General features: G+C 35.8%; 1 protein-coding gene across 1 annotated transcript; it reads right to left on the reverse strand.

Moving 5' to 3' along the window:
- Window positions 1-25,286: 25,286 nt before the first annotated feature.
- Window positions 25,287-29,384, reverse strand: LOC145101234 (alpha-xylosidase 1-like). Its single transcript, XM_079038412.1, has 3 exons — window positions 28,998-29,384; window positions 28,027-28,700; window positions 25,287-27,279 (listed from the first exon to the last, which is right to left on the reverse strand). The coding sequence occupies exons 1-3, from the start codon at window positions 29,231-29,233 to the stop codon at window positions 25,403-25,405; spliced, it is 2,787 nt and encodes a 928-aa protein (XP_078894538.1). The 5' UTR covers window positions 29,234-29,384; the 3' UTR covers window positions 25,287-25,402.
- Between the last annotated feature and the right edge of the window lie 114,795 nt (window positions 29,385-144,179).

Consider the following 144,179-nt stretch of genomic DNA (forward strand, 5'->3'; position numbering starts at 1 on the left):
CTAATGACTATTTAGATGTAATAACAATATTGAAAAAGATCTAGAATCATACCTTTGAATTCCTTGTTGATATTGTTGTCTTGGAGCTTCTAGAGTCACAATTGTCACTCCTATGATGGCTTACAAACACCAAATAGCAAGGAGGATGATTTGGAAGAGAGGAGAGGGGAGGAAATCGGACAGGGTTTTCTTACTTTAGATGAAGTGCCGATTTCCCTTTGCCATAGGGTCTATTTATACTTGTAGACTCCTTAAGGGTTACAACCTAAACCCTAATTGGATAATCTTCTCTTAAGGCTATCCAAATCCATTCCTTAGATAACCCCTTGGACGATTTGAAGCTATCCTTAGCTTCTAGAATCCGTCCAATGCATATCAATATGGATTTACAGTCTAAAGTTTAACTATCAAACAATTGACAGTTTATACCCTCTTATTTAATTAATCTCTTTAAGTCACCAAATTAATTCCAATTAATTCTATGACTTATATTAATCAAATAACAATATATTATTCTTTATATTATTCTCATAATATACTAACAATATTTACTCTCTCTTAATAAATCATCCTATCAAGTTGCTATGGTGAAGGCAACCCAAAAGGACCATGCACAACCGGGTCAAATACTTGCCTAATATAGTTGCAGCCTTAGACACTATTCCAACAATTGATGCCTCAGGGTCATCTGAAATGCCCACGCCTTTTGTTTTAGTGGCACATTCGTCTTTGAATCTTCTTTTTTCCTTGGGAAATCACTCATGAGATGCCCTGCTTCTCCACACCTGCAACACACACTTTTGGGTGCAGTTGCTAGAGTAGTGACCAGCCTTTTCATAGTTGAAGCAAGTCATATCTATCTTTCCCCTAGACTTCTTGTTGTTGGGGCCAAACTTCGATAATCTTCTCTTCTTATTGGAACTTAAAGATCCTTCAAACCTCCTTTTATCTCCACTTTCAGATTTTTCCAGACCCTTCTCCTTTATCTAGTTCTCTACATTCCTACCCACCCAGATGGATACTTGCAGAGTGGTTGTTAGCTTCATCGTTGGAACAAAATCTAATGGTAGTCCAATAACAAACTTATTTAGTTTGGAAAGTTTGGTAGGAACCAAGATAGGAACTAGCTTCATCTTCTCATTAAAAGTTGCATCATATTCACTAACACTCGTCTTTCCTTTCTTTAGATTTTTGAATTCATTATTTACTTCCAAGAGATCAATTTCTGAATAGTATTGCATTTTCAACTACTCAAGGAAGTTATCCCATGACATCTTCCTTACTTCTCCGATTTTCGTGGAATCAACCAACAATTTCCACCAGCTCAACACGCCATTCTTCACTTGTGTGACCTCTAAGATGGTCTTATGTCGGTCGTTGCAGTCACTGCTATCAAACACCATCTATGTCTCAGAGATCCAGTCCATAACTTCCACCGGTGTTGGGATTCAAGAAAGAGTTGGTGGTTTGGAAGCCATGAAGTCCTTATAGTTGCATCTATCTTTTTCAATCCATTCGTCGAGATTATTCCTATTAACCCTTCATGTTTCAGCTTAGTTTACAGTCTTACCGTACCTTCCTTCTTCGGATTGTCATTCATTTAACACTGGTTCATTAATCGGTGCAGTGACTTCTCTCATATTACCTTGGACTAGTTGTTTGGTATCCTCCATTTGGTCAACTAGCATTTCCTGAATCATATCTTGAACTCCTTCCATCGTGATCCATCTAGCTGTTGGCATGACTATTGTTGTACGCTCGATTACACGTCGAGGTTCAGGATGTTTATTTCCGTTACCATTTCTCAATCTACTACGTGTTCTCAAATTGATGTTCTATACACCAGAACAATCGTTTAGTGGACTGGAACATAAGTATATTATGATAAGGAAGGTTTTAGTTATGTTTAGATGCATAATCTTCCGTATCACCATGAAAAGTTATATGCTAGTTCTAATACATTAATTTATAGGTTTAGAATCTTGAACACATAAAGTTTTAAAATCAAGGTCAACAATAAATCTTAATTCTATTCAAGTAATATCAATGTAAGTAGGCAACCTAAATCATAATACAAATCATTTAGCACATAATAGCAATTAAGGCACATACCCTAAAGTATTTTAGTGTTTGTGTCAATTCAGGTATATAACCTAAAATAAAATAGACATACACCTCACAATCATCGCTTAACATTCTAAGTTTAAGTCTAGAAATCGTGAAAATTCCAAGTTTGCTTAAGCTAATTCTCTGATACCAAATGCGACATCCCCAATTTTATGGCCAATTAAAAAAATTTCTTTATATTTATTTAAAACAAAGTATACTTTTATTAATGCCAAACTTGTCCCAAAACATTATTAATGTGAAATGATATCAATATCAAAAGCATTTCCGACAAAATGTTATTCATTAATATTCAAAAGCTTGGGATGTCATAATTGATACAGAAACATAAGCATAAACTAGTCTTTACATGTCTTACATCAATTTAATTAATGGCCTAAAACTCCTTAAATCTCTCAGCAGATTCAAACATCAATATCCCTGGACCTTTGTACCATTACCTATGATACAAAGAAACTGAGTAGGTCGAGCTTGGGAATTGGGAGCCTGGTGAGCACATATAATTTCAACCCATAATAATATATTTTATTTATTATATATATCGCATCAAACAAATATCCAAATTACCCATTCCTGTTATTCTCACTTCCTGATCCTAAGATGATGATATCGTGGGACCTATCCTGAAGGATTACTGAGTAGACAATACGACTTCGGGGATTCCTTAGCAGTATATGCCAATAAGGCCACCATGGAGTAAAATAGATTACCCGCATGAATGTATTGTTCATTAACATCTACAAGTAGACATTCTCATGTGTGGTTCATTTATCACCTACAGGTTGAATACATACCCATGTATTGTCTGTTTAACATCTACATGTTGAAGACCTGCCCATGTATGGTTGATTAACACCTACAGGTTGTAAACCTGCTTGTGTATGGCTTAAAAAAGCATACACATTGCAAGTATGTCCATGTTTCACTAGATTTGTCTAGAATTAGTTTGTGGTCGTCCTCTATATCCTACTAGATGACTAATACTTAGTAGTACAATAGTACAATGTTGGTTACAACCTCACATGATATTTTACTTTCTATAACCATTCAGTACCCAATACGATTTAGGTATGAAAAAATAAATAGTTCAATACTTTATCAAATTAAGCCAAGTAGGTCATATTGAGCACAAGTATTGTAAATACAGATAATAGGCACATATGACATCTAATTAGTTAAATACATCATATCTATGTGTAAGATGAAAGTAACTATGCACTCGCTTGTTAAAAGTGGATTACTTGTGATATTAGAAGAGGTTCGCCTATCACCTCTTCTTTGGGAAAGACCTAGATATAGTTATCACTAAGTCTTAGTCTTTATTTCATAATTATTGCGACTATAATAGTGATAGTCTAGATTTCTCAATAATCTTAATGTTTACATCAAGATCTATCAAATAAGAAGCAACCTTTTAAGATCATATTGGAGATAGGATCCGTTTGGTATATAGAGTATACTGTTTGGAAATCCCACTTTAAACACCTCACTGAATCTATTATTGTCATCATCCCCGTAAGCAGATCAATCAGTATTATGACTGGAATCACTGATAAATCATATTTTATAAGTTCATAATAACGACTATGAATTTAAATATAACGTACACTTATAGCATAAAAAGTGCAATTTAACTTACAAAAATTGCTAGCGAAAAGGGCAGAAAGTCGTGGGCAAAATCTCAACCCAAAAGCTCCTTTTCGTCGGGCTCCTAGCTACATTAGAGCCTAGCTAAAATACCCCAAGTATCCAGAACAATCGGCCACAAAAGTGGGAAAATGTTTGAGAGATTTTTGGAGGATTTGGTATGGAAAATGAGTTGAACTTATCCCCTTTATATAGGATTATGGGGAGGTGCTCCATGCACTTGTCCATAAGCGTGTAACGCTCTCAGCTGATGTGGATCCGTCCATGTCTTGCCACGTGTCGTTGCTCCACTCGTCTACGTTGATTCTTCTAGAAGCTACACATGTCAGCAATCTGAGGTACCACGTCACTAGGTCGGTGGAATAGCCCAACACCCTCTTTGCCATGTGGCGCCTCCTGGTGGTGCCATGTCATCACAACATGTGTTTTTTGCGAAATCTTCGAGCAGACATAACTTTCGCATACGAGCTCCATTTTCTACATTCTTTATATCTCCAGAATCCTATCGATGAGCTCTACAACTTTACTTAAGGTCTCAACAACAAATTCTTAATCTATTTTAAATTCATATTTTTTTATAGAGATTAGGATGTTAAAGTCTATGCGGAATTCATAACTCCTTCATACAAACTCCACTCTCGACTGTCTTTATATTGTCAGATTCGTATCCACAAGATCCTCATTTCTCGTTTAGATTGTTTTGGCTAAAGATTAACCAATTTTAATTTTGGTTTTTGTGTTGCACACTACTATACTGAAAATTCAAAAAATCATAACTTCCTCATACGAAGTCAGATTTAGGCGTTCTTTATATGCATGCTCTCTTTTTTACGATTACACCATTCTTTTAGATTATTTAGGATAATAAGCAACCTAACTCCGATTCACTTTTATGATGCACATAACTGTGTCGGGTTGATCGCGAAACTTCGAAAAAGCATAACTTCTTCATACGAAGTTGGATTTAAGCGCTTCTTATATCGACGATATAGTCATTACACCTACTACATCTTTAGCTAAGATTATTTACAATATCTTAAATGTTATCCGAAATTTGCGGGCGTTATATCTATGTTGTTATATATATATATATATATATATATATATATATATATATATTTGTATGTGAGAATCAAAAGAAAAAAGAAGATTATATGCATTATAATCCTAAGTAAGATAATGTACTTGTCATTATACACTTAAGATCATGTATTTGAGCATGTGTGTAAAACCAAAGTATGTTGATATGTATCCAGAAAGAATAAGAGTATTGCAAGTAATACTCTTAAGAGTACATAAAGAAAGTATGGGATTATATGTCTCATAATCCTATGTAAGAGTAGATGATGAGAAATGATATATGTGTATACCTAAGAGAGTTTAGATAAAGATAAAGAAGGATTATATGTAATATAATCATAAGCGTATGTATGAATGTCTAGACATGATGGTATTGTATAAAATACCTGAATGTTACTAGACATAGATAAAGACTAAGTACCTAATGATTTAAGTAGTATAAGTGTAATAGAAGATCTCTTGATGAGATAAATAGATAGAATGTATGTGGTACAAGCATTATGTGACGAGTCACATAATAGAGATGTGTAGAAAGATGATTCTTTCGGGAATAATACAGATGATCCTTCGGGGACAAGATTATGATTCCTCCGAGAATATGATTTATTTTCCTTTGGGGACAAGATTATGATTCCTTGAGGAATGAGATAGATGTTCCTTTGGAGACATGGTTATGATTCCTTCAGGAACGAAATAGAGGTTCCTTCGGGGACAAGAGTAGGATTCCTCCGAGAATAAGATGATGGTTCCTTAAGGAACATAGATATATGATCCATTTGGGATGTAGATAGGTAATTATTAGACTAGGAAATTCATTATTGTAAACTATGTGGTACCAAAGTGTAAATTGTGTATCTATATATACATATTATTAATGCAATATACGGAGAGAGTTTTTTGGCCAAATTCCATTATGGTATCAGAGCGCTAATTACCTTAGCCGCACTATTTTTTCCCCTTTCTCCTAAAACCTTCAATCACACATTCTCCCTGTCGCATCTCCTTCTTTTTCTTGTTCTTCTTTTCTTTTTCTTTTTTTTGCATCGGCAACCTTCAGTACCTGTCGATTTTCTCCTCCTATTCTCATCAATTAATGGCTTCATTACATCCTGCTATTACAGTCACAAACATCAGGAATTTCATCCCAATTATTCTGGAGATGGATGACGGGCAATACACATCATGGGTTGAATTATTCAAGATTCACTGTCGGGCACACGAAGTCATTCATCATATTCGACCACAGGAAGCTTCTCCCTCTAAACCTGCAACAGACAAAGATAAGGAAAACGTAGATGCTGTGGCTCTTCACAAACGTCTGGATTCCATTGTCCTCCAATGGATTTACAGTACGATTTCAAAAGATTTGTTAATTACCATTCTAAAACCTGATTCCACAGCAGAACAAGCCTGGAAATCGTTGGAAAACATCTTCATTGACAGTAAACCTTCAATGGCGTTGTACCTAGAAAACAAGTTGAGCAATATCAAATTGGAATCCTTCTCTAATGTTTCTGCTTATTGTCAAGAACTCAAAACCTTGTCTGATCAACTCACCAATGTTGATGCCCCGGTTTCTAATGATCGTCTAGTTCTTCAATTAATCAACGGGCTTGGAGACAAATTTGAAAGCCTTGCTACTATACTCCAACAATCTACACCTCTACCAGATTTCTACACCGCCCGATCAAAACTAATCCTGGAAGAAACCCGCAAGAATCATAATTTCAGCACCATCCTAACCGCAACCACCTCCAAGGCATCGACTGATACAACAACAGCCGCCTTGAATACTCAGACAACAGCCACCACTGACCGACAACACCATCCACTGCCAACCGAACAACAGTACCGTAGTAGTAGTGTGTGCGGTCAGTTCCAACAGTTTGACTATGGTGGCAGGGGGCGGCACAATGGTAGAGGGGGTCGGGGACGCGGTCGGGGTTGGGGTCGCGGACGTGTAGCAAATTTTCACCAAAATTACTATCCGCAACAACCAACAATCGGATGGAATGCCCCTTGGCAGCCACAACAATGGAACTTTCCACCCGCACCATACCCTACGAACCCGGTGAATAGTTATCAAAATAGAAATCCTAACTTTGCAGGTGTTCTTGGCGCTAATCCATATGGCTATGCAGCTTCTCATACCCCGACCAACATTGACCAGGCGATGCATACTATGACATTAAACCCGTACCAGAACTGGTATCTCGATTCCGGCGCTACCAACCACATGTCGAATACAACAGGTAACATTTCCAATTATTTCAATAATGGTATACAAAACAATATCGTCGTTGGCAATGGTTCTCAAATACCCATCCATGGAACCGGTCACACAACCCTACAACCACCTTACCCTCCTTTAAAACTTAATAATATCCTTCATGCACCTAAACTGATCAAAAACCTACTTTCAGTTCGACGTTTAACAACTGATAACCCCATTTCTATTGAATTTGATCGTTTTGGTTTTCTTGTGAAGGACTACCAGACGCGGATTCCTATCCTTCGATGTGACAGTACCTTCTGCTCAAGTCACACCACCTTCTACCTTTGCTGCTTTGACACAAGATCTTTGGCATAAGCATTTAGGTCACCCTAGTTCATCTCTATTGAGAGTCTTAAATAAACGCAATTTCATTTCTGTTAAGACTTTTTCAGACAAACATTTATGTCAATCGTGTGTTTTTGGTAAACATATCAAATTACCGTTTTACGATTCTGTTTCTGTTACGTGTTTACCGTTTGATATTATACATAGCGATTTATGGACCTCCCCAGTTCCTAGTTCAGGGAGTCACCTTTATTATATCCTATTTCTCGACGATTATATAAACTATCTATGGACTTACCCACTCACAAACAAGTCACATGTCTACTCCACTTTCTTAAATTTCTACAAGCTCATTAACACACAGTTTGAACGAGAAATTAAAAGTTTTCAGTGCGATAATGGAACTGAGTACAACAATAAGTTGTTTCATGATTTCTGTACTCAACACGGGATGGTTTTCAGGTTCTCTTGCCCTCACACATCCTCTCAAAATGGGAAAGCTGAACGAAAAAATCGATCAATAAACAACATTATTCATACCCTTCTTACCCATGCCTCTCTACCACCAACTTTCTGGCATCATGCCCTAAAAATGGCCACCTACATTCTCAACATCCTACCATCCAAAACCAAAAACAACTCCACCGCAACCCTACTTCTCTACAACAAACATCCCACATACACCCACCTAAGAACGTTTGGTTGTCTTTGTTATCCTCTTATTCCCTCTACTTCTATTCACAAACTTGAAAACCGATCAACACCGTGTGTATTTCTCGGGTACCCCTCCAACCATAGGGGGTATAAATGTTATGAACTCTCCACCAAAAAGATAATTATTTCTCGTCACGTTCTCTTTGATGAAAATGTTTTCCCATTTGCCAACCTTCACTCCTCGCCACCTTCTTATGACTTCCTTCACTTAAACCAATCAAGTGATCTTCATCCATGTATCTGGGAATCCGTCACCACTACCTCACCAACCCAAACGCCTCCTCCCATTCCTCCAATACCACAAAATGAAACCATCACCCCACCACAATCACCTGCTCATGCTCACGCTCAACCAACATCCACCCTCAAAACCTACACCCGTCGAAATAAACCAACATCCACCCTCCAAACCCAAACAAATGTTTACTCTCCATACTTCTGCACCTTTCGAGCCACTCCCCCATACCACGACTGAAGCCCTTAACAATCCCATTTGGAACTGTGCCATGACTGATGAGTTTAATGCCCTTATTGATAATAATACATGGGAATTGGTACCGATGCGTCCAAACATGAACATTATCAGGTGCATGTGGATTTTCAAACATAAAACCAAATCTGACGGATCACTTGAGCGCTACAAAGTGCGTTTGGTTTGTGATGGCAGGTCACAACAGGTTGGAGTTGATTGCGACGAGACGTTCAGTCCAGTTGTTAAACCGGCGACCATTCGAACAGTCCTCAGCATTGCGTTATCTCACCAATGGGAAATTAATCAACTGGATGTTAAAAATGCTTTTCTACATGGGCATTTAGCAGAAACGGTATACATGCGTCAACCCATGGGCTTCCGAGATTCTTCTTATCCACATCATGTTTGCCGACTGAAAAAGTCCCTATACGGGTTGAAACAGGCACCTCGTGCATGGTACCAAAGATTCACAGATTATGTCACCACACTCGGATTTCGACATAGTGCTTGTGATCATTCCTTGTTCATCTACAACCATGGCAGGGATACAACATATCTTCTTTTATATGTTGATGATATAATTCTTACCACATCATCACCGGCTCTAAAACAACATCTTATGACTCGTTTATCCAACGAGTTTTCCATGAAGGACTTGGGCCACCTTAGCTATTTCTTGGGAATTTCAGTCAAGCGGGACCCAAAAGGTTTATTTTTATCACAACAGAAATATGTCGTCGATATTCTTTTACGGGAAAATATGGCCCAATGTAATCTGGTACATACTCCTGTCGACACAGACGGGAAGCTCAGTAGCACCACAGGGGAATTGATTGCTGATCCCACTATTTATCGCAGTCTTGCTGGTGCCTTACAGTATCTCACGTTCACACGTCCAGATATTTCATACGCTGTACAACAAATTTGCATGCATATGCATGCTCCACGGACGTCACACATGAATGCTCTAAAATGCATTCTAAGATACATTAAAGGTACAATTGACATGGGATTATACTTGCATCGTAACACTACCTCCACTCTTACTGCTTATACCGATGCTGATTGGGCCGGTTGTCCAGACACACGGCGATCTACTTTTGGCTATTGTGTGTTTCTGGGTGACAACTTACTATCATGGTCCTCCAAGCGTCAAACGACCGTCTCCCGTTCTAGTGCTGAGGCAGAGTATAGAGGTGTCGCTAATGTTGTTGCAGAGGTTTGTTGGCTTAGAAATCTCCTTCTTGAACTTGGTCACCATCCGACACGCACGTCTCTAGTTTATTGTGACAACGTCAGCACCATTTACATGTCGGGAAATCCAATTCAACATCAACGAACCAAACACATTGAAATTGATATACATTTCGTACGAGAGAAGGTTCAACGCGATCATATCAGGGTTTTACATGTCGCATCTCGCTACCAAATAGCTGATATATTCACCAAAGGGATACCACGAGTACTTTTTAACGACTTCAGATCCAGTCTAAGCATCCGTCATCCTCCTCCTTAGACTTCAGGGGTATATTAGACTAGGAAATTCATTATTGTAAACTATGTGGTACCAAAGTGTAAATTGTGTATCTATATAGACATATTATTAATGCAATATACGGAGAGAGTTTTTTGGCCAAATTCCATTAGTAATTCTTGTGGAAATTAAAGATTGTGTATGATTAGAAAAGATAAAGGTTCCATGAGTAGAACAAGGTAAAGGAGTTCTTTTCAGAACTTAGAAGTAATCCGTGAGAGATTAAGAGTAAGGAATCTATGAGGAATTCAATAGAAAAAATAAAGTGTTTAGGGATCCGTGAGGGATCGAGATGAGAAGTATGAAATGAAGAAAAAAGTGTAAGAGAAGAACAAGCATAGAGCATAAAGAAGAATAGAGAAAAGATGAGATGAAACAGAGTATGGATAAGATAGAAAAAATAAGGGTATATTAGAGAAGAGGTAGAGATAGAGTATGTGGAGGTTATGAGATGAGCTTGAGAAGAGGCTAAGAAAGATAGAATAAATAGATGAGTGGGAAGAATAGTAGTGTGTGCTATTGGAGGAGAAAAATAAAGTATAGATTATGAGAATGAGAGAGTAGAATGCTAAGGCATGAGAGGAGATAGAAAGAAAGAGTTACATGCGATGGGATGAGAAAGATTGACAATCTAGGTCGCAAGAAGAAGAGTTTACAATGTTGAGTATGAGATAGAAGAGAAGATGAAAGATGGAAATAATAGATGAACATGAAAATAGAAAGCATATAACTCACTAGACATTGTTGTCTAATGTTTTAGAGATGTTTCATTTTTTGCAAGTACAAGTAGCAGCAGCTGTGGTACCAGAAGTTAAGACAGAACTTAGAATATATTTTATTTCCTTGTCGTTTTAATTTGTATGTATAAGTTTTTTTGTAAACCCATGACTATGCCTAAGATATAAAATGTTTTTATTTTTAGGGTTTAGGTTATTTTTTGTCACTTAAGTTTTGGTTTTGTGCTCATTTGATCACTTAACTCTTTTTAAGTTTTAAAAGGCCATCAACCTTTTGAATTTGTGCTCATTTTGTCACTTAACTTTTGGTTTGGTCACTTAACTTTTAGATTCGTGCTCAATTAGTCACCTAACTTTTAAAATTGTGTTCATTTACTCAACAAACCTTTGAAACAATTTAAAAGTTTAGTGACTAAATGAGCACAATTTTAAAAGTTATGTGACTAAATGTGACCAAACCAAAATTAAAGTGACTAAATGAGCAAAATGCCAAAAGTTTGATGACCTTTTAAAACTTAAAAAAAATTAAGTGACTAGATGAGCACAAAACCAAAAATTAAATGACCAAAAATGACATAAACCCTTATTTTTATGAGTTAATAGAATTCCACATTTTTTTAGAAATAACTATGATAATCCCATTAAATTAGATGATAGAAAATCTGGGTTATTACATCGTGAATATCCTTAATCTTCATAGCCCTATCGATCTATCCCAAACTATCCATGATGAACGTTGTAAGAGCATGTTTCCATTATATTTCAATAACTAATTTTGAGCATGTAAATTCGGAACCACCCAAGTTTTTCAACTCATCATCGATTAAACATTTGCTACCTTATTTTTCTTAGTTTGCTAACAATCAAATGCCATAAAACCTGCTAAAGGTTAACAAGTTATGTTATTCTATCACTTAAACTAAAGAATTTCTCAGTAAAAAATATAACATTTTTGAAAATATACATTTTTGCTTAAATGTTAAAAATGCTTTTTCTAAATATATAATTGCATAGACCTAAGTAAATATATACAAATGAGCCCGACTAAGGATTACATCATACATTTTAAATCGAGTTTGATAAAATCCTAAATATATGAAATCTTATCTATTTAATATTCTTAATAAAAAAATCATTGTGTTATAAATTACAATTCTTTATGATGTTTCGAAACAAGAATGAGTTTGTCTATGTGGACCATTTGTCCCCCACGGTACATAGAATTGGAGCATACTCCCCCTAAGTGGACCAATAAAATATCTCGAAAATTATATAACCTTTTGTAAATACAACACGTAGTGGATCTAGGTTAAATACGTAAAAAAAAGAAAACAAAAAAAACTTTTATTTAATACATGCATGGACATGCCCATGGCTGCCCCATGCCCAAAAATATGTTCATCCATGTTTACGCATCTATTCTACATATAAATATCATAATAGGGATATGTTATACGTATGGATACAAAGAGAAATCAATGACAATTTAGGGAAAAAAATAAAACGGATCAATTATTTAATTAAAATTTTCATAATTATATTAAAAATAATTATTTAACTACTTTCTAAAAATAAGTACTATAAAGTTATTTTAGTCTTTTAAGCGATATCTATAAAAGAAAAAAAAATAGATTTTAGGATTTCATAGAAAATCCGGGTAAGGTTTTGTTTTTTTGAAATAATATGAATGTATTCTAATAGAATACATTCGAACTATAATACAAAAATTAGCTTTCATTATTAAAGAATGCTTTTACTTTGAATTATTTTGTTAATTAATAATTTTGATCAGAATTTTAAGGGTTTTTGAAATTTGGTTGTAAATAATCATTATTACCAATCTGAACAATATTATTCTTTTAGAACATACCAAATTTGATTTTTAGAATAACATTCTTTAAAAGAATTACTTTTGCTATTCAAAAAATGGTTGCAGTACAGCTTTTTGTTCGTTTACCCGCTGCGTCTATGTAAAACTTTTTTTTTTTTAATATGCAAATTTGTTTATCAAAATTCTTTAAGAATGCATACGATTCTACAATATATGCATATGATATATGTTATTCTGACTTTTACAATTATAATACATATGAATTTGGCATATAATGATTTCATAATGTATTAAAAAACTAAAGAATCGTGATACTATCAAAATGATTTCATATGTTTTATAATATAAATATAAATATATGATAGACTTCATCTTATCCAAAATACATTTTATCTTCTAGCAGAATCTAAAATGTGATAGATCTTCTTTTCGAATCCAAAATGCATTTCAAATATTTCATTTTTGTAGCCTATTTGATTGTAACCATAGAAACGTACACAACATGTGATATTTTTTAGGAATCATGAATAAGTGAATCAATTTGTTTGATTAAACTAAAGAATGCATTAATATACATATAATGTCAAAGACATTATAATAAAATACATTTACAGTAAAATATTTTGATAGGTTACACTATAGATGCATTCAAAATTTTACAAAACAAACCCATTTTAAAACCCTTTTATTTAATTTCTTTTCAAATAGATTTCACATTATGTACCTTCAAAATATATTATATTCTAACAACATAAAATTATGGTCGTTAATTTTAGGGGCCTTATGTAAAAACAAAAAAAAATGAGCCCATTTTTTAATAACCAAAATTCAATAAAACTATAATAATTGTTATAAGAATGGAAACTGAAATGGACTCTTTAAATCAAGAAGCAACCTATATTCATTCCATCTTAGACTTAGGGGTCGTTTGATAATGACTAACTGAGTTAGAGTTAACTGGGTTAGAAGTTCTGACTGAGTTAACTTCTGACTGAAACTTGTTGTTTGATTTTACATCTGACCAACTATGCAAAATGATTATATTACCCTCAAACAATATTTTTTTTATAATAATTCCTTTATGATTTATCATTTAATTTATGTATTACAGTTTTACCCAACACAGAAATATATAAAAAAAACAACATCAATATCCAAACACCATGTGAATTCATGGACAAATTAGACAATTGTTAACCATTCAAGCATCCAATAAAAAAAAGACAACTTGTAACGACCGAAAATTCCAACCAATTTAAATTTTTCAAAAACAACATGATTCCATTAAAGTTATTACAAAAGGTTTTCAATACAATTTATTTAAAGTATTCCCAGAATCACTTCACGACAAAAACATGAGGAGCGGTACGATCATGCCTTCGCCTTGCCACGGTCTCCTGAAGAACCTGAAAAACATTAAACCACAACTGTAAGCCCGAAAGCTTAGTGAGATATCCCCAAAATACCAACCACATATACCATACACGCATAACATGCCAACATATACGATCACAGAACAGCCATGCACTTCGGGTCTACTGTGTGACTGGTCCGCCGCACCAGCCAACAGTCCACCTGGTCCACCCTCCGAGTCTAGCCATACACATCGAGTCTGCAGTGTGATTGGTCCGCCCGCACCGGGCCTTCAATCCACCTGGTCCACTCTCTGAATCTAGCCACATACATCGAGTCTGCAGTGTGATTGGTCCGCCCGCACCGGGCCTTCAATCCACCTGGTCCACTCTCTGAGTCTACAGTATGACTGGTCCGCCCGCACCGGGCCTTCAGTCGGCCTGGTCCACTCTCCGAGCCTCGGCACGTCTGGTCCGCCCTCTTGGGGCCTACAGCCTATCTGAACCGCTCGCTGGGCCTTTGGGACAACCGGTCCGCCCTGGGTATCTTGGCCTACAGCACAAAGCAGGACCCACTTCAACCCAACTCCAGTCCAAACAACCATGTGCATATAAACATACAATCATATAAGCATTCATAGTCAACAAGCCGATCAAACAGATCACATAACATATCATCATCCTAACCAGGATACCGACCTAACCGGTCACTAGCATAGCATCACCCTACATATCAGGGAACCGACCTTAACCAGGTCTCTAACATATACCATCCTAGCTACCAGGATGCAAACATATCAAAGCAATAACATAACAACAAATACCCGGATCTCAATCCGATAAAGGGTCGGCCTTGGTGCCTTAGACCCTGTTGATATAGTGAGGATAACTCACCTCGAAACTGCCGACTGAACAGATAACCCAAGCTGCTCCGATCACTGATACGGTCTCCACCACTGGACAACTACCAAGGCACCAAACTCAAAACAATATTCAACAATTACCAAAATGCCCCTGGAAATCAACTGGTCAACCCTTGGTCAAAGACAAGGTCAAAGTCAACCCCTGACTGACACTACTCGTCGAGTCAACCCGCTGACTCGCCGAGTCCCCATGCTCAGCATTTCCTTCAATCCGCGACCCAGCTCGCCGAGTCACCCCGAGACTCGTCGAGTTCAACAACTCTGAGTCCACTCGCACACAACTCACCGAGTCACCCATTGACTCACCGATTCACGGCTCAACCAGAAAAGATTAGGACTCTTCTACAAGACTCGCCGAGTCCAAGAACAGACTCGTCGAGTCGAAGGCTAACTTCAACCTACTCGCCGAGTTGTTCTTCCAACTCGCCGAGTTCCAGGCCATCTTCATCCAACTCGCCGAGTTGTTCTTCCAACTCGTCGGGTTCCAGCCTATCTTCAAGCAACTCACCGAGTCCACCCATGTGACTCGCCGAGTACCACCGGGTCTGAATCCATACAGAGGCTTTCCAAGCCATGCAGATGATCCAAACCATAGATCTACCCTTCCTAAGGCCATCCATCACGTAAAGTGGCAAACTTTATGTGAATCCAAGGAGATCTAGGCACTTTACACTCTAGGGCTAGGGTTTGGGACAAAATAGCTCCTTCAAACACTCATCAACAGGGACTTTTATGCATTCTAACCCTTTTCCATTCCAGATCTGAGGTAGCAACCTCAGATCTAACCTCTAAACTCCAATACATCACAAGATATGTTTCCCCATAAACCCCAAAATAATGCATCTATATGAATAACAGCCCAAGAACGAGATAATACCTCAAAAAGAAGCCCCAACAACAATGAAACCCGAATCTAAGCAAAGCCCCTTGTTCCAAGCCTCCTAACCTTCAAGATTTCCTCAACAATCATTTCTTCAAGCCTCCAAATGCACTTTGATCCACTCACACATGACAACTAGGGTTTCTGGACTTAAGAGAGAGTAGAGAGGCTGGGGGAAAGGATGTTATGTTCTTTATATAGGGCTCATCCTCCGGATTTAGGGTTTTCTCCACTCAGCGCCTACTCGCCGAGTCGGCCACTTAACACGCAACCAAAGTCGCGACCCTACTCGCCGAGTCCACCCATGGAGGGATCCCTTCTTTGTCCTTCAAAATTCAATTACTAATTAAACCACAAAACTAAAATAGGAGATCAAATCACATATATACAAAAGAGAAAGACAAACCACAGTCCACATAGCAAATAGATTCATAACACCAAGTTAAATACAAATATCACACAATTACTCTCTGTTTATAACATGATTTCCAAGAAAATATATATCAATGATTGTGAGCAAAAAAAATGGTGAAAAACCGGGATTTATCTACAAATCATTCATCAATAATGATGTTCCAAATAAGAAAACACAGATATATCAATAATTTAACAGCTCAACAATCGAAAACGTTTGAAATTAGGAACCAAATAAGAAAACACGTATATCTCAAATCAAATTACCGAACAACATAAAAAAACCTAAAAATCGACAATCAATAGTCATTTTTCACCTGATTCATTGAAAAAGAAGAATGAAGAAAATGTACCTAATGCGAAGAAGAAAGTGAAAATTACAGAAAAAACGTTCCGCAAGCAGAAATTGCAGAACTCGCGAAACCTCTACCAAAATCAATATTTGTTTCCTCTTGCTTTGGAATGATCGGTGGATCTGATTTTCTAGTGTCTAAGATCGGAGGTTGAAGGAGAAGAATGGTGCCAGAGAGCTAAACTGGACACAATTGTTACCTTCACTTTCTCTTCAGAATCGGATGATTTGAGTGAGACGACTGCGTGATCGATTAAAGGAGACAAGGGCAAGGCATGTCATTTGGGACGAATAAAGGTCAAAACTCAGTCAGGAGGTTGTGAGATAAGGACCGAATCCTCAATTTTTTTTGGACTGAGTCCCTTCTTTGGACCACGTCCGACGGTGAAAAACCCAAATCAAACACACCAACTTCTGACTGAGGACCGAGTCCCTCCTTTTGACTGGGTTAGAATCGATTTCAAACAGCCCCTTAGAAGGGAGAAGCCAACTTCAAAAAAATAAAATGAACAAAACCCAAATATGTTTCGGACTTGGGACTTCCAGCTTTATGGTCCGACTTTTTTCCCATCGGCCACCTCATTACTTGTTGAATTTATTCAGAACTTTGTTATATAAATAGATAATACAATATAAGTATTTAAAAAACCTAGACCCTAAACGAACGAGCCATGTGTGGTCACACACCCGACATGTGCTTAGGGTCGGCCCTGCATATAATATACAAGACCCTAATATTTAAATTCATATATATATATATATATATATATATATATATATATATATATATATATATATATATATATAGGGTCCGGTTCCTGTGATGACTCATTTTAAAGTGAGGAGTCGTGAGGGCACCTTAAAAAAATCTAAAAATTATACAAATCATAAAATCGAGCATAGATCTATGTCCGGGAGAAAAAAATTTGCATCGTTAACATTGATCCATGATTCAAATTTAATTTTTTATTTTGCATCATTATGGTCAATGATTCAATTTTAATGATCCAAAATTTTTTTTCCAACTTTTTTTCTCCCGGACATAGATCTATGTTCGATTTTATGATTTTTATTTTTTTTTTCAATTTTTTTAAAGTGTCCTCACGAGTCTTCACTTTAAAATGAGTTATCACCCGATCCTGTTTATATATATATATATATATATATATATATATATATATATATATATATATATATATATATATATATATATATATATATATATATATATATATATATATATTACAAATCGATTTTGTAGAAAACTAGTATTGTATTGGAATAAATCCACAAATAATGACATTAAAATAAAATTAAAAATACATAATGTATTTCAATTTTAATCAAACAAGTATGTATTCTAGTGACAATATGGCAAAATAAATTACCTTAAATCGATACTTTGTTGTTATATTGGCGCTAAAAAGCAAGATCTTAAATAGCAATATTATGAAGTAAATTATTCTCACAAAATTAGTGGTTTTGAAAATTTATTCAAGAAGATGGGCCGAGTAAATATGGTTTTGAAAAGTTACCTATTTTTTGTTGTGGTTTTGAATGAGCAGAAAGAAAAAAGAACGATCATCGGCAGTTTTTGGAATTTTTGTTAAATAATAAAGAAATAAAAAAGACTATTGAAAACTTAAATGATAAAAAATTTAGAGCGTGTTCGGCAAAACTAACTGGTAGCCGGTAATGTCAAATGAGACTTTTTGTTCAAAACGGAACGTTTTGTCAAAAACTAGAAGCTAGAAGCTTCCTAACACTCTGTGCCAAACACACCCTGATATTTTTCCGGTGCCTAGAATGACACCCAAATAAACTATTCGATGGTCAAAAAAGAAATTTTAAGCATTGTTGTATGCATCAAAAAGTTTGAAGATGATTTATTTATGAAACAACTTTTATTAAAAATTGATTGTCAATCTGCAAAATCAATTTTAGAAAAAGATGTCAAAAACATTATTTCTAAAACTTTTTTTGCTAGATGGCAAGCCCTTCTAGGAAATTTTGATTTTGACATGGAATTTATTAAAAGAAAAAATAATTCACTTCCAGATTTTCTTTCTCGTGAATTTTTACGGGGGGAATGAGTTCTTCCTCTTCATCCTCCAAAACAGATAACAAGAAGCCTATTTCTCAAAAACTTGTACCTTTTCCTCCTCGTCCAAATAGATTTTCTCATTTATCTCTAGAAAACAAATTTGTACTTTTTACTGATGTTCTTAAAAAACAAAGAATCAAAACTTGTCACTTCTAATATTTCTCCAATCAAGACTGTTAGTCCTTTTATCAAATCCTCATCCTCTTCTCCTTTAAGAACTTAAAAAACTATTCTTTCTAGTAAGACTCTATATATTATAAATCCAAATATTGAAAGAATTCAAATTCTTGAAGACTCTCAAGTTTCAAAGTTAAATCAAAGATTTCATATTTTCACTGATCATCTTTTTGGTCAAGGGAAAACCTTTTACTCTGATCCTTACAAGACCAGAGAATATTATCAAAACCATTCTTCAAGAATCCAGTTCTATATGTTTCAATCATCGTTCCAATTCATCTGAAGGAACAACTGATTACAGTAAAGCTTAAATTCTCAAGGTCATTTCTCCTCAAGATTGGTCAATAAATCCCCATTCTGAAAAGATTTTGGTAGGATGTCCTGCGTACCCAAAATATTCCTATTATGATTATCAAGAGGCCTGGTCCAAAGCTTTCCTTGTATGCAATTACTCATATTCTTGTTTTATCTTTTTTGATCTAAACTTTTACTATGAATACCCTAAATGGTTCGTTAATTGGTATAAGTTCATAGGCTTAATACCAAAATGTCTACCTATTTGAATGAATTTCTCAAATTCAGAGAGTTATTTGTTCAACCTATCCCTGAAATTTGAATATCTATTTCAATTTTCCATGTTATTCAAAATTCCATGGATTATGTCATGGATTTTTAATTGTCAAGAAGCAAAACTCAATTCCTGTCGATGGCTTAATCATCAATATAGAATAAAATGGTGGGAAAAATTCAAACTTCCTCAAGCCAACTCAACGAAGGTGATAAAATATTATCAAGAAATCCATCATTTTACAAAAGCAAAAACAAAAGAGATCAAGAACGCTCCTCTCCCTGATCCTAGACTAGTAGCTAGAATTCTTAATGTTGTCGGTTCATCATAAGAAGAACTGCACCGTTTATTACAATATATCCGTAGATCCTCTACTAAATCAAATGAATCTACTCCAATAACTCAATTACTTCAAGACGCTTAAGACCCATTTGATGATCCATATGAAGAATAAAATATTCTAAATTTTATTTGGGTGTATACCTTCAGTGTAGGGTATTTCGTTTCAATGTTTTTCAAGATATCTAGTTTCTAAAAAAAATGGGGTATTATACATTATGTATGTATACAATATACAATGCAATGCGTGCGTAAACACTTTTATCAAAATACATATTGTAGGTTTGTTATCATTATTTGCCTCAAGAATTCAAAATTGATAATTAAAATGTGTGTCGGCAATATAATTGAAAATTTGACTACCATTATGAAAAATTGACAATCATTATGACAAGAGACAAAACAAGAAGACAAAAACATTGTCAAAATAAGAATGATTTGACAACCATTATGGTAAGAAGACAAGAACATTATCTAAAGAAGAAATTTTATTCCAACCACTCATGCACATGACAAAGAAAAACTATTCAGAAAAAAATTTGGTAAACATCCGGTTACCAAGATCAAGAGAAAAAATCTTCTATAAATTGAGTTGAAGTTTTAATTTCAAGCATTCAAAAAAAATTTCACTCTCTTAAATGTATAGTTTATGTCTAGAAAAAACCTATTATTTCTCTATCTACCTCTCCATGTTCAAATTCCATAGATTTCCAAATCATTATTTCTCAAAATGCATGTACTGATTGTATTCCAAGCCTAATCAAATGAGGTACTATTCAAAAAGTATTTTATTCAATTCTTGTCATTATACTCTTGAACTCATTTTCTCCTACTAATATTTTGGTTATTTAATATGATTATTACATTTCGAATTATTATAACAATTAATTCCACAAGATTTGAGATTTTTGTTAAAATAAATTTTATTTTAAACTATCAAGCTAATAATATTAGTCTAGCCTAATTCTAGATATTTCACATTCCATATATATATATATATATATATATATATATATATATATATATATATATATATATATATATATATATATACTAGAAAAGTTTGAGGTCCGTGCTAAGCACGACCCACAGAAGGTAATTTGGGTATTTCTTTTCTTGGTCAAAAGTATATTGTGCTACAAACAAAAAAGTGATATTACAATACATTAAATGGGTGCATTTTCAAGGTATAATTCATTAATAACAAAATGAAAGTCCATTGCTATTTTCTGACATGATTTTTTCACCTTAAAGAAAACCTATCAACATCTTTTGCAAGACTGTAAGGATATTTGGATTAATCATGAAATATCATCTTTGATAATTTGAGCACATCAAAGATGGCATGGACCTAAAACGTTTAAATTGTAAGTTATCTTTTTGTAATTGGATAGAGGTTCTGATCAACAACGACCCATAAACCTTATGCTAAATGCAAGTAATACCAACCCAATTTCATTTTTTAATAATAACCGGTTCAATGATGGCTTAAACTACATGGCTTAATTAACTGCAAAACTGATCTACCATGAATAATCATAAATGATGTTATTTTGAAATTATTACTAAAAGATCTTGTTGATATCTGTATTTTCTTTTTCAAAATCTAAACTAAGATGACATGTTTTGTTTTATTATCCTGAAAAACAAAATGGCATTAGTTTCTGTTGTAAATCAAAGAATATGACCTAGTGAATATCCGTAACACAATGAATTCATAAATTCAAGCATTAAGAGGTGGTGTAAATTGATTTCGAATGAATAACCTACCTTTTGCAAATTGACTTGGAACATAGGATTGAAATCGGAAGATGATGACCAGTATTAAGAATATGATATGGTTCATAAAAAGACTATGAATCGGTCGATAATTAAGTGATTAATTGGTACCGATAACTACCTATGAAATTTGGTCAGTTCCAAATTACATGAATCATCCTTTTAATGTAGATGAATGATTAAGGCATGTAATGATATTTCAATAAGTTTTTCTGATCTCATTTTATGTAAACATTCAAACCAATCCATCATGAATACGCATGCAATTAGGTTAGAATTTTTTTTGTTTTAATAATTATGAAATTTTATTTAAGATACATAATTTTCTAGCTGTTTTCAATTTAAAATTTAAAATTATTTTGGTTCCTAGAAATATATTTGAAAGTTGATGGGCCAAAAATGCAATCCAAATTCTTGACAGTAATTTTTAAAAAATAACCAAAAAATTTGAATCCCATCAAACCTGCTCCTGAAGCGGTTGCAACATGTCTTTGCCTTTTACAGAGATTTGAATCATCTTCTTACTTTGTTTGTAAAAAAATCAAAATATCACTCTTTTTTATTCATCAATTTTCTTACTTTGTTAGTAAAAAAATCAAAATATCACTCTTTTTTATTCAGAAGACGCTAAAGTTAGATAAATTCTCCTAATCATAGTGTCTTAATAAGGAAGAATAATGGAGCATATTGCTATAATTGGATACTTTTCAAGTAATACAATGTACTTCCATTTATTTGGTTATGATAGATCCTATTCAAATTTTCATATTATAGCATTACACTATGAAAATTTTATGTAGTCATAGCAATGTTGTCCAAATACAAAGCAATTATCACTGCTATAATTGAATATTATTTTTTTAAAATTATGATGTTCTTTGTAAGAAAACTTTTAAAATTTAAATATAATTCTTCCGTGGATTTTTCAAAGTATAATGTCCTAATAAGGAAAAATTAAAAATACAAAAGTTTTGTGTGGAAATACCCAAATGGCAATTAGATTGTTATCAAACTTTTAAAAATAAAACCAACTGATAAAAATGACAGCTATTTTTTTTTTAAAATCACATGTCGAGTGGCTTTGCCAGTAACATGTTGCAATGTAGATATTAGGAGTTATTTCGTTCATGATTATCACAATATGAAATTTAAAAATTAAGCACACATGGGACTATTTCTAAATTTATCAATATCTTAATTATGACAACAATAATTTTTCGATCTACAGAAAAGTGTGTGTATTAGTTTTAATGCCCCTAAAGCTTCAAACTTTAAAACAAAAAAATAGAATTTTCTTGAGGAAATTTTCTGAAAGAGATAAGACATTAAAAGATCAGAAATTAATAATCAGAAAGCAAGGCGGCGTAAAAATTGAACAATTCACATTTAAATGTGAGATTTCTCATATCCTTCAAGCAAAAAGTTAATCCTAACTCATGAATCCTTTCAAATAATTAACAATGTTGTAATTTTTGATCATTGGATATGAAAGAATGACAGTTGTAAAAATAGATATTATTCAAATAAATGTGAAACTAACTAATATGATTCTTTTTTATTTAATTTTAATGATCCTTGGTAGCAACAGATAAGAAATATGAAAACAAAAATCAAGAAAGCAATCATAATAAGTAACACCAGCTTCATTTTTGTATATGGGCAGACTAATGGTTTGAGACTTTTGTCAAATAATTGGAGTGCAACTGTTTATCGAATACAGGACATTGATGCAATGCTTTAGGTCTCAACACTGTATTTGAGGATTGCAAGAAAAGGGATGGGATACTGTAAACATTTTAAAATGAAATTCAATGTAAAGTATTTCTGAATTGAAGGTTAAATGGGTTTACAATTATTTTTTATTTTTTTTAAAAATATTCAATTTCATTTATTACTCCAATTACAAGGTAATGATAGAGGAAACAAATTCTAAGACAATCAATTTAGTAACTAAAGAACAACAATAAACCAATAAACCCTGGACAATATACAGAAAATTCTAACAAAGATCCATATAAGAAAGAAGAGACACCCTTTACCGTGTTTTTTTACCTTGACAATGACATTGATTACGTAGAAAAGTCAGAAGCATCTTCCTTTTTCGAAAAATACCGCCAAAAGCTTTTTTAATCTCTTCTCTCTACCACTAATCATCCGTAATTTTTTTTTTGGTTGAATGTTACTTCTTGGTGATGTGAATCCATGAAATTTGAGAAAACACAGAAGAATTTGTGGGAGGTGTAGATGAAATCGACAAAAGAAAACCTAATTAGATGAAAAATGGAACCAAAAAGTAGATAAATTGCACAAAACAAAAAACCTAAAGAGGACATCACCTTTATCGTAAAGGACGGCTGTCAAATTGTTTATGGCGAAAGATTAGGGTTTGGATGGTTGCCAATTGTTGATGCAGCGGGTATAATATGTTTGTTGTCGGATACAACAGAGTCGAAAAGGAAGCGGTGTGTATGTCGTCCTTTAAAAAACGACGGTCCCCATGGCGTTGTGAATGGGATTTGAGGTCTTGTGTCGTTCGAAGATAGGTCATGGTGGTCAAGCGGATACGGCACAGGGGTGTATGACAGCAATGTGAGCCGATGTTAGATGTCAATGGTGTCGTTTAGAAGGAATGTTACGTGGCGTTCTTAGAACCCTATAAAACTGATGTAGGAGGCACGAGTAAAAAAAGGTTTTCATATATAGTAATGATATATATATATATATATATATATATATATATATATATATATATATATATATATATATATATATGTGTGTGTGTGTGTGTGTGTGTGTTTTGATAGCTACATTATCAAGCATTACAATATATAATAAAACCAACTAGGTTATGAATAATATCAGTTTACATGTGATATTTTTACACACGTAGATAATCTCCTTTTTTTCGCTTCCAACTTAAACTAACTTTCTACCATTCAGTATTATGTCCCATGTAAACCATTCTCGTCGAGTACAACCAAAACAACCACCGAACCGATTGTTTCATCCATCACTGCTAGCATATCTGGAACCCACCATCACAGGCCGATCGATCATCTCCAACCCACACGCTTCCGGTCAAACACCACCAACACCTTCACAAATCCGCGATGATTGAAACACAACCTGCATCGCCCTTTTTCCTCCGTCCATCTACATAACAATATCATCGTACCACCCACCATCTCAACAACACACCCACGAAAATTGCATCCTTCTTCTCCCTCACCTCCAAAATCCACCAATCTCAAACCGGGAACAAACATACTGCCACCAAGACCATATGTGCCCTTTACACCATCTCAATCCACTAGAGCTCACCCACTTGTTTTCGAACAACATCATAGCGAATTAAGAAAGAAGAAAAAAAGGAAGCTTGAGGGGAGCATAAAATGGACTAAATATATTGTGGGCTTAGCTAAAAGCTTTCGGGAGAGAAATTAGGCTTTTAGAGACTTGAGTTTATGAATCGAAGATAAACTAAAACTTTTGTTGTCATTAATAACATCATACATCTTTGTATGTTACTTTGATGACACGTTATATTATTGTTTGCATATTCCTACTTCCTAGTAAACTTATAATTTTGCTTCAAATCTAAAGTACAAGAAAAAAGGAATAAATTTTAGATCAAATATATAATAAACTCAAAATAAGAAATCCGTATAGTAAAACTTAAGTGATGGATACCATAAGTTGAATAAAAAGAAGTAAAATAGAAACAAAATATTTAAAAGGATATCTGCTTGAAACAAATAATTACGGAAATTACAAAAAGGAACACCATAATTTTCAAATTGACCCCTCAACATTTAATCAATTCTCATTGCCCATGATATCGAGAATTGTTTACCAATTGGTATATTCAACCCCTTAACCTCAACCATTTTGCTCTTCCCAACACCCTTCCCTTTCAACTCATCTAAAAACTTATGCTCAGTTTCAACCAATTCCACCTTCGAAACATCCAAAATTCCCATAATGCCCTCCACCTCTACCGAAACTTCCCCTTTAACCCCTGTTAACCCAACCACGGTTACTTTCTCGATAACCAAACCTTTTTCAAGAGCAAACTTACTCTCTTGAACCTCCGACCATATCTTCACAACTCCGTTAACAGCCTTTGCGCTAAACTCAACATAAGTTGACTGACCGTTTCCTAATTCCATCTCCGGCAGCTCATCATTATCGACATAAACCTTTCCTTTGGCCTCCCCCGCCGTGGCCCCCGCCGGAAAAGTCACAATCAAGGTAAACGGCGTCGTTCTTGCTTCTCGTGTTATCATTCCTCCCCTTTGCATTGGAAGAATCGTGTTTTGATATAAATGGACGTTAATCACGTGCAAGGGAGCATCCATGGAGAAAGACTCTGTCTCTTTCGCGACAACCACTTTACTCAAATCAAACAAATTATACCAAGTTCCAGTTGGGAACATGACACTGATTTTGGTTTGATGTTTGTCAAGAACCGGCGATACCATTAGGCTACTTCCGAGCAAAAACTGTGTGCTTACATTGTAAAGTTTGGTTATACTTGGAAACGAGAAAAAAAGCGGTCGAGCAATGGGTGAACCGGTTGTGTGAGCTTCATAAGTCAAAGTGTACAAATAAGGAAGCAGCTTGTACCGCATACCTAATGCATTTCTTGCCGATTTAGCAACCGACTTCCATTGGTAAAGTTCTTGTCTTGGTGAATAGTAATTCGCGTGGTCTCTTGAAAACGGGTAAAACGCGCCCAATTCGATCCAACGGTTACAAAGCTCTTCGGTTGGCGCAGGGTAAAACCCGCAGATATCTGAGCCAACCATCGGGATCCCAAATATACCAAAATTCAACATGGTGGAGATTGAGTATTTTAGATCATCCCATGTTCCTTTATTGTCGCCGGTCCAATGGGCTGCATACTTACCCGATCCAACAAACGTGGATCGGGTAAGTATAAAAGGACGTTTGCCCTGGAGGCCTTGCAGGCCTTTGTGTGTGGCAACAGTCTGGGAGAATCCGTATATGCTATGTGCGTCATACTCCCGGACGCCGTTGTAGTGAACTGCGCTAGTTGCGATAGTTTTGTATCCGATCGGGACAGATGTTGCGGACGCGTTGATTTTGTATGGGGGCTCGTCCCATTTTGTTTTTGTAATGTTTTTGCAATCCAAACAACAGATCCAACCCGGCCCGGTTCCACTGGGGCATTGTTTCCCTTGTGGAATTTTGCAGAGGCCTGAACAGAAATTCGAAGCCTCGTTCATGTCGATCCAGAGCCCGTCCACAGGGACGAGTTCATGGAACCTTCGGATTTCATCAACCCACCAGGATACGGTCTTTGGGTTGAGGAAATCCGGGAAGTTAACTGGCCCAGGCCAGACTTGGGCCAGATAGGGTTTTCCTTCGTATTTGATGAAAACATCGTTAGCTAGACCTCGTTGGTAAGTACCGTAAGTTGAATTTACACCAATTCCAGGGTCGATAATGACAATGTACTTCATGCCACGAGAATGTATTTTGTTCAAAAAGTTAAGGAGTTTTGGACGAGGGTAGTTTCGGGAATTGAGAGTGAAATCTTTGTGTCCATCCATATGATCGTCGTCGTTCCAAATTACATCGAGTGGAATTTTTGATTTCTTGTAATTTTCGACAACGTCTTCGACGACTGATAGATTGTGGTAACCCCATCTGCATTGGTGAAAGCCTACAAATGGAAAGCAATGTACGTTTAGATGGATGCAATACTATTTTACAATTATTGGTATTGGAAATAGATATTTAATTGGTGAAAGCGACAAATTTTCATTAAAATTGATGACCTACATAGTACATACACATGTGTCACTTGTATGGGCACATCTTGGTTAAAAACAAGAAAATCTCAACAGATTTTTTGTTTTAAAACACAACCTTTATTCGATACTCCAAATTGAGTAATATACAATTAAAATAATATATATCTTTCAACGCACGAAAAATTACAAGAATTACATTTTCGAGGTATGCAAACTTGTGTTTAGCAAATTAAAATACTACACATATTATGTTATTGGCAATTAATTTGCTACAAAATAAACTCAATATAACTAGAGTTATTATCATTAATTATAGCAGCTCAAATATCCATCATAAGTTGTCACTTTCCCCATTTACTTTGTGATAACAATGATTGAATCGTTTTCTATTTTCACATATTTTTGCAAAAATAAACATACATTTTCTAATCACGTGTAATGGTAGAAAATAAATAAGCAATCAAAATGTAACTTGTTCATTCGTATTTTAAGTATTACCTATATTATTTTATGAACATGGATGGTGATTGTGTGTCAGTGTTTCATGAAACAAGTATTTTGTACAAAAACATGAATTACAAATATTTATAAGATGTAAGGTACAAGTATTTAATGCATTGGAGATATTTATGTGGAAATTGGAAAATGGTACTCACCGAGAGACCAGTAGGGCATAGGAGCAGGTCGGCCAATAAGTTGAGTATACTGATCGACAACGGCAAGAGGGGAAGTCCCGGAGAAGAAGTAAAAGTCGAAAATACCCCCAATCACTTTGTATGTCAAAGAGGTCCCTCTGTACACCACATCAATTCCATTACTGTTCAACAGCAAAACCCCATGTGCTTTCGCCTCCCCACCGACGTTTCTCAAATCCATATACACCGGATGCGATCCATACAAATCCATATTCAGGTTGATCGCCGATTGATCCGTCGTCCACAGCGTGTATGCTTCGTTTGGGTAGAGCTTAATCCCATGCGGCTGTGTGTTCTCTCCGAGCCCATACAACGACGCATCTTTTGGTAGAGATGTTGAGATCTCGAGGTACTGGTCTTTGAAGACTAGAGAGTTGTAGGGGGAGGATTTGTCGGTGGCGGAATTGAAAAGCGTCTCGCCGGTGGATTTTCTTTTTACGGCGAACGAAAATGGGTCTGCGGTGTAGCTGAATAACAACTCGCTTCCGGCGAATTCCGTCGTTGTGGCGGGGGTTTTTGTCTGTTTTGACGGCGTCTCCGGCGGTTGTTGTCGTGGTAAGAGGTTGTACGGTAGTTCCCATCTTTGCTTCTGTGCATCGGTAATGTGTACCCTTAAACGGTCATCGGTTTCATGCCTGAAAATCCGGCAGCCAGTCGGAGTCGGGTCAGATTAATAACCAAGACGTGAAGAAATCACCAAAGAGAAGAAGAAACTGACACTAATTTCATGTTGACCCTTTCTTTTTAAAACGTTACATTTACCCCCCTAGGATATAATTGAACACATAAAATACTCTTCACTATGTAATTGAACACTAAATAGATAACAATGTAACAGATAAAGCAAGGGGTGTGTTTGGTTTACATGAATAATCGAGGGAGCAAAGTGAAAAAGAAAAACAGGAAATTGAGAATGTGAGCTGGGGACTTACTTGACGTATAGCTGCAAAAGAGGGATATCAGGGCCGTAGATGTTGTTTTTCTGTTTGACTTGGAGTTGACCGACAAGTCCACCGTCGGAGGTTTCATGAATGGAGATCAGACGGTAGCCAATGCCGATCGGAGCAGGTCCAGATTTTGAAGAAGAAGAAGATGTAATGCTGGCTATACATGATGATACAAGGAGTACGACTGCAAGATGTAGAAGGGGTCTCGAAGAAGAGACCATTGTCGGCGGTGGTTTACGGTGGGTGGTGGCGGAGGAGACTGGTGGTGCAGTTGGGGTAGCTACAGAGCTATAGAAACAGTGAGGTGTAGTGTATATATAGGAAAGGGGAGGGAAAGAGAGTCATGGGAGCGATATGGATGGAATGATTGTTTATGTATGGATAAAGAAATTATGGCCGTTGATTTAGGTGTATTTTAGTAAAGGTGATATGCGAATCATATGGTAGAATTTTAAAGCATTTATCGTGTATCAAAGACTTTATTTTCCACAGATGATCTTGTTAATGTACTTTCAAAATGTACTTTTATGAACATCTTTGAAAGAAAAGCATAAAGTATTGTACCAAATCAAATAGTTCAATCCATTTTAGCATCTTATTAAATGCAACTTTTATATGATGTTTCAATGCAACTTTTATATGATGTTTTGTGAAACCGTAGGAATTTGGATAAGTGATTGTAATATTTTATACTCTTTCCATTTCAATATTATTGTCTACAGACAAAAACATACAGATTAATAAAAACATTAATTATCATTAACTTTATATAATAAAATGACAGTTTTGTCCTTACTTTGTATTTAATGTTCCATTAAATATTTAGTTGATTAAGTAATAATGAGGGAGTATTTTGGTAAAAATGTTATTTATTTTTAGAAGTACACTACTATTTTGGTACAAATTAAAAAGGAAAGATGGATTATAATTTTGGGACAGATGAAGTATATGTTACAAACCAAATAGAAATCAATATAGAAAAAATTACTAAGCTAGCCATAATCCTTAATTACTTATAAATTTTTAGCCAAAAATTAACACTTATTTCATAATAGAAGTTAAACTATAGGTTTCCTAATTTTCCTACTCTTTCACTTAAAATCTATAGTTTCAGTGACATCTGTATAAAGAATTTTTTTTATTTTCAAAATCAAAACCGTAGGTATTAAAAAACCTACAGTTTATTCTCTAATGTTAACGGTGTCCCAAAGAGTAGTTTTTTAAAAACCTACGATTTCATCAAGGAAACCTACGGTATACAAGCATTTGATGCTCAATTTGTGCATTGTCTACTTGTATACCGTATGTTTCGAAATTTTTTGTTTAAAAAAGAACAATAACAAACTATATGTATAAAAGCTAGTTCTAATTAAGATTATGCTAAAATTTCAACAAGAATTGAAAAATACATTGTTTGGTTGTTCTGTGAAGGTTCCATTAAGAAAAAATAATAGTCTAACTTACTTGAAAATTACATAAAATCACCTAATCTGAAAACTAAAACTTTATATAATACGGGCCGGCGAGCTCTGAAATGGTAGATGACCCATGAAATATTAGTTCATTACGCGAAAGAGTAGTCAATTTTTTTGTTACATTGACCGTAGTCAATTGGCGTTGACCATAGGTTTTTTTTTTAAATGCGGTTTTAGTGACTATTATGGGATAAGTGCTATTTTTTGGCTAAAAATAAATTAGTAATTAGGGATTATGGTTAGTTTAGTAATTTTTTCATGAATATAAGACTTTATATTTTAAAAAATAATAATTATATTTAACCTTTGGTATTTTTAGCTTGAACAATATATTCATATATATTCTTTTAAGAATTTTGTGTGTTATGATTGAAAAGAAAAATATGTTGATTATTTTGGTAATTATGATAAAGTGATTTGTTATTTTGTACATTTCTCCATGTTAATATATCCATTATAGAATGTTTATTTTGATACTTTACTACTGTGAAAAAGGCAAAGTCCCAGCACATTCCAAGAAATGTGCGTGGTCCTATCATAGCCTGAACCAAGCATGGGAACGATAATATAATATATTAATATGTAGCTATTTATGTTAGGTTTTGACTTACATTTGCAACAAGATAATACACCACCTTAATAATATTAATATTTGTTGGTCCCATTTAATTATAGGATTTGATGATGACTAACGTTGTAATATCTGGACCTTGAAAAAAATTGTTCTTTTATAAGTTTAGACAATTTATTCCAATAGTATATTGTACATACAATCGATTTTGGTCGGTCGATGAATTTTCTCTAAGACCATGATGTATACTTCTCACGTCTTCTCCTTCCACGTCACCTCCATCCCCTGAAAACTGTCATCTTTTCCTTCCACACCAAGAATGGTGTACCTACAACATGAGCTATCATTGTGGTTTGTACAAGAGAAGAGAGATGAACATGGAATAGAAGAAAGAGGAAAAATAACAACAGTCTCCCATTGACTGAAAATGATCAACCCTTCCCCGTTGGTATGTTACGCTCCGTGTCACACACCACAAACCGCCACGGATCACCAAGAATGGTGTACCTACAACATGAGCTACCATCGTGGTTTGTACAAAGTAGAGAGATGAACATGGGGAAGAAGAGATAGGAAAAAGGATAGTTGTTTCCCATTGGTTGAAAATGGTCAACCCTTCTACATTAGTTTGTTTCGCTCCGTGTCACATACCACGAACCACCACGACCATGGCACCAAGGATAGTGTGTACAATTGTGGCCTCCCTGTGATCACCTGGTCACAAGCTCCTCTTGTGGCGTGTATACGTTTGGCCTAAGTGTTGTACCATATGTTAGTCAGACAATAACATGCTTATTATAAGCATGATTTGATTTAAAGACTTTGTTTGTACAAGTATAAGTTAGATTCTTCCATGGTGTTTCCAAGCTCTTTGAAGATACCTGCTTATCATCTCTCAAAATGTTTTTTGAACCACAACCATATATAAGAGCTAGTTAGGAGCTACCATCATAAAAAGTAAAAACTAATTACCGTTTCTAACACAAAACCAATTAAAGGAAAACAATTTAATATTATTTAAAAGTACTTCCTTCTTATACTTGTTTTAATGAAAGAACATGGAATTTTGGTAAGGCCATTTGACTTGAATGGTCGTCATATACACTGAGTCTAAAGTTGTACACTTGAAATAAGCTACATGTTGAACATCAATCAATCTGTCATAGACAATAACCAATAAAAAACTGGAAGTTGTAAATCCATCAATCCCATAATCCAAGGCTAAAGCTCGCAAGCCAAAGAACACTTGAAAAACAAATGGCAAACATTTTCACTACAAATTGAACACAAGAGAGACTCCACTTCCACACTATATTCATCAAGATTCCTCTGTGTTGGATATGATCCACGATTACTCTCCATATAAAGATATTAATCTTTATAGATATTGTAAGAACCCAAAACTTAGAGAGGTTGACTTTTAGTCAAATATTAACCAAAATGACAAAATGGTCATTTAGAAGAATTTTATAATTTTATGAAGTTGTGACTTCATGAAATAGCCAAAATAAGTTTAAGTCACTTAAATGAGGTTATATGAGTGAGTTCAAGAGAAGAAATGCATGAGAAGGTCCATTTCGTCCAAAAGGGTAAAATGGGAAATTTTATGCTTTTAGGGCCAACTTTGTGACATAACAAATTAAGAGCCATATTAAGTAAGTAAGAAACTACTTAATAGAGTTGTAGAACTATCCCTACCTTCATGTGGATATAAAGATCATAGGAAACGATTTTAAGAAGAAGAATATGTTGGATTAGTGTCTAAGTCCATAATTATTTTGGTATATACTTGACCCGATGGTGCATGGTCCTTTTGGGTTGCCTTCACCAAAGCAACTTGATAGGATGAATTATGGAGAGAGAGGATTAATTATGATTTATTAATATATTATGAGAATAATATATTAAAGGAGAAATCATATTGTTTAATTAATATTAGTCAATAATTAATAAGAATTAATTTTGTGGCTAAAAGAGATTAATTAAATAAAGGGGACTAGAACTGTCAATTGTGTGATAGTTGAATATTGGGCTAATGGACTCCATAAAGGATGGAGTGGACAAATTCTATGGAGAAACCCATTAGAAATCGTCCAAGGCCTTTAAGGAGGGAGTCCATGGGTTGCTTAGGGCCTAAGCAGTTAAATTAGGGTTTCCTTGTTAGATAACCCTAATAGCCTCACTATTTAAGGATCCCTAGAGCACCAAAAATGTGGTGAAGAGTTCCATTAGGGTTTCTGGACGTTTTGGGCAGCCTCCTCTCTCCTTATTCTTCATCCTCTTGCTCTTGGTGTTTGTGAACCATTAGAGGAGTGGCAATTGTGACTCTAAGCTTTCTAAAGTCATTACAAGGAGGATTTGTGATTGTTATTGCTATATAACAATCAAAGGTAATTCTCTAAACCCTAATTTTAGTTTATAATATGTTAGATCTAATGTTGTAAGTCTTGGATACAATGCATGTACAATAGAGAAACCTAGATCCAAGCATTAGGGTTTGCATGAGCACATAGGATGTTCTTATGGCCAAAACCCATCAATGGTATCAGAACCTTGATTGGTTTCTAATGTATGTGATTGTATGTTGAATCATTAACTGAAAAACGATTTTTTGGCTTCTGCCCGATCTAACTCGGCGAGTCTGTCTGACTCGGCGAGTCCAGGGGTCAGACAGAGGGAATATCGGGATTTCTTACTGTTTTGCTGAAGGATTAATACCAAAAACGTATTTTTATGATAAAATCCGATTTTTATTATATTTGGATGATTATCCTTCATAAAACAAAAGATAATTTCAAATCTTTTAAATAATAGTTTCCTTATATGATAAATATGGATTATTTAATTTATTTGGTAATTATCTTATGGGATTAGGTCAAATATTGATAATGACAAAATTAATTGTTTAATTTTTATTATTTGTTATTTGATCCTTGTGTTGTGAAAAAGTTTCAATTGTGCCCATGTAAGTTTTATGTTTTAAATTTGAACTTAAAGGTTTTGTTTTGAAATTTAAATAGTTAAAACCCTAATGTTTTGAAATGTTTCAAAACTTGCCCTCAAGTTTTGAATTTAAAAGTTGATTAAAAGTTTAATTTAGAAATGTTAAATTCTAAAACCCTAGTATTGTTTTGAAAAGTTCAAATCACACCCTTATGGTTTTATTAATTAATTAAAGTGTGTAATTAAAAGAGGTTTAATAAATCCATAAAGTTTTGGTTCACAATTTAATTAAATTAAAAATATAATTATTAAATTTGACCACCTAGTATTTTAAAAGTGTAAAATACACCATATACTATATATAACATTAAAAGTCTAATATTATATATATATATATATATATATATATATATATATATATATATATATATATATATATATATATATGGGTAAAAGTCAGTCTTACCGTTAGTAGACCTCATTCACGAAGCTGGTCTATAAGGGGTGTTTAAGGAAATTGCTTATAAAATGGCGATTGAATGGGTATCCACTCTTACCCACCGCACTCTTGACTAGTGGAGGGTCGTTAGCCGAACGGGTAGGATAGGACAGAAACCTTCCATTATAAGTATAATGAAGTACAAAAGTAACTTAATGTTTTACAAATAAGTTCCCAATCTTAGTTACTTTAGGCAAAAGTGAATTGATGCAATTCCATGAAATTACACTTTGTGCCCTTGCGAAGACGTTAGTGGAGCGTGTGTGGTTAACCGACACACTACATGGTTCTAAGCAAAGGTAGAAAAGGGTGACTCATTGTTTGTCATAGTTCGGTGGAGCGTGTGTGGTTAACCGGCACATCGAATAGGTGATTGTAACATTGAGGGCACCATGTAAGTTTGCATGGTTATTCACACCTTGTTTTGTGATCCTCGGCATCCCAGTCACAAATCGAGGGGCATATCGAGACTTAAACATGCCATTGAAAAGTTCAATGAATCTCAAAAGATCTAGTAATTTTCAATAGATTTAAAACTTAAATTTCTTTTTCGTTTTGGCAAGTAAACATGAAGAAGGAAAGTCAATGTGTGCACACGTCCTAGAGATGAAGTCACACATTGATAAGTTAAGAATGTTGGGGTCTGTTGTCGGTGAGGAGCTGGCTGTTGACTGGGTTCTTCAGTCACTTCCTGACTCATATAGTGAGTTTGTAAGAGAGTACTATATGATGAACGACGACGTAACCCTCATCGATCTCACCTATATGCTTATTGCTACTGAATCAGCAATGATTTGGTGCATTGGAAATGCAAAGTTGATTGGTGGATCTACCTTCCAGACCTCTATGGATATAGGAAATGGCAACAAAAGGCATGCCGTGATCGAAAAGTTTGATCATAAGAGAAAGGCGAAGTCAAAAGTAGTTCCATGTGCTGTTCCAAAAGAGTCAATTTGCTTTTATTGCCAAGAAAAGGGGCATTGGAGACGAAGCTGCCCTATTTACCTAAGAGATCTAAGAGATGGGAGAGTCAAAACATATGGCTCTACTTTAGGTAAAATCCATTAACTAACTCTTTTAAGTTCCTATTCTAGATCTTAATACATGATGTGATAAGATTACATTTCGATGTTTTGTAGGATCAAAGAAAAGAGAGGAAGCTTAAGGGAAAAAGTAAACGGAATCTAATCGTGAAGAAATGGATTTCGATCACATTACTTGAAGATTAGAATCTTGAGCTACTACTTGGAGTTAGAATCAGATTGCTAAGAAATATGTATTAACATAGTTTTACAATTGAATTGCATTGTAAGGACAAATTTTTCCACAATAAAATAAATTTTGATTTTATATTATTTATTTATCCTTGCAATGACGTGTATGAAAAGTTGATGTTTGTAAGTTTCTATTATTAGCAATAATGGATTTGATTCTTAATTAAGTTATTTGTGGAAATGTCAAGAATTTACTAAATAGGGAAAGTTTATCATCGCCCAAGTTTCAATTGGACAGAAACTTGGAATCATACAACTTGGTTGCATGATGAATGAGAAATTTCATATTTGGAAATTAGACTAATTCGTTGACAAAGTGTCAAGTAAAGGACTAGGAGATCGAGTACACAAAGTTGTGTGTTGATCAAGTCCACCACAAGAGTAACAAAGATATTCATCATGATTTACTAAGGTTAAGTAAATATGATTATACTTATGAGATTGAGTGTAATTATCAGTTGATTGAAAGAGTTTCAATAAATAGTAGAATGAATAAAGAAGAATCAAGTAGGCAGAAAGATAAAAGTTTCTCTATTCTAAGAAAAAGGGAGAGTACCTTTTATTATGTTTTATGATAGGTCTTAATGATTAAGAACCATATCTCAATTGATCCTCTAAGTGAGTCTTAGTGCAATTGTATGTCTGCGAAAAGGAATCAAGAATTGAAGAAATGGTTAAATCAAGAAGTCAATCATACTTCGTTCCAAAACCAAGTCTCAGAGTTAAGATTGTGAATTGAGTGAGAAGTCTCAAGAAGTGTTTTGTCTTGATAAAAGATACACTAACTCTTGAATATTTGTTTGTCAAGAAATGTTTATTGACAAGAGAATCTTATATGTCAAGGAGTCAGTGGGAGTCTAAATGGTCTTGAAAGGTTTCAAGAACAAATCAAGAATAAACATTATCAATCATCACTAGCACACGACTTGAGGTTCACAACCTATCGTGTTGACACTATTTTGCTTCTATGCCATTCCAGTTGAGTTAATTATGCATGTGAGTTCTATGAGTTCTCATTTGAAAGCGTAAAAGGCAAGCACATTGATCAATGAAAAGTACATTGATAGGAAAGGGTGAGCTGCTTAATTACTTGGAAGACATGGTGGGCACTCGTGTTACCATAAGGCAAGAACTCAAGATTGAGAAAGTTCGGTCCATATGAGTTTGGATTTGTCGAAACTTTGGTTTTGACAAATTCACATGGATCGGAATAGATACACCATTAAAATCTAAGTGTCATAAGATTTCCTCCTTCATTAGAATGACTGTGAGGAAATGCTTTCACTAAGAGAGATTTTAAGAAGATAGTAATTGTGAAATTGTATTCTCGAATTTGATTATGGTTACGGTATCCCTTTCCATAAATCGAATTGTGAGATTTGGCAATTAGTCTGAATTGTTTAGACACACATATGAGCTATCTAAGGCAAAGGTGTATAAGTTTAAGAAGCTTGATAAAGGATTATCAAAGCATTAGGTATTAGAAATATGAACTTCAGAAATTCAATAAGTATTGTTTTCTGGAAGTTCAGTTGTTTTCTAAAACATGTCAAAGCTAGTGGGAGCATAAGTGTTATGATTATATGATAATAATCATCATGATAGTGGGAGCATAAATGTTGTGCTTGTATGATTATTAAGGTAAGTATTGCAAGTTATCAATATTAATTATAGAAAACAAGAGTTATACTTTGCAAATTCGTAAGGGTTGAATAGTTGTTTTGCTATAATTAAGGGAGAGAATATTGTACTTCGTTTCAAAATCTAAAGCTTAGATTGAGAAATTTTAATAAATTTAGTCAAAGGATACATAGTGTGTTCTCAAATTTCGATTATGATTATGGCATCCCTCTTTATAGTTCGAATTGTGAGAATGTGGCACATAAAATATTATGGCAGAAGATTGATAAAGTATCAGATCTTTATGTAAGACATTATGCATTGAGTTCCATACACTTTGGGTATAGGATCGATTGCAAATGCTATAATATTTGACCATTCTAAAATTTTCCAAGTGTCTAGCGCATTTTGAGGGAAAAGGGACAAGAATCGGTTTTGACTAAAATAATTAAACAACTATCAAAAGACGATCCAATGCTCGTTGAGGATTGGTCGCTTGTGAGTAGTTGGAAGTATGGTATTGGATGGACCATATCGACATTATTATGAATAGATAAGATTCTATTAAGAATAAGTTGTCTTATGGCAAAATATGGAAATGTTTCCATATTGGGAGTTGGACATTGAGAATCTATGTCTAGATTAGAAACTTTTGTGCAAGAAGGATGTTCAAAGGAATGTACTTTGAGTGAGAGACATCATATCTATAGAATTGCTTCTGATAGAGAATGGCCAAGTCTTGATGATTTTGAGCTATGACTTTAAGAAAGGATCATTGCATAAAATGTTAGAATCTAGCATATTCTATAAGTGGCAAGAATTTGACATTCTTATACTTATGATAAGGATTGGGAGTTGTGAAATGAGTATGATTGGAAATGTGTTCATTTGATCTATTTCACAAAGTAAGGACCATAGGTAAACATTGTGTGCATGCTAAGAGCATGGGACAATTGTTGTTATAATTCAAGTAAGAAGTTGATTACCCGAAACAACAAATAATGAGTAATCAATATGGTGATTAAATAAAATGTTTTATTTATACCCATAGTTTGGGGCCATATGAGATTAGTATTATTCTTGTGTTTCACTTTGCATGTTTTGACTTCTTGAATAATTAAATTGGTTTAGAACAATCAAATTATTCGAACGGACCACAGTCGTTCATATGTCGGAAGTAGGTATGACTGAAGACTGTCGTGAATTGGTGTGTGGATTGTCTTAAGTGTATTAGACATAAGCAAATGTTTGCTGCAATGTTCATGAGTGCTTATGAATATGATTTGAGCATTGGATTAAACCCATGCTCACTTCGATCACTTCCTGGATTTTATCACGAATGATTGGTGAGACGATAATATCTTATATTCTTGAAACCGAGATGTGTAAGTTGTATCTTGCGAGTCGGTTACACATTGATAATATGTAAATGCACTAGTAACTTGGTGTGATAAAACATATTGTTGTGTGTGATTCGGTAAGTGAGTGCAAGCAAGCATTGAATCAAAGTTTATTCGTTCCTTTTATCCAAAGTAGGATAAAAGCGATATCTTTGGGCCCCTCGATGATTTAGTGATAGCACATAAGCGCTTGGCCAAGCCGGGACTAATTTGATGTGTTCAATTGTAGTCTGTTGTCAGTCGTCATAAATCGGAAGTCGGGAAATAGTATAGAGAGAATGATTTGAATTCATGTCTCACGGCTATACGATATCTAGAATGCAGGAATATATGATCCCTTATCTAAAGGACACGTGTTTCTAATAAGATCAGAGTTGACAGCGGCTTTTGAAAGCTACGATTTCAGATCAGGATCTGAAGTCATACGCAGAATAGTTATTAGACTTATCCAAGTGGGAGACTGTTGGATTAGTGTCTAAGTCCATAACTATTTTGGTATATACTTGACCTGATGGTGCATGGTCCTTTTGGGTTGCCTTCACCAAAGCAACTTGATAGGATGAATTATGGAGAGAGAGGATTAATTATGATTTATTAATATATTATGAGAATAATATATTAAAGGAGAAATCATATTGTGTAATTAATATTAGTCAATAATTAATAAGAACTAATTTTGTGGCTAAAAGAGATTAATTAAATAAAGGGGACTAGAACTGTCAATTGTGTGATAGTTGAATATTGGGCTAATGGACTCCATAAAGGATGGAGTGGACGAATTCTATGGTGAAACCCATTAGAAATCTTCCAAGGCCTTTAAGGAGGGAGTCCATGGGTTGCTTAGGGCTAAGCAGTCAAATTAGGGTTTCCTTGTTAGATAACCCTAATAGCCTCACTATTTAAGGATCCCTAGAGCACCAAAAACGTGGTGAAGAGTTCCACTAGGGTTTCTGTACGTTTTGGGCAGCCTCCTCTCTCCTTATTCTTCATCCTCTTGCTCTTGGTGTTTGTGAAGCATTAGAAGAGTGACAATTGTGACTCTAAGCTTTCTAAAGTCATTATAAGGAGGATTTGTGATTGTTATTGCTATATAACAATCAAAGGTAATTCTCTAAACCCTAATTTCAGTTTATAATATGTTAGATCTAAGATTGTAAGTCATGGATACAATGCATGTACAATAGAGAAACCTGGATCCAAGCATTAGGGTTTGCATGAGTACATAGGATGTTCTTATGGCCAAAACCCATCAGAATATATGAGGGTTAGAAGTTAGAAGAAAAGTTGTCCCCTAGGCTAGAATGGAATAAACAATGCACTTTGTTGATCTGCAGCCACCACAGCATGACAAAGGCTTTTCCATGGTACAGTTAATGTGTTGAAGAAGGGTGCATGTTTTCTTCCTAAGTAGAGGGCAATGTACATTGTCCCCGCGGCATGGTATGTGGGTACCATGATGCGATGGCCAAAGTAGGATGTTGTAAAGGTAAAGCACCTCAGCTCAGCGAGAGGCTAACCATGACTTTAGAGCCCACACCAAGGTGCAATGAGGGTATGACCGCAATACGGAGTCGAAGATTTAATACATGTTCTAACTTGTTAGAGTCTCATTTCCGAATCAAAACATCCCAAATTTGGGAAAAGCTTAAGGCTAGAGATTTTGGTGTCAAGAAGGAAGCAAGAGAAGCTAGAGATGGAGTATAACAAGGGTTTTCATCCTCTCCCCATTCAGGTAAAGATTTCTCCATTTTGGTGAAATTGTTTGTTTGGGTTAACTGGTTGAATTGATCAACATATAGCCTGATTATGATGTAGTTAAGAGTGTTTATAAGCATTAATCAAGTTTGTAAAATGATTTCCGTAGTGAAATCAACCTAAGGAGAGTTAGGTTTTGAAACCCTAATTAGTGAGGTTATGATTGACGCATTATGGGTTAGATATTAATGAATTAGGTAGTATGGGATGCTTAATTCATTGGTTGGAATATATTTAGAAGTTAGAATCACTTATCCACCAATTATCTCACGACCTTTTGTCGATCCACAAATAATATGTGTATCTTAGACTTACGACCTACCTACCATTTCTTCTTCAACACTTGGGTCTATAGGCTCCCAACCTGTCATCGTTCTGACGTCAACCCATAACTTAACCTTGATGAAAAATTCCATAACAATGACATATAAACACATGGAGACTATACTTTCAACTCTACTAAATATTAAGGACATAAAGACTAGCTCTTGGGTTAACGCTTCAGCTTATCCATTTTAAACAAACTAAGTACAAATATTACTGTGCTTCAGTATTCATTTGTATTTATACTATTTCCTGGATTCCTCAACAATCCCAATGAATACATCAATATCTATCAAATAAGGAACAACCAGGTAAAATCATATCGGAGGTAGGGTCTATTTGGTATACGTAGTGTACTATTTGGAAATCCCACTTTAAACACCTCACTAAATCTAGCCTAGACATCATTCTCGTAAGTAATCAATTAGTATTATGACTGAAATCACTAATAAATCTAATTTATATATATATATATCCATAATAACGACTATGAATATAAATATAAGTTACACTTAAAGCGTAGTAATTGTAGCGAAACTTACAGAAGTTTCTAGCGAAAAGCCGGAAATTCGTGGGCAGAACTCCGACTCGAAAGCTCCTTTTCGTTGGGCTCCTAGATACCTCAAAGCCTCACTAAAGTACTCCAAAAATCTAGGAAGATCAGGCTTAAAGGGTAGGAAGAAATTAGAGAGAAAATTGTTTGAATTGTGTAAAATGAGTGAAATCCGGATGTTATTTATAGGATTCAGGGGGAGGGGGCTTAGACCAGGGCACGACGCACCTAAGGTTGTTGTGTCCAGATGCTTATGGTGTCACGTGCCAGGCCACAATTCGTCAACGTCATTTTTTCACTCACCGTCTTCAACCATGCCACGTGTCTGCTTCTCATCGTTCCATTCCAACTTTTCGGGTAGAGATTCCGACTCTCTCTTTGCCACATGGTGCACTCCGGTGCTGCCACGTTACTCCTTGTAGCATTTTTTGTGAATCTTCAAACACCAATAACTTTCGCATACGAGCTCCATTTTTTATGTTCTTTATAGCACCGGAATCCTCTCGACGAGTACTACAACTTTCCTTTAGGTCCCAAGGTCTCAACATCTAATTCTTTATCTGTTCTTAGTTCATATTTTATAGAGCTTACATTGTTAAAGTTTGTACGAAAATAATAACTCCTTCATACGAATTCTGTTCTCGACTGGTTCAATTTTATGAAATCTTCACCTCTTATTTACATCGTTTTGGCTAATAATAAACCGATCTATATTTCGATTTATGTGTCACATACAACTATACTTTGTCATATCAAAACTTCAAAAAATCATAACTTCCTTATACAAAGTTAGATTTGGATGTTCGATATATCTATGAAAATCGTATCGATGTCTACTACAAGATTTTGATGATTATTTTGGCTAAAGAGTAATATGTATCTAATTTGAATTTTATAACAAACACTTATATTGAATTCTACTGTAGGGTGAAAACAAGGTGTTACAAAATACCTAAGAGAATATGGATAAAGATAGAGTATGAGAGAGACTATGTATGTATATGAAGATTAAATATGTGTAAGAGATGAAGATAAATATTAAGTACTTAATGAGTTAAGTACTATATGGGTTGTAGAAGGTCTCTTGATGAGATAAAGAAATAGAATGTCCATGGGACAAGTATTATGTGATGAGCCACTTAGACTAGTTAGAGAAGTGTAGAAAGACGATTCCTATGGGAATGAGATTGTGTATGGTTAGAGAAAATAGAGGGAGGGTTCCATGAGTGGAACAATGTAAGAGAGTTCTTTAAGAACTTAGAGAGAATTTGTGAGGTATTAAGAATCTATGATAGATTTTAAAGAAGAAGGATGTTAAGGGATCCATGAGGGATAAAGATGAGGGGGTTATGTCCAAATGTTTGTTCCCGGTAAAATTAGAGGTATGTTGTTGCCCTATATGATAAAGTAGTAATCATATGTGATTAGACCCTTTGGGTCCAGATGAGAATAGAATGATGGGGCATGAGAAGTTGAGAATATAAAGATGAAGTGTAAGTAGAGTAAGAGATAGGCATTCCTAGACTATGAGATGTGAAAAGAGCAGATTAAGAGTATGATCGGGGCATGCATAGAGTATGAAAAAAGTAGAGATAAATGAGACGAGATAGAGTATCGGACAAGAGAATAGACAATAAAGTATGTACAGAGTATGAGATGAGCCTGAGAAGAGGCAAAGAAGAAAGAGCATGAGATGAGGAGAAAAGATTAGCGAATAAGAGTAAAAGATAGATGGTGAGATAGATGAGACAAGAAGACATGATAAAAGAGTATAAGAGATAAAGGGAATAAAAAAAAGTGATGGGTTTTACATGCAATAACGCGGATAAATCCTTATACACTTAAGGGTACATGCAACCTATTAGATATAGTCATAACAATATTGAAGTAACATTCTATTGAACAAAAAGAACCCTATAAGCCCTAGCTATTTTCAAAATTCATAAACAAGTTAAGGATTACATACCGTTTTTTATTGTTGTAGTAAACAATCAAACTTGTCTTACTTGGAATACTCTTGGAAGCAAGCACCAGAAATCTCGTGTCTCTGATGGTTCACACTGAAACCCTAGCAACTAGGAAAACTTAGGAGGGGGGATGAGAGGTAAAATTCTATTATCTCTTGATTAGAAGGTGTGGCCAAAATTTCTAACCCTAAGGTCCCTTTTATTGTTGTATTTAGAATCCCTAATAACCCTTACTTGATTAAAATAACAGTATCTTAAATCAGGTAATTATCTGATTTCTTAATTATCTCCAAGGCACATTCTAGAACCCTATTAGACTTCTTAAACCGTCCATCAGTTGGAAGTTTATGGAATGCTTTATACTCAACTATTGAACAATTAGAGCTTAGGTCCTTTAACTATTAATTATTCCAATTAATCTCAATATTAGTTCTAATTAATTTCTGATTAATTATTAATTAAATAATACTATTTTTAATTAATATATTATTCTCAGGATATATTAATAAATCATTTATTGCTATTTATTAATCATATAATAAATCAATAAATCAGTCTCTTTCTCTAAAAGTTATCCGATTCAATGACCAAGTTTGAGGGCAACCCAAAAGGAATTTGTCAATAATTCAAGTATATATCAATTTAGTTATTGGCCTAGACACTTAATACAATAGTCTCCCACTTGGATAAGTCTAAAACTACAATTGCAGTATAACTTCTAAATTATCAGTAAAGGGTGATTCCTAGAGCAACTCCAGACTCTGGTCTGATCAACTATTAGTCCTAAGATAAGTGATCAAATATTCTTTCATTCTACAAGATATCGTATGGACAAGATACATGGATTAGAAACAATCTCATTGTCCTATATTATGTTTCTCGGTTTCCTGATTTATGACGACTGAATTCAAACTACTAAGTGAATACATCAATTCAGTCTGGGCTCGACCAAGCACTTGAGATGTCGATAACAATTCATCGAGGGGCCCAAAGATATCAATTTTTCCATTATGGTAAAAGGAACAAATAATTTTTGACTCATATGCTTGTATCTTTTACTCACTAAATCATGCATGACACCACATTTTATAACATCAAGTTACTGATGCATTTACGTAACACCAATGCACATACTACTTGTAAATTACAAGTAATATATCTCCATTTCAAGAATATAAGATATTATCGTCTCAGAATTACTCGTGATAAGATCCATGAAGTAATTCTCTGAGCGTGGGTTTATCTAATACTCAAAATCTCAATTTTCTACGTACCCATGAACATTATAACAACCATTTCAATGTCTAATCTCCATAGACAATCTATAATTCGGTTCATGCCAGCCTTAATTCACTACTTACTTCCGTAAGTATGAGCGAATGTGGAGTTTCGAATAATCAAATCATCCAGGAAGTAAAATATGCAAAATGAAACACAGTAATAAACTAATTAACTATGGTCTCAAATCTATTGAATATAAATAATCTCCATTATCTAATCACCATAATTACAAATTTATTCATTGTATAATGTTTTAAGTAATCAACTAACCACTTGAATTAAACATCAGTCATGCCATGTTTTGAACATTCATACTATGCCTCTCAATGGTCCTTCCTTTGTGAATAGATCAACTAAACATTATTCCAATGATGCTCATTTCACAATTCCACACTATCGAAGATGTGATGAAATTCCAACTTAAAATGAATTAATCTCCTGTGATATCAAGACTCCAAAGTCTTTAAGACTGATCCTTTGACATCCCATTGGAACTTTGTTACTAGAAACAATTTTGTGGTAATGAAGGTTCTAATTCAAGGTACATTCCTTGAAGACTTCTCTTGCATTAAAGTTTCCAACTCAGATATAAACTTTTCATTTATCTCCTATTATGGACACATTTTCATATTTCCATATGACCATCAACTCTAATTAAGAACCATCTCAAACCAGAATCATGTCACTATGGCCTGTCCAAATTAACATCACACTTCAAACTGTCCGCAAGCAACCTATCTTTTGGTATAACCTTAGAATGTTCTTGATGTTTGTTTAATAACTTTAGTCACACAAAATTCTATTCCTTTTTCCCACAATGCTCTGAGCATTTAAAAAAATTTAGAATAAATGAATATTATAGCATATATAATCGATCCTATATCCAAAGCATATGGGACTCGACTCATTATATCTCACATAAGGATTTGAAATTTGTTCAGTTTCTTGTTATAATATTTTCATATATGGAATTTCCTATGTTGAACAATTTCAACATGATTTTCATATATGTCTATGACTAAGATCTATTAAACCCTGCGATTTAAACCTTTAGAATCCAAAAGAAGTACGAACGCCCTCTCCCTTAAGTTTACTATAGCGAAACAATTCCCAAACTTTTGCAATTTGCAAATTGAAAACTTAATTTCCTATGAATAGTATTGTTAACATGCAATACTAGTATGATAATTATGCTCCCACTAGCACTAACAATTATGCTCCCATTATCTTTGACATTGTAACATCCGTAGATCCGGGCTAGTCAATTTAAAGATAATAGGGGTCGAAAACGACGTTTCGACAAAAAATTATTTAGAATAAATAATCTTAACCAAGTTGTAGAATATGTCTCAAGGGTTCCGTACATATAAAGAGCGCCGAAATCCGAGTTATAACGAAGAAGTTATGACCCGTCGAAGATTAGCGACGGAACTGACACGACATTGCGAAGACGTAAATAGTGAATTTATGATAGAGCTTCTTTTAGCCTTAGTAATCTAAATGAAAGTCGTAGAATATGTTAACCTGAGAGCATCCATAAAAAGAACGCCCAAATCTGACTTCTTATGAGGAAGTTATGATTTTTCGAAGTTTCGGCTTAGCGGTGTACAACCCGAAGTTCGAGTATTAGATCGAACGGTTTTTATTCGACACAACCTAAACGAGAATCAAAGATCTCATTATTAGTAGCTTAATGATAAAAAGACAGACGAAAATGGACATCGAATAAAGAAGTTATGATATTTTAACAGACCAATCCTGTCCCGGCCTGTTAAAAATATAACTTTAAAAATAAAGTCAAAATTAGCCGACGATGTCTAAACGAAAGTTGTAGAGTACGTCTCCACCTACGCGTGGATATAAAGAACGTCAAAAACAGAGTTCATAAGAACGAGTTACAAATTATATTAGCATATTTACGTATTAAAATAAAGTATAAATCATATATACGTACACACACACACACACACACACACACACATATATATATATATATATATATATATATATATCATTAGAAAGGTATCGACGATGCGGTCATTATAAGACTAATGTTGAGTTCTTTCGACATTAGTGTAGTACAAATATCATTAAATCCATTTAAAATAGTATTATAGAGGGGTGTTTAATTGTTTATATAACTAAAAAGTCATTAAGTAATTATGGAGGGTAGTTTTTAAAAATTCAATTAGTATAAATAAGAGCCTTGGGCTCTCATATTTCTTGTACCATTCTCTTGATTCAAGAGTCTTTCTCTCTTTATCCCCCGAGCATTTTGGTCCCTCGTGATTCGACTTCTCTTTCTGTAGTTTTTAGTATAGTAAGGTGAGCGCTGAAGCGCTGCATGAATCTTTCTTAGAAAGATTCAGCGACGAAGTTATGCCCCTGCAGAGCCCAACTCCTAGCTAAAATCTCATTGTAAGTAAGTTATGTTTACCCTATTTTAATATAGCTTATATTTAAAATTAATATTGTTATTATGAACTTATAATAAATATTTGAGCTATTATTATGACTTATATAAGTGTCGTTATAATATCTTTTTAACTACTCGCGGTACGGAGAATCTGGTTTAAAGGGTCGCATAGGGTTGTTGGATTTCAGAAGTGCTATACGCCAAAATGGTCCTGCCCTCCGGTGTTTTATGTCTGACCCCTGTCTGTACATAATGGTTGGAAAGTATTGTTTAAACGCTTATATAATAATAATAATAATAAGACTAATACTTAGTCACGGTAAATATTAGACTAAAATCAAGTGGTAATAATACTAGGTTTCTTCGAAGGAAATTATTTTAAAGTAAATGAAACGTTGTCCGAGTACCGAGTCACCACCTTCTCAAGTGAGTGCATAGTTACTTTCATCTTACACATAGATATGAAGTATTTAATATAAATTACGTGTTGTGAGTGCATAGTTACTTTCATCTTACACATAGATATGAAGTATTTTATATAAATTACGTGCTATGTGTGCATATTATCTGAATATTTGCTGTCTATGCTAGATGAACGATTTTATACACATTTTAAATGATTTAAATTGTATATGTATTTTATATCTACGAAAATGTTGGGGTAAAACATGGGTAGATGTAATAGATGGAATATGAGTTGGACGATGAGTTGAGAGGTGTTATAGACCGTGAGGTGAGGTTGAGAGGTGGACGATGTGAGAAGCCTTTTTCCCAAATGATGGCCCCGTCATTCGGCAGAGTATGAATGACAACCAAGAACTATTCTAGACAGTCCAGTGGAACACTAGCAGGCTCGCAACCTGTAGGTGTTGTGAACGATGTGTTCAACCAGTGTTCTCTAAACCCTGGCGTCCATGCAGACTTGTTGCCTAAACCTTGGTGATCATGCAGACTTGATGCCTAAACCTTGGTGATCATGCAGACTTGATACCTAAACCTTGGTGATCATGCAGACTTGATGCCTAAACCCTGGCGACTATGCAGACTTAGTGCCTAAACCCTGGCGACTATGTAGACTTAGTGCCTAAGCCCTAGACGACTATGCAGACTTAGTGCCCGTTGTGTAAACCGTGGCAACTATAGACTTCGTGCCGATTCCTTAGGATGATCCTTAGGAATGAATGAACGAGGAATAGCTTATTGTTAGGGTAGATCCTTAAGACTAAAGAAGATAATGGGGAGGGGTAATTGGGTTGGATGTTTGATTGTTTAAACATAATAATTATATTATTGTGGGTTGAAAACCCTATGTACTCACCAGGTTTCCCAACCTGATCCACTCAGTTTATTTATATCACAGGTGTCGATATGAAGTGACATTACACTGAGAGATTAAGAAGATATAGATCACTAGTGTAAATGAATGTAAGTTCTGTATATGCTTATGTTTCTGTATTGATGATGACATCCCAAATGTTTTAAAATGAATAAAATACGTTTCTTCGGAAATGCTTTGATAACGTATTTATCGTGTTTTTTTTCTGGAATAAATTCTGCAACATTTTTATTAAAAGAGGTACTCTGATTTTCATAAAGCATAAACAAAATCGGTCTTTTCTGGCCGTGAAAATGGGGATGTCACAGACATGTACCCCAAAAATCAATTGGACTTCTAGAAATCAATACTCTTGACTTTCTTACTAAAGTACAAATTTCTGTTACACGATGCTGTGATAAGTCTCCAACTAGACTTCTTAAGCTCATACACCTTAACTAGATAGCATGTATGTGTTCAAACCCCTTCAAAACATATAGATATTTTTCTTGAAAGTTCAAAAAATTCCTTTCCATTCCTCACAATTCAAAATATAAAGAGGAATGTCGTAATCATATTGTGAATTTAAGAATGCAATTAGCACAACCAATGTCCATATTGATCTTTATCAGATCTTAAGAATCTATCAGTGAAAGTATTTTCTCATAATCATTCTCATGAATTAGAGAGAAACCTTTGCCACCTAGATTTTATGGTGTATACATTCTCATCCATGTTTATCTGTTATTTCCATCCTAAAATAAAAATACAAGGTTCAGGAACAATACCATATTCAAATTTAGGCTTCATTTATGGACTGAACTTCGCTATTCTAAATTTATTGCCCTCTGGTAGCACAAGGGCCTACCAATGCTTCCATGTTGTTAGTAGCTCACGTATATTGATCAATGTGCTTTCACTGACCAACGCACTTTTGCTTTTGTAGTTAAATGAAAAAACATAGAACTCATAAGAATTACCAACTCAACTAGAAGTGCATAGAAATAAGATTGTGTCAACCAAACACGACATGTTACCAACCTCAGATCGCATGCTAGTGATAACTAAAAGGTTTATTGTTGATTAACTCTTAAAACTCTCAAGATCATTACGATTCCCAATAACTTCTTGACATATGATTTTTCTCTCAAAGAACATTCCTTTGATGAGCTAAAACAAATATTCAAAAGTTTGCGTGGATTCTAGACAAGAAAACACTTTAAAGAATCGGTCTCAGTTTATCTTTTGTTTTTCGATCAACAAAAACATTAGAACTCCAATTCTATATGCGCTAGAGTAAGAAAACATTTTACTCCACTTATTTGAGGTGTTTTCAACCTTCTTAGTTTGAAATGAGTTTCAAGATATGATTCATAGTTACTAAAGCATGGCTCTAAAACTTGATTGGAAAATAGTATGACTCATGTATTAACAAACCATTTCCAACAATGTTCAGTTCCTCTTCTTAGTGATACAATTGAACTAAGATGTTCTTGGAGGAGTCAGCTGTGATACGATTTCATAATTACTAAGATGATCATAAAACATGATACTAAAGCATTCTCCTTTCCTTTCAATTCGAGAATCTGTCTACCTGATAAATTATTCTTAATTGTTCTGCTACTCTTTGAATCTTTTCAAAGTATCAGAATTATGCTTAATCTTTTAAACACAACCATATTTACTGAAGCATTTCTAAATCATGACGAATAGAGTTATCGTCCTTTGTGATGGATCTGAATAGTCCATATCAACATGTACTAGATCCACTAGTACTTCACTTGACTCACATAAACATGTGATCAATGAATTAATCATAATTTTCCAATGAACATGATTCGCATATACAATGTGACTTGTACAACACCAAGTATTTGTCCAGTTGGTGATGAGATTTCTTTTCATTTTGTTAATTATGATAATACCATAAACGATATTATAAGAATCAAATCCACAAATAATATTGCTAATATTAGAAATGTAACCAACATATTCACAAATTCTATTGCAAGGAAATATAAAATAAGAGAACCAGATAAAACAAAATTTCATTTTTATTTAAAACAAACTAACATTTGGAACTTGTCCTTACAACGCAAAAAATAAAAACTAAGTTACTAGACATTTCTAAATAATAATAGCAATCCATTAAATTATCCCAACTCCTTAGTGGTAGCTCCAAATTCTGATCTTCGAACCATGTGACCAAAGTCCATTTCTGGTGATCGGATTTAGCTCACCTTGCTCAAGCTTCCTTCTTTCTATTAGCTCCTTTAATACCATCAAAATGTGATCATCACATCATGTATTAAGAGTCTATGAATAGGAACTTATAAAACAATAGAGTCAGATAATGGATGTACCTGAGGCAGAGTCACATGAATTGACTTTACTATCTCTAAGATCTTTCAGGTATTTTGGGCAGCTTTGTTTCCAATGTCCCTTCAATTGGTAGTAGAAAAAAATGGACTCTTTGGGGTTAACACTTGGAATGATCCCAAAATTGGCATTTCTCTTTACCATACGATCAAATAGTTTAATTTCGGATGACCCCTCTCCATTAGGAAGAGAAATCTTTTTTGTAACACCACTGTCACCATTGTCAATGTCCATGGAAACTTTGGAATTAGCCCCAATAAGCATCTCTACTTTAGATGTGATCTTAAGCATTTCTGCTTCAATAACCATTAACATTTGGGTCAGATCAATTAGGGTCATGTCGATATTCCTCATATAAAAGTTCTAAATGAACTAATCATATGACTTTGGACGAGAGAGAATAACCTAGTCAATGGCTTGCTCCCTTCGGAAACGAAAATCATTCTACCCAACTTGTCAATGTACGATTTCATTTTCAGAACATGCACACACAAAAAAAGTTTCCATCTTGATGTTTATATACCAATAGGGTTTGATTTGTTTCATATCTTTTGACTTGGGAAAACGTTACGTTGGGAGAGTCACAAGAGGAGGAGGAAGAGTTGAAGAAGCATGATGTATAGTTCCACCAATTCCCAAAAAAGAGAAAACATTTTCACTTTGATCAGAATGTGGAAGATTGTAACGACCCAAAAATCATGACAAAAAATTTCGTTTTTAATTTAAAAAATTAACCACAAGTGTCAATCATTCATTCAAAACATATCACATCAAAGTATCATGTCTAAGACATTATTTTATTTTATCAGAGTAAACATCCCAGGCTAAAACTCCTTTAGTGTGTGTGCGTGCCATGCGATCACCCCGAGCTCTTCCCTCCGCTACCGAAAGTACCTAAAACCAAAACTGAAAATCATAAGCACGAAGCTTAGTGAGTTCCCCAACCTGCAACATACCATATATAATCACATACTGCAAGCACTGGGCCTCTCCCGCTACATCGGGCCTCGTCTACTACATCAGGCCCCACCAGACCCTAGGCCACACCTGGCTTCGAGCCCCGCTCGGTATACAAATATGTTTCTCTTAGGCCCCGCCTGTCTTTGGGCCTCGTCCGCTAAACACATACAAACATATAACTTAACACACAACAAGCAACTATCACACTCTACAATACTCCTGATCTAGTGCCTCGCCTAACCAGTGCCTCGCCCCTAGCCTGCTACTAACGAGTCATGGAACCCCGTCCATGCTCCTGCTGTTAGTGAGATACGGGCCCCCGCCCACACTCACTCCTTTCCTATCTCGGGCCTCGCCCCTGCTCTGCTACTAATAAGATATGGAACCCCGTCCATACTCTGTTAAGGATGAGGTATGGGACCTCGCCCACACTTACCTCCCTACCAGGCACTTACAAGCAACACACAGTCAACAAGTATAAACTATCATATAGACATTCCTCGGGCGCCTACCTAACATCAGACCTTGATCCGGAATCACATTATAACATACAGTGCCTAGGGCTAAACCCCAGGTCTTCCTACTCATAACCCGCATGGGCCGGCATTGTGGCCGTAGACCCATTCACACAGTGCGGAAACTCACGTTGCACTGCTGAAACCTTGCTAATATCCCTCTAGTTGCTATCTGTCAAATCCCACACTACTGCTTCTTCGGCTCCCTGAGCTACCAACACCAAATATCACATATTCCAATACATTAATCCATCTTAGGGTAAAATGAGCATTCTACCCCTAGTCCAACTTGGTCCGGATCTAATGCCCACAACCAAGGCCCAATAATAAGTAAGCTTCCCAAGCCCACTAGTAGCCCACTAATGGACCAGTTTGCTACATTGGGCCCAATCCTTAAGCCCGAAATATAATACCTTACTGATATCATCTGACTTCTGTTGGCCCACTAAGGCCCAAGGTCCAAAGCATGGCCCAAACCAAGGCCCATTAAATTGAAGCCCAAACTGCCAGAGTACGTGGGACGTACACTGAGTGTACTAGGCAATTGGTGCGTACGTTGGGCGTACATGAATGTATGTTATGCGTACTGACCTTGTTAAGACACTTTCCCATTAAGTGCTTAATACACCACTCCAGAGGCTACCAACTCAGATCCAGGTCCTTTTCCATGTCTTAATCCATAATGTCACTAACATGGTGGCTTGCAACCCACCAAATAAACCCAAACTCAAAAGATGACAACATACTTCCATAACAAGGGCTAAATATCATGCATGAACTCATTAGGACCATCAAGACTGAAACTTTATTACTTATGGGACACTTTTTGCTCTGAGGGTGGCAACCCCAAGCTCAAAAACGAAGTTGCACCAAAAAGGTCCATTCTTGGGACCAAAATAACCACAAAACCACACAACACAAGATCTAAGCTTTCTTAAGCCAAGTTATGAACTTTATACCTCCAAAGAGTTCCAAATGATGAGGCTATTCTAGATCTATAAGCTCCAACTTCCAAAGTCCTTCTTTGACAACCTCTTCTTTCCTCTTCCAAGCTTAAAATCACCAAGATGAGTTTCCGAAGGTCGAGATTTCACAAAATGAAGGGTTGAGGCGTTCTAGGGTTTCTCTAAGGTTGGGGAGGCTGATAAGGAGGCTAGGGTTTGAGCCGTTATGTTCTTTATATAGTGGATCACCCTAAAATTAGGGTTTAAAGACTCTACTCGTACGCTGGGCGGACGACCTCAACACCCGCGATCACCTTACGCTACTACGCTAGGCGTACCCAGCTAAACATACATGTGCCTTCATGCATGCAAGGGGGTTGCCTTGCCAACTTTTCCATTAAGGGACCATAAATGATAACAACTTCAAAATGCTATAACTCCTTAATCCTAAGTTTGTTTCCAACGAACTTTATATCCACGAAAAGGTGGTGAGAAGCCCTACGCTTCTAGCGACACACCCCAGTCCAAAAATTCCCGAATAAAACTCCGAACCCTTGAAAGACCAAAACGCCCCTAGCCTTGGCCTCTGAAATCCATATATGATTACTTTCAGAACATGGTGTTACAACTCTCCCCCACTTAAACTAGACTTCGTCCTCGAAGTCCTTCTTTACCAACACCCATCATCTGTTCTGCGGAACGCAACCGATGATTCTACACGCGAAACAACATCCCTAAGATACTGAAAGCCGACTCGGTTTTCCATTCTGAAGAAGGCAAACTTCAAACTTCCGCAAACCCCCAAGCTACCTCGCACACAGGAACCCTCACGATAAACACTTCTGCCTGAACACCATGCTGCCTTTTGTTTTCCTTCCGAAAGACCGAGGACCTCCCAGGTCCAACCCTTTCTGCTCACCAAGCAGAATATCAAATTCCCTTCGGTCACCGAACCCAAGCTTAAGCTCTCAGTCGCTCCCAGCGACCTCTGAAGAAACTTCGGCTAGCTAAACTTGCTCTATCTACCTTTCTACTCTGGATCCCTAAGTCCTGGGATCGTCGTTCCCCTAACTTAACTCTAAGGCCTCTACCAGGTCCCACCTGCGCTGCGAAAATCTCACGGGCCCCGCCCACCGGTCTCTCCCCAAACTACATCTTGGAGTGGTCTCTCCATCAAGTCTCACTTGTCTTTCTACAATCTCAAGGGCCTCGTCCACGGGTCCCACCCGAACCATATTACTGAGTAACCCTACCCCAATCTCACTTACTTAGGGCTACACGGGTCCTAAACCCTCCTGAATCCTCAACAAACTATCCTTTCTAAATCTCTATCTGACTAGTTAGGAGATACGGGCCTCGCCCATACTCCGCTAACTAGGAGATTCGGGCCCCCACCTACAGTCCACTAACTACTGGCTACCAGCCTGAAAACGTCCCACAACGAGTTCTCCATAGTCTAACATCTTGACTAACTCGCGTGCTACCGGGAAACAACAACCTAGTTTCCCAAACCAGTCCTCTACTACTGTGAATACATGAACTCAACGTCAATATGTTTCTCAAACACCCGACTCCTGCTGCTCAATCCAAACGGCTACCACGACTGCTTCCCTTCTTATCCAGGAGGTGAATGCATCCAAATTGTGCTCCTACCCCAATGCCTAACAACTAGGATAATAATCCTCCACTTCGATTTAACTAGATCCTTACAGGTTCCAACTTGGAAAGGATTCCCAATCCTTTTCTCCATGCAAAGGTCGATCTGCTGCCAGCCACGCTTACCACCTCTAGAGTTCCAAAACTAAACAATACCAAACCCGAACCACTCATGCAGACTAACAAATCACTTCCCGAGTCCCACTCTCACTTGCCACATCGACTGTGCCCCAGAAACTAGCCCAAATGAGGGGGGTACTGCTATGAACTACCGCCCGAAACCCATGGTATGCAGATGGCATATGAACCGAACACGAACAGAAATAGAATTCTAACATACATTTGCTAACATAGATGCAGTACCATACCAATATGATCATAAATAAAAACTGATAGGAAAGCCAAAAGATACATACCTGTAACGTCTGGTGCTGCTCGAGCCTTCACTGAAGGCCCTCGGTGATCCTCTTGGTCGTAGGGGCGGGTGCCATCACCTGCCCTGCTGGAAACAAACTCGGACATTTGGCCTTTTGTGGCCCTTATGACTGTAATGAAAACATATCAAGTCTGGTCCCTAAGTGGTGGTGGCAGTACAATCCCTACTGAAATAACCAATCCGGCCGCACTTAAAGCAGCCAGAATCACCACCACTACCACTCTTGCACACACCCTCATGCGTCCTGCCACACTTTCCATATTGACTGCGGCCCTAATGATCCCTCGACATCACGTCCGACCCCTTGGGTCTCTTGCCTGAAACTGTGGCTACCGAAGCCTCCTCTAGGTTCCTCTTCAAGAGGTGCTCCAGATCGATCTCCCCCTGGCCCGAGCAATCATATCCTCCAGCGTCTTGCAGGTGGATCTGCTCACAAACTCCCTGATGTCACTCCTTAGCATCTCGTGATATCGGGCCTTCTTCATCTCCTCGTCCGCGACATACTGAGGAACAAGAAGAGCCCTCTCTCTGAACTTGGCAGTGATCTCTGCCACTATCTCTGTAGTCTACCTCAAATCCTGAAATTCCCGTGCTAACTGCTGCACCTCAATCGCTGGTGCAAAACCGGACCTGAACCTGGTCGAGAAAGCACTCCATGTCATCGTGTCCAACGCAACATCATCCCCAATGGCATGAACAACCCCCTCCCACCAATCCCGTGCTCTGTCCTTCAGAAGACAGGAAGCAAGTCGGACCTTGCCCCTCTCGAGACACTGGCTCGTACAGAAAGCGTTGGCAACATCGGCCAACCACCTGCTTCTAGCAATGAGGTCCCTGGCCCCATGGTAATCCGGAGCTCCACAAGCCCTGAACTCTCGGAATGTCAGTGTACGCACCCCCATCATGGATACCATATCAGTATGGAAGGCTCGCAGCCTCTCATCCAAAATCTCTAGTATTCCCTCCTTAACCGAACCAAAGATCACATGAGTCTGGTCTAGGATACTACGAGTAATCTCAGCTGATATAAACTCCCTCATCTGCTCCCTGAGCTGATCGGCTCCTGAACCTGAGCCGGATTCCTCACATGCACCTGATCCGCCCGCTAGCCTACGTCGTAGCGTCACCATGCTGAAAACATGCCACAACAACCATTAGAATACTCGTCACCAACGAGGGATCTCACACTATATACAAGTTCCCTGGTCTTATCTCAGCCCTTCTTAAATCGAGTACAGATCCTTTTCTTTCAGTATTACGGGCCCATACTACCTTCCACATCTATCCGTACTTTCCTCAAGAATTGCCTCGACTCCACCAAGTCCCTTACTACTACTATCACTGCTTCCAACACTACTCTCATCCTATGCTTGTTCTAGGGTAACCTCCAACCCGCACCCAATCCTCATCTACTAAAGGTATCTTTATAATTCCAATTAGCCATAACCTAAATACCATCATAGGTGACGAGGCTCAGATAATCCTTCGAGTAAAGGACTCCTCCTTACAACGGTTGGACTCAAACAAGAGTTGTGCAATAGGGCCAAATCTAGCACTCTGATATTATCCAACCCTGGTCACATGTGACTTGACGCATTCACCTAATGGCTAATTCCCATCACATAGAGTCCACAAAGCACACAACAAGTAGCGTTCAGACAAAAGAGGAAATCTAACCAGAACATAATCAAACAATTCTATCCATACAACAAGAATCTGTATTGGCATGTAGTTCAAAAACACATATAACAGGCATATAAGGAATCCTCGTAGATCCTTAGCCCTAAATCTAGCATGCGGATCTCATAATCATATCATAACATAAACTTGTATGGGTAATTTGGGAGAACTTACTTGAGCTTGGCTGATTGAATGCACCACACCCTTTTTCTTCTTTTTCAAAGTTCTTTTTCTCTTTTCAAAGTTCCTCTTTATGAAAATAATTTCCTTTTGAAAACTTTCTTACCACATCCTTATTTTGAGTTCAGACACACCCAAGAGTGTGCCTGAATCCCTCAAACCAAGGCTCTGATACCAACTTGTAACGACCCAAAAATCATGACCAAAAATTTCGTTTTTAATTTAATAAATAAACCACAAGTGTCAATCATTCATTCAAAACATATCACATCAGAGTATCATGTCTAATACATTATTTTATTTTATCAGGGTAAACATCCCAGGCTAAAACTCCTTTAGTGTGTGTGTGTATGTTCCATGCGATCACCCTGAGCTCTTCCCTCAGCTACCGGAAGTACCTAAAACCAAAACAGAAAACCGTAAGCATGAAGTTTAGTCAGTTCCCCAACCTACCACATGTTGGAATAGTGTCTAAGGCTGCAACTATATTGGACAAGTATTTGACCCGGTTGTGCATGGTCCTTTTGGGTTGCCTTCACCATAGCAACTTGATAGGATGATTTATTAAGAGAGAGTAAATATTATTGATATATTATGAGAATAATATAATGAATAATATATTTGTTATTTGATTAATATAAGTCATAGAATTAATTAGAATTAATTTGGTGACTTAAAGAGATTAATTAAATAAAGGGGTATAAACTGTCAATTGTTTGATAGTTAAGCTTTAGACTGTAAATCCATTGGGATATGCTTTGGACGAATTCTATGAGATATAGGATAGCTAAAATCGTCCAAAGGCTTATCTATGGAATGGATTTGGATAGCCTTAAGAGAAGATTATCCAATTAGGGTTTAGGTTGTAACCCTTAAGGAGTCTACAAGTATAAATAGACCCCATGGCATAAGGAATTCGACACATCTTCTAAAGTAAGAGAACCCTGGCCGAATTCCTCCCCTCTCCTCTCTCCTAAATCATTCTTCTTGCTATTGGTGTTTGTAAGCCATTAGAGGAGTGACATTTGTGACTCTAAAAGCTCCAAGACCTCAAGATCAACAAGGAACTCAAATGTATGATTCTAGATCTGTTTCAATGTTGTTATTTAACCTAATTAGTCATTAGAAGACTTGGATTCAAAGCATGTTTATTAGAAAGCCTAGATCCAAGCATTAGGGTTTTGCATGCGCACATAGGAAAGTTCTTATGGCTAAAACTCATCAGTGGTATCAGAGCCTAGCTTGGTTTTCTTTAAATTGTTACTTGATTAACTGAAACAAACCTGCAAAATTCGATTTTTAGGTTTCTGAGTCACTGAGTCGGCGAGTCCCAAGGTGGACTCGGCGAGTAGGCCTGACTCGGCGAGTCCCCTTGTGCACTCGGTGAGTCCAGGCGTCAGGAATGGCCAGATTCGGGATTTTTTCATAATTATCTTATGGAAACTTACCTTAATCATAATAGATCAATCTAAATCCGATTTTTTGATATATATGACTATTATCTTGATCTAGTTAAAGGTATTTTTCAACTAATAAAATATTTAATTTCCTTATATGATAATTAATTAATTATTAATTATTTTGGTAATTATCTTGAATAAAATCAAATATAGATAATTAGGATATTAATTGTTAATTGGAATTATTTGTTATTTGATCCTCCATGTTTTAAATGTTTAAAACCTACCCTCAAGTTTTTGAAATTTATATTTGTGATTAAAAGTTTTAATTTAGACAACTTAAATTTCAAACCCTAGATTTTAAAAGTTTTAAAATACAACCCTATAATAATATGATATTACTAGAATAATATATATATATATATATATATATATATATATATATATATATATGTATAACTAAATGCTAGTCTTACCGTTAGTAGGCCTCATTCACGAAGTCGATCTATAAGGTGGGTATAAGGTTGCGGCCTATAAAATGGCGCTTAATGGGTGTACACTCACACCCACCGCTTGCTTGATTGGTGGATGGTCGTTAGCCGAACGGGTAGGATAGGGCAACCTCATCCTCTCATTAAAAGTATAATAAGAAATACAAAGTAACTACACATTTTTTTAAAATTTCCCAATCCTAGTTACTTTAGGAAAAGTGAATTGATGCAATCCCATGAAATTACACTTTGCACCTTGCTAAGATGTTAGTGGAGCGTGTGTGGTTTACCGGCACACTAATTGGTTCTAAGCGAAGGTGGCAAAGGGTGATTCATTGTTTATCATAGTTCGATGGAGCGTGTGTGGTTTACCGGCACATCGAATAGGTGATCGTTACAATGAAGGCACCATGTGAATTTGCATGGTAATTCACACCCGCTTTGTGATCCTCGGCATCCCAGTCACAAACAAGAGGGGCATATCGAGATTTAAACATGCCATTGAATAGTTTCAATGAATCTCATCTGATCCTAGGAATTCTCAAAAACACTTAGGACTAATAGTTTAAGTTTTGTGATGGAGAATTAGTGAATCGTCATTCACTTACCTTCAATTTATTTGCATGTTAGATTACGGCATCCCTTTTCTAGTATGTAAATGTTATTGTTGGATCCTAGCCCTAATTTTTCTTATTGGGTGATAATTAGGGATTCTTATTCTAATCTATCTTTGTCCTTTTCTAATTGTATATGTCGAACGCAAACAACGCTGCTGCTAGTTCTTTCACGTTGATGAGCCTTTGCCAAAAGGTCACCTTCGATGGAACGAACTTTAGCGAATGGATAAGATACATTCCCACTATTGCTCGCTATGAGGATAAGGAGTATGTCCTCGATGAGAAGCTCGAGAAAATCAACCCCGAAGTTGCTACTCCCGCCGAAATCACCGCCTTTGAAACTCATGAGCGAGATGCAACGAAGGTGCATTGCATCATGATCGCCACCATGAACTCCGAATTCCAAAAGTCCTACGAGGACATGTACCCATACGAGATGCACCAAGACTTATTGGAGAGATACCATCAAAACGCGAGACAAGAGCGTTATGAGATTTTCACCAACATGATTTCCGCGAAGATGGGTCATGGAGAATCTCTTACCGTGCACCTGCAAAAGATGCAAAGGTATGTCGACCGCCTTCGCAAGTTAAATGTTGACTTCGGTGAGGACTTGGCGATCGACATGGTGCTTCACTCTTTTCCTCCGATGTACAACCAATTTAGGATGACCTACCACATGAACAAAGAAGAGGTCACCCTAAGCAAACTCCAAGGTCTCTTGAGGGTCGCTAAGAGCAACTTCAAGGACAAGTCTGTTGCACCTACTCCCAATCCGTCCGCTGCTCCTGTCTTGGCTATTGGTCAAGGGAAGGGAAAGAAGAGGAAAGCTTCATCGAAGAACTATCGCAAGGTGAAAGCCCGAGATGGTGCCTCTTCTAGTGGGCCCAAAGTTGATCCCACTAAGCCCTGCTGTAACCCGAAGGAGGCAGAGTGCCACCACTGCCACAAGATAGGACATTGGAAGAGAAGCTGCCCGGATTACCTGCAAGCGATCAAAGAGGGAAAGATCAAGCCATCTTTCGCAGGTATATACACAATCAAATCTAACGATTCTAATCATGTTATTTCTTGGGTTCTTGATACCGGTTGTGGTTATCACATTTGTTCTAATGTGCAGGGACTAAGAAGAAGTAGGGATGTGGAGCAAGGAAGGATCAATCTAATCATGGGGAACAGAAGATCGTCACCTGTGACCAAGATTGGAGTGTATTCTTTAGTGCTTAGAAATAGTTTGGTTTTAGATTTGAACAATTGTTGCTATTCGCCAGAAATGGCTAGAAACATCATTTCATTTCATGGTTTATATAGACAAGGATTTAGATTTTCTTTTAATAATGAGAATGGTTCTATTTTGGCTTATCTAAATGGTGTCTTTTACTTTGAAGCTATACCATGTAATGGAATATATGAAACCGTTATGATTGTTGATAACTTAGGAAATGATGTTTTGAATATTGATTCTTCCACTAGTATGGATAAAGCATCCTTGTGGCATTGTCGTCTTGGACATGTCAACAAGAAATGCATAGCCCAACTCCAAAAGGATGGAGTGTTGGAGTCATTCGACCTTAGGGAAGATGACACATGCGAGTCTTGTTTGCTTGGAAAGATGACTAAGTCACCCTTCACGAGTACATGTGAAAGGGGCGAGGGTCTATTGGACCTAATACATACCGATGTATGTGGACCGTTTAGATCAACCACGAAGGATGGGAACCGCTTCTATGTGACTTTTACCGATGACTATAGTAGATATGGGTATATCTACTTAATCAAGCAAAAGTCAGACACCTTTGAAAAGTTCAAAGAGTTCAAGAATGAAGTGGAGAATCAATTGGGCAGGAAAATCAAGATGCTTCGATCCGATCGAGGAGGAGAGTACCTAAGTCTTGAATTCCACGATTATCTCAAGGAGTGTGGAATAGTTTCACAATTGACGCCTCCTAGGACACCGCAGTTGAATGGTGTGGCAGAAAGGCATAATCGAACCTTATTAGATATGGTTCGCTCTATGATGAGTCGTGCTTCACTACCAATCTCTTTTTGGGGATATGCCTTAGAGACTGCCGCCCATATCCTTAACTGAGTCCCTACTAAGAAGGTTGCCAAAACACCTCACGAGATGTGGACAGGGAAAGCTCCCTCGTTGGCACATATCAAGGTTTGGGGTTGCGAGGCTTTGGTAAGACGAGATACTCACGACAAGCTTGAACCTCGAAGTGAGCGATGTATTTTCATCGGCTACCCGCAGACATCCTTTGGATATCTCTTCTATAGACCGAAGGACAATGTTGTCTTCGTTGCGAGGAGAGGAGTTTTCCGAGAGCGAGAACTCATAAGCCAAGGAGACAGTGGGAGGCGAATCGAACTTGAAGAGATTCAAGAGTCGATAGATGAAGGAACCTCTACCGCTGGCATTCAACCCGAGGAGGAAACTCCGGTTGAACCGATTGACGAATCCTTACCTCTTAGACGTTCCGATAGAGTTAGAGTTCATCCCCAGTTTTATGGCTTTCATATTACTACCGAAGGGGACACGTATATTAGTGATGGTACACTAGTAAATCTTGATGAACCTAATAGCTATAAGGAAGCCATGGCAGGCCCGGAGTCTGTAAAGTGGAAAGAGGCAATGGATAGCGAGATCCAATCCATGTATGATAACCAAGTTTGGAATTTGGTTGATTACGTGCCCGGACGTAAGACCGTTGGGTGCAAATGGATCTTCAAGAAGAAGACCGACGTGGATGGGAACGTACACACATATAAAGCGCGATTGGTCGCGAAGGGCTTTACTCAAACTCCTGGAGTTGACTATGATGAGACCTTCTCACCAGTTGCGAAGATTAAATCTATTAGAGTGATGCTAGCAATTGCCGCATTTCATGATTATAAGATTTGGCAAATGGATGTCAAGACCGCTTTCCTTAACGGAAAGTTGGCTGAGGATGTTTACATGGCTCAGCCAGAGGGGTTTGTGGATCCGAAGCATCCGGATAGAGTGTGTAAGCTTGAGAAGTCCATTTATGGACTTAAGCAAGCGTCTCGCAGATGGAATCTTTGCTTCGATGAGAAAGTCAAAGAGTTTGGATTTGTACGAAGCGAAGAAGAATCTTGTGTATATGTCAAAGCCAGTGGGAGTATAGTAAGTTTTCTCGTTCTATATGTCGATGACATATTACTCATAGGAAACGACATCCCGACTCTGCAGGAGGTTAAGTCCTGGCTCGGGAAGTGCTTCGCTATGAAGGACCTCAGAGAGGCTTCTTACATTTTGGGAATAAGGATAGTAAGAGAAAGAAGTAAGAGACTAATTGGACTTAGTCAGAATACTTACTTAGAGAAGGTACTAAAACGTTTTAGTATGGAAAACTCAAAGAAGGGAGAACTACCGATACAAAGTAATGCCAAATTGAGTAAGACTCAAAGTCCGAGTACCGAAGCTGAGATAGCAGAAATGAGCCGAGTACCATACGCTTCCGCAGTTGGCTCAATCATGTACGCTATGACTTGTACTCGCCCTGATGTAGCCTTCGCTTTGAGCATGGTTAGCAGATATCAAGGGAATCCTGGCAAAGCACATTGGATTGCGGTGAAAAACATCCTTAAGTACCTTCGGAGGACGAAGGAATGGTTCTTAGTCCTCGGAGGGAGTGATGACTTGAAGGTGCGAGGGTATAGTGACGCCAGCTTTCAGACCGACAGGGACAACTACCGTTCGCAGTCGGGCTGGGTCTTTACCCTAAATGGAGGAGCAGTGACATGGAAGAGTTCCAAGCAGGAAACCGTAGCTGATTCAACATGCGAATCAGAGTACATTGCAGCGAGCGAAGCGTCGAAGGAGGCAATATGGATAAAGAACTTCATCGGTGATCTTGGAGTTGTACCTGCCATAAAGGAGCCAATGGAGATTTTCTGTGATAACGAAGGCGCGGTTGCCTTGACCAAGGAACCGAGGGATCATGGTAGATCAAGACATATCGACAGAAAGTATCACTTCATTAGACATCGTGTAGAAGAAGGACAACTCGTAGTGAAGAGGATATCATCAGAAGATAACCCAGCAGATCCGCTTACGAAGGGACTGAGTAGGGTTAAGCACTTGCAGCATGCTAGGAGTATTTGGCTGAAGGATGATATTAGCATAGATTAGATAGTATTAGAAACGTGTAATAGATAAATGTAATTGACATTTGATGATTAAATAAAGGAGTTTTATTTATGAGTAATGTTACTATCTTATGTTAATTGTTTAGCTATTGTTTCACTTTGCATGTTTTGACTTCCAGAATAATTGAGTTTATTAGGAATAATCGAATTGTTCTAATGGTCCACGATCGTTCATATGTTGGGAGTAGATATGAATGAAGATTGTCATGAATTGGTGTGTAGAATGTCTAAATGGTGTTAGACATAGCAAAGGATTGCTGCAACATTCATGAGTGCTTATGAACTAGTTTTGAGCATTAGAATAAACCCGCGCTTGCTGGAATCACCTTATGGAATACGATATAAAAGGTGATCGCAAGACGATAATATCATATAGTCTTAAAACCTAGATATATGGTTTATTATTTGTTAATTGATTGTACATTGATAATACGAAAACGCATCAGTAACTTGGTGTTATAAAACGTATTGTTGTGTATAGTTGGTTAATGAATAAGTAAATGCATATAAGTCGAAGTTTATCTGTAACTTTTATCTAAGAAGGTAAAAGCGATATCTCGGCCGCTCGATGATTTGATTTGACTTATGTGCCGGGCCCGGTCAGAACTAAATTGATGTGTTCGATTAAGTTCTATGTCAAATAAATCAGAGATCGAGAAACCTAAATGCTTGACTAACCATTCCATAGGATTGTCAGCATGATATCTAACAGAGGACTGTACTTTCCCTTATCTAAAGGACAAGATTGATTAGATCAGAGTTGACAGCGTCTTTGAGAGCTACGATTGCAAACCGAATTGTACTTGTGCATATAGTTACTAGACTTATCCAAGTGGGAGACTGTTGGAATAGTGTCTACGGCTGCAACTATATTGGACAAGTATTTGACCCGGTTGTGCATGGTCCTTTTGGGTTGCCTTCACCATAGCAACTTGATAGGATGATTTATTAAGAGAGAGTAAATATTATTGATATATTATGAGAATAATATAATGAATAATATATTTGTTATTTGATTAATATAAGTCATAGAATTAATTAGAATTAATTTGGTGACTTAAAGAGATTAATTAAATAAAGGGGTATAAACTGTCAATTGTTTGATAGTTAAGCTTTAGACTGTAAATCCATTGGGATATGCTTTGGACGAATTCTATGAGATATAGGATAGCTAAAATCGTCCAAAGGCTTATCTATGGAATGGATTTGGATAGCCTTAAGAGAAGATTATCCAATTAGGGTTTAGGTTGTAACCCTTAAGGAGTCTACAAGTATAAATAGACCCCATGGCATAAGGAATTCGACACATCTTCTAAAGTAAGAGAACCCTGGCCGAATTCCTCCCCTCTCCTCTCTCCTAAATCATTCTTCTTGCTATTGGTGTTTGTAAGCCATTAGAGGAGTGACATTTGTGACTCTAAAAGCTCCAAGACCTCAAGATCAACAAGGAACTCAAAGGTATGATTCTAGATCTGTTTCAATGTTGTTATTTAACCTAATTAGTCATTAGAAGACTTGGATTCAAAGCATGTTTATTAGAAAGCCTAGATCCAAGCATTAGGGTTTTGCATGCACACATAGGAAAGTTCTTATGGCTAAAACTCATCACCACATACCCTACATAATCACATATTGCAAGCACTGGGCCTCGCGTGCTACATCGGGCCTCACCCGCTATATCGGGACCTGCCCGACCCTAGGCCCCGCCTGGCTTCGATCCCCACTCGGTATACAAATATGTTTCTCTTAGGCCCCGCCTGTCTCTGGGCCTCACCTGCTAATCACATACAAACATATAACTTAACACACAACAAGCAACTATCACACTCTACAATACTCCTGATCTAATGCCTCTCCTAACTAGCACCTCGCCCCTGGCCTGCTATTAACGAGTCATGGAACCCCATCCATGCTCCTGCTATCAGTGAGATACGGGCCCTCGCCCACACTCATTCCTTTTCTATCTCGGGCCTCGCCCCTGCTCTGCTACTAATGAGATATGGAACCCCGTCCATACTCTATTAAGGATGAGATACAGGACCTCGCCCACACTCACCTCCCTACCAGGCACATAGAAGTAACACACAGTTAACAAGTATAAACTATTATGTAGACATTCTTCGGGCGCCCGCCCGACATCAGACCTTGATACAGAATCACATTCTAACATATAGTGCCTAGGTCTAACCCCCAGGTCTTCCTACTCATAACCCACATGGGCTGGCATTGTGGCCGTAGACCCATTCACACAGTGAGGAAACTCACCTTGCACTGCTGAAACCTTGCTGATATCCTTGTGGCTGCTATCTGCCAAATCCCGCACTGCTGCTCCTTCGACTCCCCGAGCTACCAACACCAAATATGACATAGTCCAATACATTAATCCATCTTTGGGTAAATTGACCATTCTACACCTAGTCCAACTTGGTCCAGATCTAATGCCCACAACCAAGGCCCAATACTAAGTAAGCTTCCCAAGCCCACTAGTAGCCTAATTTTCTACATTGGGCCCAATCCCTTAATGGGCATTACCCTAAGCCCAAAAGATAATCGCTGACCCATATCATTTGACTTATGTTGGCCCACTAAGGCCCATGGTCTAAAGCATGGCCCAAACCAAGGCCCATTAACTTGAAGCCCAAACTGCCAGAGTACGCGAGACGTACACTCACGTACGCTGAGCGTACTAGGCAATTGGTGCGTACGTTGGCGTACATGAATATACGTTGGGCATACTGCCCCTGTTAAGACACTTTCCCATTAAGTGCTTAATACACCACTCCAGAGGCTACCAACTCAGATCCAAGTCCTTTTCTATGTCTTAATCCATAAAGTCACTAACTTGGTGGCTTGCAACCCACCAAATAAACCCAATCTCAAAAGATTACAACATACTTCCATAACAAGGGCTAAATATCATGCATGAACTCATTAGGACGATCAAGATTGAAACTTTATTACTTATAGGACACTTTTGGCTCTGAGGGTGGCAACCCCAAGCTCAAAAACGAAGTTGCACCAAAAAGGTCCATTCTTGGGACCAAAATAACCACAAAACCACACAACACAAGATCTGAGCTTCTTAAGCCAAGTTATGAACTTTATACCTCCAAAGAGTTCCAAATGAAGAGGCTATTCCAGATCTATAAGCTCCAACTTCCAAAGTCCTTCTTTGAAAACCTCTTCTTTCCTCTTCCAAGCTTAAAATCACCAAGATGAGCTTCCCAAGGTCAAGATTTCACAAAATTAAGGGTTGAGGCATTCTAGGGTTTCTCTGAGGTTGGGGAGGTTGATAAAGAGGCTAGGGTTTGAGCCATTATGTTCTTTATATAGTGGCTCACCCTAAAATTAGGGTTTAAAGACTCTAGGCGTACGCTGGGCATACATCTCGTACCTTAGGCGGTTCCGGTTCCGGTTCCAAATCTCATGTTTACAAAACCAATACCCACTAGATACCTGCCGGTTCCGGTTCCAATACCAGGTATTCAGAACTGGCGGTTTGGCGGAACCGGTACCGACGGGTACCCGCATTTTTTCTAAAAAAAAGATATATTTAATTATTTATATATTGGTTGTTTTGTTTTTATATAAAAAAAATTTACCTGATTACCTTAAGTTGTTTTTAGGGTTTTCGTCGATTCATTCCTAAAAAACGCCGACACCAACTTTTTCCCTTCATTATCTTATTCTCGCCAGTCTAATCTCTTACACCCCGCTCCCGAGTTCAACTTAAAAAGAGAAAAGAAAGGAAATGGGAGGAAATGAGAGGAAAACAAGAGAGAATGGTGCTCCCGAGTTTCATTAAAGGAAGGAAGTGGAAGGAAATGGAAGGAAAACTTTCCCTCCTACCTTTCCTCCCGATTTGGGAGGATTTGAAAAGAAAGAACAAAATGTTTACCTTTCCTTCCATTTCTCTCCAACTCGGGAGCACAAATGACAATTTCTTTTTCCTTTCTTTTCTCTTCTTTTCTCTCCTTACTTTCTTTTCTCTTCTCTTCTTTTCTTTGCTATAACTCGGGAGCGGGGTGTTAGAACAGTCATCGTCGTCCCTTAGCACATTACCTATTAACCATAAATACCACAACCATTACAATTAGGTGGAGCTCCAGTCAAGTTTGTAGTTCGTATCTCGTAACCCTCTAATCAAAGTCGTAACCCACGTTGTTCAATCGCCACTCATCTTTGTTTAGTCTTCTTCTTACCAAATTTTCTCTTCTCTCTCGCTAGGGTTTACATATGAAGCTCGTACTTGCTTTAGATTCAACAATTTCGTCGCTCCGATCCGTAATTTGAATCCAACATGGTAAGACTTATGCTTAAATTCCACTATCTGTCTGATTAAGTTGCGATTTGATTTTTCTTACTCAGATGGAACTGTTTGTGTGTGTTTTCAGGAAATAGGAGGTAGTTTGGACTCGAAAATTAAGTCTATATTGAATGTGGGGAAGCAAATGAGATTTAATGGCGATATGGCTAGAACAAATAAGGCCACGATTGATATTCTTCAAGTTTGTTTTGAGGCTCGTGTTTGGGAGACACTCAATGATCAGATTGTTGTATTTTCGAAGCAGTGTGGTCAGTTGAAGCAGGTAAAGCTTTGCATCTTTTCTATTTAGCAACTACTGTACAATACCTTCTGATTTGAAGATGATCTACTGATGAACTGTCACTTGCAATCAAAATATTCTAGGTCTTTGTAGAGAATTGGTTGGAAATGCTATGCATTGATGGATAATTGACATTAATGTTGTTATTGGTCTTAGGGCATCTTCAACTCACCCTCAAACTCCATTTCTTCCCTCATTCTTCTCCAACCCTACCCCAATTTACATCTCCATTTTTGGAGATATGAATAGTATTCCCCCATATTTGGGGAATACTATTCTAATCTCCAAAAATGAAGTTGAAGTTTTGGTTGCTAATTTTAGTCCCTCTCCTTTTATTTTATACATTTTGAGTTTATTTTTGTCTATTAATTATAATTTAAATGCAATATTTAATATTTGTAATATTATGTTATATACAAATTTATATTAATTAAACATAAATATAGACTTAATATATATTTATTGAATTGATATAAAAAAATAAATATATACTAAAAACTTGAAACACGATAACATAATTTATAAAATATAGTAATCAAATATGTTTGTGATCTTGATATATTTATTATAAATATAATCGTATTTATTTAATAATTATTTATAACACATTAATATTTAATCTAAATTTATTATATATATAAATATTTTATTTATGATAATATAATTTGTAATATTATTGTATTTAAAGAAATATAATATATATTTGTTAAAATCTAATTAGTAGAGAGGTGTATTTGACAATATATATAAGCTATAAAAATCAAATATATTAGGAATATATTTTTTAGGGTAAAATATGAAGCAGAGCTGGAGATGAAACACTATTTACCCCATTTTTTACTCCATCTATGGGAGAAAAATGGAGATGCATTGGAGATGGTCTTACAAGCTGAAGGTTATATATTGGGCACTGGTAAGTAAAATGGCCTTTATTTTAATGCCATTTTAATAGGACTTATTAGCTTAGTTTGGTAATATATTGGACCTAATAATTGTTGGTTATATGGGAAGGAGCGGGATTGAAGCCCCTGACAATATGCCACGACGTATAAACAACTGCTACAACTTCGAAAGCTTTTGGAAAAACTTGGCATGCTTCCTTTAAAAAATGGCTTGTCAGGTATTTTATGAAATGATTATATTTATAGGTACATTTACATTCCCCTTGGGGGGTCTCGAAGGAAGGTTTTAAATATGTGGGTTGTCTTCACATTTGTTACCATATGGCATGATCTTGAATGGTATATAATTTTGGTGGAGTTTCACTTTTAAATTTGCAATTAACAACATCTAAATGAGTTTATGCTATGCTATGTACATGAAACTTCTCTCATGGGCATGGTTAGCATGCGTATTATTTTAAATTTGTATTTACTTATTATAATATAAAAAAAATCTAGGTCCCAATGCTTTGTTGATTTACATATATGGACTCTGGAGTTGATAAAATATTGCAAAATATTTGATTTTTTATTATTGAATTCTATTCCACTTCCCGTATTACAATGTCTTCCAAAAACATATTTTTGAACATAATACCTCCTGATTGTTGATTTCATACAATCCCTTTCTCTATTTTGACACAGTGAGGGTGTTTTAGACCTTTAATTGACCTGAATGCTTCATTCCATTGCAACTTATGTTCCACCATATGCAGGTTTTAGAAATTCATTCCTGAAGGCATTGTTGGAATTCGAGCAAATGAAGAGTGGAGGAATGTTTATAAATTCTTGTCATATTCACTACCAAACATAGATGTCTAAGACATGGCATTCTCCAAATTCTCCCAGAGTAAATAATAAGGTAATATATGAAATATCAATATATTATAATCCGTCCTTATGAAAATTATCATAAGTGATTAAAGAGTTAATATTTTGTTTGTTTGTGGTTGAAAAGACTATTGCAGAATTAGTTGGTGATTGTTTTTTTAAGAGAAAAGTATTAAAATACATTGATTGTTCTTATCCTTGCAATCCTACTTGCTACAACATGTATTTCACTGGAACAAAATTCCATTGAAGATGAGAATGACATTCAAATGTTACATCTACACAAATGTTGCGAAAAAAAGGGAATCATTAATTGGATTTTATGTAATTGGGATTGGTTTATTGTTGTAGGATTTAACTATTTGGTGTAAATTGTTAGTAAATGAAAACTAGGAAAGGTATCCCATCAAGATGATCTTGTTTTTCTTTAACTTTGGTGAAGATTATTTGAATTTGTAATAATAAGTTTTCTAGTGTTTGATAAACATGATTATGATTTTATTTTTGATTTTTTATTGCCAAAATAATTAGTTTTTGAAAAGTATGTAGGAAAGTGTTGCTATGTAGCTAATTTTTGAAACTAAAAAGTGGAGTTTTACAATATCCTTACGTTTAATGGTTTTTGTTAATGTTTTGGTTTTATATACTGTACTTATGTTGTTTGTATAGGTTAACTTACATAATTTACAAGGCATGTATAAAATAACAAGTTTTAATATTTAAGAAGTCAGGTATCCGGAACCGGAACCGATTCTGACGGTTCCAGGAGCGGTTCCAGTTTTCTAGGAACTGGTGCAGGCGGTTCTGGTTCCAATACCAAAAACTTAAGAATCGGCGGTTCCGGTTTCGGCTATAATAGGCGTCTACCCAGTTATGCTCATCCCTAACCATGCAAAACCGCTTGAAAACCTTGATGTCATTTACCATCTCACATTGGTGTGCCGGTTAACCATACATGCTCCATCATTAATGATAATTTTTCAAGATGTACATCATATCTCTTTATAATCCCTATTAGTGTAATGTAACGGTTAACCACACACGCTCCACTAACGACATATAAAACATAATGTGCATTTTTCATGGATCAACATACTTTTGACATATTTCTAAAGTAACTAAGAGTGAAATTTTATAAAATATTTAGTTACCTTATATTATTATACTTATGAATGAGATTATGTCCTATCAAACCTATCCGGCTAAAGATCCTCCACCATACAAGAGAGCGATAGGTGAGAGTGGACACCCAATGACGGTCATTTATAGATTGTTTTCTTAAAGTCCCCTTATAGTATGGCTTCATGAATGAGGTCGGCTATTGATTTGACTAACTTTGTCTTATACATATAATATTTCGCACCCCTATACCGAGTAAAATACAACGGAAACGTCCGGGGGCGGATGACGTCATGTACAATATCATAACAATTGAATAATAGAGATCAAAGCATTCCAAACATTGTATTAATAATTTAATATTTACATTGTATTTGAATCATTGTTTGACTCCAAAATCATACAACAAAATATAAGACGTAATGAAGTTTCCCTAAGTACTTCAATGATCTTGGAGATGATAAAGTCAAATGTCTAACTCTACATCAAGTAGTTTCATGATCAAATTCTAATTACATCAAGTTCATGGTTCGTTGACACATGATGTGGTAATCACATTTGGATAGCATTGTAGGATCTAAAGGATGGAGGGAAGCTTAAGTATCAAATCTAATCATGATTGGACAAATGTTACATGTCTTGATGATTGAGGATTTTGAGCTAGTTCTTAGAAATGGAGTTAGGATAAACTAGTTATTTTCTATTACTCTTCGAAAATGTCTCGAAACCAAATTTCATCTTATGTGTTATATAAACATGAATATCAGTTTTCATATGATAATGGAATGGTGACAATTCTAGTTTATAAAGATGGTTGTTTTATGTTTAAAACATCTTCTTGTAATTGACATTCATGAAATTGTAGTTTGTGTTTCTAATAATAGCAGTGAGGACTTGAGTATCGATTCCTCTAATAGTTTAGATATGATCACGCTTGTGGCATAATCGCCTTGACCACATAAGTAAGAACCGCACCACCAAGCTCCCGTTGGACTAGGCTTGGCATCATTTGACATTGAGTTGGATGATGTATGAGAGTTTTGTATGTTGGAAAGACAACTTAGCCACCATTCACATGGACACGTAATGGAGACAAATGATTATTGGGTCTTACACACACTAATGTGTGTGGACCCATCAGATCCACCACAAGGGATGACATATATGTCATATTTATTGATAATTTCAGTAGATGTGGTTATGTTTATATGATTAAGCATAATTCTGGCACCTTGAAAATCTTCAAAGAGTATAAGAACAAAGTAGTGAATCAATTCGGCATAAATATAAAGGGTCTTCAATTTGAATGGAAAAAGAATGCCTTATTATCGAGTTCAATATCATCATAGATATTTTTGAATAGTTTCAGAATTGGATCCTCTAAGAACATCGTAGTATAATGGTGTTGCTACAAAGGAGAATCGAATGCTATATGGTTTGATCTATGATGAGTCGTGATTCGCTACCATTCACATTTTTTGGAGAATATATACTTGAAACATTTTATCCTTTTTGAACCTTGTAACTAACTGAGTAGGTTTTGAAGACACCTCATGAACTATGGAGTTGGAAAGTTCCATCACATTTAGGTCTGGTGTTGTGAGGTCTTTCGTTAGATGAGAAACCAATGACCAACTTGAATTAAGATTTGAGAAGTGTTATATTGTTGGATAATCACTTAAGGCTTTTAATATTTACTTTTTGTAGCTCAAAAGGAGTGTTCCTTAAGAGAAAGAACATATACATATCAAGAAGTCAATGGGAATCATATTGATCTTGGAGAAATTTGAGGTATGATAGACAATGAACATATAGTTTGCACTACCTCTCAACCTAAGGTTGAGATACCGATTGAATAAAATGACATTACCTTACTTATTCGCACACTACAAGAAATTAGGGTATTTACCCACACATATATTACCCACACATGTTATGTGTTAGTAAATACCTACACATATTTCATTTACGTGTAGGTAAATAAAAATAATAAATTTTTATAATAGTTAACACTTGATATGTATAGGTAATACATTATAACGACATGTTATCTCGGGGGATTTTCCCTCTAAAAATTTTGTTTGACCTAACATGAAATTCCCTACATATGCCAAAAAAAATCTTTATGTGTAGGTAATGTACATACACATATTTATAAACTAAATTGGTATGTTGGTGATTCATTTGGTTTTACCGATACATAAATTTAATTTAAATATGTGTATGGAACTAAATTAAGTAAAATTAATTAACATTATTTTATAAATGACATGGCAAAATATATACCCACACATCTTGTAATTTTTATTTATGTGTAGGAAATTTACCTACACAAATATATAAATTAAACAAATGTGTAGGTGATTTAAAATATAATATAGACAATTGTTATAATTACTTTTATTTCATAAACAACGATGGCAAATCAAATGCCTACATATATTTGAAAAAGGTAATATGTGTAGAATAGTTATTGCTAAAATGTGTTGATAATTCATTAAATTTTAGTATATAAATATGTAGTTAAATATATAAATAATTGTTTCACTCTTTTCTTTATTATTTTTAGATAATGATGTGGCAAGCTAAATACTTGCACGTAGTTGATAATTGAATATCTATCGGTAATTGACTACACATGTATATATAATTCAAACGTATGTGGGTTAATTTTTAAAATTTTAGCAACTGGCAACATATACTATTAGTTTATAAATATAAATATTCTATTAAAATTTTAAATTAAAAAAAAAATTGATGTGGCAAGTCAATCGTCCACAAAGAATTAAAACAACATTTAAATGAAATTTAACATACAAATTAAAAGAAACGGATTGGAGATCACCATTGCGAAGTAATTGGGTAATCCCCTCCTATTTTCACGATTCGATTTGAAATCAGAATCCTTTCCGTAATTCATGAGTCATGGGGTTTATAGAAGGTAATGATTTTGCTGCTTCATTGTTATCATCCCAGAAAACTCCACAAAACCCTAAACACGGTGAACGCTCGACGAGGTATCACGGGGAAAAAACGAGTTTTAGGAATCAAGGTACGACTACTCCATTATTTTTCAGTCTTCACAATCCACTGTTCCTGTTTTCACCTTCTGTGGTTTATAGATATATTATTGATTGTTTACATTTATCTTTTTTTTTGCGAATGCAGTATGTATCACTGATATGTTTGTTCTTGTACTTGAAAATTTAGACACCCCTGCTTTTCTTTAATGAGAATGATAATAACATTATACCTCTATCCCACCCACTATTGGGATGAAGAAAATTAAAGGTTGATATCTATGCATATGGCTGCAAAATATGTAAATTTAGGTGCTCATTTCTACAGTTGAGTATGCATTATTTGGTAAATAATTGATTTATTTTACTCATCTTACTTTTTGCGCTAACAGGAAGTAATGAAAATGATGAGAAACGAGCATCATGTGGAATAAATGAACGACAATTTGATTTTACAGAAGATACTTGGAAGAAGCTTGGTACGTTTTTGCTGGTAGGGACGTGATTTTGTTGTCGATGGTAACACCGCGAGTTCTTCTAAGAACTCTAAGCATTCTAGTGACGATGAATTTGTGGATGAATTGGAAACATTGAAAGGAAAATGTGCATAGCTATACAACAATTTTTTATTGAGAAAAATATCATGCGTCATCCTCTAACCACATCATGAGGACAATCTCACGGTGATACATCCAAGCGTGGTACATTACCACACACGTTTAGGACAATCTGGTGATACGTTTAGGACAATTTGGTGATGTATGTGGTGAAAATGTTGATAGGTATGATGACATGGAATGAACATTCATGAATTTTTAGTATTTAAAAGTATACTTATGATTAGTTTATATGTGGTAGTTGAAGTATTTTAAGTTTTATAACTTGTAATTTTCTTGTGGTTTGAATTATTATGTTAGACAACATTTAATTTATAATGATATTTTTAGTGTATGTTTCTATTTATATAAATGCTTGTATTTATTTTGTATATATCGAACAACATTACCTACATACATGACTTTTAATATCACATATAAATATATTTTTACTGACTACCAACTCATGTCAGACTCGATAACTACACATATACTAATATTATCTACACATAAAAATACAATTACCCACACATAGTTTTGAGACACGTCATTAACCATGTCATCCTTGCAATCCACGTCAGCGGCTATGTCAACAACTATGTCAATGGCCATGTCATTGACATCTCAAACAAATCAAAGTACTTATACCCACACATACTTATTACTTTCAGCCACACATACATGTGTAGGTATATATTACTCTTTAGCTACACATAAATTATGTGTTGGTAATGATCTATTCCAACAGGCATGAGCCAACACATAGTGACACTTAACTTATGTTTAGGTAAAACATATTACCAACACATAATTGGCTTTTACCAACACATAACATGTGTGGGTAAAGGCCCTAATTTCTTGTAGTGGCAAGATCCAGTAGAATTAGAGCACCTCCCAAGTTTTATGAGTTACATCTAACTGTGGAAGGAGATATGTTGATTAATGATAAAACACTAATAAATATGGATAAGTCTAATAGCTACTAGGAAGCGATGGTGGGCCTTTAGGCTACCATTGAGAAGAGTCTAAGGATAGTGAAATTCGATCCATGAAGGATAACCAAGTTTAAAATTGGTTGATCCAATGCCTAGTCTTGTGGCAATGAGTTAGAGTTAGATCTTATATATGAAGACTAACATGGATAGGAATGTACACACATTGAAAGCTACTATGGTAGAAATGGGTTTCGCTCAAACTCAAGAAATTGATTATGAGTAAACATTGTCCTCAATAGCTAAGAAAATGTCTATTTGGTTGTTTGTTACCATTGTTGCCCTCTTTAACTAAAGATATGGTAAAGCGAATGTTTAAATGAATTTCCTTAATAAGAAACTTTCAAAGGATGTTTGACATATTCTAAAAGGATTTAAACATATGAAATATCCAAATATGTGTGTAAGCTTGAGAAGTCTATTTGTATATTTAGACAAGCATCACATAGTATGAATATGTTATTCGAAAGTTAAAGAGTACTGCTGTTTTTTCTAGAAGTCCAGATAGGTTCTGAGTATATGTCAAAGCTAGTAGGAGTGTCGTTGTCATCCTGGTATTGCATGTTGATGACAATACTACTCATAGGAAATATTGTCTCTAAGTTGCAAAGTGAAAAAGCTCGAGAACTGTTTCGCTATGACGAACATGGGAAAGTGACATTGATACTTGGTCTTTGGATCTAAAAGTGTGGATCGAAATGTTTAATAGGATTCAGTCAACGAACAATATGTTGAAAGGTTTCAACATGGAAAATTCCAAAGGGATTGTTCATATGTTTCTTAGCAAGGAGGTGAGTGAATCTCAAAAGTCCTTTGTATTAGTCATGAAAATTATAGGACGAGTCAGGTGTTATATCCTTCATATATAGGATAGATCATGAATGTTATGGCATGTTCTTATTATGATGTATCAGATGTTCTGAGCATCATGAGATTGTAATAGAAATTGGCTCGATTGAATTGCTAGACGTAGCATGAAAGGTTTCATGTAGCAGATATTGGTAGATTCGACAATATGGGTAAGAACACATTGGTGCAAGTGAAGTATCTAAGGAGTGTACCTGGACTTAAAAACTTCATAGTTAACATGGATTTGTTTAGAGTAACAAATTGCCATTATAAATATTATGTGAAAGTGTAGTCATATTGACTAAGGATTCTTGAGATCATAGAAGGTCAGTGCGTAGAAGGAGGAAATTCCACTGCATCCAAGAAAAGGGTTGAGGATGGAGATCTATTTGTGAAGTGAATGTCTTTTAGATAATTTGTTCATAACAGTGATGACCAAAGTAAAACATGATGTGCATGGAAAATATAGATTTTAAGTATTGATTAAACTCGCTCTGAGAGATTACTTCATGGATTCAATCACGAGTAATTCTAAGACAATAATATATGTTATTCTTCAAACAGAGATATATAAGTCATAGTTTGCCATTTTGTTGTATATTGGTTTGCATCAACACATCCGTAATTGGATGTCATAAGTGTAATTCCGTGTATGACGTGATAAGTAAAAGGTGTGATTATATATTCAAAGTTTATTTGTTCCTTTTTGGATTTCATGAAAAATAATATCTTTGGGCTCCTCGGTAATTTCATGTTGACACTCATGTGCTAGGCCTAGCCTTGACTAAATTCATGTGTTCAATTAGTAGTCTGAATCCAGTCATCATAAACCGGAAATCGAGAAACAAAATCTTGGATTATGGGACTGATTTGTATCTATGTCTCATGTTGATATGATATCTTGTCGAATGAAGGAACAACAAATGACTTGTCTTAGAGCCAATGTTTATTAATCAGAGTTTGACAGTGGCAGTGGAAAACACTCGTTACTGGTTATTCAAAGTATATACTTGAAATTGTAGTTGATGACTTATCTAAACAGGATATTGTTAGATTAAGGTGTCTAAGGTCTTAACTAAATTGGTATAACTTTATGGAATAAAAGTAAAGTCCTTTTTGGGTTGCCCTCAGAAGCTAGAAATAGCTATAAATGACTTTGAGAGAGATAAAATTATTTGTTAAGATATTATATGATTAATATATTAATTAAAAATAGTCAATAATTAATTATGAATTAATTAGAAATAGTTGGAATTAATTAATTATTGATCAAATTAATCTAAAATTAATTTGTGATTAATTGGAATTAATTAAAGGTTCAAGGAGTCTAGAATTATCTTGGTAGCTGATAATGAAAGGATTTGAACTACGTATTTAATCTAATATTTAATTGTTCAAATCTCGATTGATCTACAAGTTACCTAAAATATAAATAGGACCCTTAAGGCAACAAATTTCGTTCATAACTTTCATGGAATGATGAAATCTGAAGTTCATCATCGTCTCCTATTTCTCCTTGTCAATTTCAAGTGTTAGAAGGTTTTGGGTGTGCGCCATTAGAGGCGTTCACATTATTTGCGCTTGCTTTCCATGGACTTTGAAGATTAAAGGAGTTGACATATTCGATTATGTTAAAGGTATGTATTCTAATCTACAATTTTCGATTTCATTAGGTTAGAAGTTTTGTTTCATAATGTATGTTGCTATAATAGTGAAAATGTCATAGATCATTTTAGGTTGCATGTACCCATAAGTGTTTATTTGAAATTCCGTAAGTACATTATTTAGTGACCTAGATAACCCATCAGTACTAACATACACATATACACTCAGAGGAGCCAGAAGCTAAACTTCCTAGATTCTCATCCTAGGATTCCCCTTAACCACACTCCCACACCGTTATAAGTATTTAAAAAATCCATTTTTCGCCTCGTGCATGCAAGTCATACATAACCCAAGATTAGATAGACGGTCGAATAAATGATTCTACTTTAAGCCCTCAACCAAACAAAGAACATGAAGTAAGGTTAAATAAGGCATTCTAAGGCTATGGAATCCTAATCGTGCACAAATTTAAATCATACACTTAGAAAGTATGAATATAAGTTTAAACTTCAAGCAACACAAAACAAGAAATCTCCTATGCTACAAGGCATCAAAAATATCAAACAATTCTATCATGCAATTCCTGAAGAGATCCTTAGCATATCCATTGGCATGCATTTGTAACAATATCCAAATCATCCTGTGTATACAATAAATATGGATATTTTAGGAACCACTTTCCTGTTTAAGCTTCGGTTGACCATACACATCATATCTTCCCACTAAAACTAAAATTCAGAGTTCCATGTTTATGATCCTAGGTGGACAATAAGATAAGAACGTCACAAGGAACCGGGTTTATGTTTCTAAACTAACTTTATTGTTAAATTTCTTTTCAAAAATGTTTGTGAAAATTCTTGGATCCAATTTTGAGTTTGTATTCACACGAGTGTTCATCCAAATCCATCAAACCAGGGCTCTGATACCAACTTGTAATGTCCTGATTTTCAGAATAATTTTTTCAATTTTAATTTAGAATAAACATCCTATTTAATAAAGTTATAATCAATTCAAAACCAATTGTTCATAAAACACAACCCAAAATCAAAGTTATAAAGGAAAGCATTGTGGAATCTCAAATATTAAAATTACTAATATTTGTGTACAATCACGCCTTCGTTTTCCCACGATCTAACGCAGTACCTGAAAAACATTTAATCGAAAATGGTAAGCACAATGCGTAGTGAGTTACCCAAAATACCATACATCACACAGTACATTCAAGCATACAAACATTTCCCTTCAACATAAAATTGGTTCGTCCCGAGTATCTTGACCTCAGCACAGAGCTAGACCATTCTAAACTCGCCACAAGATATGTCGATATATATATATATATATATATATATATATATATATATATATATATATATATAATAACAAATAATCAACAACAATCTAGCAACACATGTAACTATCTAAACTGGTGTATCCGTCCAACAACTCACTACAACATAACACCATCCTAACACACCATATACATACTGTAAAGTAAAGTAGAGTGCGAAAACTTGGCTAAGCTAAACGACAGAAGCTCAACAACAACCTTTGCAATTGAACAACTACCACGAGCTACCTAATGCAAAAACGAGACCAGTATATAGCCAAATACTCAATTATATCCAAGTTTGACCAAAAGTCAAACTGCTCAAAAATTCAGCAGTCAACCATCATTTGCTACCACGCCGCGACTAAATCCTTGGACCACATCGTGTTCATAAAAGGAAGAAAAAGACACGATGCAACGCATAACCACGCCGCGGACTACCCTTGGTCGCGTTGTGCTTGCAGTTATAATCCATCTCATCATTAAATGTTTAATCCATACAGATCAAGGCTCACAATCTTTATATCTGAATCTCTCACGGTATTTAATGGATAAAGTTTCCAACTTTATCCTTCTAAACAAATCCATAAAGCTATATCTAAAATCATAAGTTTGAAAACCTCACAAAAAGATCTTAACTTGTGCATGGACTCAAAACAAACCCTATTTCTTCATTGACAAAGTTCTAAAAGCAAAATATATCACTTAGAAGTTTTGGAGTTCATCAAACTCCGAGAACATAAAGGTTTTGGGACAAAAATATCATAAAGTGGACCAAAAAATATATACTCATAGATCTAAAGGTAAAACTCAATAAAGCATCAAGCTTTGTGGCTTAGAAAGGTCTAGAATGTAAATGAAGGCTGATGTCTTCATGGATCTAGCTCCCATGGAGTTCTTGATGTGAAAGAGGATGTAAAATGACCTAAAACAAGGAGGTAGACCCTTTAAATACGGGTTAAAACCTAATTTTATAGGATTGGGTTGCGCAATTCACCGCTTTGTGTGACCTTCTAATCGCGTCGTTGTGACACATTTCACAAAATCCATTCAAACTTCAAACAACCATAACGTCTTTGTTTTAAACCCTTTTTAATGGTCTTTATACACATTATGAGGAATTAACAATACCCACAATTCTATCTAATTAATTTTTACTTAAAGCTTAGACAACTTAATTCATTAATACATGCAAAAAAGACCACATTGTCACTTTTTCCCATTTTACTCCTTTTGGCTCCCATACATAGTTTAGGGGATTAAATCACTTAACCAACATTATCAACATCTAATAAGGTCCAAACTTCATCCCTTGAAGCTTGATAACTTTACATGATCAAATTATGGTCAATTATCCCAATATAAGAAACATCTTGAAACTGGATGTTACACTCTACTTACATCATCATCTTCACAAGGCTTAGTTCGCTCTTGTTCACCTGAGTAACATATTCCAAGACACCATAAACGACCTATAGTTATACTGCCAACCTTACACAACCAACAGTCTTCACATCTATAAAAAACAAACAGAGAATAACACCTTTTTATTCTTGATTACTTCAGAAAGAGACAACTCTAGGGTGATCGAAGACCCACACCATCAAGTCATCATCTTCACCATTTCCTTCAATACATTGCTTCCATCTTAAACCACTATATTCCAAGAAAAGCCAAAAAAAGAATATGCCATGTTCGTTGCATTTTCCATAACTCTAAATTAGATCATCATCATGTCATCCCCATCAAATGTACTTGTAACACTTGGTTTCAGATTTGCCTTGTTGCTTAGGGCTGCGACCCAATCATCAGTTGTCATGGAGTTTAGGGCTTCAGGAAATGAAGGATTTAGCCCATTTCAGATCTAGTTGCCATGGTTTAAGTGATCTATGTATTCGATTTTGTCTTCGGAAGCCAAGGGTATGACTGTAAATTGATATCTTGGTCTTTTATGGGTTTTTGATTTTATTTGGAAGGTTTTAAGGCTTGGGTGTGTTACTAGGAACGTAGGGCTTCTCGTCAGCTTTTCATGGATATAAGGTTCGTTGGAAACGGACTTAGGATGAGAGAGTTATGGTATTTTAAAGTAATTGGCAGAATTGGCCCCTGGATGGAAAAGCTTGCAAATCAGTCCCATGCATGCACGTGCTTGGCTGGGTACGTCCAACGTAAGTTAGGGTACGCCCAACGTATAAAGGTGATTGGTCGCAGGTGGTTCATGAGTATGCCAGACGTACAAAGGAGTATGCGGGGCGTACTCCCTTCAGACCAAAACCCTAATTTTGGGGTTTCTACCCTATATAAGCAATATTATACCACTTCTTAGGACGTTTTAAGTCAGCCACCACCCCTTTTGATGTGCATGAAATCCTAGAGTGACTTGGATAAAGCTTGGAGCTTGAAAGAAGACTTTTGGTGGTTTGTGAAAGAGGAGAAGGAAGGTGGCCATTATTGAAGCATCATCAAAGGAGCAAAGGCTTATAGATCCAGAACCTTATCAACATTTGGCATTCATATAAGGTATAAAGCTTTGAGCTTTGTGTTTATTTGCTTAGATCTCTTGAAGTATCGGTTTATGGACCTTTTGGTCCCATTGATGAAGTGTCATGATTCCTTATAGTTTATGAAGCTTAGAATTGCCATTCTCAACGTTATTTGGGTCACTGAATCATAAAGTTGTCATATTTGGTATTAAAATCCTTCCATGATTTAGTTATGGCCATTTTCATGGAAGTAGATTGCTATACTTTGAGTTTGGGTTCCTTTGGCTCATGTAAAGTCACCAAGTTAGTGACTTTATGGATTAACACGTTGAAGAGGACTTAGATATGTGATTTCAACCCCTAGAATATAGTATTAAGTGCCTAATGGTATAAGTGGTTGAACATAGCAGTACGTTGGGTGTACAAGCATGTACGCGTAGCGTATATTCCATACAGCCTGTACGCTTAGCGTACAACGGAGTATGCCCCGTGTACTCACTGGATTTGGGCTTTGCGTTGTTTGGGCCTCGGTTTGGGCCATTTCCATGGGTTGTTGTCTTGGGCGTTATTGGGCCATATGGAATTGAAACTTTGGACTAGTGCAGCATTAATGGACCTTAGGCTGAGGCCCATGAGAAGAGATGGGGCCTAATTTGGAAAATTGGGCCATTAGTGGGCTTACATGGATTTTAGAGTTTTGAACTTGTTTGGTTTTGGGCTTGGGACTTAGTTATGAATATTGTTGCTCCAGGGGTATAAAGGTCATTTTACCCCAAGTATGGATTATGGATCATGGTTTGGGATCCAACTGCTAATTGGGTGATATTCTGGTATTGATAGTTCAAGGAGTTGCCAGGGCAGCAACTAAGGATTTCTTGCAGTGAACTCCAACAGTGTGGGGTGAATTACCTTCCCTGTATGAGTGAGTCGAAGGCACCAATGCCGGCCCACTAGTAGTTGTTTATAGTATAGATGATTGTCTTTGTGATAATTTCTTGGTATGCCACTATCTGTAGAGATTTATGTGCTTGTATGCTACGTTATTATGTGGTAGTGGTAGGGGTGAAGTAGGCCTCGTAACCGGTTGCAATAAACCGAAGGGTAGGTCGGGCACCCAAATATGCCTGACAGTATGTTTATGATATGATATTATGTGACAGTGGTAAGGGGGTGAAATGGACCCCGTAATCAGTTGAAATAAATCGGAGGGTAGGTTGGGCACCCAGATATGTCTGACATGGGTAGGTCGGGCACCCAGGTATGTCTGACAGGGGTAGGTCGAACACCCCAGTATGTCTGACATGGGTAGGTTGAGCACTCTGGTATGCTCAGCAGGGTAGGTCGGGCACCTAAATATGCCTAACAATATGTTTACTGTATGATATGTGGTATGATGAGGGAACTCACTAAGCTTCGTGCTTATGGTTTACAATTTTGGTTTCATGTATTTCTTTCTCGAAAGGAAATGAGCTAGCATGATCGCAACACATCACAATATGATTTTTTACATAGGAGATCTTTGGGAGTTGTAATCTGACATTATCTTTCTATGACATGTTTTGGGATTATTTGACATATGGGTTTTGATTATGATATGAGATGACTTTATCAATGTTTTCAGACTTCCATGTTTATATATTACTTAATTAAAAATGAAATTTTTGGTCTAAAATTTGGGTTGTTACAGTACTTGTTCTTCGTTTTCTCTTGCAGACTTGTAAATCGATCTAGAGCAGGGGGTAAGAGTTGTGCTTTAACGTGCTACAAGGCACATAAAGAGAATGAAGAGACTTAAAGCATACATCGATTTGGGCTTGTTTCTTTGTAGCTACAGTTCAATGCAAGAAGAAGGGCCCAAAGGGAGGTTGTATTTGTGCAATCATATACACATGCAAGGTAGAAAAAGGGTTTTGGGGTTTTTCTTTTCCTTATATGATTTTGATAAAAGGGAAGGGGGTGAGGGGGGAGGTGAGTTTATTTATTTATTTTTAGTAATTATATTTAGTTTAAAAAATAAAAGAAACAAATTAGTCATTTTATGTAGTTTAAAGATCATTCATACACGTTTTAGAAACCAAATGGATCATTCGTGCAAGTTTAGAAACCATAATGACCATTCGTATAAAAAAATTAATAAGGATTAAACCATATAGATCCTTTATATAATTTTTTCTAAACATTATTTATAGGAACAAATTCGGATTTCTAAAACTGTTTTTATATATAATAATTAGTCTATTAAAATTCCAATCAGTTAATAGAGAAATTTTGGTCCCTAAAACTAAATCTTAATTTAGAAACATACTCAAAGTTATTAGGATGGGCCGTATCCTAACTTTTACTTATTTGGATAACCATGTGCATTTTGGTTCTTCTAAAACCTTCATGGGCTTTGGCCTCTTATGCAAAAGCAGTACGGCTCGCAGTCGCACCATTAAGCAGCCTTCTTTTCCGGCAAGCTTCGTCGGCGTCAACCATGTATGCCGGTGAACTACCATTATTCTTTTATCGTCTGATTCAAACCCTTCCTACATTTCTTATACAATTTAAATCTACTGATATGATTTTTTTTAAAGCGAACCTAAAAACAAAGCTCGTTTTCTTACTGTAATAATTTCAAGTTTTCGTGGGCTAAGGCCAAGGGGCTATTAAGCTATTTCAAGTTTTCAACTCAAGAATCCTAACTTAAACGAATAAACTTTCTACGAAATGTGTAAGGGATTAAAGAAACTTCAAGATTTAATACCGAATTAGTTGTGAGACCCATGTGATACATGAGTTTATTAAAAAAAAAAATAAACGCCTATAAAAATCTAAAAGTTTAGAAAATTTGAATTTATAAAAAAAATTATTTAATTAGGGTAGATGAAGTATTTATTTATCATCTAAATTTATAAAAATAATTTAAATAAATAAACAATTAAAATAATTGGATTCAATTTAGAAATATATGAATTATAAGGAAAGTTGTATTAATGAATTGGATATACATTTATTATATTTAAATTTAAATATTATATGGAATTTTATAAAATGAAAAAACCACAAAATGACATGTGGATATTATTTAATCCACAAAATGACATGTGACATAATGCATTAGAAGATGACATGTGGCAAAATCATCCTTATTTATTAGGATAGATTTTATCTTAGGTACCGTTTGAAGTGCTGCTGGGAAAATTTTCTGTAAGAAAAAGAAACCATGCAGTTTGTTTGTATATCTGTCTGTGCTGAATGATGAAAAATGACCTGATTTATGTCCGATAATGGTGGGATGAATGAGATCTTTTAAAATAAATTAGGATGGTAGTGGTGTTGTAAAAAAAAAAATTAATCCAATAAAATGAATTAAAAAAATTAATTAAAAGAAATCAATAATCCATTAAAGTAATATTTATTAATATATAAATATTATATATTATAAATAATATTTATGAATATATAATAATCCAATAAAAAGAATTAATCCTTAAAAAAATTAATATTCTATTAAAATAATATTTAATTATTTATTAATACATAAATACTATATATTAAAATAATATTTCTTAATACAAAATAATACATTAAAAAATAATTCAATAAAAAATCAATTTAAAAAAACTTATTTAAAAAAATTAATAATCCGAGAAAGAAAGAAAGATGCGGGGTTTGGGGCATAATTGTCTTTCCAGCTCATTCAACGAGAAATATATGATTTTGGGGCTTTCTGGGAAAGACATATCTTATCGGGAAAGACCGATTTTTTTGTGTAAATCTAACAGTCTTTTCGGTCTATTCAAACAGAAAGATCTGTTTAAACCTGGAAAGATGTCTATCAAACGGGGCCTTAAACGGTCAATATCCTTGAAACTAGCAAACCTACAAACTTTTGTTTTGCTGATAATGTTACCCTTCCTTTCTCTCCTTTGTAAGTTTGATGTGCCTACAACTAGTGATCACTTGGCCATCTCTTTATAGTTTTTCGTTACCCAAATTCTTAATGGTTTGTTGCATTACAACTAGTGATCTTGTGTTGAAGTAATGACACATATGTATTTGAGTTTGAGCATGGTTGGTATGTTGATTTGAAAGGTCTGTTTGAAGAGTAAAAACAGGATATAGCCTACCATATATATATACAAAATTCATTAAAATTATGATATTTGCTATACCAATAATCAAAACTAAAGAAGAATAGTACATAAGATGTTAGCAAACCTAGCCTATGCTCTTTTGTATAGCCTTGTATATCTCGACCGATATAGCCTTTCCTGTATTTGTATATATTGCATTTGTACACTTCTTTTGAATTCAATGAGAATGATACATACTTTCATGGTATCAATGCTCTTCAAAACAAATATTTCACTTTGCTTAAACATCTCCTAAATATTCTCTTCTTCCCTTTACCTACATTCAGTCAATCTCTCATTTCCTTTTTTTTTTTGTCAATCTCCACCTCAGCCTAACCCTACTACCACCGTTGTTGCCCATCGGAATCCACCATATCCGACATCACTCACCCTCCTCCTAACAAGGTCTATGCCATCACAAACATCAAAACTTTCATGCCTCTTCTTCTTGACCTTGAAAGAATCAATTATGATGCATAGAGAACCTTGTTTAATACCCACTACAAAGCATTTTATGTCATTAACCATATTGATGAATCAAGTCCAAAGTCAGTGAATCCCAAGTGAGTAAAGATTGACTTAATCATAAAACTTTGGCTTTATGATTCTATTTCTCAAAACGTTCTCAATTCAGTGTTGAAAGATGGGCAGTCCGCTAGAGACATATGGGTAAGCATCGAAAACCTCTTCCGCTCCAACAAAGACTCATGGGCCATGCAAATCAAAAATGAATTGTGTAATATCACCATTGGAGACCTCTCCATAGCAACCTACTTCTCTAAGATTAAGATCATTTCTGATCAACTTGAAAATCTTGGCTCCAAAGTTCCCGACAAGAACCTTGGGATGTATACAATTAATGGTCTCTAGTCAAAATTTCAAGATATTTCTAGTATTGTGTGCCACTGATCTCTGTTTCTATCCTTCATGGGCACTTGTGGCATTATCTCTTTCGAAGAACAAACCCTCATTCAAAGTCGTGTCACGCCGGATGCATCTCATCAATACCACACATTTTCTCCCACCATTCTTCATCCCGTCGGAAATTCTTATGGTGGTGGAGGATGGAACAACAACAGAAGCCAAACTCATTGGAATAAATCATCGCTGACCCTACTAGCGTTGCCGCCAGTTGAACCAGAAACAACCACCCCAACATCGGTATGGTTGGGTTTATATTCCAACATCGGTATGGTTGGGTTTATATTTCTACTGCCCCTAACAGACCAACATCTTAATCCTACTGGGAGCAGTCCCTTTCGCACTATCAGCAGTGGATCGGCCCACCTCAGTGGGACACTTCATCGGGCTTGCTTTGACCCCCTCCTCAATGCCAATAGCAACAACTTTCTTATCAACCCAATTTTGCATCACATCATGCCCACGTTCTCTCTTCATAACAGGCTCCCATTTCTCAGCCTCCCTAATCAGAATTGGCAACATTTTGAAGACCAACCCACCTTACTATCATAAATGTTCAGTACATTCTATTTAAACAATCTTGGAAATTTGGGTTGCATAATGGACATCGGAGCAATTGATCACGTCCACTCCAATGAAGATATACTCAAATCCATTTCAAATAATCATGGTACTAGTTTTATTTATGTTGGTAACAGGCCTCAAATGCCTATAAATATGACCGGACACACAACCCTTCTCGTTAAAAACCAATTTCATACCCTTCATCTCAATAATGTACTAATCATACCAAACATAATAAAAAACCTTATTTCCATTCGTAAATTTACGTGTGACAAAAATATTTCATTGAATTTAATGAGTTTGGTTTTACTACCAAGGATTACAGGAACAAACAACCTCTAATTTGATGTGATAGCTCCGCCCCTCTCTCTGATGTCACATCCACAACTCCTTAAGTGCTGGTTGCTTTAAGTTTTCATGTATGGCATCAATGTTTGGTTCATCCCGGAGACCAAGTGTTGAAGTCATTACTTTATAATAATTTCATTGTTTGTAATAAAGACAATTCTAGTTTTCTTTGTGAACCATGTCAACTTGGAAAATTTATTCGTTTACCGTTCTTTCGTTTAAATAATGTGGAAAACAATGTTTTTGACGTTATTCATTCTGACATTAGGACATCTTTGATTTCTAGCATTAGTGGTATTCAATATAATGTTATATTTATTAATTACAGCTCTCAAGTCAATGTATCTCGCTCAGCAGGAGGAAGGGACTTGGAAGCCGTAACCCACCAATCCTTCGCTCCCAAGCAGAGAAGGTTCAACACGTACTTGTCCTTCATGTCATCTAGGCAAGAGCATATATACCGAAACATCCCTCGACATCTGCGATTTATATCATACTAAAAATGAATTCCTTTCCAACCTTAAACTCTGGAGGATGGGTATTATGGAAATCATAGTAGCTCACCATCCTAGCCTTTGACGGCCTAGCAGTAGAAATGATCGTCGAACATGGCAATCAATTTCAATTTAATTAACACGAACAACTCTGAAATCACCTCTCCTACTGCCGAAGACACCTCAGTAGCAATCCACTCATAAATCTCAGTGTTACTCAGGCCTGATCTCCCAGGGTTACTCGTACCCACACCAAAACCCTTGGTCATCACCATCCTGAAAATATAAAAGGAGGACAAGTCAGAACTAGATTATAATTCTAGCACATACCGTTTACTCATCTACCAGTTTCTTAGTAACTATGTGATTCTTCCTAATCCCCGTATTAATCTTGTGCTACCTGCAGTATAGGCTCATACTATGTTCCCCACCTATCTGTACCCATACCAAGAACGATCCCAAAATTTTCAAGTCACTACACTCGATTACTGCTAGGTGTACTAATAAACACATATGTGCTCAAAAGAGCCACCAGCTAATTTTCTTAAACTCTCATTATAAGATCTCTCCTAACCATGCTCACCTACCGCTAGATGCCTTTACTAAGATCGATGGTTGCCTCGTGTATGCAAGTCGTACATAACCCATGATTAGATAGATGATCGGATAAATGATTCTCCCTAAACCTACAACAAAAAATGGAACATGAAGTAAGGCTAAATCAAGCATTCTAGGGCTATAGAATCCTAGTCGTGCACAACCCTAAGCATATACTTAGAAACTAACAATGTCATCATAAACTTCAACTAGCACATAACAAGCAATTCCTAGGCTATAAGGCATCTTAGATATCAGACAATTCTAATATGCAATTCCTAAACGATCCTTAACCTACTTACTAGCATGCATTTTTAACAAAACACATATCAACATATATATATATATATATATATATATATATATATATATATATATATATATATATATAAGTACACATCACACATCTTTTCCCTTTTTAGATTCTTTTTCGAAAACATTTTGTAAAAATTCACAGATCCTGGTTTGAGTTTGGAATCATACGAGTGTTCATCAAATTCCCCAAACCATGGTTCTGATACCAACTTGTAATGTCCCTATTTTCACAATATTTGTTTTCATTTTGAAGGCAAGATAACCACCCATTTTCACAAAGTGATAAACAAAATAAAACCATTGTTCATAAACCGAATTCCAAAATTAGAGTGATAAAGAAAACATCATGAAATCTCAAAACATAAATTGATGGTGTGTGTGTAAAATCATGCCTTCGCATTCTTACTATCCTTAGAATTGCCTAAAACATTTAATCTAGAACTATATGTCAGAGCTTAGTGAGTTCCCTAAAATATCACATACAACATAGATGACCAAACATAACAGTTTCTGATTTATCCAACGGCCAGTTTCTACTAACAGAGCATGCAAGCAACAATCAAGTCATTACTAGTCTAGCTAAGCATGCAATTATTTCATAGCAACTATGTCATAAGTAATATAGTAAGAAAATTCACCTCACACAAAACTGGATAATCACAACTGCAAGCGAGTAAACGTACATGCCGATCTCATGAACCACCTATTAAAAATGGGTCAAACATCAGTCTATGACCCAAAACCCTTATGTTGACCAAAGGTCAAACTTAGTTAAAAGACAAAAAGTCAACCTATTGGTCAATGGGCAACCCGTACCCTCTACTAGGCGCCTAACGCCCATTAGGAGACAAAATAGTCGAGTTTAACTCCAAGATAAGAGGCATTCCATATTTCATAGAGGGGTCCCTGGCATCTAGGCTTAAATCAAAGGGGTTATTTGATTTAAACCAATAAGTCATGGCTCAACTCTCCAGATATGATATTTATTAGTATATTAGTGGATAAAGTTTCCAAATTTATCCTTTTGGTCACTCCAACCAACCAAAACCTATGCTTTAAGACTCTTATAATGACTAAATGGACCATATCAATTGCATGGCTTAATGGGTGCACAAGGTCTCAACTATCCAAGTACAAAAGGACCAAAGAGCATTACAAAGTGCTCAAAAGGTGTTGGAGTTCTATCAACTCCAAGAACACAAGAAAAAAGGACCAAAAAGTGAAAAACACAACAAATAACTATATCTAATTAACCAGAGAGAAAGTTATGAACGTTATACTCACAAAGGTCCATAGATGCAGTAACTTTGCTAGATCTACACTTTGAACTTCTTTCTTTGCAACAAGGAGAAGTTCTTGATCTTTAAGCTTCACCAATAATGGAAGAAATAAGCACAAAACCACCAAAATGCTCAAGAACAAGAGAGAGAGAAAGAGAGAAAGAAGGGAGGTTAAGTTTTCTCAAAAAGTGTTCTAATTGTGATAGAGGCTAAGAATGATCAAATCCTAGGGGTTAATGACCATTACATAGTCCCAAAATCCTAACAAAAACGTTCAACCCATGGGTTGGGCGCCCCGCGCCCCATTAAAAGACGTCATGAGGCCTTCAAAGAAATCCTGAGTATTTTAGTTTTCATATTTTCAAGGAATTAAACAGATTAAGGTTGGAACAAATTATGTACCGAGAACTTGGCTGTCATATTAATAACAAAAATAGAGCCTTCGATTGTCCATCATCAACGTCAAACTCCAAATCCTCTCTTGCCACACTAGTTTCCTCTCAACCCAAAAACCAGTCACTCCCTTCTCTTGACCAAATATAAACACCAATACCACCAACTCTAACATCATGCAACCTCCTCCTCCCCCGTCCCCCTCACACACACACACATACATTGAACATTAGATCCAAAAGTGGCATGTATAAACCCATTGATTGATTTAATCTAAACACCACCTCCATCTCCCCTATCCCAAAGTCATATATACAAGCTTTACAAGACCCTCACTAGCATAAAGCCATGAACGAGGAATACCATGATCTTATTTCAAATGCCACTTGGACATTAGTTCCAAGACAGAGCGAGGTGAACATTGTTCATTCTAAGTGGTTATTTATGCAAAAGTTCAATGCAGATGAAACTCTTTTTCGCTACAAAGCCCGTCTTGTAGCTAACGGTCATAACTAACAACCAATCATAGAATATGAAGAAGAATTTCATCATGTTTGTCAAACCGGCCAACATTCACATAATACTTAGTCTTATCGTCTCTTTTCATTGGCCATTCATCAACTTGATGTGGAAAATGTTTTTCTTCATGCCACTCTTCAGGATACTATTTACATGTACCAGACACCGAGTTATCATGACTCTCAGCACCCCGACCTTGTTTTTCTCTAACAACACTCGCTATATGGCCTTAAGCAGGCCCACAATCTTGGTAGCATAAATTCCTTGCTCATGCATCCCGATTGGATTTTTCTCACAACCATACAAATATGTATCTCTTTTTGTACTGCTCTTCTCATCATACTGCATATATTCTCCTCTACATTGATGAAATCATCCTAACTAGTTCCTCCACGACTCTCTTACGACAAATCATTTCCTTTCTCAGCAAAGATTTCTCTATGATTGATCTTGGGTTATTAAACTACTTCCATGGGATCTATGCCAACCGCAATTCCATCAACCTCTTACTTTCCCATCAAAACTATGCCATTAACATACTTCAATGAACTAACATGCTGAAACATAAACCACGTCGCACCCCTACTGAAACAATTCACAAGCTTAGTCTTGATGCAAACCTGCCTATCGTACTTTCAACAGACCATATATCTCCTTTACTGTTCAGCATACCTGCCTCTACGTGTACAATCCAAGAGAGCCTCATCTTCATGCTCTAAAATGCATATTACGATATATTTGTGGTACTATCGATCATGGCCTTTGTATTCATATCTCTCTTAAGTCGAACCTTACATCATACTCAAATGTTGAATGAGGGGATGTCATGTCACTTGCGGATCAACTTATGGCTACTATGTATTCCTTGGCTACAATCTTGTTTCATGGTCCTCCAAAGTTAAGGGCCTAATTTCTCGTTGCACTAGTGCAGAGGCAGAATATAAAGGGGTTGCAAAAACTATTGCAAAGACTTGTTAGGTCTGTAACCAACCTTCTCATAGAGCTTCATTTCCCCTTATAAAGGCCATTATTTTCTACTGTGATAACATCAACATGGTTTACATATCATTAAATTCATTGCAACACCAACGCACTAAACACATAGAGATTGACATTTATTTTGTTCGCAATTAGGTTGTTACCGGTGCCATTAGTGTTCTACATCTTCCCTCCTCATCTTAGTATGCACACATCCTCACCAAGGCCCTTCCCTTCATGTTTTTTCATGATTTTAATTCCAATTTGAATGTTCATTAAACTCCCATTCAAACTGCAAGGGAATGCTAGAATACCTAGAAACCTAGACCATGCTCTTTTGTATACACTTGTATATCTCAACCCATATGACCTTTCTTATATTTATATATGTTGTATTTGTACACTTCTTTTGAATTTAATGAGAATCATACATACTTTCAAAAGAAACATCCCCTAACAACAAAAATAGTACACATATTAAATAAAATGCTAATAGGTCATAATATGAAAAAACACCAACATGGAGAATAATATGAAGGGAAAAGCATACCAAATTCCAATCAACATCAATCATCATAAATCCTTATAAACTGTAGTTTTTGTTATAAAATCAACACAAGAAACCACTGCAATTATAATGCGTAACTTGATATAGCTGTAAGGTTCCAAATCTAGGATCTAAATCAGTTCTCAAATGATATTGCAAACAATTCAAAGTATAGAAGGAGTAGAATAATAATTAAACCAAGCATGCACACATTTATATCACATAAACGTAAAATACACCTTGGGAAACACACACATACATCACCTGACACTGACACAGACACCTACTATTTATATCACCCAAGCAGCACACCTGTGTACAGCCACACACGCGTGTGCGGCCGCACACAGGGTGTACGGCTGCACACACGTGTACGGCCGCACACAGCTATACAACAGTTACAACAACCACCACTAACACCAAAACCCAAACAAGACCTTTACAAGATAGATGCCTAGCCCAAACCACTATGCTATGACCTATCAATCTCCCCTTGGTTTGTGGCTAGCTTAGACATGGTCTTCAATCACTTGGTTTCTCGAACAACCTTAGGTCATATTTTCCCATGGATCCCATCCAAAGCTTTTCATTGATGATCGTGGCAACCACTCCTATGAATTCCTTAGCAGCAGCTTCCATGACCTCCCTTCTACATATGATTTGATAACGAGCCAAGGTATGAATGTCTCTCTCTCTGAATCTTAGGAGATCCTTAGCACCGGCGTTGCAAATATCGGCCTAGGCAGCCGATTAATCGGCTCCTAGGTGCTTGTCGGTCCCCCACCGTCGACGTTTATAGCTAATCGGACCCTATTATCGGACGTGATCAAAGCCGGTCAAAGACGAAGATTATCGGGTCTAGGCAGGTCTAGGCGCCCTTATCGGTCAACTAAAGTCAATGGAAAAAAAATTAAGGGCAAAAGTGTCAAAATGTTAGAATTGCTGCTAGGGTTCTTCTCATTCCATTGCATTCATCTCTTTTCTTTTTAAAAATTCTCTCTGTAGTTTGAAGGACTGAACGAAAGCATCAACTGAAGCTTCTATAACGACGCCATCTTCTTCTTCGTTGCCATCTGCCCCTCTCCGACACCATATTTTTCTTCCATTCACATCATCGCAGTCCATCAGTTGTCATCCTCGAAGCTAAACCTTCTGAAGTTTCCACAACAGTCGCCGCCATCTGAAGCTTCCACAACATTCGCCGCCTCCGATGCCATCATCTCCTCCTTTGACGTCATCGTCTGACCTCCGTATTCCCGTCAAAGGTTAGTCTATACTCTTCACTTCTACTTTTTTATTTACTGATTAATATTAGGGTTAAGTTGTGTTTGTTTTAGGCTTTTAGAGTTTGATTAAAATCAATTATTGATTGTTGAGAATTGTCAATTGAGTTAAGTTGATTTTGTTTCTGCTCTTGGATGATTCTACTCTTGACACATTCCCACTTCCAGAAATCGACTTGAATTTGTTTTACTATTAAGGTTGAGTTCAGATTGACGCACACAAGCTGTTTGATGAAAATCCTCAAAGAGTTTATTGTTGTTCTTGGGCTTAAGAACAGGAGTTGTTTGGACCTTGACCCATATATATGTATTGAAGGAATCAATTTGCTATAACATATGTTTATTTTTCCTAGCATTTGTTTTTGATTTTGCTTTGGAAGCTAACTGTAACTCCTTTGTGTTGTATAGCAATAATCAGGATGGAATCATCGATCATGGAATTCCCTCATATCCACAGCCTCCTGCTATTGAATTCCCTCAACATTCACAAAGTTCCAAATACTTAGACTTGGATCCAGATGTAGTAGACAGCAAGTTGCAGTAGACTTGGATCCATTTTATGCAGAGTTGGATCCAAATGCATTGGTTGGTTATGTAGATATGATGTATTAAGGATCAAAGGAGTTTTTTGTAATCATAGTTTCATGTTATAATGTTATATTTATTAATTTTTTAATAATTTTTAAATAGATATAATGTTATATTCTTTGAATTAATGTTATATTTATTAATTTTTTTAATAATTAATGGTCCCCGATTAATCCCCGCCTAGCCGATTAATCCCTTGATCCCAATCCACCGCCGAGCTACCGTCGAGCGATTTTTGCAACCTTGCTTCGCACTAATAAGCCTCAGAACCTCTTCTCTGCTTTTGAACTTTATGGCAGCAATTGCAGTTTCATCATCGTTGGCCCAAAATTCCATATCATCAAGATATCCATCGTGGAAGTGTTGTGGGATTGGAATCTCCTTCACTTGATTAGTAGCAGGCCATCTCATGATCTTCATCGGTTGGTTGGTTTCAGGGTCAAGGATATCTTTGTCTTTTCTAACCAACGCTTTTGCAATCTTCATCGAGGGAAAGTTATCTTTGACCAGTATATCCAAAAACTGCTTGAAGTTGTAGACACTATCATTTTGAGAAGGATTGTGGAAGGGAGCCCTAGAGAGTTCAGAGAGGTCAATTTTCGTCCATGAGTTGAATTCATGTATGCTTTTGTAGTATTCTAGATTTCCAGAATTCCTCTTAACCACCCACAACTTAAGCTCAGGATCATAACCCCACATCTTGATCCCTATACAATCACCATATTCATCACCAAATTTTCTCCTTTTAAGATCAGTCCGTGTGAGATGAGGTTCATCTGCTTTGCGATTCTCATTTGAACTTTTTAAGAAAAGCAAGCCTTCCTTCTGCTCAACAGTGATTGTTCTTTGGCCATGTTTGGCTTTATAGGGATACAATGTAATTTTTTTGGTCCAAGCGCACATCCCTACGTGAAAGCTTTATACATATCCACCAAACTATTTATTTTATGATTATATGCATTGATGAGAATTGTTATCGAGAATTAAGATGCGAAACAATAGATTTGAATCATGAATGATAAAGAACACACGAAGTAAATATTAATCAGATCTCGTTTTATTAAGACTGATTACAGAGTAAGCTGAAGAGAGTTTTTACGTTTCGATCTCCTCTCTACTTCAAGCCTAAGTCCCTATTTATAGGGAACTTACAAAAAATATACTAAGTCTTATACTATGAAACTTCGCATGCTACACTTCGCATATAAAATAGACTTAGTAAAATAACATACAAAATGCGAATCATTTCAAGACACACTATTCGACTTTTACAACTAACATCTACATTCTCCCCCTTTGTAAACAGTCGATACAATTCAACTTAAAAGCTTTTGAATTGCAGAGTGAATCGTTCTTCGCACTTCTCCATACCAGGATATCACCTTCTTCAAGTCCTTCTTGTCACCTTCGTTATTTTTCTTGCAATTATTCATACGTACTATGAAGTGCGTATATTGTGAAGAATTGTATCTTTCAATCTCTGAAGCTTTGAACAAGAACTTCTTCGGTTTGCCCTTAGTGTCTCTTCCCGAAAACACCATGCCGAATGGTTTAAGGAAAATCTCACCCACTACATACTTCGACAAAGCTGATTGTGTCAAAGTATCTTCCCATGGAACTTTCACTTCTCTTCCAAGCACATTTGCTAACTCCTCATCAGTCAGTGCAAGACAATCGAAGTAGTTGTCGATATAAGTCTTCACATGTGCGAATCCAACTTTGAAAACATCTGTCTCAGAGCCTTTGAGTTTGTTCTCTTCCATGTGCTTCAGAATAAGAGCTACTTGAATAAGATCGTTGCAGTTCATCAATGGAAAGTCAGCAACAGTGAAGTCGTATTGTTTGTTGTCTGCCCTGATGACGAAATATCGAAAATTTTGAAGCATGTCTTCAAACAAAACATCCTTCTTTATCGTGAGCACCTTCTTGATCTTCATCAGGGACCAGACTTCATCAGGATTCTTTCCAAGAACAGCATGAAATCTGATTTTCATGTGAGTGTAGTCATCCGGATTATCGAATTTCTCACTGATCTTGTATTGAGCCGTAATGAACAACATTTCATTGATAGGGAAGTCCAACTGACAGTGATCTGAGTTCGCAATGTCATAACTTCTTTTGGGCTTCTTCTCGAACTCATACATCTCCCTTCCTACAACTTTAGACTCTATTGTTTCGTAAGAGTAAAGTTTCGCAGGATCACCTTTGTTCATCGAGGGAGGATCACTTGCTCGTTGTCGCATTATGCTCTGGACTTGTCTCATTCTTTCAAGTTCAGCCTCAGCATCAGCTTTTATCTCTTCTTTCGACTTTTCATACAGGATGCCCTTTCCTTTTCCTGTTACATCCTTCTGAGGTTGAGAACTCGAACCTCCTTCATTTCCTCCAATAACAATTCCCTTTGAAATTGTTTTTGTAGTTATTGTTGTTGAAGAAATTGGTTTAGTAGGAATTGGAAGAGTTGCAACCAGTTGAGTCGAGATGACTTTTCCCACTGTTTTGGCATCAGCTTCTTTGCTTCGACTTTACTCTCCCCCTTGCGCCCCTGTGAAAACAGGTGGAGCACCCTTCGGAAGTAAAGAACTGAAGTTTGAAATCGGAGCAAGAGCCTTCTGAATTGCTTGTTCTAAAGTGTTAATCTTTAGAGACAAGAATTCGGGAGTAATGATTTGCGAAGTGGAAGATTGCGAAACTGCTGATTTGAGCTCCGTAACTAATTTGATCAGATGATCAAACTTCTCCATGCTAGCAGCTTTGTGATCATCAGCAACAGGAATGTTATTGAGTTTGTGGATTTGAGACGAAATTTCCACAACTTGCTTGTGAAGATCTTCCTGTCTTGTATTTACTGCTTGAAGATCCTTCGCAAGGTCAGACTTCAACTCCTGAATTTTGAAGTTGACGTCCTCACGAACTTTCTTAACGTCTTGTACAAAAAGAATGTGTCTTTCTTTTGTAGCAGCTTTAAGGTCTTGTACTGCAAACGTAAAATTGTGCCCTTGTGCTTTCACTCTGAGTTCGTTATTTTTGTCGGACTGATCGACTTTCTCCATAATGCGTTTCTCAGCCCCTTTGATCATCACATCGACCTCCATTGCTGAGATTGAAGACATTCTCCCAGAATCGGCTTGCGATTGGATAATGGCCTTCAATTTTTGATTGAGTATTTTGAATTGCTTTCCTGTCATCAGCATATGATCAGGAATGTCTTCTTCATCGGAATCAAACGAAATGTCATCAAGAACTCCTCCAAAAGCACCTCCTTCGATTTCTGGATCTGACATTTGTTGCGAAGGTGGAGGATTCTCAGGTGATTGAGATGGAAATAGGGTGGTGAATGGGTTTTGAAGGGCATGGTCGAATATGGGTGAAGTGGTGGATAATGTGGTGATAGGTAAGGATGTTTGAATTGTGGATGCAACACTCGGGATAGGTGCCCCCGTATCAGATACGTTGACAACCATATCCGAAATAGGTACCTCCTCAGTAACTGACTTAGTAAGAACTATTTCGAGTGGTTGGGATTGAGAAATAGGAGTGGAAATTTGTGAAGGTTGAGAGATTGGTAAAGAAACAGTTACCATTGTTGTGACAGGTGGAGTTTCAGGGACAACTTCTTCGTCTGATGATTCATTGCGAATCACCATCTTCCTCCTCTTGCCCAGTGTTCGTTGCATGTTTTTCGCAACGTCTTCCGCCCTATGTCTTTTCTTTCCAGGAGATACTGGTGTAGGAATGCTGCGAATAGTAACTCCCTTACTACTCACCTCTACTTTGCAAATCTGTTTTAACACTCCAGACTTGGAGGGTAAAACATCTTTCTTTACTTCTTCTTCTTGAACGATTGGTGAAGATGAACCCTTCACAGGTTTCTTGCTCCCCTTCTTCTTTTTCGATGGAGTAGCAACTTCAGGTAATACACCCGACTGATCAGCTATGTCAATGTTTCGCAAATACCTCACCAACACTTTGTGAGTGGGAGACACTTTGCGAAGCATCGCATCTGGAATGCGAGCTACCCGAGTGAATATGGCTTCATCATCTTCTACCACTTTGGGAAATTGGTAAAGCGAAAACTCAGCAACTTCGACATCTGATACGATCGGAATTGCTTCTTTCTCGTAGACTTTTTCCAGGATCAGACTCCAGTACCTGGCACAGGATATCCCCTTCTCTGAATTTGTGTTTTCCAGACTTTTAACGAATTCCTTCCAAAACTGAGTCGCGTAGTCGACATTGATGTCATAGTAGATACCCATTACCATGGCATACACTTCGACTCTTCCTCTGTCTAAGCCGACTGATCTTCCTGTAAGACACCTTAGGAAAATTCCAAACAGAAAATTCCAAATACAGGGCAATCCCGACTTCCGGAAATCACTAATCTTCTCCAACTCCGGTTAATGTCCCATCTCGTTGAACATGTGGATGATCTGGGAGTTTACAGGTTTAACAAATGGTGGGTAGTTGGGAATCTCCAAGAACTCCACGAACAAGTTCTTGGACAGTTTAACCCTCTTATTGTTGACGAGGTTGAAGGTAATCACATCCGTCGTGTGATTGTAAGAAGCCGTGGATGCAGCACGGGATAACCAGATCATCGGAATTGGGAATGACCGGAACATGGCTGTTGACAACGGTGATCGTTTCAAAGCCACGATGAGCATCTTCAATTCTTCTGGATAGGCGGATACATTGGGATCAACTTGATAGTTTGTGCTTTGTATCTTCATAAGGGATTGGGAAAGGACCTCATCAGTGTTTGAGTTTGTGGCTGCCATTGTTAGGGTTTGAAAGAAATTGGAAGTTTAGAATCAAGATGAAAGCTTTGAAGGTTTGTGAGAATTCTTGTTTGCGTAACCGTACACAGTGTTCTTCATGCCCCTTTTATAGGTTACTCAAAATTTGATTTGAAATTAAAGCGGGATGCATTTAATGTTATCCGATGTGGCACCTTGAATCTCGGATCATTGCTGTTAAAGATCACTATGCAGTAAAAAGTAACTATCACATCTCCTCGAAAACCGGATAGAATACCAACCATTTTTAGTAGACAGCCTGTCAAGTATCCGTTATAGAATCCGAACCGGTAAAACCCTTCGCATGGAAGCAAGGCTCTTTCACTTTTGGGATTTAAAGCGAAGTCATATGCCAGACTTGCGAAATCATCAGTCTGAGTTGCTTTTACTCAGAACCTCAAGGATTTCGTGTGTGCATTGTGCCAATGAAATAAGATAAGAATCAAGAAATTTTTGGAATGTAGTGATGTCAAAAAGTTAATTTGACATGAATGCAGTAAAACCCCAGGCAAAGGTTGCTTCGTTAATTATCAAGAGAGATAATCAACAGCTTGTGTAGTTTCCCGTGAATTACAATCGAATACTTGTAAAGAAGTTTCGAAGGGCTTCTTTTTAAAAGTCATTTTGGGTTGGTTTGAAATTTCATTACATATCAGCCTTAACATAAGGTGAGAAATTGTAAATGAAATTACTTGTTTGACAGTGTAGTCAGTGACAAGTTGGCTTGTGAAATTATTTATCATGACAAGAATTTGCGAATGAAACTTACACTGAAATCATATTCAAGAGAAAGTTTGTTTTGGATCTTGTTGGGTAACAAATATTCTTGGTTGTAAATATTTGATCAAGACCATGCATGCGAATTGAATATGATTTGAAGTTTCGAAATTTTTGATACTGAAACAAAGGTTTCGTAAAAATCTGGAACAAAGTTCCCCGTCAATTCCTTAAATGTGTATGATTTTTGGGTTTCACTTTCATCACGGACTCATGATGTTAGATCTTAAACACAGAGTTGTGATTTGTCTAGGTTTTGATTGGTTTTACCAAAGACCTCAAGGACAAATCTTTTCAAAAAAATTTGGATTTGAAGAACATTTTGGTTTAAAAAAGATTGGTTAAGAAGCAAAGTGTACCTCTGTCATTATGTGGACAAAACAGAAAACTCTTAACTCATTTGAGAAGAGTAAGGTAGCTCTTGTTGAGTTATGCGAATACAAGCCTTGTTGGGTAGAAATGTTCATGAGATAATTTCATCAAGGCTTTTATTTTTCACACATAGAATCATTCGAGGCTTGAGGTCTACATACAGCAGCATGCTTCTAGGGACATCCTAACTAGTTTGTAAAAGAAATTTAATACCTTCCCATAGAAACATAAATGTATGACCTCTTCGCATTGTAGCCCTGTATTAAATTCTCAACACACAGTTTAAAGAACAAAGAAAACAAATATTTTTGTGATTTTGGAATTTTTTTTTTCAAAAACAAAAGAACAAAACAAATAAAATCTTTTTGTATTTTTGATTTTTCAAATTTAAAGAACACAAAATAAAATCTTTTTGTATTTTTGATTTTTCAAATTAAAAAAAAAATAAAATCTTTTTGGATTTTTAATTTAAAAAAAAATAAAATCTTTATGGATTTTCGATTTTCATAACTAAAACAGTATGCGTAAACCTTACCATAGTGATTATGAGCCAGATGCGAAAAACTGTGGTTGCGAAGCCATGCGAAGCGTTCTGAATGAACAGTAACCACTGAATGATTTCGACTCTTAGCTGCTGAACAAAGCTTTTACTCTTGTGTTGACAAAATTGAATTCACATTAATCATCCCCAAACCTGCTAAAATTCGAACAAATGATTTTTCATCAAGAGGTTTTGTAAAAATATCAGCAAGTTGTTCAGTTGTTTTGACAAAATGAATTTCAATATTCCCATCTTCCACATGATCTTTAATAAAATGATATCGAAGAGCAATGTGTTTTGTCTTTGAATGTTGTACTGGATTGTGACAAATGCGAATTGCACTTTGCGAATCACAATACAAAGGAATCTTTTTCATGTTTATTGCATAATCACGAAGTTGACTCTGAATCCAGATAATTTGCGAAGTACAAGCAGCTGCAGATATGTATTCTGCCTCAGCGGTTGATATAGCCACACAAGTCTGTTTCTTTGATTGCCAGCTCACTAACTTTCCATCCAAAAGTTGACATCCACCAGTCGTACTTTTTCTGTCCAAAGTACATCCTCCTAGATCTGAGTCTGAAAAAGCTTGAATGAAGAATCCTGTTTTCGCAGGATACCATAGTCCTAAAGAAACAGTTCCCTTGAGATATCGAAAAATATTTTTCACTGCAGTCAAATGAGGCTCTCTTGGATTAGCTTGAAATCTAGCACAATAACAAACCGAAAACATAATATCAGGTCTACTTGCAGTTAAGTACAATAAAGACCCTATCATGCTACGATATAGTGTTAGATCAACAGCAGGAGCATCTAACGAAGGAGTTAGTCTTGTTCCTACTGCCATAGGTACTCTGAGCTTTGTGCTATTTAGCATTCCAAACTTTTCAAGCAAGTTCTTCGTATATTTTTCTTGATTGATTAAGATACCTTCTTTGTTCTGCCTTATATTTAAACCAAGAAAATTATTAATTTTTCCCATCATGCTCATTTCAAACTGGCTTTTCATTAAATTTTCAAATTCAATTGACAATGCTGGATCAGTTGAACCAAAATAATATCATCAGCATAAATTTGAACAAGCATTAGATGACACCCAACTTTCTTGCGAAATAATGTGGGGTCAACTGATCCTTGTTTAAATTTAGATTGTTTCAAGAAATTTGTAAGTGTTGCGTACCAGGCCCTTGGTGCTTGTTTTAACCCATATACAGCTTTGTCAAGGACATACACATGATCAGGATACTCACTGTTTACAAACCCTGGTGGTTGTTCAACATACACTGTTTCTTCGAGTTTTCCATTTAAGAATGCACATTTAACATCCATTTGATAAACATCAAAGTCTTTGTGATCTGCATAGGCTAAAAATATGCGAACTGCTTCAAGTCTTGCAACAGGTGCAAATGTTTCTTCATAGTCAATGCCTTCTTGTTGCGAATAACCTTTTACTACTAGTCTTGCTTTATTTCGAATAATATTGCCATCTTTGTCGGTTTTGTTTTTAAAAATCCATTTTAATCCAACAATTGAAACATCAGAGGGTTTAGAAACTAATCTCCAAACCTTGTTTCGTTCAAATTCTACCAATTCAGATTGGATAGCAACAACCCAATCTGAGTGTTCCATAGCATTCTTGACAGTTTTTGGCTCTATTTTCGAAATAAAAACATTAAACATGCAAAGTTCTTGGTTTGCATTCAGTACCTCATTTTTCGCACGAATTTGAGCTTTTGTCAACACACCTTCTTGTAGATTTCCAATTACCTGTTCTTTTGGATGATTTCGTGTCCATTTCTCGAGTGGTGGAAAATTTGGATCAAATTCTAATGGTGCATCTTCAAACATATCTTCATTTTCAGATCCTGCAACAGAAAAATTATCATTAACTTCATGAAATTCTTCATTATTATCAAGATTAATTGTCTCTGTTTCATCATGCTCCCCCTCAACATGATCTGTATCTTGATATTCTTGTCGATTTTGCGAATGCTCCCCCTCAACTTGATGTTCTTATGGGTGGATTTTGCGAAGGCTCCCCCTCAACTTGATGTTCTTGTGGATTTTGCGAAGGCTCCCCCTCAAATTGATGTTCTTGTTCATTGTGATTATCTGATGTGCTTTCACAAGTTATCGTTGATTCATCAGTATGTTTTGAAGATTCTGATGTTTGATTATCAGGAGCATTACTTTCTGCATCAATGGCCCTGTCAGGAATTCCAAAAATCAAGTCATAATCAAAATCATTGATTTCAGAATTATCAATTGGATTATGTGAATCTACAAGTATTGGTTTATTATCAAATTTACTATCAATCTGTTTAAGATAGTAATCATCAAATGTTAAATTGAACGTTTCTTCAATTTTTCTTGTTCGTTTGTTTAGCACTCTGTATGCAACTGAATTCTGTGAATATCCTAAAAAGATGCCTTCATCAGCTTTAGCTTGAAACTTGGACAAATTATCTTTTAGATTCATGATAAAGCACCTGCAACCAAAAACATGAAAGAATTTTACATTAGGTTTCCGATTATTGATTATTTCATATGGAGTAACATTAAATCTTCGATGAATGAATGATCGATTTTGAGTAAAACATGCTGTGGACACAGCTTCTGCCCAAAGATATTGAGGTAGATTCGCATATGTCAACATTGTTCTTGCAGCTTCGCATAGAGATCGATTTCTTCTTTCAACTACACCATTCTGTTGTGGTGTATACGGTGATGAAAAATTATGTGAAATGCCTTTGCTTGTGAGAAAACAGTCAAGAGTTTGATTTTTAAACTCAGAACCATTATCACTTTTAATTTTTCGCACATTCTTCTTCAGACTAACTTCAATCTTTTTGATAAAATCAATCATCGTCTGAGCAACTTCAGATTTCAACCTGAGAAAAAACACCCACGTAAATCTAGAGAAATCATCTACAACAACTAAAATATACCGCTTTTTGTTTATTGTCGCAACAGTTGATGGTCCACATAGATCAATGTGAAAAAGTTCTAATGGCTCTACTATTTTTGAATCTATCACAATCGGATGACCCTTTCGATGTTGTTTTCCTTGTTCGCAAGCTGCACATAAAGAATCATTGTCAAATTTCAGTACTGGTAATCCTCGAACTAAATCTTCAGTTACTAGTTTATTTATATTTCGAAAATTCAAGTGTGACAATCTTCTATGCCAAAGCCAACTAAGATCATTTTATGCTTTTGATAGTAAACACACAGCTGGTTTTCCCACAATCGGTTTGATGTCCAGTGTAAACATATCACCATATCTTTTGGATTTGAGGAGTATTTCATTCGTCTTGACATTTGAAATGATACTACCTTCTTCATTGAATACAACTTGATTTCCAGTACCCACAAGAAGTTGTGATACACTTATCAAATTATGTTGAAGTCCTTCAACATATGCCACTCTATTGACTGTGAAGTTTCCATTTGTGACTTTCCCATATCCTTTCACTTGACACTTATGATTATTTCCAAATTTGACAACTCCAGCATTTTCCAAGCTTCTGTAATCTCGCAAATTTTCTTTCCTTCCAGTCATGTGACGAGAGCAACCACTATCAATGTACCATTTCATGTCATATTGTTCGTCACATATCACCTGCATTTATTGAAAAAATTTAGGAACCCAAGACTTTTTGGGTCCATCATTAGTAGAATGAAACCAATTTTTGGAATTTAAGAACCATGTTTTCACTTTGTTTGTAACCGAATCAATTATATCAACATCATCAGTTCTAGATTTTGAAATATAATCATTCAATAATTTTGGATTTCCATTAATTGTAATCTTATTCTTCACAACATTCGCATTTTTGATAACTAGTTCCCATTTTTGAACTGGAACTTGCGAATTATTAGATGATGTACTTTCAGTTGAAGAATTATTTGTGTACTTATCAAATGCACTTTTGATTTGTTCTTCTGAAAATTTTCCGTTTTGATATTTCTTTCCTTTTCCTTCAAACTAATGATTGAACGTTCTAACATCAGATTTTCCTTTTGTATATGAAACTTTGTTTGGTTTTGATATTGAAGGATTTGGAAAATTTGGTTGTTTTGGTGAAAATTTCTTTTTGACTTGAGTTGAGTTCTTCAAACTTGAGGAAGTATTCGTGAATTTGCCAACATTTTGAAACTTTTGATTATTTGCAAATTTTTGCGAATTCTCAAATTTTCGATTGTTGTCATATTTGCGAACATATGGAACCTTGTCAACAGAGTTTATTTGTTTATGAAAACTTGATGATGTTTTTGAAATTTGTTCTTTTTCATCTCTTGATTTTTCACCTTTAACCACCCATTTTTGTGTTGATTTTTGTTTTTGAAACACATAAGTATTTTTCGTTAAATTGTTTTCTTCTGTGTTTTGATTTGCGAAAAAACCTTCAGTTGTGGACTTTTGATTATCTTTTTCAATCATTTTATTGAAATCAGGATGAACTTTCTCAGCATTTCCAGTAGTGACAAAAACTTGATTTGGAAAAATTGTTTTATCAGTAAATACAAAATTTGGATATACCACAGTGTTGGTTTCCAAATAATGTGCGCCTTTATCATTTAAAATTTTATCAAATTCTTTTGTATTTTCAAACACTTGATCAACTACAATCCTTTGAGGTGTTTCAGTTGAAACTTTCTTTTCTTCTTTATTTACATCTGTGTCATCAGATTTCCAGCTTTCAACTTCCACATTATCAAACATACAATGTTGCGAAGTTGAAGATTTATCAATTTCATCCTCTACTATTGAATCAACTATTATTTCTTTACCTTTGATCTTAGATGTGATATTAATGATTGACAATTGAGAACAATCAACCTCTTCTTCCTCTTCTATCTCACTGATTTCACTCACATTATCAGAATTTTCATCAATATCAGCATAATTCAATTGTGAGGCAAGCTTTGAATTTTCAGTTTTCTTTATGATTTTCACTTTTTCACTCTTTGTCAAACTTTCATTGACAATGTTAACCAATTCATCAGCATTCAGAAATTCATCAATTTTGACAATACCATATGCATATCTATCATCAGGTATTTTGTCAAATTGAGCAATTGTGCTTTCGCAATCATAAGAAACAACATCAACTTTTTCACGTTCATACTCAAGAAAAGGTAAAAGTTTTCTATGTTGTTCTTTGCTAATATCAGAAGAGTGATGTAAAGCTGTTAATTTTGCATACAATCGTTTTGCAGAATTACAATATATGTTTCTCTGTGCTAGTAATAACCTAACACCATTAGTAAGATTATTCCTATCATAGTCTATATTTTTGATTTGCAATTCCAATTTTTCAACTCTGCTCTTCTTTATTTCTAACTCTCTTCGTGTCTCACTCAGTTGCACATTTAATTTCTTAGCTTCATTACTAGCAGACACAATAACAGAATCAAAATTAGCCACAGTATCATCAAATGAAACAATTTCAGCATCATAAGCAGATAAAGGAATATTAAAAGATTCAAGAATTGTACGTACCTTGGTTGTCATGGGTGATTTGTCAGTGGATTTTGACATAAAACATCTCCCTGAAATGTTCTCTTCGCAATCCTCAAAGCTTGTGAACATTGCTCCATGTGTGGGATGTCTCATTTCTTCATCATCAGATCCTGAAGACCAGATCTGATAAGTTCCACTCTCTTCTTCAGTAGTTTCTCCCTTCGCAACCAATGACACTCCTTTGGTCTTAGCACGTAACTCTTCAATCTTCTCAGAGTAGTATGCTTCATCTTTGACTTTTTCTTTCTTCTCTTCTCTCTTTCGCAACATGCAGTCAGCTGCGAAGTGATTTGCACCATTGCAATAATGACAATAGATTCCTGAATCACCTTTCAACTTTTTCTCTTCATTTGCATTTTTCTGTTTTTCATCAATTTTCTCCATCTTCTTCCTCTCATCCCCTCCAGTCCTTGTGGTAACATTCTTCGCATCATTCATCTTTCCTTTTGGGTTAAAAGGCTTTTTGAAAAACTTTTTAACTCTGTTGTTTGAATAAAATGCTACAGCTTCATCATCAGAATTCATCAAAAATCCTTCATCATCTGATCCATCTTTTTCATCATTTTCTGATACCTTTGAAACTAGAGCCAAAGGACCACCAATAACTAGTTTTGATTCTTCATACATTTCTGAGACCTCAGATTCATGTGTTTTCAGTTGATTATAGAGATCATTCAATTTTGTTGTATCAAAACTTTGTTGATTCTTAATCATCATGCTCACAATTCGCCACTCCTTGCGAAGTCCCATAATGAAAGTTAAATTGAATTCCATGATAGATCTAGTGATACCATACCTATTGCAGCGAAACACAAGCTCATTCAGACGATCATAGTAACTTTCGAGAGTTTCTGCATCCTTTTGTCTGAATTCCTTCAGTTCAATCAGACATTGCTTCACAGAATTGATCTTCGTCTTTTCGCTACCTTGATACTTCTCTTTTAGAGTATTCTAGATGTCTTTTGCTGTTTTAGAACTACGAATGTAATTGTAAACCACAGGAGGAAGAGCACCTCTTAGTTCCCTCATGCACCTCTTTTCATTATCCTTCAGTCGTTTTCGTTGATCTTCAACATCAGGAGATCCAGTGGATGAACCAATTTGTTGAACATTTGCAGGAGCTTGAACTGTTCCATCGATACAATTCCAAAGTTCTTCATCAATTCCATTTAAGTAATCTTCCATTCTATCAGCCCACTGATCATAGTATTCTGGAATCAACATCGGAATTTTGGTTGAAGAACCAAGAAAATGAGAGAAAGAAGTCATTGTGTTCATGTTGAAGTTCGCCATTGATGAACAAACAAAAATTTCTGAAAACTTGAGAACTTGATGAATTTTTGAAATCGATCAAACGAATTGATCAAAAATCGCTAATCGAATACTCGACTTAACAATTCAAATGCAGAATCAATTCAAATCTGAAGATCAAAAGTGATTTTCAAAACCAAAATTGCGCGGAAAATTTTGAGTAAATTTCGTAACTCAAAAAGCAAATGATTCTTATACGAAAATCAGATCTAAGCAGTTTGAATCCTGCTCTGATACCAATTGATGAGAATTGTTATCGAGAATTAAGATGCGAAACAATAGATTTGAATCATGAATGATAAAGAACACACGAAGTAAATATTATTCAGATCTCGTTTTATTAAGACTGATTACAGAGTAAGCTGAAGAGAGTTTTTACGTTTCGATCTCCTCTCTACTTCAAGCCTAAGTCCCTATTTATAGGGAACTTACAAAAAATATACTAAGTCTTATACTATGAAACTTCGCATGCTACACTTCGCATATAAAATAGACTTAGTAAAATAACATACAAAATGCGAATCATTACAAGACACACTATTCGACTTTTACAACTAACATCTACATGCATATTTATTGTTTTTTGGGTTATTGTCATTATAGCCCAACGATGTTTAGTATATTGGTTTAAAAGGTACATCACGATTTTTTTTGCCTTTTAGGGGTACGTACTTTTGTTTTACCATTTTAAAAGGTCATTATCAAAAATATGAAGGGGTCACCTAGTGAACCCCTTTCTAATCATCAATTTTGATATGTCACGTGACATTTTGGTCAACTTAAATAGTCTACGTGTCACCCATATGTTATCGACTTTGATTTTTCCTTTCTATCTTTCACCAAAATTCAAAGATTACAAGGAAATCTCGAATGAAATCAGAGAATGGAACATATTAGTGATGAAATTGAAGAATCGAAAAAGCTGTAGACATTGACATAATTACCGATTCGAAGTTCAAACAAAGAAGAGAGGCAACAAAATGAGCCAGATCGTCTGCCTCAAACAAGTTGTGCAACGTTGGCATAGTCATATCCCCTCTGTCGAATCTCTTGTCGTCTATGTTGGTGAAGAACGCAGCCACTTCGTCATTCCCACCCACTTTCTCAACCTACCTATGTTCGTCTCCTTACTCAACAGAGTGGAGGAAGAGTTCGGCTTCCAGACCACTGACGAACTCGTCCTCCCCTGTGACGTCGTTTTCTTCAAGGAGTTGCTGAACGTTCTGGAGAGAGATGAAAGTGGATTAGATGCGTTAGATTTGGATGATTTTTCGGAGATGCTTTCGGATTTGGCCTCTTATTCTTATTCTCTTTGTAAAAAAGCTACAATTTTCTGATGCTCATAGCTTCACTTTGCTGCTGCAGAAAGCTAAAGTTTGAAGGTTCGCCTCTTTCTTGCCTGAGGTTTGTCTCTCTTCATTTTTTTCTAGATAGAGTACGTCAGAACTAGGGCTTAGATTTCAATTATATATGTTTAGGGATTTAAGATTTGGGCTAGGGTTATGGTTTCTAGTTTTGTGTATACATGGTGGATGAAGCTGATCAGATGCAGGAAGTGATCAAATATAGACCCACACACCCTTCTTAATCTTGCTCCATCAAACCTGCAACTCGATTGAAGGTAAAAAGGGTGGGTGAACCTAAGTTTTTGTAGTGCGACTTGAAGGAGAACAAGAGAGAAGGAGGATGTGAGATCAATTGGAGCGGTGAAGATAAAGAAGAAACTTGTGATCGTTAGAACCCGGAGCTACAAATCAATTCACAAGAGAAGAAGAAGGTTTCTCGAAGAAAAAAACCCACATGGATTATTCTATCAGTTTTAGATTTTAAAAAGAAAAATAAAAAGACAAATAAGCTTATTGTAACTGGTAAAACCGGCTTAAAATGTGGTCTATCCCTTTATTAGCATGTAAAACACAAGTACGTACCCCTAAAAGAAAAAAAATATCATGACAGACCTTTTAAACCAATATACTAAATATCGTTAGACTATAGTGACAATAACCCTTGTTTTTTTTCTCACGTCTATAAAGTTTAAATTCATAGTTACGTATTGAATCCAAAGTATAGGTAGAGGGTTATCCAAATTAAAATGACGTTAGTAAATGTGAATTGCGAGGAAAAGAAAAATATCATATGCGTCCAACCCTAAACTACAACTGAAGGGTAAAAAAGTATAAATGGTTACTTCCCAAAAGTAATTGAATTTTATAATTATATTTTCGGATATTTGATATCCGAAATATCCAAATTTTTGAAAAACACTATCCGAATATAAACCTGAAAAATCAGATATCCGATATTTCGGATATCTGAAATTGTGGATATCCGATTTTTCAGATAATCCAGACTCAGAATTTTGGAATTTCGGATTGAAATTTTGGATGCGGATATTTTTGAACACCTAGGAATAATCTAAAGGTAAATTGAGTAATCTAACCACTTTTGGTGTGTTTTTGAAAAAAAAAACAACTCATTTAAATTAAATTTTGCTAAATAACTATTGTCTCCGTAATGGCCGATTTCAGAACAAATTTAGACTTGTTTTCGGGTGGGCCGGCCTATCAGGTATCCTCCGGTATAGCTATTCTAGAGTATCCATACGTATTCCAGACTCCCTTTTTGTATTTCATTCTTCGGAATATATTACAAAAAAAAATCTGGATCTCTACATTCCAGATCTCGACTTCCCGATACACTCTGACTTTTCAATTCCGATCTCTAACACGTATTCCAACTCCGAATTAAGATATGGAAGACAATCGCTATGAACCAGTTGTTTTACGGGTAAGTCCTTTACTCCGACATATGATTTTTGTTTATATTTATATCCTCTAGAATGAATTGACAATGTTTAGAAGTTACAATGCTTCGAAGTTGCAATAAAAGATGTCAGTGCATTTGGACCAACCCAAACCTACTGTAGTTGTTTATATAATGTGATTATTCGGGAACAAAAAATTGCATTTCAGAAAGCAAAGAACACCTCTAGAATGAACTTACCACATTCTGGAGTACCAATAGATGACGAGAGTGCATTAGAACCAACCCAAATGTAGTTTAGTTGTTTATAGTATGTTATTATACATCGAAAATTATTGTTTCAGAACAAAAAATCACATTCTGAAATAGCCCTAGAGTGCGAGGAACTCGGCTGGAACACGAAGAACCTCTCTGGAATGTCATAAACTTGATTTAGAATGGTGTTCAATGTTCGTTCCGGAGTTGGTTTATAAGAAGTTTTCTATTTACAGCACAAGAGAGTTTTTGATGCATCCATTACACTGTCTTGTAAACCTAAAACTAATGTGAATATTCTTGCGACATTTGAAGACAGACCGACATGTAAAACTATGTTATGAAATTCATGTTTTGGGTGATGGTTAGACATTCCTAAGGTAGACAAGGATCATTTACTTCTATGTTACATGTTTTGCTACAAAAGTATCATATAACCCAGAAGAGAAGTAGAGGAAATGGTTTTTGAGACTGGGGTTACGAGCTATATTTCGGGAAGAAAGAATTATGTCTTGTCACCGGCTTCCACTTTGGAGATTATTTTCCTACCTCTGGTTCCGGCGTCGCCTTCCGTTCCCGTGTGTTTCCTGTGGTCACGAGGAATGTTACCGTGAAATTAGCCGATGTGATGGATGTGTTTAATCATTCGCTTAATGACTTATCAGATGAGGATGCGATCTGTTTATGCCTTCTATATCTGTTAGAGAAGGGGGGTTCAATGGGTGGTTGGCTACATAGTATGTTTTAGAGGAGTATTTCGCTTTTGTATCCGACCTTAATGAATTCAACAGGTATCTTGTTGTTAATTTATGATTACGGGGTATATTTATCATTACTAATATTTACAAATTTATGTCTTAGATATCCATGGGGGAGGATAATTTGGGATCAATTGTAGTCACAACTATTGAATATATTAAACAAGGTTGACAAGCTTATACATCAAGTGGAACCTAAAGCAAAACAACCTCAAAAATTGATGTACACTGTAAACGTTTTTTTACACGCTTGTAAGGTAACGTACATGATTAACAATTTATTATTTTTTTGTTTGATAAATAATCTAATACATCATTCTTTCAGATATGGATTCTTGAGAGTTTTCCTATAAGTAGTTTCTTTGGTACCCGACAACCGGATGTGATCCCTCAGGCTATAACATGGTCAAAACTGAGGCCTTTACATGTGCCTGAGTGCAACCAATTTATAAACATCAACGACGTATGGTTAGTTATATATTTTAAAATAATCTTCTTCTTCTTCTTCTATATATATATATATATATATATATATATATATATATATATATATATATATTTATAATGTTTTTTTATAATTTTAGAATTTTGTTAACAAGATAATAGACTTATACAGAAGTTAGAGCCGACAGAAGCTGAGATTCGTGTTGAGTGGTGGATAGTTAGCTCGGCTTGGATTGATCATCCTAAATTTCCCGACACAAAAGTTCATAGGGCACCTTCCATAACACTATCCCGCAAACATTCCCCCATCCTGAGCCTCAGTAAAATGTTCCATCTCACCCACCACCACCACCACAGTCGACTGGTGAACCATCAACTAATAAGGATTGAATTATTAATGACTTGAAAAACGAGTTCTGTGAATTGAAAAATGAGGTCATTCAATGTCGCAAGGACTTAAGGTCAATGGATAAGCGTTCAGCAAAGCATGGCACAATTTTAGCCATGCTTCTAAAAATTATCAATAAGACTCTCGTAGATTATGTTGGTACCTCAAAGGGTGCAGGCACATTGTTAATTACTTCACTCCCAAACAATTTTTATATAAGTTTATGGTCTTTATGTTTTTGCATCGTTTATAATTAAATGTTGTTGAACTGTACAATCACTTATCATGCAAGATGCTTGTACTACAAAAGTTCAATGAAAATGAATTATGGGAGCATGATTAAGGGTTAGGCACACCCAAAAAGTCGTTGAATCACGTCCCTGAGAAACTGTCTGCATGTATTCAATCAGCAGATGTAAAAGAGATTACGTGCGATGAATAAAAAATATCGCCGCCAACAACTCTTAGGCGTTCGATGCGCCAAAAAAGTTATGTTGATACGGTATAATTCCCCATGGATACAAATGAAGAGCAAAAGTGTTGCACGACAATAATCAACACCATTGGAAAATATTTTAGAACCTACCATACACAGTCTATATAAAGAACGGGATGGTTCGTTGTTGTTTACTCACTGGTATTTGACTACTATTCCGATGATTGAGTTTTGGATGCGCTTATGTCACACCCCCAAACCAAGGATGGCGGAAACGTTCGGGGGTGGAAGACTTCATGTATAGTATCACAACAACGAGTATAATAGTGCTCAAAGTAAATACAACCATCATAAATATAATTGAAAAGTTACACCAAAGTATATGTTTACATGGTTCAAATCAATTACATTATGATGACAAAATGAACTGTTTGACGATTTAACGTCCCATCCTCAAAACGCTATTGGTTTTCCTGTTTCATTGATTTCCTGAGAATACAAGTAGTTTTGAAAAGTGTCAACAATTAAGTTGGTGAGTTCATAAGAGTTTTGTTTGAGAAAGAGACCGTTTTCCATGAAAAAACGACAAAGTATGTTTCAAGAAAATCCAATATTTTCTTTATCACGTGTGAAATGAATGTTTCTATGTTATGTGATAATGAACTCTAGAAGATCCCAAAGATTTCTTCTATAATTACTCAGCGTATATAAGTTATATAAAAATTAAGTTAAATAAACCGTTGAATATAATGGGTTTGCCCTAGGTCCACAACCAAACAAGGAACATAAGATAAGGCGGGCCCACCAATTCTAAGTCGATTATGACTAAATTCTTATATAACCCTAGCATATCCACTTAGCAAATATAGCTGAAGTCTGACAATTCTAGATGATATATAGTTTTAACAGAGATATGATTCCAAGGAAAATCCTAAATTTTCCTTATAAAAGTTATGTAGTCCTAAATCCCAGGACCGAAAATAAATAAGTATTTGCCATAATTAAAGATATAAAAGTAGTTTTAAATCGGCATAAAACCCTTGTTGATATAGAAGTGTACAAGTATTTTTCCATACTTAAAGTAATTTTTGTGAGTTAAATCGACATAACTCGCTAATTTAAAAGTAGCACCCGTAAATCTTATGATTTGTTAATACCACATGTGAGTTATTATAACCATGTTAAGACTCAGACGGCCTCGTAATACGACATTCTTCAGGCGTCGCAAGTTAAATGACACTTGTCACCTCAGACCTGCCGGTCTAGCTGTTGCAAGCAGCTCTGGTGCGGGTTTGTCAGACCCAATATAGATCTATACACAACTATCACGCTCTCCCTACAAGAGATTCTGGTTACAAATTACAGGACTTTTGACTTTGTTGCCGCGAAGGTAACACGAAGGGAATGTCTCACAAATTTATTCATTAACAGATTTATGTGTACTGAACTGAAAACCTTTGGTAATTAAGATTGAAATGTAAGTGATACATAAACTATACCTATTATAGTTTATCCAAAACGTTTGTAATGTAAAAGAACTCTTTTATGAAAATACATTAGTGCTATGAATCCATAAACTATGCTTATTACAGCTTATTATATGTGTTCTAATTGAATGAAGAATCTTATCATGAATGACTAAATTTCAGTTTATGATGATAAACTAACTAGAAAACACATTCAATATTTAGAACTTATTGTTATACACTTTGCTCAACATAATACAAAGTGTTATGAAAGTTATAAGCTGTTAACTAGTTTTTAACCTTTCTGCGCTATTTTAGAAAAATCATACGATGTCGAAAATTGAATCCGTAAATTCTGAGAGTTCATAAAATGTGTCTAGTTTATCTATAATTTTTAGGGAAATCTGCAAAAAAGTCCCAATATTTTAGGCCAGTTTACGATTTAGTCCCAAATTAAATTTTGTTTACAAAAAAGGACAGATTACCAGATAAAACTTCGGATTAACCCTTCGTGGCCGGTTTCACAGATTTAGCCGGTATCTCGTCTTTTTCGTTAATTAATCCAAATTTTGGGGCTTTTGCATTAATTAATCAAAATTTTAGGGCTTTTTCATTATTTATTACCAATAAACCAAAATATTTGGACTTTTCTGAAGATTACCTTTAAACTAATATATATTATATGATCTAATTTAATATGTACTATTCCATGTCTTCTTTCTTATGCTATTCTAGGTTCATCGTGTGTTTTTATCGATGTCATCAAACCCAACAACAAAAATCTCACTCACAAGCCTCATTAACTCCATCGATTTTCCAAAATTATCCATTCACAACTCTATGATCATCTTTCAATCTCCAAATAAAGAACGGAGAAAATCCTTCTTGATTACGTGGATATCCCTATTACCTAACCATGACTTAAACCGTGGTTCCAATACTTGGATGTTCCTATTACCTAACTATGACTTGAATCCTGTTTCGAACCCATACACTATTCGCATTGTCCATAGTGTTGTTCATAACAAAATACGAATCCCACATGGTTTAACCACTGATACCTTGGATCAAGTCTTACATGACCCTTGTTTCCTTACAATAGGGCTTGAAAACGATGAAGAATGAACCATTAAGCTTAAAAAAGTTAACATAGGTAAAAAAAATTAACTCGATATTATGTACTGAAAACCATGAAGAATGATAACTCTAATTGTATAAAAAAAATGTCAACAAGCTATCCATCATAAACTATTAAAATATTAATTTGGTATACCTACGAGCTACGGTTCAAACACTCAGATGTTCCTATTACCTAACCATGACTTGACAGGTTTGACCAGGAGAATTTATCTTGGGAAATGTTTAAAACCCGTTTGCTAGGGAAGTATTGTCCTCTGGACATGAGGAGGAGATTAGAGAAAGAATTCCTCGAGCTTAAACAGGGAGGAATGACCGTGAATGAATATGAAACTCAGTTCAATCAAAAATCACGGTTTGCTGTAAAGTATATTCCAACTGAAGACGATAAAATTCAGTTATTCATGGATGGAAGACGGTATGAAATTCACGATTTCGTGACTAATCAGGATGTTTTGTCATTTGATAAAGCTGTTGAGTATGCTTCAAAGCGTGAGCATGACTTAGAAATACGTGGTGCCATTCTTTATGTTCTGAAGCATCCATGTATTCATCGAACTGCTCTTGTTTCCTCTATTCCACCAGCTCAATCTGTTCGAACTGATCCTGGTAAACATGTGTAAACTCATAATACCCCCCGTGGCAGCGGTAGGTCACAATCTTTTTCTCTTCAGTCGTCATCGTGTCAAAATTGTGGAAAGAATCATCCGGGCGAATGCAAATTAGAAAAAGGATCAGTGGTCTGTTATGGATGTGGAGAAGTAGGCCACATGAAGTCTGTCTGTCCGATGAAGAATGTTACATGTTTTGCGTGTGGTGTTGCTGGCCACATGAAGCGTTTTTGCCCTACTCTTACTAGTCAAATGACGGGAAGTCAAGCTTCTGTTCAACAACCAGCGAGAAGTCAAGCTCCTGTTCAACAAATGCTGATGTTTTACTTGATGATCCATGAGGATTAAAGGTAGTTAAGAATCAGCTATGGATTCCAAAGATTGGCAGATTAAGACAGAAGATTTTAAATAAAGCTCATAAGTTTAAGCTGTCTATACATCCTGGTACAAGTAAAATGTACTATGATGTACGAGCTGATTATTGGTGGCCTGGATTAAAGATAGACATTGGAAGATGTGTACAGGAATGCTTAGTATGCTTACAAGTCAAAAGAGCACCAACATCCTTACAAAACTCTAGAAAGTCTTAGTGTTGGAACATCCGAGTGTTGGAACCGTAGCTCGTAGGTATACCAAATTAATATTTTAATAGTTTATGATGGATAGCATGTTGACATTTTTTTATACAATTAGAGTTATCATTCTTCATGGTTTTCAGTACGTAATATCGAGTTAATTTTTTTACCTATGTTAACTTTTTTAAGCTTAATGGTTCATTCTTCATGGTTTTCAAGCCCTATTGTAAGGAAACAAGGGTCATGTAAGACTTGAGCCAAGGTATCAGTGGTTAAACCATGTGGGATTCGTATTTTGTTGTGAACAACACTATGGACAATGCGAATAGTGTATGGGTTCGAAACAGGATTCAAGTCATGGTTAGGTAATAGGAACATCCAACTGTTGGAACCACGGTTTAAGTCATGGTTAGGTAATAGGGATATCCACGTAATCAAGAAGGATTTTCTCCGTTCTTTATTTGGATATTGAAAGATGATTATAGAGTTGTGAATGGATAATTTTGGAAAATCCATGGAGTTAACAAGACTTGTGAGTGAGATTTTTGTTGTTGGGTTTGACGACACCGATAAAAACACATGTTGAGCCTAGAAGAGCATAAGAAAGAAGACATGGAATAGTACATATTAAATTAGATCATATAATATATATTAGTTTAAAGGTAATCTTCAGAAAAATCCAAATATTTTAGTTTATTGGTAATAAATAATGAAAAAAACCATAAAATTTTGATTAATTAATGAAAAAGCCCCAAAATTTGGATTAATTAACGAAAAAAGACGAGATACCGGCTAAATCTGTGAAACCGGCCATGAAGGGTTAATCCGAAGTTTTAGCCGGTAATCTGTCCTTTTTTGTAAACAAAATTTAATTTGGGACTAAATCATAAACTGGCCTAAAATATTGGGACATTTTCACAGATTTCCCTAATTTTTATTATGATTTTTGGAAGTCTTTAACTTGTGTTAAAATGTCCATATTCACAGACTGGTCCAGATTTGTTCTTGAAATGATAGGCTGTTTTGCAAAAATCACCATAAATCGTAGAAAATCGTATGGAGATGTGCAAGTAGTCATTTTAAAGGTATGAACCTGAACTATTTGCACCTAATACATTTTTGAAAAATAAAATGTTTAAATTGGCCAAAACAGTCCGTGAATGGAGTTAAACTTTTCTGATGAAGGCTGTTAAATGAGATTAATTATGTTCTTAGTGTTTTAACTTGTATTACCCCCTTAAAACTTAAGAAAAACATGAAAAGATAGGGGTATAACCTCACCTTATATGATTTCAGTGGGTGAATGTTGAAGAAGAGAAGTGTTCAACTCAAGAACACTTGGAGGATTGCTTGAAGATTCGAGAATCTAACACTAATGTGATGGAATTTGTGTAAGCATTCAATGATTTTGAGTAAAAGGAGGTGTAATAACCTTATGAAGGGTGATGATACTTACCAAATGTAGAAGGAAAGCTTGAAAAATGCCTTGGAAATCTCGAAATTGTGTGAGAGAATTTGAGAGAAAAGATGAGTTTGATCTTTGGTGGAAATGAAAGAAATGAGTGAGAATGAGGAGAGAGGGTGAGTTTTCAGCCATTGACTAAGAGTGTGACTGGTCAAATGGTGGGGAAAGTGCTCTTGAATGACCAGGTATGGTGGGGAAGGGTGTGGGTTAGTCATGGAGTGGGTATGGGGGTGGTTGCTTGTGTCTAACACTATGGCAAAGTCAACACTCCACCACAAGATCTTGCTTTATGGATTTTATTCTTAATTAAGGATTTCCTTAAAAATATGTTGAATTTATGAATATATGGGACCTTATATGTCAAAATATGAGTTTGGGTGAAAATCTCCCGTTAAAATAATTAAAAACGGGCTTAAAACGGAGTTGTGGTCGAAAACCGGGTGAAAAATGGGGAAATCCGAAGTCAGGAGGGTAATTCCAGGCTCAACAGCCTTAGGAATGAAGTGAGGTTAGGCCGCTGAGGTGGATCTGAAGGGAAAAGGGGCTGCGGTCCGAGGAGGCACCGCGGGCGGTTCGACAGCAGGGTCTGGAGCGAAGTCGGATGCGGTTTGGTGACTGCGGCTCGATGGTTGCGGCTGCTCAAGGGGACTTCGGACTCGGTTCATGTGGCCTCGGTTCCAAAAGGGTTTGGCCCCTATAGAGAGGCTTCGGCCCTAAGAGGCTAATTTCCAAGAGATCACCTCTTTTCGAGTGGTTTTTCACGAAGTCAAGTGTCGGGATGCCCCAAATGATCAAAATAAATCAAAAGGGGTTTTAAGAGAGAGATTTGGGAGAGATTTGACATACTTGAAGAGATTTCACACACGGAGAGATATTTGGGAGAGATTCCACATTCTTGGAGAGATTTGGGAGAGATTTGACATACTTGAAGAGATTTCACATATAGAGAGAGATTTGGGAGAGATTATGTGACATCCCCAAAATCTCGGCCAGAAAAGACCGATTTTCATTTATGCTTTTAAATAATTTCAGAGTAAATCCTTTTGATTTGAAAGAGTTGCGGAATTTGTTCCCAAAACAAAACATGATAAAATAATATTTATCAAAGCATTTCATCAAGAGATGCATTTTCATTATATAATCAAAACTCGGGATGTCATGTTCCGATACAGACCATAAAGCATAAATGATAACATTACAAGTCATTCAAGAAATATATATACATATACAGACTTGTAAACAAAACAATAAGATGATCCATCCATCTTACGCCCTTGTGCCACTTCCTGTAATACAAATAAAACTGAGTGGGTCAGGCTTGGGAGCCTGGTGAGCATATAGGGTTTTCAACCCACAATAAATAAATTATATTTAATTTCACCAACCAATCACTATCCCGATTACCCATTCCCGTTATCCTCACTTTACGTCCCTAAAACAACATCTATCTCAAGGGACCTAATCTAGGATTTTCATCGGGACGGACATCACTGCTAAGGGGTTTCCTCAACAATAGATATCCTAAAGGCAACCATGAGGGGGATAGAGTACACCGGTGAACACATCGTTCACAACACCTACAGGTTATGAACCTGCTAGCGTTCCACTGGACTGTCTAGAAAGAGTCCGTGGTCGTTATCCATACTCCGCTGAATAACTAGATCAACAACAACAACAACATCGAGGCCTCTCATCTGTTTATTACACACCAACTATCTACCCATGTTCTACCCAACATATTAGTAGATAAGAATATATATTTTCATACATAGCTTAAAACCTGTATATCATTTTCATTCCATATATATTCCACATAACAGATGAGGCATACCACATAACACGTATTCCATAGAAAACAATTCAGATCTATGAGATCGAATAAAGTGAATATCCATTCACGCATACAATCACAAAATATACACATAACAAGTATATCGTATAAAATACTTCATAGTTACTTGTTAGAAGAAAGTAACTACACCCTCACACATATAAACCACAATTTACTTAATACACTCAAACCGTACTTGTATTATTATCGTGTTTATGAAAGGTAGTATACACTCACTTGATCAGAAGATGATCGGACAACACTACGACTTGCAGAAGTAGTAATCCACAGTAGATCTGGAAGATCTCCACAAAAATCGAACTTCTCGCGGGCAGAGCTTCGGCTCAGGAACCGCACTTCTCGGGATCTTTGGGATCTCGGGACTTGCCTCGGGGCTAGAGTATGATATCGGGGCTTCGGGGTATTTCTGGCATGCAAAACGATGCAAAACGGGAGAGAGAATAGAGGAAATTAGCAAAATAGCCGGCTGCCCTCGCATCCTATTTATAGGAGGCTGGAGCCTCGACGTACGCGGGGCGTACTCGCCTCCGAAGTCGTCAATGCATGCGTCATCCGAAGTGTCGACACTCTTCGGAGTACGCGGGGCGTAAGTCGGATCGGACTGCTGACTCCCCCTTCGGATAATGCCGGATTTTTGATTTAAAAATAAATACAAATTATTTATCAAACTTCGGAAATTCATATCTTCTTCATACAAACTCCGTTTTCGACGTTCTTTATATCCACGGAAAGGTGAGACTACACTCTACAACTTTCGTTTAGACTCCGTCGGCAAATTTTGACTTTATTTTTATTATTTATTTTTAATAGACCGCGACAGAAAAACTTCGTTATAAATTCATAACTTCTTCGTTTGACGTCCGTTCTCGCCTAACTTTTTATCGCTTCGATACCAACAATGAGATCTTCGATTCTCATTTAGATTGCTTCGGCTAAAAACCGCTCGATCTCAAATCGAGTATTTCAGGCTGCATACCGCTAAGTCGAAACTTCGATAAATCATAACTTCCTCATACGAAGTTAGATTTGGGCGTTCTATATATATTCGGAAACCTCGTTTCAACTACTACAACATTAACCAAAGATATTAAGTTCATTTTACACTTAAATTTTGACGCTTATTTTTTATTCTTAATTAATCAGACCACATAATTAAGCAATTAAGCACAAAACACATAATACTCAAATAATACATTCTTATTATTTCAAAACGAGTTACAAAGGTTAACCTAGACTATTACATTGCTAAAAATGGCAAGCCCAGAAACACAGGCGTTACAGATTGATTGAAAGAGGTTGATAGAGACTTCTTTTGAGACCTTTTTGAGTGTTTGGCTCTGTAATTCAAGGTTCGTAAACCTCGTTAACTCTTGTTATGACTGTCATATGCCTCCGAGGGTTAAGGAATAATGTTTTATCAAGTAGTTTCATCACTTTCCCTGATTAGGGTTTAGAGTTTCCAAACACATGAAAACTCTAAGTGATACTTTGCATTAAGAGTGCGAGTTGTTTAATAAGAAACAAAATGAAAACCCTAGTATACGAGGGTTAGATGAGTTGACCGGTTTGACGTGTTGACTTTAGTTGACTTTGACTTGACTGGAAATTGACGGTTGTCACAGCTTATATGCAAATAGTCATATAGGTTACTACACTTCTAATAACAATATTTACTTTACTGCAAAATTTTTTGATTAACAACACTTCATGTTGTGAATGTGATGTAAGTTATATAATTATGTGATGTAAGTTATATAATTATGTGATCATTACATACTACACTTCTAATAACAATATTTGACTTGACTGGAAATTGACGGTTGGAATGTGATGTAAGTTATATAATTATGTGATCATTACATACTACACTTCTAATAACAATATTTACTTTACTGCAAAATTTTTTGATTAACAACACTTCATGTTGTGAATCTCATTGTTGATAGAGCGTAGACGGGATGATGCTTGGTGGACGGTTGTGCCGTTAGCGTTCAACACTGATGCATTTTACTAAGTCACATGGTTGACAGATTCGTTTACCCAGTTTGGACAGAGTGTGATACAGTATAATTCTATTTGGATTACATTAGCTAAGTAATACTAATTTATAATATAATGATATTTTATGATTAATTGATTCCAACCTTTTGTGTAGTTTTACATCCCAATCAATATATATACCATCTGCTCACTGGTTTTTTTGGTGTTTTGGATTTGAAGTCATTCAAAATGACTATATATGATAGTCACTGGAAGACCGGATACTGTTTAGTAGAAAAGGAATGGTTTATAGGTATGCGAGCTCACATCCACAAACTGCTAGTGGGTATCAATTATTGGGGTATGGAACCAATTGAAGAAATCAAGCTTGAGAGTTTCAAGATGACCTTGAAAAGGCTCTCGACGTACCACAACAGAAAGTGACAGTAAAGGAGATTGTAAGGTGTTTTTGTGTTGGTTCCTGGAGAAGTTGATCGGCGGGAATTCATATTTTATACAAGGAAAACGGTTCATGTGTCATGTCACATCGTAAACGGTTGGCAGAAATGTTTTGAGGTACGAGAATGAAGACCATTTGAACATTGTACTATTATTTAAAATAATGTATTTATTGTTTCTTTTGTTGATTTTAAGATTCCATGCAATAGATTTTCATGCATTAGATTTTATAAAAACAAATATTACACAAAATCACCAAATCCATTTTATACATACAAAACCAAAAAGCAAAAAAAAAGTTATTGTTCTGAAACGTTGGTCCGGAATTCTACTCCAATATTATTGAGATCGATTCAAAATGATATATTCCAAACAAAGTTGTTATTTTACAAAATGAAAATAAATACTAATAATAATAAATAAATAAATAAAATTGAGTTATTTCAAAAACTTCATTTATATATATGGATTATATTAAAAGACTAGGTGTAAGATCCATGTATTATATGAGTTCATTTAAAAAAAAAACTAAATATACAATTCTAAACATTTGAAAAGTTTGAATTTATAAGAAAATATTGAATTATTAAAATAAAAGTGTTTCCCTTTTAAATTTAAACAAATAATTTAAATAAATAAACAAAGGAAATTAATGGGCTTTAATTTAAAATTTTTGAAATTAGAAAGAAGATCAATTTATGAAATTGAAATGCATTTATTATTATACAATTAATAAATTTAATTAAATATTTTATAAAATTTAATAAAAATGAAACAACCACAAAATAACATCTAAAAAAAGTTTAATTAAAAATCGCCATAAAATTATATACACAAAATCAATAAAAATATGATATCAAAGAAAACATTTATTTATTTGAGATGATTTGTTTTTTAAATTCCGTTTTACAATTAGGAATTCTTCGCTGGCGTGGCGTTACATCATCATAGTGGACAGGGGAGACGTTAAAGATCCAACGTCATGTATTCCCATCTACATTACATCATCATTTCGCCTGTTTTAATATAGACTATTCTAAATCATATTCATTCATCGGAGAACTCACCAAAACCTCTCAACAACTTTGATGGAAAATTTGAAGAAAAAACGATCGGAGTTAAGAGGAGGCCATAGATTACCCAGCAAGAAAATCAAGTTCAAGAAGGAGCGCTCCGACGTTGGAGGGACTGCCGATGACGCTGAGTTGCAGGAATTCTTTGCTATATTACAGCGGTTGCAGACGGGGTTTGATTACTTCCAGAATAAAGGTGCCGGGGGTTGTGGCGGTAAGTCTGCAGCGCCACCACCGGCGACGGGATCAAGGTTGTGGGATCCGGCTTTTGAGTTGGAGGACTTTAAACAAGTTGATGACGGCAGCCAGCCGGTAGCAAGCGGCGGAGAAGCATTACAAAAGGACACCTTCGTTGGGTTTGATCTTAACGCCGACCCGGAAACTCATCAGAAATCCAAATGATTTTCTTAATTTTCTTTATTATTGTGAGCAGTTTTGCTGCACTTTTAGCCTGAAAGCGTATATTAAGACTCCTAATCAGATTACTGTGAGTTCCAGAATAATGTATTATATGTGTTTCATCGTTCGTTTGAGCTCCCTTATAAAACAACTATTTTTCCGTAGTTAATATCGATTATCGAACACCTATGAAACAACTGTTTTTTTTTTTTTTTTTTTTTTTCATTATCGAGGTTTATGTAAACCTTAAATTTGACTCGTATGAACGTGATATTAACTACCACGATTATAAAATAATAAATATATGCACCCTTGTTCTTGCAATCAGGGAGTTGGTGTTGGTCCTTTATCAAATTATTTTGGCCATTAAAGTTTGCATCATTTTGCAAGCAAAGCACCACATGTTATGATGGGGCATCTTATTGACACCATGACAACACGAATACATGATACGAGAGTCCAACACGAGAGTTCAATTTTGAAAAAACAAACAAAAAACAATAAACGTTTCTTTGAAGTTTCCACATTTCCATGACAAATTGTTAATTGTTTACCATAATTTTTGCTGTTTATATTATTTAAACACATCCGATTATCTACAAAACGCTTTTCTAAATTATATATTATATATCTAGAAATATAATTGGCCACATATTACATATTATGATTAAGGCTCACGGTTGTTATATCCTCACCATATTTTTCTTGTTATTTTTTGCTACACCCCATAAAACTGGTGTGTGTCCTCAAGGTTCCAAACAACGTAAGGCGTGATTTGGCGATAATGTCAAGCCTCAAGCTTTTCCGAGCCTTAGCGAGTCATGACATTTGTAAGGCGTGACTTAAAGCGACAATTTTTTATATAATTAATATTTTTATATGTATTTTCAACTATTATTCATTTTTATACACATATATGAGTTAAGGCAGCGTTTGACAAAGCTTGGCGGCATGTGCAAGCCTTGGAGTCGTGACGAGCTTTTTAGAACTTTGGTCCTACCTTAATTTATCACACTTTTTTTTAATTGAATAAAGAGAAAATGACACAAATGCCCTATAAACTTTCTAGGGTTTACCCGTTGAGTCCCTAAAGTTTTTGTTCGGCTTTATGGGTCCCTAAACTAGGATATGACCTGCTCTTTTAGTCCCTGTCAACCTGTAATAGCCGGTTTAGTGACATTTTAGAGAAAAAAAACTCACATTGTGCCCCTATAAAGCCAAAAAAATAAGTTCGGGGATCAATTCGTATAAAAAAAAACTCCCCTTTTCTTCTAAAGCCAATTCACACTCAATTCGTATTGATCCCCGAACTTATTTTTTTGGCTTTATAGGGGCACAATTTGAGTTTTTTTTTTTTTTTTTTTTTTTTTTTTTTTTTTTTTTGTCTAAAAGGTCATTGAACCGGCTATTACAGGTTAACAGGGACTAAAAGAGCAAGTCATATCTTAGTTTAAGGACCCATAAAGCCCGACAAAAACTTTAGGGACTCAACAAGTAAACCCTAAAAAGTTTGTCGGACATTTGTGTCATTTTCCCTTGAATAAAATATAATAAATTAAAAATAAATTATTATTTTTTTTCCTTTTTTGGTTGAACAACATGTAATTAACTAAAAAAACTTCATTAAAATTTGTGTGGTGTTTGTTGATAGAAAAATTGTTAGGGTTGGGACGAGATTGAAGACAGGTCCATTTGTGGTCGGTAAATCGACGTCTCAGTTAACCATAATTATTAAGGAATTTTGAGATTTTTTGAATTGCCCAGCGATTTCGATGTCTATGTCAGGAATCTCCGTCTCCGGCCCTTCTCTCCAACAGATGCAAACGCCAACAAGGCTGGAGTATCTTCTGATTCCAATTTGATCGTCCTTCCTCTAATTCTGATTTGATTATCTTCTGATTCATTCTTGTTGACAGATCATGTGGGTATTCTCTTCCTGTAAGAGGTGTTCGTAATGGGTTACATGAACTCTAGGACTTTCAATGGAAGCCAGATGATGGGTGGAATAAAGATCGTTATTTTAATGAAGTGAACAAGCAAAACGAAACTCAATATAAGTAGAATCATCATCACGTTAGATCTGATATTTTATCCTTCTACATTACAAACTTCCTAGAATCTGTTCTACCTTCTGACTTGTGGCGTGTTTGTGGTCGTCTGGGTAAAATTGTCGATGTGTTTGTTTCTAATAAGAAGTATTGAATGGGGGAAAAGGCTTGGCTTTGTTAGATTTTCGGGTAACTGTAACGTAGATCGTATGGTTAAGAAACTATGTGATGTATGGGTTGGCTTTCATAAACTATATGCATCGGTTCCACGTGTTGCTAAAAAGGATTCTTTTTTACACAAATCCCCTCAAAAATTGAAAAAAATGAAGTTCATGCTGTCTCATATGTAAGTGTGGTTAGAGGTCAAGACAAGGGGAATAAAGAACGAGTTGATGTCGCTATTGTACTTAATTATGGAGACTTTATTATTGAAAATAGAAAGCTTGCTTGTCTAGCAAAGGCAAGAGACTTTTCTACATTACCGAATCTTGACATGTTATGTCATGATGAAGGTTTTGTTGATTTTCAAATCTGTTATGTAGGGGGCCTATGGCTGATGTTTGAATTCACCTCTAAAGAAGCATGTAAAAATTTCTTGGTAAGTGATGCGGTTAGTCATTGGATCACAGAAAAACGATAATGGGATAGATATTTTGTTCTGCAAGATCGTATTGGCTGGGTTGATATTGAAGGACTACCTCCTCGAGCTTGGAGTAAGTTGGCATTTAGGGAGATTTTGGCAAAATAGGGTTGTGCGGTACAGTTAGATGATAATCTTGGTGAAGATATATACAATAGTCATGAATGTATTTTGACTTCTCATTTTGATATTATTTTTGAAGTGGTGAAAGTTAGTGTGGATGGTATCATATTTCCAGTTAGAGTTAAAGAAGCACTCGGTTGGACTCTGTCATTTTCTTGTGGTTTCATGAAATCTGCTGGTGGGGAAGATGAGGGACATGTTTAGTTTGATGACGAAGGAAGTAATGTCTCTTTGAATGAGAATGATGACTAAGGATCCGTTTGGAATTTATGACACATTAGAAAAACGTGACAAAGCTTAAATGAAAACTAAAAAATCTAATCATTTTGTTCCAAGGAAATTTAATGACAACAAGGATGTCAACGATGTTAACGAGCAATGCAATCAGTTTGACTGTCCCATATCGTCAGCCATATTAACAACCCCTGCATCGACCCCAATGCAACAACCCTTTTCTGATCGATGGAAAACTACAGCTTTATAATATGTTCCTGATGCAGATCCGACAGCAGGTAGCCCCCTTCCTGATGATACTTTTCAGAAGAAGACAAGCAAACTTGATGTGAATCAGATTAAAAAAAATATGTTGAGGGTCAATTTGGTCCATCTCAATCTTCCTTTCCTCATCACGTGGCTAGTTCTTTGGGTTTCTCGGGAGGTTTTGGTAGAGTTTCGGGAGTTAACTTACCTGAGTGTTTCAGGATCTTCTTTTAATAATAATTCCTTTATTATTGAAGTAAAAAAACCATAGAATTGGTAGAATTGTACTCATCCCCCGATTTTCTCTAATAAATGTTATTCGTTTAATGGTGGTAATCAAAGTGTTTCGGGATCTTCTTTTAATAATAATTCCTTTATTACTGAAGTAAAAAACCATAGAATTGGGAGAAGCTATGGGATATAATCTGGATGGATGTCTGGATCATTTGAAAGAAATTGTAGATCACAATGAAAGACAAAATATTTGATGAATTGTCTCTCAATTAATGTTCAAGGGGCGGGTTATATGGATAAATATGTTTGGATTAGAAATATTTGTCATCTTAACAAAGTTAATTTTTTAGCTATTCCAAAAACAAAGATGGAAGAAATTGACTTCGTCTCAGTTAGATCTTTTTGGGGAAATGCTTCTTTTATGCATGTGTTTTCTCCTTCTCGTGGTGCCTCGGGCGGTATTCTTGCTATTTGGGATCTGAATTTAATTTCTCATAAAAGGACGTTTATATCGAATTGGTTCATTGATATTTTGGCGATTTGGACTAATTCAGGTCTAGAAGTGTTATTTATTGTAGTTTATGCCCTGCATGTCGCTGATTGTAAAAGACAACTTTGGAATGATATTACTCAGATTATCTCTTCTTTTTTGGGCAAATGTATTATTATTGGTGACTTTAATGAAGTTCGAGATGAATCTGAAATATTAGGATCAACTTGTTATCTAACTAATGCACGATCCTTCAATGATTTTATTGATCATCTTGATCTCGTTGATGTTGCGTTAGGTGGTATGTGTTTCACTTGGAGTGACAAGTGGGGCTCTAAATTTAGTAAGCTCGATAGATTTTTGGTTACGGAAGGTATTTTTTCATCATTCCCTCATCTTACGGGTCTTGTCTTGGAAAAAAATGATTCCTGATCGTCGTCCTATTTTGTTATTGGAACATCATGTTGATTATGGTCCTTCCCACTTCTGGGGTTTTCATTCCTTGTTTGAGATGACTGATTTTGACGGTATAGTGAGAGATTGTTGGATGCAGCGGCTGACCGGGGTGGTTTTGGATAACCCTTGGGTTATTTTTAAGAATAAATTACAACTTCTTAAATATAACTTAAGGAAGTGGAACATCAATAGACAGGACCTGGTTGCTACTAAGAAGAAAAACATTCAAGATTTGATTAAATCGATTGATAGTCGTTTGATGGGTGATGATGGCTCTGATACTTTAAGAGAGCAGAGGGTCTCTTTACTTAAAGAATTGGCGGATCTTGATCACGCTTCTCAGTTAGATCTTGCTCAGAAGGAAAAGAGTCAATGGAGTATTGAAGGTGATGAGAACTCGAGTTACTTTCATGGTATCATTAATTGTAAGGTCCTGGAAACGGATCTTACCAGTGATCAATCAATTAAGCAATCAACAAGAATAAGAATAGGAGTAGAAGAAGAATAATATCAAGCTTGCACATGTTAATAACTCGAAAAACATCAGGTACAACTTGATGTTCTCTGGCCATGAACTCTGAACTATCAACAACCACTAATGACCTAGACCAACCCTTTATATAGAGGACACAGGCCGTAAACAGGTTTACGACCGTAAACACAACCCACAGCCGTAAACACACCAAACACCCTAGCAATACACAAAATGACTCAAAAGACCTTATACAAAGTAAAGCCTAGATCAAACACTAACTGAGCCTTTCAATCTCCCCCTTGGTTTGAGGCTAGCTTGAATTAGTCCTTGTCGACAAGAAGCACATCTGATTTGCCCATCGCTCCGTTCCACATCCTTTTGTTAATGATATCGGCAACCATAAACGTATACTCTTTAGCAGCTGGCTCAAAAATGTCTTCTGCAACCTTGATCTGATGAAGATTCAGCTGATGAGTATCCCATTTCCCAAACTGAAGCAGATCTCTTTTGTCATATAAGCGAATACAACCATCTTTAAGCTTTATGACAGCAGAGGCTGTAGTTTCATCAAACACCCAGTAAAGCATGGACTGTAAAGATCCAACTGGATGATTCTGAAGTACATGAATCTGTTTTACTTGATTGGTAACAGGCCACATCACGGATCGAACAGGAATATTGGTTTTGGGATCAAGTACACTTGGGTATAGTTTAATAATCGACTCTTCAGTCTTCATTGAAGGAAAACCCTTTACCACTTGATCTTCCAAAAAATGCTTGAATTGAGTTGCCTTGGGATTTTATGAAGGATTTGCAAAAGGAGCCTTCGATAATTCTGAAAGGTCAACCCTGGTCCAGGAATGGAAATCATGAACATCTTTATATAGTTTTGTGTTGCCACTCTTCTATCTCACGATCCACATATTTAAAGTGACGTGAAAGCCCCATGAGACAATCCCTGACCCATCACCATATACATCTCTAAAACATTTTTCTTTAAGATCCGTAACAGTGATTTTAGGTTGATCCCCAGGACCATTTTGATCCGAGCTCCTTTTAAACAAAAGTTGTCCTTTCTGAGCAGATTCGGCCAATTTGGCACGTTTCAAAGCAACAACATTCAGAGCTTGAGCTGGCTCCTCATCGAATCGATACACAACACGAGATGTTTGAGCAGATGATGGAAGAATGGGGTGAGCTTGAATGTGCAGATGAATCCTTGACACATCAACAGATGTCTTGAACTTGTCACCAAGTTCCTCTTCCAACTTTTTCTTCAAATCAAAGTAGCTTGAAGTGAGGAGACCAAAGTGAGTTTGTAGATCAGAAATCTGTTTAGTTTTTAAGGTCCTGTCCTTTTCAAGATCAGAAACTTGAGTCTTTAGCTTGGCATTTTCACTCAAAAGATCAGTTACATGGATGTCGAGCTAAATGTTATTTTGATCAAGCACGTTTATTTTCTTCTGAAGCTCAACAATGGTGGGATTATCTTCTCCTGAGTGTCCTTCTCTAAAAGACATTTCTTTAGCTCTGGGAGAAGGCACTTAGCTTTGTTCCTGAGCCAAATGCATGGCGAGCCTCACAGAGGAAGCATCATGATCTGGCCTAGGTGGAGAGAATCCTGTAGGAGCTGAAGAGCCACCAACTTCAAATATGGTGGTAGGTCCTTCAGAAATAGGTTCAGATGAAACAATGGCAGGAGTGGTTATTGGTGGTGTTGAAAGGCCTGAAGATAGATCTGGAATTAGAATTCCCTGTCTAGGATCGCGTCTTCTTCTCTTCAAGGGTGACAAGGTGCTGAGTTGTTGCATAATCACTTTCAATTGGCTCAGTAGTAGGAAGAACAGTATCAAGGGGAGGAATACCTGAAACTGTCTCCATTGGAATGGTAGTTTCAGCCATTTGTTTGGATGCAGGAGGTGTTGATTCGAGAACATCTTCGGTGCCCAGTATCTCCGTTGCTAGATGAGCAACATCATGGATACTGTCAAGGAGCGAGTTAAGGTTTTCATTCGACAAAAGATCTTCATTGCTTGTAAAATTTAAAGGAATTTCATCCTTATCATAGCCAGAAAGATCAAGATCTTCGTACAAATCAGTCTCAATCACATTCTCTGTAGTCCCTTCACTATAATCACTTTGAACTGGAACGGACGTCATGACATGTTCTTCTTCCACAAAAGCATTAGGAACTGTTGTTTCTTCTATTTCTTTATGATCTGACACAGTGATAACATCATCTTCTGAAATCACCCGCTCTGAAGACGCAGGCTCAGAGGATACTTTGTCAGAAGATCCATGAGACTCAAACGCTTCGTTTAGTTCAGCAAATTCCAAATTTCACAAGCGGAAACTTTCCTTGTAAGACAACCTTTCCCTTATGATTTTGTTTGATTAGCCCAACTGTGTGAGGACCAAGACACTTCATGTCTAGAGTTTCTCCTTCTTTGACCATCTCTGGGAACTGTATATCAATAAACATCTGGATAAACCTGGGATACATCAAGAACGTGTCCCGTGTAGTTGCATTAATGTTCACCATGAATTCATCCAAGATAAACTTCAAGAAATTGAAGTTTATCCCAGCAGCAAGTGATGCAATGGCTCCAGTATTCCTCAATGAGATCCCTTCAGCACCAGTCCTTCTGCCAGAAATGCAGCTCACAAAGATGTGAGCCAGAAATCTCTAGTATGGTGGCAAAAGTTTCTTCACTGTAGGAGGAAAATTGCCTTCATATCCCATCTTTTCATGAATTTCTTGGGCGTCTTTGATCCCAATCTCTATGGGAAAAGAGGATTGATCATCAATCAGAAAATCCTCTTTGATGAATTGTACAGTTATTTCAATTTTGCATCCCTTTATGTTTGCTTCAATAGTAACAGCTCCATTATTATTCTTTTCAGCTTGGCAGTCCTCCAGAATTCCCTACTAATGCTCTGATAAACGACAGGATTCACTGTGATAGCAGAAGCCAAACAACATTCCCTCATCCCATGGATCATTGACTTGAATTCTCCATGTGCAACAGGAGGATCCGCCCGTACAATAGCCATATTGTGCATGTCAGTGAATTTCAGGTTTGCCATTTGATCTGCACTAAAACAAACCAAGTAAGAAAACAAGGACATTTGAACAATTAAGATTTATGTTTTTCTAGATTAAGCAATTTAATTTTGGCCCAAAAAAACAATTTAGACCAAATGGAGTTTACGGTCAAACTGTTTTCGGTCAATGAAGATTCAAGATTCACTGATTACGGTCTTTGAAGATGAGTTTATGGTCTATGAAGATGCTCTGTTTACGGTTAAAGAACACAGTTTACGGTCAATGAGGTTTCTTGAGTTTACGACTTTAAATTGAGTTTACGGCCGTAAACACTTGGCTGTAAACTTCCAGAAGTTCGCGAAAACAGGAATTTAGAGCATATTCGATCCCTTTTAGCAGCGAAAGTATCAAACACAATCTCAAACAATAATGAATACAAGTTTAAATGGCTGAAAACTTGATTGAATGATGCTTTGACACTGGTCTTGCTTTGATACCAATTATAAGGTCCTGGAAACGGATCTTACCAGTGATCAATCAATCAAACAATCAACAAGAATAAGAATAGGAGTAGAAGAAGAATAATATCAAGCTTGCACACGTTAATAACTTGAAATACTTCGAGTACAACTTGATGCTCTATGGCCGTGAACTCTGAACTATCAACAACCACTAATAACCTAGACCAACCCTTTATATAGAGGACACAGGCCGTAAACAGTTTTACGACCGTAAACACAAACCACAGCCGTAAACACACCAAACACTCTAAAATACATAAAATAACTCAAAAAGACCTTATACAAAGTAAAGCCTAGACTAAACCACTAACTAAACCTTTTATTAATTATAAGAGGCATCAAATTGCTATTCGGGGTCTAATGATAGACGAAGCTTGGGTAGACAATCCTGTTCAGATCGAGGAGAAATTTCATTCTTATTATCAGTCCCTTTTCTCAGAGAATAGGGAATGTTTCCCTCTGACAGGGGCTACCCATTTCAGTACTTTATATGTAGATCAATTTAATTTCTTGCAGTCTCTTTTTACCTATGAGGAGATTAAAAGGGATATTTAGGATTATGGGTCTTCTAAGGCATCGGGACCTAATGGCTTTACTTTTGGGTTTTTCAAGCGTTACTGGGATCTTATAATGGAGGATGTGGAGACGTTTGTCATGCATTTTTTTCTTCATTCTTCTATTCTGAAGAGATGTAATACTTCTTTTTTTTCTTACTATTATCCCCAAAGTTGAGACCTGAAGAATTCGAGAGACTTTATACCTGTTATTCTAATTGGATTCCAATATAAAATTATTGGCAAACTTTTAGCTAATAGATTAGTCGAGGTCACTGCTAGTGCCGTTAGTTTGGAACAGACTGCTTTTGTGAAAGGCAACCAAATTTTGGATGGTCCCTTTCTCCTTAATGAAGTAGTGGCTTTGAGTAAGTCTTCTGGGAATTCCCTGATACTTCTTAAGGTATACTTTTATAATGCCTATGATTCCCTCTCATGGGATTGCCTTTTAGAGATCATGTAGAATATGGGGTTTGGTCCATTATGGTGTGTTGGATTATGGAGTTACTAAAGTATGCCAGAGCTTCAGTTTTGGTCAATGGATCACCTACTGATGAATTTTAGATTCATTGTGGTTTGAGACTTGGAGATCCTCTTTCTCCATTCCTTTTCATATTGGCGATGGAGGGTCTTCATGTTGTTTTGGTCAGAGCTCAAATGGCTAATGTATTTAGGGGGGTCTCTATTTCAAGCATCAAGATTTTTCATCTTTTATATGATGATGATGTTATGCTGATTTCTTCTTGGGATCCTAAGAATACGAACTGTCTAATTCGTATATTTCATTGTTTCTTCATGGCCTCATGTATTAAAATCAATTTGCATAAAAGCAAATTGATTGGTGTGGGTGTTACTTTATCTTAGGTTTCTAGTGCTACATATATGATTGGGTGTGCCGTTTGTGAGCTTCCTTTTATCCACCTCGGTGTTCCAGTTGGTCAGAATATGTCTAGTATCTCTGCGTGGTCTGCTGTGTTTGATCGTTTTAGGAGTAAATTGTCGGGCTGGAAGGCTAAATGCCTTTCATTTAGTGGTTTGCTTACTTTAGTTAAGTGAGCTCTAGGTCCATTGAGTAGTTATTTGATGTTGATTTTTCTTGCACCTGTTTTGGTTATCAAATCTCTAGAGGTGATGCGAGCCAAATTCTTTTGGGGAGCAGATTTAGATGAGAGATGTATGAACCGAGTCAGATATGACATAGTTTTAAAAGCCGAGGTAGAGGGTGGTTTAGGTATTCAGATTTTATATTCCTTGAATAGGGTCATGATGCTTCATTAGTGGTGGAGATTCTATCACTATCAGGATCTGTTATGGGTTCAGATTATTAAATCTTTATATGGCTGAGATAAAGGTTGCAAGTCTATGTTCCATAGGAGATCCGAATCGGGAACTTGGTGTGGAGTGATTCGTATGTTTACCTAAATTTGGGAGAAGGTTATCGATATTCAGTCTTTCTTTCATATTAGAGTTAGTGATGGGGATCATATGTATTTTCGGCAGGATTTGTGGATTGGAGAGGCCCCTCTTGCTGTCACTTTTCATAGAATTTTTTCTTTGGATACTGTCATACATGCTACAATTATAGATTTTCTGACCTTGGGGTTTCAGACGTAGTCTTGGCGATGGTATCGAGCAAGAGTAGTAGGATGCTTTCATCTCTCTTTTGTAAGATTTCCAGTTGCAGTCTATTCCTGATAAATTGGGTTGGTCTATGTATGTTTCTGATACTTTTTCTGTTTCTTCTTCTCATTGGTTCTTAGATGGGAGTATGCTTCACTTTGGAGGTGTTGAGACTAAATGGAATAATTGGGTTCCCATCAATATCAACATTATTTTATGGAGGATTCAGGTACTCAATATTCCTACTAAAGAGAGACTATCTCATAGGTAATTATGGTGGACTTGATTTTATGTCCTATATGTTCCCGTTCATTTGAATCTATTGATCACCTCTTTGCATATTGTATCGAGTTGACGGAGGTTTGGTCATGCATTGCTATTTGGTGGGGAATTCATATTCCGACTCAAACTTTCGTTCCCACCCTTATCAAGCGGTCAAATTCTGTTGCGTTAAGAAAGGGGAACAAAGGGCCTTTAATGTTGTGGTTATGACAACTTTCTGTTGGATTAGGTGTCTAAGCCCATAACTATTATTGGTATGTATTCGACCCGAGAGTAGCATGGTCCATTTGGGTTGCATATCATCACGAAAATTTGTTAGGATGGACTTTTGAGAGAAGATTATTTATGGTTTATTAGTATATTATAAGTAATAATATATTAATATGAAATCATATGTTTTAATTAGTATTGATCAAGAATCAATTTGGAATTAATTTAGTGGTCGAAAGAGACTAATTAAATCTATGGGGACTAATTATGATAATTATTATATTTATGTGTTGGGATTAGGATCCATGTTGGACCAAGTTTATGTATGGATACATAAAGAGTTGGGCCACATGAACCATGGATCATAAAACCCATGGGTATGGATTTGGGTTACATCCATGACCCTAGAAATCCCACATATAAATAGATACTTCATTGCCCAAAATCGCCACTTGTATCTTTTTAGAGTTCATGGTGTCTTTTGTGTGCATGAAATTCTCTCTCAAGTTCATCCTTTGTCCATGGTGTGTTGTGATTCCATTTGAGGCTTCCACACTATTGGGGCTAAGCTCTTTAAGGCCAAATACACCAAGAATTCAAGCTCCATCAAAAGGTATGTCATGCTAACTAGTATATTATATTTTTATGTTAAATGCATGCTAGTTGTAAGATTAATACCTTGGAAACCATTTGCATGTATTATTAGTGAAAACATAGATCCAAGGTATTTAGGGTTGTATGTGCACCATAGGATGTTGTAGTATACCAAAACCCAACAATGGTATCAGAGACATGGGTTGTTTTCAATTATACTTGATGCAAGTTGCTGGAAAAAAAAACTTAAAAAAAATCATATTTTTTTGTTGTCTAAACAGGAGACTCGGCGAGTCCAGTTATGGACTCGATGAGTCCATGAAAAAATTCATCCAACTCGTCGAGTTGGTTCATGCACTCGACGAGTTAGACCCCCTGACAGCGTATCTTCGAGTTTTTTTTGGCCTGTTTTGGATTAGAATCGTTACCACAAAGTGTTTTTGTTCATAAAATTTGTTTTTTGATACTATGGTAATGTTTATTCTCTTCCAAATAAATGATAATAATCAAAGTTTCAAGTTTTATACATGTTTATATGATGATTGAAAAATGTTGATTATGAATGTTCATGTTTATGAGTTTGTTTAGATTAATAGAAAAAATTATGAGATAGTTGTTTTCAATCCAAATTAATCTAGAAGTTGGTAATAATATTTGTTTTTGTAACTTGTCCTCAAGTTACTTGAAAATTCACATTTATGAATTTTATAACTCATAAAATTTCCATAAGTTATGAAAAATGAAGAGTCACATTTTTTAAATGCTTTTAAAGTCTTCCGTAACTTGTCTACAAGTTATGGAACTTGAAGAGTTTTTCCATTAAACCACTTTTAAACTCATAAGTTATGAAAACTATAAGTTTTTGAATTGTTCAAAACTTGTCCTCAAGTTTTGGAATTTGTAAAGTCACCCCCTAAATACACTTTAATTCCAAACTCTAGAATTTTAAAAGTTAAAGTTCAAACTTTATGGACTTCATTAAATTAATTAAAGTGTTTAATTAAAAGAGTTAATAATTCCATAAAGACATGGTTTAAGTTTAATTAAATTAAAAGTATAGTTTAATTAATAGATTAAACCACCAAGTATTTTAAATGTTTAAAATACACCCTTATACTATTATAATATTAAAAGTTGATGATTATATATACGTATAAGAGTAAAGTCAATCTTACCGTTAGTAGGCCTCATTCACGAAGCCGGTCTATAAGGGGGGTATAAGGTTACTGCCTATAAAATGGCATTTTAATGGGTCTCCACTCTCACCCACCGCTTCCTTGACTGGTGGAGGGTCGTTAGCCGAACGGGTAGGACAAGGAGTATAATTCTCCCTTCATTAAAAGTATAATGATAAATACTAAGTAACTAAACACTTATTAAATTCCCAATCTTTGTTACTTAGGAAAATGTGAATTTGGTGCTAACCCATGAAATTCACACTTTGACTAGTAAGGATAACAAAGGGTGACTTAATGTTTATCATAGATCGGTGGAGCGCGTGTGGGTAACCGACACATCGATTAGGTGATAATATTAAGGGTACCAAGTGAGTTTGCATGGTTATTCACACCTTGTTTTGTGATCCTCGGCATCCCAGTCACAAAATTTGAGAGGGCACACTCGAGATTGAAACATGTCATTGAAAAGTTTAATGAATCTCAAAAGATCTAGGAGTTTCAGATCCAATTAAAACCTAATAAATTATTTCGTTTTTCATGGTGGAAATTGGTGAAGCGTCATTCGTCTACCTTCAAATATCTTATAGCTTGGATTACGACATCCCTCTTCCAAGTTATAAAATATTGTGTTGGGTCCTAGCGTTAATATTTCATATTGGGTGTTATATTAAGGACTTAAAAATCAACTAACTTGAATATCTCCCATTTTATATGTCTAGTTTAGACATCTATGATCTACCCAAATCTCTTGGAATTTCACTTCCTCCACCCCTCTAATTATTCTCCCTAACCCACAAGTTCAAGGTCACTCAAGCCGTATTGGCAAGCAAGGTCTATGTGTGATCACATCTTGGAGATGAAGTCACATATTGAAAAGTCGGGAGAGTTGGGTGTCAAAGTCTTGAGAAAGTTGGATGTTCAATTACTTTTGTAAGTCACATAGTGAGTTCTTTTGGGACTACTATGTGACAGATCATGACTTGACCCTTAATGATCTTACCTATTTGCTTGGTGCTGCTGAATCAGAAATGATTTGAGGACTAGTAAAGCAAATTTGATTAGAAGATCAACTTCCCAAAGCTTCTATTGCCAAAGGATGGGGCATTGGTTGCGAAGCTGCCTAATTTACCTGAACAATCATAAGGTTGGTAAAGTCAAAGAGTTTGACTCTACTTTGGGCAAAGTGAACTATCTAACTCTATTAAGTTCCTATTTGAGATTCTTATACATGATGCGACCAGATCACATTTTGATGTTTTGTAGAATCAAAGAGAGGAAGCTTAAAGGAAGTACATGCTGATTCTGATCGTGAAGATGGATTTCGATCGCATGGTTCGTTGATCAGAATTGTGAGTTGTTGCTTAAGAGTTATGATATATTGCTTAGGAATAGATAACAACAAATTTTTCATATGCATTTGCATTGTAAGGATAAGTTTTTACGCAAGTTTTAAATAAAAGATAAGGTTTTATTTTATTTCAAATATCCTTACAGTGGCATTTGTTAAAAATGGTTGTTTATATGATTCCATTGATAGCAATATTGGAAAATGGATTTGATTCTTTCGGATGTGGTAGTGTCATAATTTACCAAATAAGGAAAGATTCTCATCACCCAAGTTTCAATTGGACCGAAACTTGGAATCATACAAGTTGTATGATGAATGATAATTTTCATCTTTGGAAAAATTAAGTCAAGTGAAAGGACTAAGTGATTGAGTACACATTCGTGTGCACTGGTCAAGTCCACCACAAAGATCGATAAGACTATTCGTCATGATTTACTAAAGTTTAGTAAATATGGTTATACTTACAAGTTTAACTATAATTCTGAAACATTAGAAAATATTCGATGTATGGCAGAACGAATGAGAAGAACCAAATTAGGCAGAAAGATAAAAGTTTCTCGAATCTGAAAAGATGGGAGAGTACTTTAGTATCATGTTTATGATCATCTTAATGATTAAGATACCATATCACAATTAATCCTTTGAAGACATCTTAGAGCATTGTTATGGCTGAGAAGATGAGACATGAATTGTTGGAATGGTTAAATCAAGAAGATGAGTCATACGTCGTTCCAAAAACAAAGTCTTAGAGTCATACTCCAAGATTGTAACTTGGGTGACACATCTTAAAAAAGTTTTATTAACACTAGTAAAATGTAAGAGTAAAATGTTTTCAACTCTTGTACATTTGAAATTGGTAAGTTGTGATGTTTTGGATAAAATAGGGATCAACTTAGGCCAATTGCATGAAGTGTTAGTCTTGATAAGAATCCACACTTTCCCTTGAATATTTGTTTTGTCAAGCAATGGTTCTTGACAAGAGAGTCTTATACGTCTAGAGGACAGTGGGAGTCTTAAATGTATTGAAAGTTTCAGGAACTAATCAAGGATAAAACCTATAGTTATTCACTAGCACACGAATTGAGGTTTATAACCTATCGTGTTGACATTTCTGTGCCCATTCCAGTTAAAGTTGGCTTTGCAAAGGAGTTCTGAAAATTCTTAATTGATTGCATAACTACTTGGAAGCAATGACAGGCCCTTGGGCTGCCAGGAGGCAAGAAGTTAAGACTGCACAAGTTCAATCCATATGAATTTGGAAGTGTCACTAACCTTGTCTTGTGATTATGGTTTTGACAAAATTCAGATGGATAGGAACTCATACACCATAAAATCTAAGTGTCATAAGGTTTCTCTCTGATTCATGAAAATGATGGTGAGGAAACGCTTTCACTAAGTAGATTTTTAGTAGATAGCAATTGTGACATTTGCATTCTCAAAGTCGTTAGTGGAGCGTGTGTGGGTAACCGGCACACTAACATAGACTTGTGAGAAATGGCAAAGGTCTAAACAATTGACACTATGATTACAGCATCCCTTTTCATAGTTCTAAAATTGCTTAAATACACATGTGAGCTATCTAAGGAAAGGTGTATGATTGTGATAAAGTTTTATCGAAGCATCTAGTATCAGAAATCTGAACTTTGGTAAGAGAGTCAATAAAGTATTGATTTCTAGAAGTCCAGCTGTTTTTTGAGTACATGTCAAAGCTAGTGGGAGCATAAGTGTTATGCTAATAATTATCATGTTAGTGGGACCATGATTATTATGATTAAGTGTTAATTATACAAAACAAAAGGGTTTCAATTGGGAAAAGTTGTTTTGCTATAATTAAGGGAGAGGAAATTATACTTCATTTCAATTCTAAAAGCTTAGATTGAGATTTTGATCATCTTTAGTCAGGGAGATATATATGAAGTTTGTGTTGGAATGGTTCAACATAAGGAAATTCTATATATATTGCGTTTTCAAAATTCGATTATGATTACGACATCCCTCTTCATAGTCAAATTTTGAGAAGATGGAAAATAAAAAATATTGTAGCAAAAGATTGGTCTAGTATCATGTCTTTATGTGAGACATCATGAATCGTGTCCCATATGCTTCGGATATAGGATCCATTGCATGTGCTATAATATTTATCCTTTCTAAATTTTCTGAATGCCTAAGGCATTAAGATCTAGAATTGGATATGACTAAAATGATTAAACAATTGTCGAGGACAATCTAAGGTTTACCAAAGATTGGTTGCTCAGGGATAGTTGGAAGTAAAGTGTTAATTTTTGGAAAGGACCATAATTGACATATTCTGAAAAGAGGCAACTCTTATTCAAAAGTGACAGTCAAAATGAGAATATGGAAATATTCCCAAAGGTAGAAGTTGTTCATTCAATCTGTGTAAGATTAGGAAACTTAATGCAAGAAAGTTGTTCAAATTAATGTACTTTGAATTTGAGATTTTGGTTCCATGGAATGCTCTCCATTGGGATACTCTGTAATGATTGTCAACAAGTCTTTGTGACTTTGTGCATAGTCATTACGAGAGGATCAATGCATATAAGTTTAGAATCTAACAGATTTCGTTAAATGGTAGGGATTTGGAATTCTTACATTTACGATAAAGATTTGGGATTGTGAAATGAGCATCATTGGAATCATGTTTAATTGATCTATTTCACAAAGTAAAGATCATAGATAAACATAGTGTGCATACTTGATGTATGGCATGACTAGTGTTTACAAAAACATAGTTTACATGCTTGGAGCATGGGACAACTATTGTTTTAATTCAAGTATAAAGTTGATTATTTGAAACATTATACAATGAATAATGAGTAATCAATATGGTGTTTAAATAAAAGGTGTTTTATTTACTATCAAATGTGCTTGGGACCATAGAGGATTAGTATTATTCTTGTGTTTCACTTTGCATGTTTTGACTTCCAGAATAACTAGGTTATTCTTTCCGAATGACTAAGTTATTCAAACCATCCACAGTCGATAATATGTTGGAAGTAGGTATTAAGGCAAGAATGTCATGAATTGGGTTTGTAGATGTCTAAGGGAGTGGACATAGTAAGAGTTACTACAACAATCATGAGTACTCCTGGAATAGGGATTCGAGTATTGGATTCAACCCACGCTCATTTGAATCACTTCATGGATTTTATCACGAGTGATCATGAGACGATAATATCTTATATTCTTCAAACCTAGAGATATGAGTTGTTACTATGAGTTGGTTGTACATTGATTGCACGAAAACGCATTCGGTAACTCGATGTTATAAAATGTGCCTTTGTGTATGATTCAACAAGTAGTAAAACAAGCCATATGAGTCGAAGTTTATCCATTCCTTTTACCTTCGGGATAAAATCGATATATATGGGCCCTTCGATGATTTGGTGATGACAAACGTAAGTGCTCGACCGGCCTGGACTGATTTGATTTGTTCAGTCGTCATAAATCCGAAATTGGGAAACAACAAATGGACAGAGAGAATGATTATAATCCATGTCTCAGTCCATATGATATCTAGAATGGAGGAATATAGGATCCCTTATCTAATGGACATGTCATTTGATTTGTTCAGAGTTTGACAGCGGCTTTAAGAGCTACGATTGCTAGTCGGGATCTTGGAGTCATACTTGAATAATAGTTTTAGACTTATCCAAGTGGGAGACTGTTGGATTAGGTGTCTAAGCCCATAACTATTATTGGTATGTATTCGACCCGAGAGTCGCATGGTCCATTTGGGTTGCATATCATCAGGAAAATTTGTTAGGATGGACTTTTGAGAGAAGGTTATTTATGGTTTATTAATATATTATAAGTAATAATATATTAATATGAAATCATATGTTTTAATTAGTAGTGATCAAGAATTAATTTGGAATTAATTTAGTGGTCGAAAGAGACTAATTAAATCTATGGGGACTAATTATGATAATTAGTTATATTTATGTGTTGGGCTTAGGATCCATGTTGGACCAAGTTTATGTATGGATACATAAAGAGTTGGGCCACATGAACCATGGATCATAAAACCCATGGGTATGTATTTGGGTTACATCCATGACCCTAGAAATCCCATATATAAATAGATACTTCATTGCCCAAAATCGCCACTTGTATCTTTTTAGAGTTCATGGTGTCTTTTGTGTGCGTGGAATTCGCTCTCAAGTTCATCCTTTGTCCATGGTGTGTTGTGATTCCATTTGAGGCTTCCACACTATTGGGGCTAAGCTCTTTAAGGCCAAATACACCAAGAATTCAAGCTCCATCAAAAGGTATGTCATGCTAACTAGTATATTATATTTTTATGTTAAATGCATGCTAGTTGTAAGATTAATACCTTGGAAATCATTTGCATGTATAATTAGTGAAAACATAGATCCAAGGTATTTAGGGTTGTATGTGCACCATAGGATGTTGTAGTTTACCAAAACCCAACACTTTCTGGTGCATGTCGAATTTTCGTAATTTGACAGTCTTTGGAACGAATATGCCTAGGAAATCCATGCTTTTCAATGATGTTATATATAGATCTTTCTTATGGATTTCTTATAGGTGTTGTAAATCCAAGATTAGTTGGAGCTTTTGGATTCATAATCCGAATTCTGCCACTATTTTATTTTCATGATTTCTTTCTAACTTCTTGCTAGTTTTTAATAAATTCTTCTGTCGTTCCAAAAAAAACCACACCTCAATTGGACATACATTTGCACGCGATTTGCTACGAACGGTAAATTGAGGGTTGTTTGGATTCGTTTCTGGAATACAAAGGTTGTATAAATTGAAGGTTGTTTGTGTGTGAAAAGTATAAAATAGATAATTTGTATTTACAATGTTATTTTGAAAAAGAAAACCAAATTTTAGCCGTTGACAATGGATAGGAATGGCTACTTCTTCATTTTCTCATGCGGCAAAACTATTCCACAAAGCACATATTCCACATTTTTTTGGACTAGGTAGAGTGTTTACTGCATATCGCACCTTACCGCGGTATTCGAGAAACGGTGCACCATATAGTCTGAATAATAGAGAGTATTTTAGATGACGTTATGAAACTATTCTAACTCTAATAATTAATAAGGAAACTATGACAATAATAAATCTAATACGAATATGATCCTATATATACAACCTTTTAGTTGGACTTGGAGTAAATGGACTTGGAGTGAAAGGAAGACAAATGTTATTATTGTTTTTGAAATCTTCAAACATTACTATCCTTGGTAAAATAGTTGTGATTGGTCCATCATGTGTATTGTTCCTTTATAAGTGTTGTGATGGTGAGATAATTAATCTATTTTAATCGTTAATTGAGAACACAAAGGTG

This window comes from Lactuca serriola, chromosome 4 (assembly GCF_051521515.1).
Source record: "Lactuca serriola cultivar US96UC23 chromosome 4, Lser_US96UC23_V15, whole genome shotgun sequence".
NCBI classification, from domain to species: domain Eukaryota; kingdom Viridiplantae; phylum Streptophyta; class Magnoliopsida; order Asterales; family Asteraceae; genus Lactuca; species Lactuca serriola.

Excerpts from the sequence above, each read along its gene's own strand:
- LOC145101234 (XM_079038412.1), bottom strand. The coding sequence starts at position 29,233 with ATGGTCTCTTCTTCGAGACCCCTTCTACATCTTGCAGTCGTACTCCTT. Across the intron at positions 28,701-28,997 it reads CTTTTGCAGCTATACGTCAA|GCATGAAACCGATGACCGTT; the intron begins GTAAGTCCCCAG and ends CCGGATTTTCAG. Across the intron at positions 27,280-28,026 it reads TATGCCCTACTGGTCTCTCG|GCTTTCACCAATGCAGATGG; the intron begins GTGAGTACCATT and ends TTCCATTTGTAG.